Here is a 119,259-nt window from a genome sequence, read left to right on the forward strand (position 1 = left end):
TCTTGACACCGAAGATGACGTTTTCACGATTCAGACACATAATTTGCCACTGATTATGACATTTTTACGATTTAGAGAATTTAGAGACCAATCTTGACATTTTTTGGAGGGCCGACTCGTTTAAACAAGGGTCGGCGGGTTAGAGGCGGGTTAAGATTGCGACAAAAGCAATCTGTGACAATATACCCAGGCCGTAACAGCGGCAATAACAGATTAGATACCGATCTTGACACCGAAGATGACGTTTTCACGATTCAGACACATAATTTGCCACTGATTATGACATTTTTACGATTTAGAGAATTTAGAGACCAATCTTGACATTTTTTGGAGGGCCGACTCGTTTAAACAAGGGTCGGCGGGTTAGAGGCGGGTTAAGATTGCGACAAAAGCAATCTGTGACAATATACCCAGGCCGTAACAGCGGCAATAACAGATTAGATACCGATCTTGACACCGAAGATGACGTTTTCACGATTCAGACACATAATTTGCCACTGATTATGACATTTTTACGATTTAGAGAATTTAGAGACCAATCTTGACATTTTTTGGAGGGCCGACTCGTTTAAACAAGGGTCGGCGGGTTAGAGGCGGGTTAAGATTGCGACAAAAGCAATCTGTGACAATATACCCAGGCCGTAACAGCGGCAATAACAGATTAGATACCGATCTTGACACCGAAGATGACGTTTTCACGATTCAGACACATAATTTGCCACTGATTATGACATTTTTACGATTTAGAGAATTTAGAGACCAATCTTGACATTTTTTGGAGGGCCGACTCGTTTAAACAAGGGTCGGCGGGTTAGAGGCGGGTTAAGATTGCGACAAAAGCAATCTGTGACAATATACCCAGGCCGTAACAGCGGCAATAACAGATTAGATACCGATCTTGACACCGAAGATGACGTTTTCACGATTCAGACACATAATTTGCCACTGATTATGACATTTTTACGATTTAGAGAATTTAGAGACCAATCTTGACATTTTTTGGAGGGCCGACTCGTTTAAACAAGGGTCGGCGGGTTAGAGGCGGGTTAAGATTGCGACAAAAGCAATCTGTGACAATATACCCAGGCCGTAACAGCGGCAATAACAGATTAGATACCGATCTTGACACCGAAGATGACATTTTCACGATTCAGACACATAATTTGCCACCGATTATGACATTTTTACGATTTAGAGAATTTAGAGACCAATCTTGACATTTTTTGGAAAGCCGACTCGCTTGAACAAGGATCGGCGGGTTAGAGGCGGGTTAAAATTGCGATACATTTTTCTAACCAGAAATTGTTGTGAGATACGTCTATCAAAGTGTTTTTTTGGATTACAGAGACAGGTTTACATTGAAATCTACCATACACAAGCAGATTATATATTAACTGAAAACGTGTGATAGTATAAGAAGATGCCTTCGAAATGTCTATTAACCTAAAATTAATAACGGAACGCATGATCTATAACCGAATTCCGATTACAATAAGCGAAAGTTTAATAAACGAATGCCTTTTACTCTATATATATATATATATTCTCGAGACGTATTATTTCTGCTAACGTAAATAATATTTGGGATTTTTTACTATAATTCACGTAGCCGTACCAAAAAACATTATAAATATTCACATCTTTAACCTTTACATTCCATTCGAGTGTGCGTATGGCAACCTCGAAACGTTATTGACACAGCAGAGACATCTAGTGACCATCGACGAAATCGTAATTTGAAAAGTGTTTGTTGTTATAACGTGATCGGTAGCGTAACTGCGAACAGTCAATTGACTATGGAAAAAAATTAATCCTTTTACAAGGTAAGGTACCATTAGATACACGTTACACACGGCCTATATTTATTTACAGATAATATATATATAAAAATACGACGTGTTTGATTGCTTGATTAGGCTTATGTAGTTTTGTAGTTACGTCTTATAATTTCGGGACGAATGTGGGGTCATTTAAATGTTATTAAGAACGAAGTAATGGAAGAATTAGCGTAGAGATCGATCCTCTTTAAAGGTTATACGGCAAGAATGGATTGCGTGCTTGTGGTTTGGTTCGCTTGTTCGACCTGTTGCACTAGTCGCTGAACTTGTTTAATTACTTTTGTCGTTAATAACCGTTTGGATTTAAAAATGTATAAATATCTTCCTCACAGTCAACATTACAAACCCTCCAGAAAAAGTGATTTAATATATATACTACATTACAGTTATTTTGAAGTATTTTAACATAATATCTGTGGTTTTAAACAGCTTCCTTTAATGTATAACATTGTAAACAATAAAGTTTCATTGTCAAAATAATTGAAGGTATAACACTTGTTATTTTATTCACATACTACATAGTTGTGAAGATCCGTTCGGTTTTTTGAGCGTTATGATCGATTATAATTGCTTTTGCTTTACGTCGAAGGCCGTCCGGTAAATTATAAGATGCGTAATGAGTGCGTAATGAATGTTCGTGCCCGTGATGGAAAATAATTAGTATACATCTAGTATTTTGAGATAATGTTTAAATATTATATTCTATAAATGAAAAAGACTGGTTAAAATATTTATTATTCATTTTAAAAACATGTTTTGAATGTTTTGAAAAGAAAATATTCCATTTGTTATGGTTTTAAACACTGGATTCTAAGATTAAAAGAGGAATAAGGTAACAAAGCATTGTTTATGATAATTAAAAATATTAGAAATTAAAAAAACAGAGTGTAAGTACAGTTTATAAAACGATAAATGATGTAAAATGATAATTTTATAAATTATCTTTTATTCATTTAAATTTAACTAGAATAAAATAAACTGGCTATGTTCAAAAGACTTAAATTACACCTAAATAAGTTAAGAATGTGTTTAAATGTTATGGAATGTCAGACTAACAAACCTCTGACCTAAGAAATGTCAGATTGATGCACTTTTGACCTTTGGATTTCTTTTCATTCAGATTATTTTTCTAATAAAAGAACGGAAAATAAATTTTCTAAAATAAAAATATAAGTGACCGATTTGTAAAATAAATCTTAATGATTTTGCACAGGAATAAATAAATATTTTAATATAATGAAAACATCCTACTTTACAATTTTCTCTCATTGATCAATGCAGTAATATAATACATTATATATAGTACATTTATATATACGTATATATTATTTTTAATGATTGAAGATTGAAAAACAATGGTTTTATTTTATTGTAGTATTTTTGAAACTACAGATCATTTCAATTATAACTGACATAAATGGCTTTAGTATAATAAAAGATGAATACACAATCCCTTACAAAATAACATAATTCATAAATGAAATTTGATTCTATTCTCTCAGTTATATTATTTTCCTTTAAAAGTGATTCCAGTATGAGATTGTCTATCATATATGAAAGGTTATTTGTAATTTATTATAAAACCAACTTCTCGCACAATCTCTGGGAAGGATAAATCAACACACTAAAAACCTTTTTTATATCCCAGTACGAATAGCTTTAGATAAAAACTAATGCTTTCGACCAAAAACTTGGTCTTTGTCAGGCTATTGACCAGTATAAAATTCGAAACTGGAATTTGAATAATGTGTTTAAAATTATTTGAAATTCCAAATTATTTAAAAATTGGAAACTAATTTTTGCCGTACATGCTACTGAAGCGATAAAAATATTATTACATCCCCACAAATAAATAATACAATGCATTTGCTGGTGTAGAAACATTAGCAACATGCTAGTGTTGTTTATGCTTTTTTCTCATAGCACCACCTCCATGCGTACAAAATATTTCTGGCATCTTTTGCATTAATACAGTCGCCGGCCAGGCCAGCTTTGTATATTTCCAACGCTTCAAGGTTGTGAAGGTGTTGAACCTGATATGACATTTTCATCAATTTGGCCCTATCTCCATAGGGCCAAATCGGCTTGTTTTTTGGGGTCTGTGGCATAGGCAGCTAGGACGGTGGTATGCCTTTGGTTGGCGATATACCTGTGCTCCTGTATTCTTTTGCTTAGTGAGCGCTTTGTGGATCTGATGTATACTAGATTTCGCTGGAATCTGTGGTCCCTGAGAGGAACCATATAGACACCCGGTGCTCGACTTTCCTCTGTCTTGTCTTTGTCATTATGTAACAGCCCATATATTGTGTTGGATCTCTTATATGCGATCTTTATGTCTTTACGGTTAGCAATTTCTTTATAAATGGAACTTAGGTGTTGGTTGTATTGCACCACTGTGCATGATTGGTTGCTACTATGATTATGGGTAGTATGTGACATGCCACACACATACCACACAGGTGTTTATTAGTAGTGACTTTGGTTAATGGGAAAACTTGAAGTAAACAGAAAATTAATTGGGAACAGGAAAAATATTCCAATATTTAAATTTAACACCATTTTTTCACTTGTTGTTAATTTGTTTTATAAATTCTATATTAATCTACATTTATATATAAAATACAATTTAAAAAGCTTTTTATTTGTAACTTATTTAAACATTAAAACAAATTTTTTTTGACATTTTAATATTAAATATAAATATCTTTTTTTATGTAATTTATAAAATATTTCAAATAAAAATTTGTTTCTTACAAAAATATAAATTAGTTAAAATTGTTAAATAATAAACAGTTTTTGTTTGTGTTTTAATAGGAAATTGTATATGCTTCGTATTGTGAAATTTATATATTGAAAATATGTTATTGATGAATTGAAAACTATTACCATGAAATTGTTTCATAAATATATTTGATTTTAAACTAAGCAAATTAAAAAAAAAAATCATACACTATTTTATAAAATTTATAATTTATATAATTTTTTAAAATAAAAGTGTCTCTATTATCTGTTTATAGGAATTGAAATAAAACAGCAATAAATCATTCAAAATTATTTTTGCATATATTTAAAGCAAACTATAGTCTTTGGAATTATATTATTTTACATGTCATATGATGTTTTTAGGTAACTATTCTTTGTTCTGTACTTTGAATGTGCAGATCTAATTTCAAATATGTGTATTATTATTATTCTATATTGATATCTACAGTATTATATATATATACGCTTTAATTTAATCAGCTAATTAATTAATTAAAGCCAACATTTAAATTGTTTAAATTAGAAATTACAGAAGAAAAATACTAATTTTTTTCTTAATGTATTAATAAAACAACAGTTTATTTCTGTTTTGAAAATTTGAAAACATTTTACAGTTTTTATTTTAAAATTAATGGAAATCCCTTATTATTATTATGACAATGAATGTTTATTGTAAAAATTATTTAGCATATTTTAAGAAAACAAGCTGGTATTGGTTCTAGACTACAGTACAAAAATACTTATGCCAACCCATTTTCTTATTTCCATAAATACATTATATAAATATGTAAGGTTTTATCATTTCCAAAGTGATAATGAATGTTCAAAAATCTATTTTCTCATTTAATTATTAAGTCTTCAAAATGTAGATTATATATTCACTTCATTGCAGTTAATAGTAGTCAAATTAGCATAATGATTTGTTCTAAATTAGCAGCATATGGTTGAGGTGATTTAGAACTGACACTCTGGTTTTTTTCCCCCTTCTCCTCTTTCAAACTATTTATTAAAATGCATTTTATCTTTTTCATTATCAGTATTTTATCTAATGAATACATCTGATATTTGTATTTAAAATTTATATAAATTAAAACTATTTAATGTTTTTTAACACAGTTTCATCATTTATTTTATTTTAGTTTTTCATCTGTATTGCAATTTAAACTTTTAAATTGTGTATCACTCTAGAGAATGAGGAATTGGGTCTGGTCAGTTCATCGTAATGAATTAAGCTCCATCCCTCACCATTTGGGTGCTCTCAAAATGAGTATAAAAAGAACCTTTTATTGTCCATGGGGTAAAAGTGAGGGTATAACTACTCTGAGTGTAATATGGGTGGCTTTAGCAAATTATGGGATGTCTATGGATTCCCAGAGAAAGAGGGTTCAGGGTCCTCTCCAGAAAATTTTTGAAATACAGTATATAATACTATTAAATAAAGTAATTTAAAAAATACAAAAACATTTGAAAATTAAACATGAAAAATTTCTTATTTATATTTTTTAGATAAATATATATAAACAGAATTTTGTCTTTCGTCACTTTGGATGGGGATGGCTTAGCCACCCCTGATCCCTCCTCTAGCTAGGAACTTGGGTGAAATGGATTAAAATTAAAAATAAGAACTTATTTTTTGTTTAAAATATATTTTAAAATGCTTATAAGCTTTTGTAAGCATTGAAACAGTATAGAAATTACTAAACTGTTAAAAAAATTGATAAGTTTTATTTGACTTATTTTCTTAAGAATAGCTTACAGTATAAGTTCTTGAAAATTGAATAATTTGAGTACTTTTAGTTTACACAAAACTTAAATCTAATGAACAAAATTTTCTGAGATTAGATTTACCATATAATTATTATTACAGTGGCGTAGCGAACATAACTGGCATCTGGGGCACGACACTTTATTGGCACCCCCGTCCCCCTCTAGAAACACGCATAGTTTGTCTTGGAGACCATTTGGGTGCCCCTCTGCAAATGGTGCCAGTGCATGATAGATCCCCTTGCACCCCCTCACAACGCCACTGCATTATTATAAATTTAAATTTCCTTCTGATTGTATATATCTACTTCACTATATAAATATTGTTCTCATGATGATAACCTATATATAATACCAATAATTAGCAGTAAACATGTTGAAGTAATCAAGACCACACCTAACCATTCAACTTGTACTGTACAACCAATGGCTTTTTACTATGTTTGGAACCTTTTACATAACTGAGATTCATAAGAATGCAATGAATGATCCAAACTGAAAAGTGGATATTTCTTTTAATAAGAATTCAACATTTTTTGCTCAAAAATGAAATTATTTACTGATAAAAGTTCAATTTATGGTCAGTTTTAGTATAATAAAGACTTGTTTTCTTGGCATGAAATCTATTTACTTTATGCAGATTCTATGACGTTGATATAATTTGATCAGTAATCATATATATTTTTATTAATAAAATCTCAAACTTTTCACGACAATTTCGATCGACAGGAGGCGCCACAAGTTTATACAGTACTTGTCAATTACATCGGGTGAACATAAACACAGAAACTTCAATTTCGCTATGCGTCACAATATCCACATCATTAAACCACTTCTATGACAGATTTAAACGATTAATTCATTTAATTGCATTAAATCAGTGTCTTACTGTTTTGAATGAGCCAATGTCGTTTTCGCTCGGAATTATTTCTGGCACGAGTCCAGATGATTAAACGTCACGAAGTTTCCGCATATTTTTCCAATATTCACGAAAGACAGGTATTGCAGGTAAGACTCGGGTATATTTTACACGAGAAGAATCCATTTAAGTGCTAAAGGTATGACAGTATGATGCTTATTATTTATAAACCACTTAAAATCAGTCTTATAAGTAAACAAATGAGGTTTCTAGCGCGTTATTTAAATGGCACAGTATGTAAGTTCACTTTGATTGTATTTCTATATTTAACGTTTCATTATATCTAAATTGATTTTTTTTTAAACATTATTACTACTAAATTGATGTTTAATATACCGAGTAAGCATTTTACATTATACACGCTTATTAAAGATACTTTCATTTCTTTAAACCGAAGTTGCGTTTTAAGAAATAAGCCATTAGAAGAGAATCTAAACTTTAAATTTAGTCTGGTTTATTATAAAAAGTAAATACAGTCATGTTTAATGCAGACTTATATAAGATTTTTAAATGTATCTTTATCGTGTAAACAAATATGTTCGGATTTTAATGACATCAAATTATAAATTTAATCGATTCGGCTATTTTAATCATTAGGAAAATTGATTTAATAAAAGATTTTTTTTCTTTTGTAACTAAAATTTAGGTAGTCTACTAGCTAATTTTTTTTAAAATTACGTTAAATTTTATTATCTAATTTAAAAAATAGGTTGTGTTTGTGTACAGGAACTTTACTTTCGTTTGGTGAATTGTTTGAGCGCCTTTAGGTTATTGAATAGGTATAATGGACATAGTTTATATTAATAAATTCCGCTTTACTGGCTTTTCCACTTGGTTTGACAATGAAACTTTCCGCATCAAATTGGGCGTATTTCGCCGTTATTTGCTTCTACAGTTTGACCTTGATTTGTTTATGCCACAATTATATTGTTTATAAACTAAACTCACTTTTATTTTTCTACAATAGCACTATATTTTTATATGGAAAAAAAAAAAATACAGTTACTTCATTACATGATATTGTGTTAATATTAAATACGTGCTATTTTGAATAAAGCCTGAATTTTCCCACCGTATTATGTAGTTAGGTATAATTAATAATAATAATAATAAAGATTTATCTAATTACTTTATAAATGAAACATTTTACTTGGATTTTAATGACCAATTAGAAAATTTTTGAAATTTTATTGCTACTTTTATTGTCTCCCTATATCTAAATCTTTAATTATTAGGATAAAAAGAATAATCTAATCTCTGACGTGTAATAAATTAAATTATTATTGATTTGTGTTTATATAATATAAATGATCGGTGGCATTTTATAGAAAAAAAAACACTTTGGTTGCCAGTTTAACGCTCTTTCAGCAGTTCAGTTTCTATTTACGAACATTTCTAAGTACGGCAATTTGTTCTGCTTGTGTAATGAATTGCATTATTTTGATTAATTAGAAAGCTTTTTAAATGTTTTTGCGTTCTCTTCCTTTACTGAGACGTTTTAATTTTCGTTTTAATGTATTCTAGCAAATTCTTGGAAAATCAGTACTTGAACAGCTAGGGGGAAGAAAATGTCTGATTGTAATCTGAGATTCCAACGCGTACTGTATCGTGATTACACTCTTGTACCTCTCTGTTACTTTTTTTGGGGATAGGAAATATAGTTAGGAGGAGGAAGAGATAGCGAAGGAGGTTCATTTATCAGTTTAGATTGACCTTATCCTGCATTTGATTAAGTTAGTTGGAAATAGCCTGTAATATAGTATGACTTCTACGGTATAATATTTACTTTAAAATACTAACGGAAAGAAAAATTAATGAATTCTTTTTTAAAAAACGTTTTTTATATACAAAATTTTAAATGGTTTGTTTGCAGACATTATAAAATTTTTAAGTCTCGCTGTAATCTGAGTCTTATCTAACTTGAAAAAATATACTGTGTAGCGCTTTTTTTCCCCAAGCTAATTAACTGGATAGGTGTTACACGTGAAAAAATTCTCATTGACATTTAAAGTAAAAAGTCTATTTTTGGTCAGATACTATTTCTGACCAAAAATAGTCCTCGAGGGTGCTTAAGTTTTTTATGGTTTGTCGAGTCAACGTTTGTCTTATTAAGTATTTATTTTTTGAGCGTCTAAACTACACAAACCAACGATAAAATACTACATTGTTTATTATATTTCTTCCATTATGTTTTGTTGTCACGATTTTATAGACAAATAATTTAATGAAAAAAATATTTTTACTGCTTTTTTTTAGTCTTATTTCAATAATATATTATTGTTTTACTTAATATTTTTTGTTTGATTAATAAATATTTTAGAGTTATTGCATTTTATTTCTGTGATTTTTGACATAATTTTTTTATATTGAAAAAATAAATCACTGCGATGAGATCTAATACAAATTGTAATTACAAGATAATATATTTAAACACGTATTACTATATTTATCCTACGAAGTTTGGTATAACTTAGATATAATAAAACAAGACCAGTTTCATTTTGTGACATGACTTACCTTATAAATATTAATGTCAGATTCTGATGTTATTCACATCAGAGAACTTAAAGATAAGAATACAAGCAATGTAAGAATTCCTCCAGAGGACTAAAGAAATCACTGACATTCCATTTACATTTATTTTTTTTTTAATACAAAGTACAGTTTATTGTTTAGGGAAATAGAGGACGCTCTGAACCGAGTCTTGAACAGGTCAATAGGCCTGATTGTTTGAAAGTAATATGACTATTGTGATGTGTATTACATTATTCAAAACACATTTCTTTTTAAAATATAAACGTGCAAACATTCGTGTTTTTAGGTTAAATTATCTGTTGTTAGTTGCGATTATTATTGCTAACGTTTAGATGTAAACAGTGCAGTTTAGATGTTTTAAATTAAAAAGCAGACTTTTCGTGTATTGTATGCAGTAACTTTTTTTAATTTAAGTTTTTGTTAATGTTTAGAATATAAAACGGAGGACATTTATTTGCAGTGATTATTTCGTCCTCCTGAGAATCTATTCGGCTACTTCCGTTTCGACATGTCATTGTGAACAGGATGTCAATATAGCGTATTGTGTTTTACAGGTGTGACGTCATAGTTGTTTGACTATAAATTGAGTGCCTAATGCCAACAGCCAGTGGTGACACGGGCCTTGGTAAGTTAACAACTTGTATATTAGTTCTTAATTTATTAAAGGTTAATGATCTTGAAACGGCGAGGACAAAAATTAATATTCTAGTAAATTTGTAATATACTATAATAATATATAATTAACTGAAATATTATTTATTTTATATTAATTTTAATATATAATTTTGATTATTTTACGGCGTTTGAAAGTTGTTTGATGGAAAAAATGTTGTTAGATAATTATTAAAGTTGTTAATATACAGAAGATATTTTTGAATATTTAATTATTAAATAAAGAAGGAAAATCAATAGCGTGAATAGTTTAGTTGTAATTATATTAAGTTACATTACACGAAATATTAAATTAAAAGATAAATAGTATTTTATTCAAATGATTTTTCCGAAAACAAACTATCAATATTAATTATAGCTTTATATATAATATCTGGATTATATATGATCTTAATGTTTACCTTATGTTTTCGTCCATTATTAATTTGATGATGATTGTTGTTCTGCTGATTTTTGCAACGTTGGGAAATATTAAACTTCAATAATCTTATTAAAGAAATAACGTTATGGAATATGTAAATATATATTCGGAATTATTTCCCATAATAATAATAATGTTTTAAAATGCTTTAATTTCTGTGTATAACAGAATTAATGAATTGTCCTCTAAACCGATATGCTAAAATAAAGATGTAGAATATAAATCCAGTATATTGAAAATAATGAATTGAATATTTTTCACAACATATCCTGTTATGGAGAAAATATTCCAATCTATTTATTGAGTTGTGTTATAAGAAATTTAATAAACTCATCAAAATTAATGCTCATTTTCTCATATCTCTCAAAGTTTTTCTTGCTTTAGTAGCTTTGATGAATAAAATATATGCCGAAGTATAATATATAAAATGCTATAAAAATTAATCTGAAGAAAAAACAAGCGAAAATCATACATAAATAAAATCTGTGCTAAGTTTAACGCAGATTTATTTATGTAAGGGTTTCACTTGTGGGAATAAAATGTTTAACAGTTGTTAAATGTTTTGTGCCATATTTGACTAAATAATACATATTTTACTAATAATTTAGTTCGCATATTTAATGGTAATTGTACTAAAATGTGAAATTAAGATGATTAATTGGATAGATATTTATAAATTTTACATTTGCAATTTATTAAATATTCTTTATATCTGTCGATCGTTTCATTATAAGTAGCAAAATCGATTAAAAACTTTGTCAAAAAGCAATGTAACAAGTATTTTTTACAGTATTTTGTTTAATTTTATTAATTTCTTATCGATGTTTGCTGATTATTTCTATCTTATCTACAGAATAATCTCAAGTACGGTAAGATTTTACCCATGCAATTTAAACCAAACAAATCTCAAAACAAATTAATGATAATAGTAATCATGATTTTTTTTATCTTATATAATTGCTGAATGAAAATTATATTGAAGCATAAACGATAATTACTAAATTTTAATGCTGCTTACTCTCAAGACTTTAATTCTTCAGTTGTGCATATGAAACACTAAGTAAATTAAGAAATAGTAGAGGAAGTTCATTCAGTAACAATAATAACAACAACAACATAATCACAGACAGAATCCAGACAACAGACCTAACATTACATTCATTGACAAACAAAACAAAATTACATACATCACAGACATAACCAAATGCAAAATACATACACTAAAAAAGTAAGTAAATACTAATAACTCGCCCACGAAATAAAGTTCTGTAGAGACTGGATAACGTACTTAATGTGTAATGTACGTAATAGATAACGTACAATAGTCCTTTCTTGCACAAGTGTTGTACAACATGTACTAAAGTCTACAAATGTACTATACAGCACGTGCGTTACAATGTAGAATGCTGCCACATTAAACAGGTGTCACAGAAAATTCTTAAACACTTAAATACGAACATCACGTAAACATAAATAATAGCTTGCTTGGATCAAGACAATTACAAAACAAACTATACCTGCATTAGGCACAGGTAAATTAGCCGAGTAGGTCACACTTCAACCCTCTCATAATAATAATAATAATAATAATAATAATGTAAAATTGAACAGTAATCTTTTTCTTCTCTTATTTAATAATTTGTTTTTTTTAAATTATTGAACAAATTTTGTTTAACAATAACTAAATAATGAAGAAATAAAATAATATAGATCTGTTTGAAACAAATTATGAAATTATATCATTAAAATAAAACGAATTTTACCAGATGTAATTTCTTTTGTTTAATTCAAATTAATTTTCCCTCGATAAAACTGCTTCAGGATAATTAATAAATGGCATAAAGTTAGTAATTTCGATGATTTACAAGTCTTTTTAACCGATTCACTTTGTTGGAAATGTTAGATAACGAAGAGAGATTTAATAAACCGAAAATATTCAGCCGTTGTTTATTTATTACGGATCAGTAAACAGTTATAAGAGATGCCCGATCGAATTCAAATTACATATTCGGGTCAAACTTGGTCTATGAACCTTTTAAACATGTAAAACACAACCGTTTAACACGTCCGTCTATTCGTCTGTCCGTTTCCTATGTATATTGTTAATAATAAATAGGAAACGGATCTGTTTTGAGACAATAAAAATTCGAATTTTCTTATATAATCGGTAATAGTAGGATGTAATTAGAGTAAACGAAAAGGTATTTATTAGAAAAATAATATAAAAAATATGAAATCCGAAGTATTTTATTGTTTATATTATTTGAAAAAGTACGATATTTTTTACTTCACATGTCTTATTCAGCTTGGTAATTAGCTTATTTTTAACTACGAATTGATCTTATATAATAAGCTGTACATCTTTTATAAATAGATTTAATAGAGCTAATTTATTAGTTATTAGTATAAAAATCAATAAATTTTTAACGTTAACAAACGAAAAATAGCGTGAGCGCTTCCTTCTTTAATTAAAATCGAATTATATAACTGTTTGAAATGAAAAAAATATGTTTCATACTCTAATAATAATAATGTTAATATAAAATTTTATTATTATTAATTGTATTTTTAAAATAGGAAATGATTAACAATTCACCTTTATTATTTTGCATTTTATTGAACAAACTTCATGACATATTTTATACTAATAATCTAAACAATTATATTACCTTCTTGGACACTATTTTAAAAGAGTTAGGCTTATCGTAAATGAATAATTGAAAGAAAAAACATTTTTAATATTTAAAATGCATATTTGTCTTAAGAAAAAAATATATATACACGTATTTTCAAGACATTTAAACGTTTTACGAAAGCTGTTTTTGTCTTACATATGTATTTATTTAATGTATTTTTACAAACAAATTTTAGCTTTAATTTAAATATTCCACTGTCAACTTATCTCTAAATTTAGTAAAATTTTATACATAGTTACTCGAGAAATTTTGTTTAATCACGATGATAGAAAAATACAGTGAAACGTCGAAAATTCAGACTAATTGGGGCCGAAACCCATCTGGAATTTTCGAATATACACACGTAAATTAGTGTTTTAAAGGCTTAAATCCGCTCTTCGGAATCTGAATACACTTTATTTCATTTTCTTTTTTTTCAATATTTGTTATCTTTTTTAAATAGGTACACTGTTCACACATTAAAATGCATTAGTGGAGTGATGTTTATGAATGATAACATTCAATCGGTTAGTACATGATTAGAATATTTTCGAAATTTATATATACTGTATCATGAATCTTTTATGATACGCGTGTATGAAACTTAATCAACGTATACTAAAGATATGTAAATTAAAGCGTAAACAAAATAAATTTCAAAATGTTTAGAAGTCTTGTGAAATAACTTGCTAAAAAGAATTTAATCAAAATTATAATTACATTATTCACCTAACGTTATATTCGTGAGCTTACAGGTTTTAGTTTCATAATACATTGAAAGAGGCGTTACTCTGTTAACAAGACAGGAAATGACCTCATCTTTTGTTGTTTTTTAAATTCTTAATTTGAATCAGTGCACCCTTTTAAGATATATTTGATAACAGATCTCAGTGTTTAAATTTTACGTAAATATCAATCAAATTTCATAATTTTTTTTTTTCTAAATAATAATACAAAATATTGTATTTTTGACTTATTCTTTCTATATTTTATATACGGCTTTTTTTTTTAAAAAAAAAGGATATAAAATAGACATTATGTAGAATAAAAATTGTAGAAAAAGCGTTAATGGTAATTAGACCTATTTCCTTATTGGAGATAAGAATGCGTTACACAAAACTATAACTTGACCCATTTACTAAATAATAATTTATGATAATTAATAAATTTTGATGCATTTTACTTAATTACAATGCCATATTTTACTTGAACTAATTCTGTCGAATAATTTTCTGTGAAAACGTGCAATAATTTCGAATTGATAACTCATCAGTAACAGGTAATTCGCTATAAGATATTTCTTTATTGTTAATGTTACCTATGGTTCCAAGATGGCGGCTCGTCTTTGATTCCAGCAAATAGAAGAAAGGAAGCAGTGGGGACGCACGTTCTAACCTAACTTAACCTATTCTAATAAATTACCATAATTATTACCAACAAAATTATTAGAATAGGTTAGGTCAGGTTAGAACGTTCATCCCCACTGTTTCCTTGCTGGAATCAGACGAGCCGCCATCTTGGAACCATAGGTAACATTAACCGATATTAATTTATTAAATGGCTGATATATATATATATACTTTAAGAGAATTCAGTTTAAGTCTCTCATATTTTATATATTATGAAGAACTTATTCTGTTTCGGAGCTGCAAACAAAAATTTCTTAATGGTTGTCGTGATGTCAATTCTTATTAAGCTCCTCGGGATCGAAAAATTCGACCTCATCGTAACATTTCTCTCACGTCTACGAACAATAGCGGCCACTGTTTATTAACTTGCCATTTACTTTTTCGTTTAAGTTAAATTATGTTTACTCAGTGGCAAGTACAGAGTAGGTACATTCGGCAAAATAATGGAAGTTGAGCCAATTGATTTTCAATTGTGCTGTTAATGTCAGCTCAATCCCCAATAAGATAAAATAAAAGCAGTAGGATCTGAAGAGGCTGGACGAAAAGTGAGGTCCACATCTATCCGCGTAGGTTATATCTAACTATCAGCGTAATAAAGATACACTTTTTCTTATACAGAAAAATTCTTTACGAATCAGTTTTCACGAGTATTTATATTCTATTGCATATACATGTCTAAATATAGATTCTAATATATAGATAACAACTTAGTTTATTTAAAAAAAAAAAAGGATAGAAGTTTTGCTCAATCGAAATTAAATGATTTCTCCAATATTTTATATTAAAATCTATTTTTATAACATCTCTTTTCATTTCAATTCTTTGATGAAAGCGTATTTTATTTTATGTATACGATTAATATTAAAATACTCTAATTTTTATCTTATAAAAAAATTCTATAAAGTTTTTATTAGTATAAAACTTCAAATAAATTTAATTTTACTGTGGAGAACTAGACTGGAAGACAAAATCTGTAATTAATCCACAGAAACGACGACAATAAATTGTTTTATTGACCGCAACTGTCGTAATTTTGCATTAAATTTTCAGTATGATTCATTCTATAAATAAATAAATTATTTCTTCAGATATAATGTTACAGTGGTAACGATATAAATGATTTATCTGTAACAATTGAACAGACAAATAAGTAATTTACACTAAAATTAGATGATGATAAATGAACTCCGGAATAATTTAAAAGTTTGTATATATTCAAATCAGCATGTTTTATATTAATTAATAATAATAATAAATCCAATAAAGGATAAATTTTATATCATTTGGGTAAAGAAAGATTTATATTAATTTATTTAATTAAAAATTGAAGAGGGAAAATATAAACTAAATATATATATTTAGTTTATATTTTCCCTCTAACTCTTCAATTTTTAATTAAATAAATTAATATAAATCTTTCTTTACCCAAATGATATAAAATTTATCCTTTATTGGATTTATTATTATTATTAATTAATATAAAACATGCTGATTTGAATATATATATACTTTTAAATTATTTAGTTTTTCCATTTATTTTTAGATTTTAAAATCAATTTTACTTTCTAAATGTTTAATCAATCTCTCGTTTCATTAAAATTTCAAAAGCAAGTATTATATTCATATAAAAATGTGTATAATATGCTGTAATAAAATTTTACTACTATTATATAAGTCTGTCTTTTGTCTGAATTAGATTTATTTTTATTTTAAACAAAGGTACTCGGGTTCTAATCCTATCCATTATTTGAACTTATTGAGACATTTTATTATTGCTGTAGATATTTCAATTGTAAACAAAGACGAAAGAATTTTTTTAAGGCATTAAATAGTACAGTAATAATAATAATAATATTCTTTGAAGTGAATTAAAATATTGAAATAAAACTAATGTTTTATTCTTATCCAATTCTTTACACATTAGATATTTTTAAATTCCTTTTTCCTTAATATTTTTATATTTTACAGTATTGAGAGGAACAAAAGTATTTTAAATATACAGTATAAATATTTCATCTGTAATATTAAATTTAGATTATTAATGAAGATTGATTACATGAATGGCCTGCTGATTTCAAACTTATGATTACGTCTCTCGACTTTCTAAATGAATTTCTTTTTTACAATCAAATGCCAAGCATTTCCCATAGTAATAATCAGGCTCTATTAAAGAGAAGACCAGAGGAGACATTTGGTTCTGCCTAGCATTTACCTGACTACAAAAACATTTATTGTGAATTATTCATTCCATTGTATTTCTTGTGTATTAAGAAAAGAAAACTGTATTGTTTCATACTTTATTTTTTAAAAAAATACAATTTTTGAACGTTTGTTTTGGTTTTTTTTTAATATACTGGGGACTTCAAAAACATAAGTGACCAGAACTCTGAGAAGATACTATTATATATTATTAATGAATTTCAATTTAGTATCTAATAATTACCCGAGAATAATTAATATAGGTAAGAATTCGTTATCTTGTAACTAAATTAAATTGAGAGAAATGAGATAGGTCAAAATTAACTTCACTGGATGTAGTACAATAAGTAATTATAAATGTATAAGAACTAGTTTTTAATTAAAATTTTTTATTTTTAGTTACTAATTAAAGAAATCTATTATTAGTTAAACAATATAATCTATTAATGAATTCTCTCACATAGAGATTATCTGGATTTTAAAATAAGCATAGTTATAATATATATATGCAATGACTTCTGTACATAAATGTATATTAATTTCTTAAATTTCTGTGTAATTGTTTTTATTTATTTTGTTAAATGAATAATTGAAAACCTTGTTTTTAATATTTTATAGTGTCATCACAATATGTGGTGTTTCTTAGTGTCTTTTTTAAATAGTAAAAAAAAAATAATCTTAGATACACAATAATTAATTTTCAAATTATAGATGATAATTTGTTTTAAAATCACATAAGTTTTCCTTTGAAATCAAAATTGGCAATTATTTCCATCAAATTGAAGGAAAAAGTATATATATATATATATATATATATGATATATGATATAAAATCAAAAGATAATTCAGTAAATCAATGAAACATTACATTAAAAAATATTATATTAATTTTCGATATTAAAGTATAAATTATTTAATGTCTTATAAGTTTTTTTCATGGCTTTCTTTAATGTTTTTTTTAAATCAGCATTTTCCCTTCCATTGTATTAATTTTAGACACAGAAACGTTATTGTTGTCGTTTTATTTTAGAAAACAGGCCTCAAGTGATCATATTTACTTTTGGAAATTAAAAATAGATGATAATTACACGAGACTAAAGAGTAATATTTATCATTTAATAATCATTACTTGCATAATACAATTTGGAAATCAAATTTTATTACCTTCAGACTGGATTGGGCAACGTTATAATTGTAAAAGAAAAAAAAAAGAAATATAATTATATTCTTTGCTTTAAAAATAGTTAATCGTGTGCAATATGCGATATTACAAATACTTTATTGGTGTTTATAGGTACTGTACTTTATACTGAAGAATATCAGTACCTATATTTCGACTTATAAATTATTATTTATTAAATAGGAGAGTATAAATTGGAATTTAGTATTGACTATTTAATTATTGTATTAGAAATTATAAATGTTTCTTAGTCATTTCGAAAGTATGTCACTTGGCAGTTATTGTAAACATAAAAATTTCAAATTACTTTTTAATGTTTTTATTCCGGGATGAAATAAAATCTTAAAAAGTGATCCGGTGTTTTCGATATTCGAAAAATTTGGTATTTTCCTGCAGGCAAAAGCTTGTTTTTATCCACGTAAACGTACATTTTGACCTATGTTAATATTTTCAATAAAATCTATGATTTCGTGGAATTGATTAACCTAACCGAATCTCATTTTTGACGTTTTCTTTCATGCATAACTATCATAAAACCTGGATATAAAGCTAATATACCGTAAATAATTGTTTAAAAAACGATAAAAAAATTCCCCGAACTAACTGTTCGGCTTATTTATCAAACGCCCCATCAGTTTTTTAGCGGTTTTAAAAATGAAACCCAGCAGGGATAACGTACAATACATATTGTACTGTACAGGTAGTACGTGTTCGTAGATGACGATGACATTATTTAGTAACACTTGCATATTTTATTCGTTTATTGGCGTTGTGTTGCATGCGAGATCGGTCGAAACTTCCTACCACCCCTAGTAACGATTTGGCCCAGGCCAAGTGAGTAGCTTCAGGGTAGGGACCTAACTGGCGCACGCACTTCAGGTCAGTCGCGTCCTAACAAAGACTGACGTATAGGTTGTCTTTTGAAAATAAATACGTCAGTTTCTCGAGCTCATAAGGATCTGGCCAGTCTGGCTCGTCTCCAGTGTAATGAGACGTGTTTTTTTTTGTTTATCGTTCGGTTTCAAGTGTGAAGAAGGTATTGTCCGTTCAAGTGATTGACCAGATTGCAATGGTCTGCTGGTGCAAAGTGTGAATTCGACTTATTGTTCTGTAGTTTGTTTGTGGATTTTAAAGTTTATTGTTCGGTGACAGTCGACGAGATATATTTTGTGTGTTAGCAATTCGTATTCCGGTTAGGGTGGGGTTGTTAAAACGGCGTGGGTCGTCATGGTGATCTGTGGTAGTAATCGGCAGCAGAGAGACGAAGAAAATAGACGCTTGTTGAAAAGTATGGAGATACTGGATCAACAGAGACAAGGGAGTAAGTAAAGCGATCGTATAAGACGGTTTATTTCGCTTCATATATAACATTTATTCTAAAGGTGGGCTCTGTGTTCCCTTTAAATGTATTGAGGTTGGCATAAGTTGTCTGAAGGATTTTAAAATTGAATATATGATTGATGTGTAGATTTTTAACTGTTATATATATATTTAAAATTATCAAATTAGTTCTTCAGTTAAATATATATATATATATGTATGTCAGAAAACATTTTATGTATAGTTATTTAGAAATGTTTATATTTTTGTTTAAGTAACATTCGAATCTAATTAGTTTAGTTAAAAACTGAATTAAGTTAAAGAATTATCAATTTTCAAAAATATTGTAGGTTTTTATTGTTACTGATTTCAAATTAAAATTATTGTTCTTTAAAGACAGTCAATTTAAATATCAATTTGATTCTTTAGTGTGATATTTATTTATATGAAATAAAGTATTTTTTCTTATCCTATCCGAAAATCATACATAGATCATTAATTAGTCTAAAATAATTATTCGTAACTTAGAAAAGTTTACTAAATTTTAAAAGTAAAATTTAAAAAATTCTTAACAAATTAAAAATCTTTCATACCATCATTGTAAGAATATATTGCGATTTCTTAAGGTAATTATTCTTTATATTTAATATTTTTTTATTCAAATTTGAGTATATTCAAGGCATTTCTGTAATCTTATAATTGCATTATTCTGCTTTATTTCTAAAATTTCTTTTTAGTCTATCCACTAGTTTTTCCAAAGCTTATTACTGACTTAACTTTTAAAAGTTACCAGTACTCTTGTAGATTGAGGTGATAATTATTATATTACAGTATTATTAACGTTACTTTCTACATCAGGCCTGGCCAACCCAAATTGTTTCGCAGGCCACTTTTATCACGCTTAACATTACGACGGGCCACAATTTAGGCAAATGTGCTTTTAAAAAAGTAAAACAAATACAAAATGAATAAGATTTTATTGTTATACCAAGAGTTCGTACTTGCACTTGCGCATTATAACAATGACACGTGCAAATTTTTATTTATTTCATTCATTAAGCAAGAATGTGTACTTGATATGTTTTTAGAATGATTTGAAAATGTTGAATACTTAGAAAATAAAAGAAAATTAACTTATTTTAAAACTTTTAGCTGTTAAAAGATGTCATCTTCGAGCAGAAATTTTAATTTTTTGGTTTAATAAAAAATTATGCTGTTTTTCTATTTTAGAATTTCATAAACTGATTCTCTTGTAACATCTAAACTTTAGTCTGAAAGTTTTTTTTTTTTTAATGAGATTCTAAAAATAAAGTATGTATCTAAAGAAGGAAAGCATTGATATCTCAAAGTTATTTCAGTATTGATAGATAAGATGATATACATAATTAAAAGTATATCGGTTATTTTATTGCTATCTAACTTTTGAACTATTCTCATTTTCATATATTTTAGTGCCTTTCATTATCTTCATGTTTCTTTTATTGCATAAATAAAATTATTCCAAGAAAATTTGAATTGTTTATTTATCTTCAGTCTAATAGTTTCAGTTATTACAACAATAACCAAATGAGTTATGTAATGTAAATAAAAGAATTTAATTAACATATATATTAATATTAGTAGTACTATCAATGCAATGATTTAGATTATTTACTTAATTACTTCAGTCAAAAATTATAAATATTAAAAACAGTAACTGAAAAAATGCAATTTATTTTGTTCATCAAATTAAATTTAATTTGAATATGCAAAATTTTGAATTTAAAACAAAAAATTAATTAATATAGATATTAATTTGGTTATTATTTTCACTTTTTATTTTATATCCTAAATCTGGTTTTCACCTCTCAAAAGCTAGTTCTAAAAATAAAAGCATAAAGAAAGTGTCCTAGAGGGAACATTCCCTTAAATAAGTTTCTGCATTTCATTACATTTTCAAATGAAAATAAATAACTTATTGTATGAAATTATTTGTAAAAAGTTTTAAACTAAAGGCAGTCGGTTATGATTTATATAATAATTATGTTAATTTTTTCATACGACACAGAGTTATACATAATAATGATTATGGAGATTCGTATAACAATCCGTTTTCATTATCAGTTTCTTGAATTTATTTTTTATCAGGCTGAACTAGAAGCTATTTTTTGCATATAAAAATGATGTAAAATTAAAACTATATATATAGAAAAAAATTATTAATATTTTACTGTTGAATAAATGAGGAAAGGGGGAAAAAAAACTTTCTTAGCGGCATAAGGTAAAATCTGCAAAAAAAAATTAGGTTTTGGAAGCCACAATACTTTAGTAGCAAAATAATGAATAAGTTAAATCCGTGAATTTGTTCAGTATGTTTTTTAAAGAATTAAATGCATAAAGAACATTTTTAACAAATAACAATGTTGGGAATATCTTATAAACATACTGAAGCATATCTTCAGTATTCGGGAATTAAAAAGTTTGCTAGTTTATTGTTGCAGTTTGGTTATCTCATTTTTTAAGTTATCAATTTAAATAACAATTTATCTATTATATATTATATTGTAACTTTTTGTGCATTATTGGCGTTTCCGAATGGAATTTGTTTGTTCGTGTTATCATCAAAAAATTTGATAACCGATTTTGTGATAGTTTTTCTTTTTCTTGGTTAAATATGTGAATAATTAAAATATTTACGTTGATTTTAGATAAAAACAGAACAGGAAAGTACATAAATTTTTAAGAATAAATAACCGTGCAAAGATAAACTTAATAGTAAGACAAAAATAATATATATATTTACATTGAAGATATATTTCCTTAAATGTTGTCTATTTTATGAACAGTGTGTAAACATTGGTTATTATATATTTATCACATTAAATATTTGAATCATTAGAGAAAATAATTGTTTTGTTATAAATATTTTACTGTATAAGGATTCTTATAGTGAAACAGAAACTAAATCGGTAAACATGTCTGTAAGATCTGTCTGTGCAATCTACAATGTGAAGCATTTGCTGATGAGTGAATAAAGAACTTTTGTTTAAATTGATGAAACTTTATTGAGGGGACATGACATTAAGAAGGGAAATGATGTGAAAGAATAAAATATGATAAATGATGATATGAAAAATGATATGATATGTCAGAATAAAATGCTAAAACTTAATAAAGAAGAAATTTTATTAATTAAGATAAGGACTATTAATTACATGTTTTGTTTGTTCTACAAAAGTATAAAAGTCTTTTGGATAATGCAGGTGCTATTAGGCTTCTATAATAGCACTAGTATTTTTTTTGTGATATTTCCAGACAAGTCTGTTAAATGTACGAAGAAGAATATAAAAAAAGTTTGATGCTCATTCTTTTATTGTAACATATTTATTGGAACAAAAACAATATTACAATGCATATTGCCCTATCTTCTATTTTTCTGAACAATTACCAAATGCTTTTCAATACCATATCTAAAGAAATCTAGGCCTAATTTCTTAAAGCATTCCTGTACTGCAGTTTCCATGTTGAATTGTTTGCCAGTCAGACAACAATGTGGAAGTCAGTGTTGGAGTCCCAGTCTAGATGTTGACTTTGCAGAATGTCCTTTAGCTTGGGGAAGAGATGAAAATGATGAAAATCACCGAGAGTAGGAAATCTGGATTGTATAGATACCCATTCCTTCCCAAGAGAATTTCTTCAAGAATGCCTTAACTTTTTTGTGACATGGGACTGTGCATTGTTGCTGAGAAGGACCATTCCTTTGATCAACAATTCTTTTCTTCTAATTAACCAACTTGTAACTTTATCAAAGTTTGACAATACCTTTACCCATTCACAGTTTGTCTTTGGTGCATTCAGTTTTTCAACTCGTGTACATCTCCATCATTGCAAAAATTGCAATATGATATAAATGACCTCACTTTTTACAGATATGGTTATAACTTACCATCAATTCCATTTTGCCAGAGGTATGGTTGGAAAAACAGCCATACAGGAAGGATGTAACTACATTTTGACAAGTTGAATATCTTCCAAGCAATACAATGTTATTCATAATTATTTATATTTTATGTAGTCATTGTCTTTTGGGAAACAATAAGAAAATATATATATATATATATATCTTAGTTAATAAAATACAATATTTACACTTCCTAGTAAGAAGAACTGATTATTTCCTTTCTTTCAAATAGGAAAAAAACCTAATTAATTAATTGTTTCTTGTTTCTTCTGAAGAGAGAATTATTTTGAAAAAATATTAATAAAAAAAATTTTTATAAAGGATCATTAACTTGTCTGTTCATTTCATTTATAACATTTGATAGAAACAATATAATATTCTATTCTAGATGTAATTGCTATAATTGATGTCCTGCTGATCATATCTCATAGTCTGCAAACAAAAATAATTAGATCAAATGGAGCATCTAATTATTTTCCAACATTGTATGTACTACATAATTAAACACAGATGCTTTTATACTATATTAATACACTATAAAATAGAACAAAAACTTTAAATTAAAACAAACATTTCTTTGTAAGAAAGACTAAATTTTTAATAACTCTAAAAGAGAAAGAGGTTTACTGGAAGTGGAATGTCTTCATAATGTGAAAACTTGTCATACTAAATAGAAATTTCAACTAGACATTAAAAGTTACTGTGTTTAAGTTCTTAAAACACGCTTCTAAGGTACTGTACTGTACATTCAATATTTTAATATTCGAGTATATATGAAAACGTAAGGGAAAAATATCAGTTTTTCTAATTGGTTTAAATGAAAACTTGGAAATTGAGAATTTAAAATAAAAATATATAAATTATATATTGTCATTTAATGTATGGATATATTAACTTTTTTTCTTAAAATAAATTCAGTTTTTTAATGTATAATTTTATGAAGAAAATATTGATATACTATATATATATATATACTGAGTTTTGTTGAAATTCGTGTAATTATTAATGTATATATAGATTTTTGCGTTGATAAAGGATTAACCGACAACTTCAATATTTTGGGGTAAATGAAAAAAATTGTAAAATTCTGATTAATTCATTATCCGGAAAATTGATTTTTCTCTTTCATCAAGTTTGAATTGATTGATCATCAAATTGATCGATTTTCCTATTCATCCTAGATAATTTATAAACTATTGTTCTGCTTTTCTAATAAAAAATCTACTTAGAACAAAATTAGAAAATTTATTAATTTTACTTTTAAAAATTCAGTAGTTAACAACATGTAAATTAATAAATGAATTGCTAATAATGAATATGAGCTATACATTAATGAAAGAATATTTGTACACATTTGATCACCATTGATATAGCAACACATAGAAACTTTATTCATATCGAACTGCTTTCTTAGAGCAAAAAAGTTTTTAGAAAATTCGAGTGTTTTGGAGCTATATACCAATCATGGAAGTAAACAAGATACAAAGATTGGGAGCAACTCTTTGGCAGTCTTTTCTCAAACTTTACTTCTGGTTCAGTTTTCTCTATTACTGTTAATTAGTTCTAATTAACAGTCTTCTCTACTAGGATAATAAAAATAGACCACTATCCTGGGCTCTATCTTAGTTAATTCCTTTATGACACAAATGAAGTTAGCATATTTATAGGTTAACATGAAATAATCAAATGGGTCAAGAAACACTGTGACAACACATGATAAAATTGTAGGGGGGAACTAATTGAAACAATGCTAATAATTATGCTACCTGTCAATTATACTAATTAATTTAAATGTATTTAAATTAACTGAACAGTAAACTACAACTTTTCTGCAAGAAAAGCAGTTTGATTTGGATTTATGTTTGAACTAATGAATCGGTAAAAATTCATCTTTGCATAGTGATACAAATGAGATGATTTCAAGATTTTTTATGGAGCATATACAAAAAATTAAGTGAAAGTTATATGGCAGTTATTGAAGTATTAAATTGATGCTGTAATTGTCCAAATTTTTCTCATTCCCATATATATATATTAAAAAATCACAAGTTAAGAATGGCTTATATTGATTACTGTCACAAATTGTAATCTCATTAGGATTGTTTCTTTTATCAGTTGAAAATGAAAAAGATTGCATTCTTTTAATGCTCAAATCCTCTTACCAAATTAGCCAATTAATGAATAGATAATACTTACTCAGCACCAAAAAGTTTGTTTAAATCAGCACATTAAAGTTAATTTTAAAAAAATTTTCTGAAATGTTTTTTTCTGGACTGTGATAAGAATTATTTAGAAAAATAAATCTAGTTAAAAAATTTTAATACACAAGTTTACAAAAAATTTTTATTATACGAAAAATACAGAAAATGACCCATTAATCAGATGTCAGGTAACGGTCAAAAACAGAAGTAATTGTTTACTCACATAATAGATACTTTAGAGGGTTTCACGGCTCTTTATCTTAAAAGTTTACTGCATTATTATTCATTGTAAAATATTTTGAAGATACAGCCAGGAATTGTGTACTACAATATTTACCATTATGAAATATTTCAAAATTTATAACAACAATAACACTGCACAATTGGATAATCAAATTTCTAAAAATTTTATTAAAAAATAACTAGTTTTTGTTTTTAATTTGAACAAAATTCTTATTACTATTATTTCTACCCTGTCTACTAATGAACAAAAAAAAAGAAAAAAAACTAATATTTAACTAGATTTCTAGAAAAATATTAATGCTGATACAATAGTGTCTTTGATTTAAGTTAAGGAATTTACAGTACAGTAGAGCGTCGATTATCCGACTTAATTGGGGACTGGGATTGGTTGGATAACTGAAAAGTCGGATAACCGAAAAGTATGAAAAAATCCATTATTAGTTAAGTGTATTAGGCCTGGTTTAAACACTAGCCTCCCTTTCATGGTCAAGCCAGTGCTGCCAGCTAAAACATGCAAAATTTTAACAAAAATATTATTAAAGTAGCCAAGACATAACCAAATATTATAGCGCCGCATTACTAGCGGACATTTGAATTTGCCGACTAGACGCGGTCGGTTAATCGGGGGTCGGATAATCGATGCTCTACTGTATATTTATTTTTATATACTATAGATTTAAGATGAATGTAGAATATTAAGCAAAGCAAGCCAATGGAAAGTATAGTCAATTTGGTTTTCTGATATTTATGGCAACTTGTTCTTTATTTTATAATTGAGAATATACAGTTTCAATTAGAATTGATTAGAGAGAATATTAGAAAAATAAATGCAAAACCACAGGATGATATTTTGTTAATTTGAATATTGTCTTGTTTAATGACATATTATTATACATAAGCTGTTCTTAATAATTTTGTTTGATTTTATGTATTTAGCGGCCTTTCAACATGTTCGAGAAAATATAGAAGATCTTAATGGAAGGGTTGGTGCTCGAGATACAGATCTAATTTTTCTAAAAAGTCTTATGGAGTCTCCTGTTATGAGTTCCATTGTTAAGGTATAATAAATTTTAAATATATCATTTGAATTTAATTATTAAACAATTTTTTTATAATTTTATCGGCCTGTTTTTATTTTATATAAGCAAAAAGAAAAACTGATTAACATTTAAATAATTTTTTAAAGTTTAATTAAATTATCTATAAAAGCAATGTTTAAAATTTTTATTTGCGTAATTTTTACATTCTAAATTTACTCATAAGATTTTTCTTTATTTTTTTATTTTTATTGCAGATGCAGGATAGATTAGAAGAAAGTAATGGTTCTCTGAAACCTGTCTCTACTGGAAATATAAAACTTGTGCAAGATGTGATTAAAACCTGTTGTAATTCAAATAAGCAAGAAGCTGAAGAATTAGTTGAAATTCTAAGTGATCCATACATTCAGGTATTTTATTTTATTGAAAACAAAACTTTCTATAGAGCTGTTTGAGCAATTCAGGATAATCATTTTAGTTTTATAAGGTTAAAGTAAATTATTAATAAATTAAATAAGTAAACTAAAATCAATTTTACTCGAGGTTGTAAATACTCCCTCTATGATTTTTTTTTCTTTTGGATGTGGTTGACTGTCTTGAGCATTTCTATAAATCTTTGTGTTGATAAAATGTCATAATTAATTAAGTAAAAAATTAAATGTTAATTGAAGTACAATATATGTAAATAGCATTGCTGTATGGTATTAGGATGTACTGTACCAATACCACATAGCTAATATGATGGAAGTTTGGGAACAGAACTTTGCTGTAATTCAGAGTCTGTCTGTATTCTCAACCAAGATGACATTTAGAGTATTAATGGTTTCATTTTGTTGTGCTTTTGTTTCAGGCTTTTTAATCCAATACTTTTTTAAATTTGTTTTTTGACATTTTCTAATTAAAATTTTATAGTGGAGTGATAGCACATATAGTGTTTTTGTTCACACTTCACAGGTTTCATCTTAGGCAGTGTATTTTGTAGAAAATATTTGATGGTAATGTTGAAATAACTTTATTATTAGTAATATAATTATTTGCAAATTATACAAATTAGTATTATTGATGTTTATATTTATTATTAGTTTTTGTGTGTTACCATCTTAGCACTGTGTATACATTAGAATCCAATTAGAATAATCATGATATTGTTATAAGTCATTCAATGTTATCCAAATTACTGTTTTCCAAACATGTAAGTTAAATATATTTATAAACTTTTGTTTATTGTAATCAGAGTTTCAGTTATAGTTGTCATTATCAGTCTTAAACAGTAACGTTAATTGTTTAAATCATTATTTGGCTTCAATTTCCAGATTGACATTTCATATTGTAATAAGGCAGTACTGTTGTTAAAGATATTGCCAAAACCAGAATGAATTATTATTAATTAATAATATCAAGCATTTATTTTTTGTTGCATTGTCACAATGCCAAACTGCAATTTTTAATAATTTCTTAATTTAACTTCTGTATAGACCAAAAGTTTGTATATAGTTAATCTGAGTCTCTAACTGTAAGCTTTCCATATTTGGTATTCATTTTCATCTATCTAACTTCTTTCTCAAGATTAACAAAGGACAGACAGGCAGACAAACAGTGGAAATGTGTAGATCTGCAATTTAAAAATTGCAGCCCAATAAAAATAATTAATAAATATTCAAATTACACATTTTCTATTTGTTCTAATATGTCTTTTTAATATCAGAATCAATATAAGTAGAATTTACACTAATTATAGTTTTATTTACTTGTCTACACTAATATTAAGTGGAATAAGTTCTAAAGTGATTACAATAAATAGATTTTATTGCTTGTTGTTTTTAACAATAATTTAAAATTGTTTTATATATATATATATATAAATCTTTTAATATTATTTCAGACTTTATTGGAAGCACATGATACAATAGCATCAAAGAGTTATGAACCTCCTAAACCACCTCTGCCAGTAATGCTGCCATCCCCACCAAATAATAATCTTCCTTCAGATGATATACGTGTAGTTGGAATTCGAAAAATTGATGATGATCCATTGGTATGTAAGGAGAAATTTAAAGTTTTGTGAACACTTAATATAATGTTCATTTAATTCAGTTGTGTGTGTGTGTGTGTGTGTGTGTGTATATATATATATATATATATATATATATATATTAGCCATTACAAAAATTGAAACATGAAATATAAAATGTTTCATTTACTATAAATCATTTTTAAATTTAATAACTTTATAAACATTAATTTACAGCACACTTATATCTATTTGAAAATGAAGTTTTTTTCATTTAAAGCTCAGAAAATTGCTATATTTTTAACTAAATGTCAATGTTTAATTTAAAGAATCATAATAATGATTTATATCAAATTTGATATAAGTATCATATACTTTACTCAGTTCTGAAAGTAATGAGTTAATTAATGATCCTTAAGAAACAAAGTTAAAAACTAATACTTAAAATGTGTTTTGTTTTTCATATTTTAATAATAATACTATATTATATATATTGATATTTATTTGTATGCTACATAAAAATCATAAGATTTAGTATGCATAAGTAAAAATTACAAATTAGTTTATTGTGAAATAATTATAAAGTACTTTTTAAAATTATTATATATATATATATGACATTGTAAAACTTATAAATTGCTAATGTCTCAAAAACACAATTTAAAAAGCCTATAAACATAAAATCAATCAAATTCAAATTATTATAACAATGACATGATAAAGCTGAATTTATCAGGTTAGAACTTGACTGATTAATATGTACAGTACTGTACAGTAAAACCTGTTTAAAATAGAAATTTGCTTAAACAGGAAGAATTCTTTGAAATGCAGCAGTTTTCGTTTTAAAAAAACACCTGCTTAAAACAGAAACCTGCCAAATCAGAAAAAATTTTTGGTACCATGCCAGTCCAGTTTATACAGGTTTTACTGTAAATATCTTGTAATTTAGACTAAAGTCAGTAGTTATGCTGCATTTTGTATTCAATTTAATAATTATATTTAGTCTAAATCATTTAATCTAATTTTCTGGGGGGAAAAATTGATCTAGAGCAGTGATTCTCGAACTTTTTCAATCCACCGCCCCCTTTGTTCCATAAAGTTATACCCAACGCCCCCCGTCTGAGAAAGGATTGGAAATATTCTTAGGAAAACTTTTCTATCGATCTCACACTTTGTGCCCTTACCCTACATTGTTCTCGACATCTGGAAACCATTAAATGCAATGTTTCCTCTTATCCGTTTGACAGAGGAAAGGGAACTTTTACCTTTGATCATCGTTCATTACCCTGCCTCCAGCGCCCCCTAGATTTACTCACCGCCCACAAGGGGGTGTTATCGCCCACTTTGAGAAACGCTGATCTAGAGCATGACTTGAACTCGCAACTTCTGCTTATTCATTGGTATAGTAAACAGAAGTTGTGGGATTGAGTCTAGCTCCAAATCAAATTTTTCTTCCACCGTAATCTAAATTATCTGTTAATATGTAAGTACAAAATGTTCAAAAAATCATTGAATAATTTATAAAATTCATTATTTCCTGTTTTATTAATAATCCTAATTACATTTACATCTGTTCCCAAATAAATTCTGAATTTAGTTCATTATCAAGGATACTTCTGTAAATAAAACTTCATGAGATATTACATACAATAAGACAGACTTTTAAATTTAAATAATTTTCAATGTATATTGTTATTATGAGTGAACTATTTGATATTTTGCAGATTTTTCTGTACAAGTAGTCTTAATGCTGATCCAAAATGTTGAAAGTATTTGAAATTTGATGTAAATACGATCAGGATTGACAATAAAGCAGGAAATAGTGAAGTTTGATAATTGGAGAAATTAAATATACCAAGTAATATTTTTAAAAAATGATAAAATTAAGCAAATAAGTCTGGCGTGGAAATTTTGTAGCTACACTTAAATCTTGATTTTAATAAATAAATATGTATATATATTGTTTGTCATTTTATGATTTGATAAATTAAGAATGTATAATATTAAAGAAATTCTTACTATCTGTCAGTGTTAAATAAGTTTAATTTTTTTAATATAAAATTAAGAATAACTTTAACGCTGGCAGACAGTAAGAATTTCTTTAATATTGTAGGATGTCGGCTTACCATAGAGGTAAACTCTTATACATTTTAAGAATGTATATAAACTTGTAATGAAATTAGTTTTAATTCTTCAATTATTCATAAAAATAGGGAATAACAGTCAGAGAAGAAAATGGCAATTTGATTATTGCAAGAATTCTTGCAGGAGGAATTATAGACAGACAAGGTTTGTATAATTGTTTTCTTTTTTCATAATAAAATTTTCTCATTTTATCACTTGTTTGTTTTTTTAGTTACTGGCTAACATATATTTTAAAAGAATTTATGAAATAGAAATTAATTAAAATAATTTATAATTATCACCTGATTTTTCATAGTTCTGTAAAAATGTATGTATTTCTTTTAATTACCACTATTATGCTGCTAATAATTTTTTTAATTTATGATATGTAGTTATGTGTGTGTATATATATTAAAAATATTCAAAAACATATTACACATGCGCATTCTTTTCTTTTAAAAAATTGTATCTCATTCATCTCGAGTAAAAATCTTGCAAATACACAATATCAGAAATGTAACCAGGATTAGATTCTTGATAAATAAAATATTACTAATTATTTGCCTGTTGATGGTTTTGTAATTTTTAAGTATGATTTTTTTTATAAAAATAGATTTTCTATCATAAATTGCATTTATAATTTTTAAAAGCTCTCAGCTATTGCAAATTAAAAGAAAAAGGGAGGGGAAGAATTTATGGAAATCATTAAAATAACATTATTTAAAATTCATCTTTTTTCTTTCAAAGGCTTATTGCATGTCGGTGATATCATCATGGAGGTAAATGATGTTGAAATACATACTCCAGGTCAATTACAGGAACAATTGAAAAAAGCTATGGGAAGTGTAACATTCAAAATAATGCCATCTTATCAAGATACCATACAAGCATCTCAAGTTAGTAATATTATTTAATTATAAAATTTATGCAAACAGATTTATATGTGTAATATCTCAGCACAGTTTCTATCTGTTGGCCAATAGATGGCAAACAGTTATTTTATTTCATTATGATTGGGTACAATAAATATATATTTCCTACATGCTGAATTCCTTATATTAAATTTTAAACAGCAGATCATAAAATTGATTTATGATTATTTTTCCTGTATTTGTCAGAACTCGAAACTAACTTTAATATGTTGTGACAGCCTATGATGAATTAATTCTGATAAAATTTGTTCTTAAAAAAATTATACTTGTTAAACATTGAGCAAAATGACATTGTTAACGATATTTTTTGCTTTGAGTTGATGTGACAAATAAATGTTGAAATTAAACACATTTCATTTTCAGTTTTTATGTCTTGTCCATTTAAAAATGAAAATGTTTTCTTATATGACTCATTCTGTGTATCTTTTCTAATTATGTGGAAATTGGCAATTATGTGAATTAAATTGGATTCTAAATAGATCAAACCATATCAAATAACTTTTTAGATCTTACACAACAAATTATATATATAACTACGTACGTATATATATATATATATATACGCGTGCCCATCCGCGTAATGGTATGCCAAAAACGGGCACTAGAGGTGCCCCTTTCGTGTGTCATATTTCAAACATTTTAATTAACAATATAAATTATTATTATTTTTCAATATATATCATTTGGTCAATATAACAATCTATCTATATAACCCATTGAATGCGTATCCGTCCATCTGTCAACGTGCCTCATAGGAATTTGTAATGCCGCTAGAACGCCCACTAGGGGGTGTCCTGGGCTACTAGTAATAGAGAAATGACGAAATAACACAAATGTAACATATAAAACATAAAATTATAATAAATAAACAGCTTTTATGAAATTATTTAAAAAGTTCCTGTAGCTCTCATATAAATAATTGAGAAATAGAGTATAATAAATTATCGAATTTTCTATCATAGAAAAATGTTAAGTGTTTTGATTTTCTCTTATTTAAATAAATTATTTATATATATTGGGTAGTTAATAGTTGCAATTTTATGTTTTTTAGTGCTATGTGAAAGCTCTCTTTAGTTATGATCCATCAAAAGATTCTTTACTACCTTGTAAAGATATAGGGTTAGCATTTAAACAAGGAGATATTCTGCAAATACTTAATCAAGAGGATCCCAATTGGTGGCAGGTACGATATTTTGAGTAATTTTGCATATAAATAAATTAATAATGCAATAACTGAAATTTGTTTTAATATTTTAAATTTTTGATATTCACAATAAAAACATTTAGATGCATCTCTTTTTTAAAAATAAAAGGAAGAAAAAAAGGTCTACTGATATAATCTCTAAATTCTGTTTAACTGAAGTGATTAGTTTTTGATCTGATTATTAATTAATGAAATAAAAATCTTAAAATTAATTAAAATTTTAAAATTAATAAATATCTTAATTATAAATTTTCTCTGTTAATTGACTAATATCAATGTAATGTACAGTATATATTATTAAAAACTATTATTGTATTAATGTTGTACTGTAATCGTTATCAGAATAACTGAGGAAGAGATGCTGATCAGTGTAGTTTTGAATACATTTATAAACTTTTTTAATCTGTAAATTAGAATCTTAATTTTTTTGAATAATGTAAAAATATATATAATAAAGAAAATAATATATGTATGGTAATAATTTGATAAGAGACTATGTTCTTTGTTAACTGATATTTTAATACAGGCAAGAAAAGTTAATAGTCATGGATATGCAGGACTTATTCCATCTCAAGAATTAGAAGAGAGGAGGCGAGCTTTTGTGCCTCCAGAACATGATTATGCTACCAAAACAAGTAAGTATAATTATAAATTGCCTTTTTTTTTTAAAATACTTATTAAAGAAAAGATGTTTTTCCATATAGTTTGGCTTTTGAGTGCCTGACTCACAGCTATGTTTTTTACTTATTAAAAATATATTTGTTTATTTCTTTATTGTCGTTGAGAAATTGATAATTTGAAAAAGAAAGAAATCAAGTAAAATAAATGAATAAATGTGATATTGGATTGTGTAATGAAAAAATTGCTTATTAAAAATGATAAAATTAACAATAGAATTTTAATTAAATTAATCAAATTACATATTTTTATTATATGTAGAAATTTTGATGTTTTAATGTACAGGGTGTTTCACAATGTTTTGACGATTTCAAAGTTGAATAACTTGCATTAAAACTGAGATACAGTGACGGTGACGCCCTCTATTAGTAGTGCGGACTGTCGACTTTCATCTCATATAGGTTACTACGTAGCATCATGGTGTACTGGTCGAAACAACATAGTGCATTATGATAGAGTGCTATTTTTGCGTTGGCGAATCTGTCGTGCGCGTGCAACATGAATTTCATAAACATTTTGAGATTCAGCTGTGATATCCAATTCCTGCTCGCAGAACAATACTGAATTGGTAAAAAACTTTCGTGAAACTGCCAGTGCATCGGCTCGAAAGTCAACCGGCCGTAGGAAGACTGTACGAACTCCTGAGAACATTGAACATGTGCATAGCAGTTTACAGAAAAGCTCTTGTGTGTAGCTGTGAATGGCCATCATTTGTCTGATGTAGTATTTCATAAGTAAAATTGAATAAATTTTGTACTCTGTGTAAAATTTTCAACTTTTTTAGCGGTTAGTTTGTGAGTTATTTAACTTTGAAATTGTCAAAACATTGTGAAACAGCCTGTAGAAGTGGAAGTTATAGCAGCAGACAAATAAAAATATTCTTGAATTTCAAATCTATGAAGAGTTGTTGAAATATTATAAGACATTTAGAGAGTTTTTACAGCATTTTAATGAGTTTATGGCATTTAAATGATTCAAACAAAGTGATTTGATAGTAAGTTTGAATATTAATTATAAAGTAAATTCTCAATAAGTAAAACTATAAAGATAGTTTTTATTTAAATAAATTAATAAAATAAATGTGCCATTTAAGAAAATAATTGGAAAACTTTTCTTTATTTAGTAATATTTCTATAACCTTATTTGCTGTTTGCATCAATATTCATAAATATCTTTTGTCATATTTTTTCATGAAAATATATAGTGTATAGTGATAAATTACACATAGATTACAAATAGAAAACAAAAATAAAAAATGAAATACTTCTTTTACATTAAATAAAATCAAATTAACTATTATAATTCTTCCTAGCATTTATTGCTAAATAGTGAGTAATTTTTATAGATATATCTGCTGCTTGTATCACAGTTTATAAGTTAGACTACCTTAACTTAGTATTTTGAAAAGGACCTGTTGTTTATTACCTCAGCTCTTTTGTCCTTTAGATCAGTGGTCGGCAACCAATGGTCTGTGGAGAAATTTGGACATTGATCAACTGAAGGTTACGCCAAGTATTACGAAAGAAATGCAAAATGCTTAGTTGCTTTTTTCATTCATTGGGGTTTTTTTATTCGAATCTAAAACCACAAAGTGACTGTTATCAATAAATAATGAACAATGTTGTGAGTGCAATTGTCATCCTTTGTGAAAAAGCACTAAGAATTCATAAACTTATTTCAGACAAGCAGCAATGAACTTTAGGCTTGCATTAATTTGTTATAATTAAGCAAACGAGTTTCATATTAATATGGTAAAATTGAACTTTTATGATGATTATTCTACAGATTTTGTATCGTTTAAAAAAATTCATGATAGTAATCCGCGGGATTCAAAATCGTGAGTTCAGTGGTCCTGAGGTCGGAAAGGTTGCAGACTGCTGCTTTAGATGATGATTCTTTGTTTATATTAAATTCAACAATTTTTTTTAATATTCTGCAACCGTGTAATTATGTTCTGAAGTGATTTTATATATAATTATTTTATATTATATTATTTATTTGAGCTTAGCAGTGGTGTTAAACAAGACCCTAACTTACAAGATCGAGATTTCAATTTTCAAGGCCAAGACACAAGATTCTGGTCTTTTAAGCTGTGTTACATGGTGCTCTTTCTAGCTTACTTGTTACAAACTAGAAATAAAATGATTTGAAGTGGTTAGGTTGATCACTTATTAGTGATAAACCTAACTTAATCAATTGAAGATGGAAAGAAATGAAGAATGTCAAAAGTAAAAATGATGCCAAAACATATTCAAAGCTGTTTCAAACCGAAGTTTTATTGGTTGTTATAAATTTCAACTTATGAATATATATTTTGTTTGAAATCTATCATTTAAATTATATAATTATGGATTAGATAAATTTGTGACCCGGGGGTCGGCACCTCTTTGATGCCTCGTCAGGACTAACACCACCGTGTCTTAGCTGACACAGAAGCCGCGGCGGTTCAAAGCTCAGGCGCGCGAGCGGTTGTGTCACGGGCCGATCGGATTCCGGATGGAGGACGGGACAATGCCCCGGAAAGAACAGAGGCCTCTTTAACTAAAACACAACGTTTATTTATATTAAGCATGACTTATGTACAAAATCAAGGGGGAAATAGGCCTAACGTCGCGATTCCAAGAGAGAGAGAGAGAGTTTACAAAAATTTCACGTGGCGATAAATACCTTGTTGAGGCGAGTTCAATAAATCCGTCGGTGCGGAGGCCGGCGTTTCTTCTATTGACGACGAGAGTCTTAGTCCTGGCGTCAACGGCAGGCGTAAACGGCAGCATTAAGCCAGGTATAGACACAAAGGAACCAGCACATACACACTGGAAAAATTGGCACACTAGGTAATTTTGTTACTTAGCAAGAGTTGATCAGGGGCGGCAACTGGCGAAGTCTTGAGGTACTGTTTTTCTTTCAATGCAACTTAGGGCGAAGGTGATGAGAAAGCGTCATTTAAGCATCTGAGAACTAAACAGATGGTTCGTTCTCATGTGTAAAAGTTGAGTTAGTCACTAGGTAGTTGACAAAAGGCGACAACTATGACGTCATGGCATAACACAGAAAATACACTGTAAGCCCGTAATCAGGTATCGAAATTCAGATACTCACAAATTGTTCATATGTATATATTATTTTAAATTAATTTAATATCATATGTGAACATTTTTTCAATTAAAATAATGTATTTTATAAAACACTAACTAGAATTTCTTATTCACGTTTATATTTCTTTTTGATCTATTGAAAGATTGAAGAATTCATTTTTTTTAAGACAAACTTTAAAAATGATGCAAATAAGAAGCTTTAATCACAATCATATTTCTTTTATAGGTATGTGTGGAACAAAAGTAACAAAGAAAAAGCGAAAAACTATGTATCAAAGCAAAGCAAATGCTGGTAAGTATATTAAGTAAATTATATTTGTTTAATTGAATATTTTATAAACTAAAACAATTTAGAGAAATTTCTGAACATTTTCAGAAAATTTACACAGAATTCCTTGATATTATATATGAACTAAAAGAATATACATTCCAATGAAAACAATAATGTAAAATATTTCTCTGCAATCAAAGCTATTTTAATGTAAAATATGTTAACTAAATAAAAAGAAGTTTATATATTCTTTTCTACTTGAAAGACGAAAATGCAAAGTGTGATATGAAATCAAGTTTTTATTTAGTGTTTTCAGATCTTTTCCCCACGTGTTTCAAAACTAATCATATCACTGTAGATTCTGTTAAGTTGTAATTGAGAAAATATGCTAATTATAGTTTGTTTTTAAACTCTGTCATTAAGACACCCTTCAAGATTTATAGACTTGTAATTAAATAGAAGAGTGCTTCATCACTAAGTTTTTTTATATTACAATGTGTAATGTCCATCTGTTTTAAACAAAAGAAAATAACAAATTTTTTATCTATTTATTTTGCTGGTGTAAGGAACTGAGTCCAAACCTTATTTTTTATTTTATTATTATTTCCGTTTTATTATCTTTTTGTTTGGGGTTTATGTTTATTTAGGATGAAGGTTTCCCACCACTCTCTTGTTAGTAATGAAAAATGAAGAAAAAACAACTCACGGAGAAATAAGCGCCATAGGAAACATCTTGCGCACTTGTGCTGCCCGGCGGAAGTAACAGTCCGCAGAAAAAAAATGGGGGGGGAGTCCCCACAATCACTAGTAGAGAAATACTTGATAAACCGTCTTAAACATCCCAGAAAATTATGATAAATATTTTGTAAACGGTTTATAAGCTTTGTCGGAAACTTAAAGCTGCCAGAACAAAGTTAATGTTAGCAACTAAGTATGTAAATAAGAGGAGTAACCCAGCTCAAGTGTGACGTCACCTCACAGTATAAAACCCGTACGTTAACCGAAGAAGGAGAGGTGATTTCCAAATCGAGGCGACTGTGAGAGCGAGGTTAATTCGAAAGCGAAGTATTTTCTGATAGAAGTCCAGATTGATAATTGGACGATCCAAGGTGCTAAAGAGGAGTTCGATTGACAATTTGACGATATCGAAAGGATTGAGGAAATAGTTTCTTCGTATAGTGAGGTGACGGATAGACGTTTAATTAGTAAGAGATTTTGTTCATAGTTGCTAAGTATTTGATTTGTCGAATTTCAAAGGGGAATTACTATTAAGTTAAGCTAAGTTTATTGTCGGGTTGACTTGTTGATTTTCGTTAATAAATTTTGTTTGGAATTATTGATATTTGTACGTAGTACGTTCTAGTTGCTAATTAAATATATTTGAACTTTTGATTTGACTTGATATTTATCGTTGTTATTACTAATTTTTCGGTGCACGCTTAAAAGCCCAGGCCTGGCAAACTAATCTCGAATCCGCGTAAAGTACCCGTTAGGTTAACGGAAGTTTTACCGACCGTAATTATAGTCGGTTTCCTAAGATACTAAAAAAAAAATAGTACTTTACACTGTTATGTCTTTTAAAGTATATAAAAAAGATTATTTTTAGTTATTTAAAAAGACATTACTTATTAGATTTGTTATCAGCACAAATCAAATGTGTGTGACATTTGCTTTAATTAAATTGTGTGTGTAATATATATTTAGTTATACCCCAGTATTCAAATTTCCATTACAGTGAATGAGTTCTTTAATATTCATTGTGATATTTAAATCAAATAATCCCAGTGTTACAATTTATTTAGAGAAGTACAAGAAGAAAAAGTAGGGATCAACTCTGTTACATTTCTGCTTTTGTTTGTATCAAAAGCAGACACTGTAGAAATATGTCTGTATTTTACTACAGTTGTGTAGTTTAGTGATTTTTATCACAATATTTCAGTGCAATCTTATGAGCTTATTCTTAACAGTTCAATTTCCATTCAAAGAATGACAAACTCTACAGCAGACCATGAGTTGAGTTGAGCTAGCCAACACATGCCATTTGATTCCTTTTTTCAGATCTTCTTGCTGTGTGAAGTGGTGCTTGTTACTTATATCACTTTGTAAAGCAACAGCTTATCTGCTTCATCTTTAAGACATCTAGGTCACTTTCATATCCAGATCTTACTTCATATTTCTTAAGAGCCAGATGCTTTAGGATGTTGCACATTTGCAGATCTGAAAAGGAGTGTTAAACTGAATATATTCTCTATAATACATGGCATAGTGACTTACTATAGTAGAGTCTCATGAGTCATGTATGATAAGCCTGTAAATTTAAATACAATTTAATAGTATAATATTTATATATATATATAATAGATATAATATGGCAAGAAGTAGTTTCACAATACATTTTGCTGACATGTTTCATTTGCTGTAGAAATTGCAATTTCTACAGCAAATGAAAACTGTTATCTTCTATAATAATGAACCTACCAAGCACTATTATATTCCTCAATAGGCTTGTAATATCATTGCTCCACATAGTGAGAAAATTTGTAACTTTTTTTAATGTCTTCTGCACACTTTAGAATATCTGATTTCCAAATTTCATGCCTTCAGTAGTCTTTACGTAGAAATTTTTTAATTATAACAAATGTATACCTACATGTCTGATTAAAGTTTGATTATATATGAAGAAATGATATCAAACTATTAATGATTTTATTTTTTGATAAGCTTAAAACTTTGCACCGTTGGAAAACCAAACTACAATTTTGTATTCAATATTACTCTATTGGATTTTCACGAGTTCCAACGGGGTAATGTTGTCATTTCCTATAATTTCCCTTCTTCCTGCTTTTATGGAAGTTCAAGGTCAGTCTCTATTTTTGGAAACTCCACACCCATGACTTTCAGTTTGAATTATTTTTCATTAAAAAAATAATGCTGCTATTCCAATAATTTTATTTTTGTATCCTATTTTTATGACATTAAGCTTGATCAATATAAAATCCAATCAACTAATATAATTGTTATATATAATTTTTACTTTTTGGGTGTAACAAAATATTACTACTATATATAATAATTTTCTATAATTATTTACTATAAATAATTTATGATGTGCAAAAATAGCATCACAGACTACATAATGACTCTTTCTTTATAAATGTTTAAAGTCTGGTTATTGTAATATGCTTTTCATAAGTTTTTTTCAAATACTAAAGTTAAGCAAAGCAATTTTCTTATGCAGATTACTTGTAAAAATTAAACTTTTAATTATTGGTGTTTATTTAATTTTAAACAGAATTTGATAAAGCTGAGTTATTGTTTTATGAAGAAGTTGCTCGAATGCCACCCTTTCAAAGAAAGACACTTGTTCTCATCGGAGCACAAGGTGTAGGTCGCCGAACTATGAAGAGTAAACTTATCAGTTCTGATCCCGAAAGATTTGCCACACCTTTACCTCGTAAGTATACAACTTTAATTTTTTTTAAAGAAAATGTTAATACAGTCAACTTACATTAATATGAATCACTAGGGAAACAGAAGTTAGTTTACTTTATCAAAAATTTGTATTAGTGATTTTCAGCATCAAGGTAGTAAAATTTAGGGTGTTAAATCTTAATAGGCAATTGAAATTTCTAGTATTAAATTGCATGCTTCTAGCCCTTCTGTTTACCATTATTAATTATTTCATTACTGTTATCAATTTAAAGCTTTAGCATCTTTTAGGGCTTATCACGGAGTCCAATTTTCAGATTTTTGTTTCTATTTAACATTAATTAAAATACAATACTTAACTTATTTTACAATAAAGTTCTTATTCAAATTTTCAGCCTACTAATAAATATGCATTTCAATATCATACTGAATAAATATTCAGATTCAAATTTTATTAGCGTAATTTGGAAAAAATTCCAGTTACAAGGAGTGCTTTTGCTTTCAAGTGTTAGTAAAGTAATACGATATGTCCTCCGACAATAAATATATTTGTTATGAATATTATCTTATATTCATACATTTGTTTAATTAGATAACATAATAGCATATAAAAGTAAAAATAACAATAAAAATAAACATTAGAATCATTCGTTAAGGCTCTCAGCCCTTTTAATATATTTAATGAAGAAATGGTATACTCTGGTAATCATAGTTGGACCCATCTGGAATAATTTTTGATAGAATTCTTGCATTGTTTTACTGACTGACAAGGTGGAAATACCAATTTGTTCTCTGAGCTTGGAACAACCCTTGCACAAACAAATTAGGTGATATACAGAAATTTGTTCATTACACAGCCTACATTGTTTATTTCTGATATCCAAATAATTCCCTTCAACTATAATGTAAAAACTGTTTAGTCTGATCTGCATATAGAATCTTTTCATCCCGAAAGGTAATTTATAATGAATATAGTTATATGCTGGAGGGAAGTTTAAATTATCTATATACCAAGAGTGAAATTTTGACTCCTGTAAATTTTTCATCTCATGTTCCACTGAGTTGTTATACATATTCTCCACCAGAAGGGAAAGTCCGAAATTCCAGTCTGTTTCCGTGCTGTTAAATAGTAAATGTGACAAACTGTAACTTGTCAATTTAATTCTAAATTTATTGTACCAATTATTTTGATAATTCTTTTTATTCTCTGCCAAATTCTTTAAAACTTTTAGTATAGTACTAACCTGTGTGTTCTCACTATTTAACAATCTCTTAAAAAATTTCATGGTCCTAATTACCAAGTAGGGTTCTAATAACATCCTGTTGGTATCATGGCGAATCGCATACCCTGACACTGCCTTATCCAGTTCGTAAATTTTTCTTATGAATAACAATTGAATTTTTTCAAAATAGGATAACCCATACTGAATAAATATGTCAAAATGCATATTTATTAGTAGGCTGAAAATTTGAATAAGAATTTTATTGTAAAATTAATTAAGCATTGTATTTTAATGTTAAATGAAAACTAAAATCTGAAAATTGGTCTTATGTAAGATAAGCTCTAAAAGACATTATAGGCTTAAACTGATAATAGTAACAAAATAATTAATGATAAAATTTCTAAATTATAAAATTAAATTTATTTACAAATGAATTAATGTTCTAAATGGGTTTCAAATCAAACAAAATGAAGAGGAAATGATATTTACCATTTAAGTTTGAAGCAGATGGCTAAACAAAACAAAGCTGAAAGAAATCTGTGATTTGTTTTTTCTGTTGAAGATTGTTTGAAAAAATAAAAAAGTATTTTTTGGTACCAAAAGAGTAAAACAGGAATCAGATTTGGCACAAACTAGTCAAACCTGGCAATACTGTATGCACTTCCTGATATGCAAACTAGCACATGTTTACATAGAACCACATCCATTTTAAGGGGTGGGCATCCTTGAACTTTAACCTATATTTCCTGAGTACAGTAGAATGGTCCACTAAAATCAGATGTTTGAATTGCTCTACAATCTGAGGTTGAATCAGTCTTTGCTTACTAGAAGAAAATCTATTTTACTCAAAATGAAACATTTATTACAGTACCACGTTTTATTGATCATATTGAAAGGTGTAAAAAGCAACCATTATTGGGAATGGATTATTTCTTGAGGGTTGTGAAGGTAATTACTTTCATGACCTCAAGAAGTAACCCTAATTTACAGTTTGGTTTAATGAATTCTGGTAAAATTTATGTTTGCTTTATCATGTGAAAATTAACATTGTGACAATGACGTTTTGCTGGGGCAATGGTAAAATATGCTTTATAGGTGTCTGTTTTAAACCAAGTTCACTGTATGTGGATATTAGTGAGGTTGAGGCCAAAGTTTTCACCACAAAAACATGTACGTCGGACGTTCAGTGTCGCTTTCCTGTAAGCCTAGAAGATTGACAATGGTGTCTGGAATGTCAAGCATGATTCCACTGACTTTCCAAATGCCATTGTCAAACTTCTAGACTTACAGGAAAGTGGCGCTGAACATCCGACGTACATGTTTTTGCGGTGAGAACTTCGGCCTCAACCTCGCTAGTATCTATAAATGAAACATGGTTTTCAATAAAAATTTAAATATTTAAACTTTAATATTAATAAAATTATTAATATATTAATTTTTTCACATTATCATATTGTGTTTATTTGTATTAATTAAATATAAAACAAATAAATTTATTAAATATTTTTTATATAACTTTTATTAAAGCATTTCTTTTATAGAAACTATTTGTTAAATAGTATTAATCAATTTAAAATTTATCTAAAAGACTTTTATTTTTTAATACTTACATAAATGTTAAATTAGAGCAAATTAGTAACTTTTAATCAAGTAATAATAATTTGAAATCTTATCTTTATAAATTTTTATTAATTACAGTAATAAAATCATTTGATTGTGTAAAATAGAAAATAAAATTTTATAATTTTGATATAAATAATTTAAAGAGATTGGAACGATGAGAAAAAAATTTATGTATTAAACTGTGTGTGTAAGTACACACACAATTTAATACAGATAACAGATACAGATGTATATATTTGAACAATTTTACAGTAAAGTGTTGACTTAAAAGTAAATAAAATTGAAATTTATTTTTCTATTTGACAAGTAAACAACATATCCATTTTTAGATACTTCAAGGCCAATTCGAGAAGGTGAACAAGATGGAAAAAGCTATTATTTTGTTACAAGAGAAGCTATGGAGGCAGATATAGCAGAAAATAAATATTTGGAATGGGGTGAACATGATCATCATTTGTATGGAACTAAATTAGATTCTATTAGAGCTATTATTCGATCAGGAAAAATGTGTGTTCTTGACTGCAATCCTCAGGTACTTAAGTATTTAAATTTTTTTTAAATTTATTTTGAATGCAATTTTTTTAATAGTTATTTATAAAACTTATTAACTGCTTAATTATTCAATAAAATATTTACAGTATGCAATATGTAATTTAATAAATGTTTTGTCTCATGAGCATATAATTGAACAAAAAAACAAATCATTCAGTATTGTTTAATTAAAATTTAATGAAATGATAATGCTGGATTAACTTTCAAGCTAGAATTTGATTAATTCATATAATAAAAACTATATTTCGGAATAAAGGTAGATGCTAAGCTATCGTTTTTACTAAACTTAATAATTTGGACTGTTGTGTCAAAAATATCGATCCTGAGTGGATTTCAAGTCCGCAGCTTGAACTGAGTTGGCAATGCATCTGTGTGATAAGCAGAAGTATGGTTTGAATCTTGCTCAAGATTGATATTTTCTTCCACGATAGTCTAAATTATTTAATTCTAATTATCATATTTAGTACAAGCTAAGTGCCTAATAGCCTGCCTTTAATACAAATGACATAGTATTTATTACATTAATTAACCTAAGTTCTAGCCCAAAAATTAATCTTGCATTACTATTTAGTTATTACGTAATTTGTGCATGTTGTTTAAATGTATTTATAATTTAATGTTAAATTATTTCTAGGAATATAATTATTAATATGTATATTATGAATAATATACTAAATTCATGATCCAATTATAATAGATTACTTATCTCTTTCTAAATAATATATAAAGACTGGATTCTTAATCAATTAGAACTATAAATTCATTACTATAAAAGAGCTTAGAGATATTAATTTGATACATATACATTAATATAAAACTTTTAATAAAATTAAATTGCTTTTTATATGCAAAATTCTGATTTTCTGTACATTTTCAGCTGGTAAACAAATTTTGAGCATTAGTGCTTTCTGCCAGTTTTAATTTCTGTAACATAAAGATTGTTTATGTAAACTTTTATCATCTGATTTTTGTTTAATCTATCAATTTAACGTTTTAAATTATATTTTATGCATTTAACATAGTCACTGTAAAAGAAGAGGCTTTTTACCTTAAGAGATTTGATAATGTTTTATTCTAAGAGAATGACAATCCATTTATGACATGTCAGAATTTGACTTTTGTACACTTTTCTGGAACATATTACATCCAATAGTCTCTTGATAATTAGCACTGAGTTCGGCGTTAACACAGTTTTTCTTATCTCGCAAGCGCTTTCGATGATTATAAGTTCATCATTCTCAGGCGAAAAAGAACGAATTTGAAGAATTTATTTATCTATTTCTATATTACATCCAAATTCGACTGCCTGTAATCATAGCAGTAATAGAACAATAGTAATTGTAGTTGTTTTTATGACATTTTTTTAATGCTTGATCAAATTTATTTATAATTTTTTATATTAAGTTTAACATTAAAAAAAGGTATATGTAGTAAGTAAATTTATTGTAAAACGTAAAAAATAAAAATTCTTTGGGAAAATGTTAATATTCAATTGTTAGGATTTGTAATTATTAATGAAAATAAGTAAATAGTTTTATAGTTTTTAATTAAAATTTTCTCCTTTTTTTAGTCATTGAAATCACTTAAAACTTCAGAATTTATGCCCTATGTTTTATTTATTGCTGCTCCTCATTTAGAGCAATTAAGGCATATGCATGAGTTTGGTAGACATCATGGTTATAGTAGCAGAAATCTGACAGTAAGTAAAATATTTTTAAATATAATTTTAATATTTTACTGAAGAAAATTTTTATAAAATATGTATTAATATGTATATATTACATTTCTATAAAACCCTATACACATGTAATATGTATATATTGGATTAATATATTTTTTTTTTTTTTTTTTTTTTTTTTTTGCGCTATTTAGTTTGATCGTGCAATGGACGACATGGTTCGCGACGGGCAAGAACTTTGGAAAGTTTAGCCTCTTTATACGAAGTAAGGTTATTAGTATATTATTCGTTAAATAATACATATTCGTAAAATGTTTATAAAAAAAACTGATTCTATGTTTTCAGATAATTTATTTACTCAGTAGTATTTAGATAATTCTAGCAAAAAATAATAATAAATTAAATTGCTTTTTAATTTTTTGAAAGCACGTCTTTATAACTGATTATCATTGTAATTAATATAATTGTGAATTTCACTTACATAATCAAAGTTACGAAATTTTCTTTGTAAATATACATTTTAATTAAAATACTTGAATAGTTTATAAATGAAAGTATGTTATTGCTTTGATTGTATGCATTCTTGATGATTTTGAAATCAGAAGGTTCACATTTTCATAAAGTAGTTAAAAAGGATTGCTATTTTATTGCTATGCGTAATGAGAAAACATATCAAATCAGAAAAGGTCCAAAACTTTTCAAGTGTTTACTGTTTTAAATTGTAATTCATCATTTTCTAATCTTCATATTCATGTTGTGATAAACACATTTTCATTCATATTGTTATATTTTGCTATTTAGCAGTTTTTATTTCATGATTTTATTATACATTAGCCTCTCATTATATAACTCATACGGATATATCACACTGTTTTCCAGCATATATACCACATATATAAAAGCACCTTAGTCAATAATGTCAAAAAAAAAAAAGCAAAAAAGATTGGCATTGAATTTCTACTGGCAAAGAAATATTACCTTATTCCAATCATCGACCCTGAAACTACCATTGTATGAAATATAATTCCTCCTGAGAAAGCAAGTCAGCATGGAGATTAAAAATAAACAAAACAGGTGGATAGATACATTAGTTATATTGTGCCATCTGATACATTGCTCATTTGGTTTGTCTTTCAATGTTGCATCATATAATAAGAGACTCCTAATTATTTTATAAAGATGAAGATGATAATCTGTCTTTAATTATAAAAAAAATAAAATTTGAAAAACAACAAGTTAAAATATTACTGTGTAAGTATGTAGATGTAGAGAGTTCTGAAAAATTTGTTCTCAAGCATGTTTAAGTTCTAAGAAAAATTTGAGACTTTTGAAATATTTGAGATGAAATAAGTCTATAATTATAATTTTTTTAAAGTTTAAATACAGTTTAATTTGAAAAAGTATGTTTGTAAAATTCAATAAATAAAATTTTGATTTATTTCAGGACGAAGACTTGAAAAAAACCATAGAGGAAAGTGCTCGACTTCAGCGTGCTTACGAGAAATATTTTGACAGTTATCTTGTCAACGACAGTTTCGACAAGACATTTGAACAATTAAAGGATACCATCGATGCCTTGAGTACAGAGCCTCAATGGGTGCCAATATCATGGGTTTATTAATAGATTTATCTGGCAATATAGAATTTACTAGCATAATAACTGAGGTCACATTTGCTTTATTTTAAATATAAGCAAATTCAGTAGAAGATATAATTTTGATATTTTCATTGTTTATATTTAATAATAATTGTTTAGATTTTAACCTATTAACATAATATATCAGATCAGAAAGGATCCAAGAACATATCTAGCATTTATCATTTTTAATTAATGTGTTTTTCAACTATTTCTCATCTCAACATTTGCCATTGTGATAGTTAGGGTGCCGAGTCATTTTCATCTTATTATTCATATATATATATATATATTTTAGTATTTGGTAACATTCCATATCAGTACAAACATTGTATAGATTTGTTTTTATCTACTAAATTGGATATATTTGTTAAAATGATTTCTTTCATTAATGTTATCCAAACCTGCCAGTAGTTGATTTATTTCTATGGATAACATCATTTGCATAGAAAAATTTACTGACTGTTCATCATCATTTCATTCTGTAAAAACATATGACATGTTTATATGAATATAATTTTTATATATTTATATATATATAAAAAAAAATACTACCAGCCAATCGATTACAGCTATTTTACAGAATGTAAATATATGTAAACTTTTACACATTGTTAATTCTTCTAATTTTATGATATTACTATATTTTCTTTCAAAGAATTTTTATATAAATGCAAGGCGTATCATATAATACTTAACAGTATCATCAAGCGTGATACATTAATTTCTTTCTAATAAAAATACTTGATACATTAATTTCTTCAATATTTATTTCTTTTACTGTTGAAATCAAAAATTTATATATAATAGCTTTGATAACTAAATTGTAGCCCAAGAAATTATTATTAATTAATTATTTTATATAGCTTATAAAATTATTCTTGAAAATCAGGAAATAAATTTATTTATTTAAAACAATTTCTTGTTTCTAAATACTTCAGGGTTAAATGTCATGTATGACATACTTTTTCTTCTTTATTTGAAGTATATAAAACAGGAAATTTAAACATTTTGAAAAAAATTATTAGAAACATTCCAAGAATATAAATATATATTTTTTTTCATATTTTATATGCATATTTTTTATTTTATTGTTATATGTTTGAGGATTGAAAATCTCGAATGCGGTGTGTGAAAATGTATCATTTATCAAACAGTTTGACAAGATCTGATATTGTTTGGATTGTTTTTAATTATAGCGTTACTTTCGCATTATCTCTAAACCGTACTTTAGGTTGGAAAGCATTAGTTAAGTTAGTGATTTCACAACAAAAATGCCATTTGAATCATAAATACACACACACACAGCACTAACAAATTTTTAGATCAGTTCGCTTAGAGATATTAATAGTCGAAATATCAGTGCATGCTTATAATAGATATATCATGTAATCTTTAATATAAATTAGCTCGTATGTAGTTCAACCAAGATAGTAGTGAATGTAAAATTATTATACAGGGTATATGAAGTTAAAAACAATTACATTTGAATAATATAATATATCCAAATATTATTTCCAGTGACGAATGAATTTAGAATAACGTGCAAATTTATTAATTTTGATCCTACGTAAACACTATATAAAAAGTAACGATGATTGTTTTCAAATTACAAACTATGGTGCATGTATATATATGTTATGAAATGAAAAATTCACAATTTTATATACACACATATATATATATAAAAATGTTGCTTGATTAAATATAAATACACCATATATTCATATTTTTTCATGAAAGTATAAATATATATATATATATAACTCACTGTGCTTAGTCATACTTTAGATGCATTCAGTGTGTAACAATAACAGTAATTATCATCACTGTTGATTTTGGTACAGCTTTATAACGGGAAGAAACTATTTTTTAGTGTAAGATTTAGTGAACGAATGTAGAGGAGTTAAGCTACTATCATGGGATGCAGTTAAGAGAAATTTCACCCTGTTTGGACGGTTCAAAATTTAGTTTAAATTCTAGACGAATAGTTGTATTACACGGACTCTGTTCCTAAATGAAATGATAAACGTATACGTAACGACGAAGAAAAATTGTATTTTACTAATGTGATGATGAGGATTTTTCAGAATATTTCAAAGTTATGTACGACAATCAGTTTCGATTGGCAGAGTTATCCATACCAAAACCATGTTTTAGCTAATTACTAATATATATATATAGACTTAACTAATCAAAACTGTTTCCAAAAAATAAATAAACAAACTCGAGAATGTTGTTATCAAATCTTTAAAAAAAAGAAAAAAAAGTCTGTTTTAATAATTGCCATATTTTTGTGGTACTTTTGTACGAATGCTAATATAAAAATAAATGATTTTTACATCTGCTCCTTGTTTTTAATTAAACAAATACGCAGTTTACGTGCATTCCGCAAGCTCTAAACTCTACCCTCTACCATTTAAATTCTATATTTTAGCTACGTACAATTTTTAAAGTAATGAACGTGCCTTAATTACATACACGTGACAACTTTAAAATCGTTATCGTGTTTATTTTCTATTCAAAAATCGTTTCCATGGATACTTCGAGTATTATCTCTGGACTGTAAAATCGATTGTGAAAATATCTTAATTACTTAAAAACTGCTGAATCGTTTCGTAGGAAGATTGATGCTATTTTTGGCACTTTTTTTTTTTTTAATAGATGAGAGGCCATTTGAGAATTTTCGCGTAGATTATACTTGACATTATCGTCTATTCTTCCCATTATTTTTTTCAATTTTTTGCAAACCACTAGTGATAAATTGGCAGGGTATCAGTCTTTTTATCTGGTGTAATCATTAATAAATTCCATAAAAATCTTTATATTGGGAATAACGATAAAATTTGATGGGATTTTCCTATATATGTATTATTTTCGTGTTTTCTTGTAAAGGGAAGACTGAAATTAATTCAAACTGTAGCACGAAGCACACTTAAGGCCTGTTGTGACTCCTGCGATCTCCGGCAGATGGCGTTAAAAATTAACTCTTGTGTTCCTTTTTCAAAATGGAAGTAGATAGAACCAGTGGTGATATTCGAAATATTTAACAAGCGGTTCGCTAGCAGAAAATTTTTCTCTGACAATCACCGACAAATGAAATGGAAGTTTTGAATAGAAATAAATACAATACCTTTTCTTGCAACCGTATATCTAACAATCAGTGGGCGACGGCCGGATGGCCGAGCGGTCAAGGTGGCAGCCTACCGCTCTGGGGGACCCGGGATCGAGTCCGAACGGGTCGAATAATCCCCAGGAATTTTTCGGGGGGTGGTCCGTTCGGATATGTCGGGCCCCGTCCCTCACCACCCGGTCGCCCCATTGTGGGCCTGGCCGAACCCATAATGGGCCTACTGAAAGAGGCTCTCTTAGTGCCCACAGGGCGGAAAGAGTTAAAAAAAAAAAAAAAAAAAACAATCAGTGGGCAGGTACCGTTAACGTAACGAGCCATGGGTGAAGGGCAGGTAACGTTAATATTTTAGGGCTGTCGACCTTTTTTTTAGGCAGGGGTAATCTTTACCGCGAAATGGCGCTTCTGGAAATACACATGTGTCATCATCTCTCGAGATACATTATACTTTTTCTTTCGCTGTCCATAGCCCCGACACGTGTTCGACAGCCATCTTGTATTATCTCGCGCGCGCGTGGCATTCTGGGATCTCTCTTATCACTGGATCTACTTTCAAGAACTCTCTTGAATCGATCTCGATTAAACCTCGATTGAAACGGTCGAGAGAGATCGCACCAAGACATACTCCCTGACCTTGCTCACAATCTAGATTGAAATGCTCGGTGCAAATGGGGTATAAGGCTCTAGTTTAGTAGTATTACAGAGTATAATACGCATATTTTAATATATTTAAAATAAAAACAAACCCACTGAGAAATGTTCCGTGTGTTTAACAAGGTTCGGGAAACTGAAAATTTTAACAACGGGTTCGGCCGAACCTGTGCGAACCCGCCGAATATCACCACTGGATAGAACCAAACGTTTATTTGCTTTATAATTCCGTTTAATTTTCTTTTGTTAACATCGTCCTTAAAACAATTGCGTAGCAAATAGATTTGTTTTTGTAAATGGCGTGTATTTTAATTATAAAATTCGATAATAAGTGCAAATTTAGGCCTTTAAAATGGTTAACTAACTGATTTTTGGACTGCGATTTACAGTTTTAAAATGGAGATATAAAACTACCCAAATCTATTGACGTTTTCAAACAAAATTATTTTATTATTAATATAAAAAAAATGCGTAAAAAGTTATTTTCACACATTAAAAAGAAAAGAAGAAATAATAATTCGCGTGTTGTAAATTATTCATTAAATTAAAATTGTTCGGAATTTTCTCAAAAATATATGAGAAATTATCACGGAAAGAATGGTCTATATAATTCAAAAATTAATTTTTTTTTTTTTTTAAGTAAATTAAAAGAGTAGCTGCTTGAGTTTTTATCTTCCAGGAATTTTATGTTAAATTTTTAAAAAAGAACTTTGCTGTCATAGAGTTAATTCAGAGGTCCAAGACAGTGGCGTAGCGAACATAACTGCCGCCTGGGGCACGACACTTTATTGGCGCCCCCCGCCATTCTCCAGAAACACACACAGTTTGTCTTGGAGACCATTTGGGCGCCCCTCTGCGAGGGGCGCCCGGGGCATGATACACTCCCTTGTACCCCCCTCGCTACGCCAACGGTCCAAGAAGAAGAAGACCCTGATGGTTCTATCGCACGATGATTTTTGACAATGAAAGTAAAAAAGTCCATAAAATGTATTTGGAGATTTCAGTTTGAATCGAATTGGTACAAAACTGTCGATTTCGAGTATAAATAATTATAAAAAACAGTTTAAAATAAAACTTTGAGCGCCTCGATACATCGTCCCGAATTGAAGAAATAATGGATTATTTCCTCGAAGTTTAGTTTGTCCTCGTTGAATAATAGATTGTCGCCACTCGCGACAATCCCGCAAACGAAGCAAAACCTAAATATAAATCAACTAATAAATCGATTCAGGCAGATTATTTCTATTCCGTATCATATCGGAAAAGGTTACTTCTCCGTCAAATTAAATTTCCTTAAATTGTTTTCTTTTCGCCGTACAAATGTATGAAGACGCCATTTCTTCCATTTTACTTATCACCTTCCGAAGATTCTTTTGTAGTAGTCCACACGTGAACGGCTCCGTGATGATTTTCTTCCCAAGCGCCCGGTGCCACCGAATTTTGAGGACCGGATATTAAAGATTTGACAGAATTTCCGTCTTCGTCCGAGCTCTTGAACTTGTTGCACCAAGCAAACGCGCAACAGACGGTTCCCATTAAGAAAAACAGTAGTCCCGTGCAAATGATGATGACGATCACCAACCAGAATTTCTTTTCTACGGCTTCTCCTCCGTACGTGGCCGATAACAGCAACACAACCCCTCCTGTTGCGAACAACAAACCGGCAACACCCGAGATGACGGAAGCCGCGCATGTTGCGTTGTTGCATCGACTTCCTCTCATAGTGACTACAAAAAAAACAAATCGGTTAATTAAAATAATTCTCATTAATGTATTAGTTTATAAATAAATAATATTAAATGATTAAATATTGCTATTAAAATATTAGAGAATTTAAGCAGTGGCGCCTCGTGGTAAATTTGAATTAGGGGGTCCCGTGTACTGTATAGACATTTTTCTTTGAGGAATATTTTCTTATAAATGATTAGTTTGGGGCCCATTGTTGGCGGGGATCCAGGCAATTGCCCTTTTTGCCCTTAGGATAACGCGCCACTGGAATTTACAATGTTATAGTTAATGAAGATACGATCCACCTTAACAAACATGCCCATTGATTTGATGGGCATTACGTATTGTTTTCATTCTCAACCAATCAAAAGACTGCGCATATTTCATATATAAATGTCTTCTTTTAAATCTTTTTCAGCCTATAGATAATAAGCGAATCCTCCTTCATGACCACAATGGAACAAACAACGAGATTTCATATACCCGAGGAACATGACCCATAAAAACTTAAGAGTACGACTCATATTCGAATCCGGATTCCTCGAATTATAGGTATACACTTTAAAATCTGTTACACTGTACTTTAATGATTATGTATCCGAAACACACGCATACTATTGTATTATCGAGTGCCCAAAAGTAACAATAAACAGTTACTTAGTTTTATTTACTTTACGATACATTTATTGATACAATATGTATTTATAAATAATGGATTTCGTGTTTGAAAACGTCAACGTTGCATCCACGAAATCGAATTTTCCAGGAAAATGGCCGATTTATCTGAACTTTTTACGGGATCATTAGTAATTAAATAATGAAAACTAATAGTTGAGATAATTCCTAAGGATTTATCAAAATAACTTTAAATATTCTCTCGATTTTCTATGTCAAGTAACGTAATTGTATTTCCCTTTGCCCTCTTTTCATTATTACAAAGTGAATATGCAAATGATCTATTTTAATAAAATATATTTTTTTATTTTTTGTTTTTAATTTATTAAATTACAAATGTAGATTTTAATCGTATTTATGCAACTTTTATGCGCAGAATTTAAAAATATTCGATCGTTTTCATTCGACGAAAGCCATCTTTTATCTGGCAAAATGTAACACGCGATGACATCAGCTATCGACGTCATCGCGTGTTTCATTTTTCTTCGATAACGAAATGAAACGCGACGAAATGACGTCATTACTGGATTATATATATATATATATATATATAATTAATTGTGAATTGAATTTTAAACCACTTAATTAATAAAATTTAATGAGATATTTAATTACTTAGATCGTTAGTGTTTCGTCCAAGTTAATTAGCTTATTAGTTTCGAACCTAAAACGTTATAAAACGAAAGGTTTTTGGGAATGTTTACGCGTGAAATTGCGGGATTTTTGTTTGTTGCCAAGTCACAGTTTATCCATTCAATAGATATGGACATTCACGTATCTATTTTTAAGGTTAGTTAATTATGAATTATTCTTGTTAACCTTTCTGTTTCCATTTCAAATTACTTTTTCCCCTAGATAAATAAAGATGTGCTGTTTTTCCCCTCTCATTCTCTCTTCCCTTTGTTTTGATAGGCACAACAGAGAAAGAGAGAGAATAGGGAGAAAGGAAAATCGAAAAGAGAGAGTGATTTGAAAATTATTAGTGAAAGAGTGAAAAGGGTGAGTAAGGAGTAGAGGAGAACTAAAAATTCAGTTTTGCCAACACATCGTCAATACACAATGAGTAGTAACACAGACCATCAAATCCAGAGTACAACGAGTACAACACAGAAAACAATTCCTTCGTGTGATTCTTTGTTTCCTGTTGAAAAAATCAGCAAATAAAATCATTTAGCAGAATCATAGTAATGTGAAACTATACATAATCTAACAAAATTTACACTTAATAATGTATTTTTTAATTAAAATATTCAAATATTTTAAGATATAAACATACAGTTATATACTTTTTATGCCTATTTCTTCTATTAAGAAAGTACAATAATATTACAAATCCAGTTCTTCCAGCCAAAAATCATGAGTGGATCACAAGAAAAAACTTATATTTGTTTTAATTAATGTTTTTTTTATTACATAAACTGTAAATACACTCGTTTATTTCATATATTTTATTACAAACCATTTAAATTTCCTGTCTCTCGCTTCAGCAACGTTTTTTGGAAGTAGTCTTGTGACGTGCTGCAAAACCACCCTTAAAACTCCTGGGGGTATCTTCTGCTTGAGTTTTTTATTCTAATTCCAGACAAAACTTAGGTTGAAAATTCAAGAACAAAGTTGTAGCGACTGAATTACTGAAAAGCAAAGGTACAACACAAATTGTTTTCTATAACAAACACCTGAGAATTACTTGGCGGTTCGTTCATTACACTAAAAAGCAATGGAAAGTATGTGCAAAGATTATAGATGGTGTCAGGAGTGGTACACGTCGCATCGTTTGTGCAGCAGAATTTATCAAACGTGTTACAGCTCGGATACGACGAAATCCTCAGACCAAGAAGTCCTACATAAAGACTCGGGGTTCGAGACTTATCGAATAAGATGAAGGCATTATCTTATCAAAATTCAAAAATACAACCAGCTCCTCACAGTCAAAACTTCCAAAAAATGGTCTTTATCCACGAAAAATAAGTCGGTGTTACTTAATACATCAACCTGCAAAACAATAGAATTTCAGCTAAAAGATCTGTAGACATTTCTCCGAAGAAGAACAAGATGCCATTCCTAGCTCACGATCGGCGAACCGTATCTTCACGGTCCATCAACCGTGAGACGTAACAAGGAGGATGGGACCCGTCGATGGAGAAAAGTAAACGGTCGATAGCAGCGAAAATTTACAACTAGATAAAACCACGAGTCTTTCAGCACTCGATCACAAATTCAAGAGTACCCAGACATGAGTCGGAGGGTGAAATGCTCCTGAGGAATGACCCACGTCAAGGTCGTTAGTCCTCATCGAGTATGAACTTTTGGATAAACTGATATGATGTCTAATACGTGCTCTAAAACGTACAGCAATGTAGATTTCTCGATTGTAGCCCCGAAGGAATCTGTATTAAACTTCCCACTGACCACTGTTCGTTCTGTGGTAGACGTGCGGCCCCAAAAACTTCGCGCTTGTATCAAGGTAAAACGTGGTACAATAAATAAGGATGACACAACTAGATTACCTTAGAAGCAATCAGTTTTTTTTAGTTTTAATCGGCTATTTTTTTGTAAGTATTAAATTTATTAATGTGACAAAATATATGAAATAATGGAGTATACACACATAATTTAATTCTTTGCGTTTTGCGTGATAATTTTATTCATAAAAAGAAAAATTAAATTTAAAATTACTGCGATTTTAATCTGTAATCTTGTCGATATCGATAACAGGTTTTATTCAACAAAATCTTTGTGTTCAATCACTTTTAATGCTGTAATTAAATGAATTTTATGTTATATTTTTCATCTTAAGATGTTTTTAGACTTAAATTTCTAAGCTTAAAGGCATCTAAAGATCAATTCATTCAACGTTGAAATCGATTTTACGTTGAATAAATTTAATAGAATATGGCTTGTATGCGGGTTTGTCGCATTAAAATGCTTCTGAACTTAAATGTTTAAGCTCGAAAGCATTTTTAAGATCGATAATCCAACATAAAATTGATTTTATGTTGGATTTTTGATCTTATCCGAATGGTTTAATATTGGATTTCTTAAGCCGCTTTCGGTCTTATAACCCAATATAAAATAGCTTTCGTTTTGGGCTTAAATGCTATTTTAGGTTGAATATTTTTCCTTTAAGATGCACCTTTTAAACTTAAAAAAAATCTGGTTAATGTTACCTATGGTTCCAAAATGGCGGATCGTCTCTGATTCCAGCAAATAGAAGAAAGGAAACAGTGGCAACGCACGTTTCCTTTTATCCAGTCTTCTGTTTGCTGGAATCAAAGACGAGCCGCCATTTTGGAACCATAGGTAACATTAACCAAAAATCTTAAGATCCTGAAAGCTTTCAGGATTTTGCTTTGACTTTACCTGAAATGGGTTTGATGTTGGATTTTTCTAAGCAATTACTGGACTTACAATCCAATATAAATTAGTTTAATATTATATATTTTTTTTATATATTAAAATGCTTCTCAAACTTAAAAATGTAAACTTAAAAGCATCTTGCGATTAAAAATGTCCAATATAAAAGCTATTTTTAAGTCCAAAAACGTCTTAGAAAAATCCCATTTTATCCGAATAGAAATTAAATTAAAACAACCAATTATTGACAAAATAAAATATTATATTATATTTAATGTAATAAAACACAATTTATTTAATAAATTTTAAAATAAATTTTATAAAATTAAAAAAAAAAAAGTAAGACCTGTTTAACGTTCTTCCATTAATACTTCCGATTCTAACGAGTTCTTCGCATGTTAACCATCCATATGCGCACTATTATCATTATTTTTTTTCTGCTTTTTAAATAACATTTAGTCTACAGAAGGTTCTAGCATATAATATAGAAGAAGATGAATTTTTCGAGTATATTTAAACCTTTATATGGTGGGCCATAAGCCAATTAACCGCATTTTCTTATATGGGTGTTCCACGTATAAGAATCGAAAATTGACCTTTCTCTTTTACCAAACCGATGGAAACACAATTAAATTGTTTAGTTAATTCGTATATTACACTAAAAAACAATGGAAAGTATGTGCAAACACTGTAGATGGTGTCAGGAGTGGTACACGTCGCATCGTTTGTGCAGCAGAATTTATCAAACGTGTTACAGCTCGGATACGACGAAATCCTCAGACCAAAAAGTCTGTTTAGTTAGTTGTTTGAATGGTTAACTGACTTTTGGGCCACCCTGTATAATTTATCTTCTCATAATAACATTGTATTGAATGGTCTACGCGAAGTAAGTAGAAAATTATTAGGGATTTTGGTTAATATAACCCTTGGTGCCAAGATGGCGGCTCGTCTCTGATTCCAGCAAGGAAACAGTGGGGCGCACGTTCTAACCTAACCTATTCTAATAAATTACCATAATTATTAGCAACCAAATTGTTAGAATAGGTTAGGTTAGGTTAGAATGTGCGTCTCCATTGTTTCCTTGCTGGAACCGGAGACGAGCCGCCATCTTGGCACCTAAGGTAACATTAACCAAAATGGTTAAGGATTTTTATTTATATTTTAAGTCTTTTGTGCTTCTTTTTTAATATTGAGTCGCGGCCATTTCTTCGTCACGATAAATTATTTTTAATCATTGATTAAATTGTTTTGGTTCTAAAAATAAATTGAATTTTTTTTATTTTTATTTTTAATTACGATCGATAAAATTAATTACGATTTAATATTAGAAGAATGCGAATTAATATTACGAATTTCGACTCGAATTCACGTATTTTCTGTGTCTAAAACAAAGTCGAAATGAATTATGTATAAGGTGTTTTGTGACATTAAAAATTCCTCCATTAATTATAAAAATGTTCTTACTTTTATAATAAAAATGTTTAAATTCAAGATATTTATTGTATTTTTAAAAGTATTTTATGCTTTAAAATATGGAGGGGAAAAAAACGTGGCTTGTATTTAATATAGGGATAAAAATATAATAGAGGCGAGTTCGTAACTGTTAAAAAACAAAATAAACTTTTGTTATCAACTCAAAATAGCGATAAAATTCTCGCGGGTGGAGACATTTGCCAAAAATTGCTTAACGTCGACCGTAAGTAATCGATTTTAAAGTATAAAATACTTCAAAAATATATAAAAAATTTAATAAATATTAATATTATCGGTTTAATAAGTGTAAAATCAATATATACGAAACAATTTATTATAATTCTACAATTTTATAATGAAACGTTTAAAGAATTTTCTGCCTTGACATAATTACCCACAACTGTATGACGTTCGAGACTTTGGCTCGCGTGAATGTTATCACGCTCTGTTCCACGTCCTTGAAATTTTACCAAATGGGACCCCGAAGCGATCCCAAATTACACTTATTAATCCTTCGATAACTATGGAAAAACTTAGTTAAACTCAAATAATAAAATAATATCCACTTCATTCAGTTCGAATTGCTGGAAAGGGTGGAGTGTGCCGTGTAATTTTTGTGGATTCCCCCCTCCCTCTCTCTCTCCTTTCTCTTCTGTAGTTTCGATTCACTTATGTGATATAGATGTTATAGATTATTCTCCGCTTGGTTTCACAAATATCGAAAGGTTACGTTAGTTTCTCTTTCTATAGAGTTAAAGTAATTGAATTGAACAATTGTACGATTATATCGCAACCGTTGCCGAGTGATTTTAATATACGTGTTGAGTATACACGCAAATGTCTTCCCCCCCATCATTTGTTCCAAACATCAACGACTTTCTACACATACACTAAACTAAACATCGATGATTTTTTTTTATTTTTTCATTACATAAATCTATAATTTCGATAATTACACTGGCTCCTGTGAGATAAACATTAAAGAACTCCCGTCAAATCGGATAGTCCTGTATAAAAACACACAGGCCGCTTCAATCGAATTTAAAGCGGTTGAAACAGCGTATAGCCGTTTTAATTCTTACTTTATTGGTTCGTAAAAAAAGACTATTATTTATTCTTCACAGAAATGTAGTGATTTCGATTCCGTTATAGTTCATAAATTGTTGCTAACGTTTACGTTTGTGTACAGTATACATAGGCGATCGTCCGGTATAGAAAAATTAATTGGTACTATGTAAACGTTTCTAAGAATTTCCGTCGGATGAGGAAGAGTAGGACGAAGGTCATCGTCCTATGACTAAACTAAACGGCCTAGGACAACAAACAATGCCACGCCGATAGGCATTTGACAGCGTGTAATTTATGCAAAAGATTCACGCATTGCTTGTCACTTTCCCATAACGCTCTGGCATTGAATCCGACAGATAAATGCGACGTTTTCTTTAATTAAAATCGCTAATTTTCCACCTAATACGTGTAAACAATTCGGGCTTTTCGCATTAAAATCGAATGCACGGTCTTTGAAAGCAATTAAATAATTTATTTCGATAATTGAGATGCGTTAATTAACAATTGAAACAAATTAATTTACTATCAGAAGCCAAGAAAATGTCTATTCGGCCATTCTTTAAACACGGGCGCTGAGAGGAAAAGATGCTTTTACAGGCTCTTAAACAAGGGGAAAAGGTAGAAAAATTGATGCAAACCTGTGTATTATGCTTAAAACTTTAAATTTAAATGTAAATTAAGTGCAATAAGATACTTTTCGGTAAAGTATTACTTGTCTTATATTGCCGGAAAAATGAAAATAAATTGAATTTTATAGTAGTAGTAATAATAATAATAATAAATACTCTTACCTGCATGAAATGAAATAATTTATCCCGTTTTCATTACGAGAAAATCAAGAAAAAATCATTTATTTTCCGGTAGAAAGTGGGAGAAGTGAACGTGAAACGACAGTAATACTCCGAAAAACTCAACTTCCGTTTTTCAATGGGTTACAGCGACTGTGTTCCTCTAGCGGTCGACCTCGAAACTACTAATTTTTTTATTATTATTATTTTTTTTTTTGTTTTCTTAAAGTTAAAATTGATTTTCGTTTCGATTTATACACAACATTTTCGCCTTTACAAAGCTAAAAATATTATTTTCTGATTATTATAGAACGTCTTCGCATTAAAAAGAACGATTTTTTATCAATTGTTTCCCGTTTGATACGTAATAAATAAATCTTCCTATGATCTAATAATATAAATATTAAGAAAATAACCGTAATATATGGTTATTATTTACTATTTTCGAGATAAAAGTAAAAAAAAATTATAAGTTTTTAGTCAGATTTTTAAAAATATTTTTCAAAAATTAAAACGTAATTTAAAATTTTTTTCTTTTTTTTTTTTGAAGTGCGCCATCTTCCGGTAAACGGGCGAACGTTAAATAATAGTGGGAATTCCGCGAAAACGCGCTAAATGATCAACGTGGTTGTCACGTGACCGATCTGTCAATAAAACGCTTTCTGTTGTTGATCGAAATCACACTTCCACTTTATCCTTCATTTCTTTCTTTACAGTTCATTGCACTTGATATAACGCATGCGTATGTGTTTGTATATACAAAATATAAGTGTATATATTTGATCTAAATTAATGGAATTTGTTTCTTTCGTGTCAAATATTGCATAAAAATAAAATAAATTGCATGTTTCTTTTTTTTTTTTTTTGCAAATAAAATGGCCTGCATTAAATATATTTACTTACAGAGCGCCAATTTCTCGTACAGTGACTTAAACGGGAATTAGCCTCATATCTTAGGACGTTGTACTGAGGTACAGCTTAGGGCTTAATATTATAGCCGTATATTATAAGCTACATTTTAGAGCTTGAAACTTATAAATTTATTATTATTGGTGGAAGGAAGAGGTCTTAAGGGCTGCATAGATCTAAATCAGGCCCCTTAGCTTCGTTCGATACGCCAATACTCCCGTAAATCGAAGGAAATTCTAGTAAAATGGCGTTGTTTTATCATTCTTTTGATTAATTAATATTGTAGAATTGGGAACAAGGTGTGGTTCTCTACTGTACTTGATCCATATTTCTGTGTACTTGCTCTTCAATTCTACAGATGTTTGACCTAATCTGCGTAGGTGACACCCAACAATGTCAATCATACGTTCATATTAGCGGCTAATTTCCTATAAGTTGTAAAATCGTGCAAAAAAATACAACCTTGAGGCGTGAGAATTAAAACAAATGCTCGAGATTCTTCTATGAAAAAAACAAAATTCTCTATAGAAATACATTAATATTTTAAACCTATTTTCGAATTTATAAAGAAATATTAAATATATTTTAAATATCTAAAGACCTTTTTATGCATCAGTTCAATGGCCTTTTTTTTCAAAGTTTCCAATCGTTACATAATTAGAATTATCTATCCTCGTTGCTAGGCAACAGACAGACATTTTTATTTATCAACAATTTATCCACGTGTTCAATACTATAAATAAACATTTTCCCGGATAAAAAACTGATAATATTAACCTAAGAGTTACAGATTTTAACGAAATTTCCTCTAGTTTATTATCTTAACAATTCGTGTTAAATGTTCGAAAATTAAGATTGCAGCCCCAAGCAATTGCCCCCTTTTTTTGCCCATTGTTCAACTGTTAAAATCTATATTAATTAAACAAAATATTCCTATATTATGATGACAGATCCCGTGCTATCGACATTACTAAAATACGTTCATATAAAGTAACCAATTACGAACTACTTGGACAGAAATTGCTTAAAACTTCATTCGTTTTTACGTATAGAATAATGTTTAAATTATTAATTTAGGTAATTCATAAATATTTAATGAATTTTTAACGTATAAACATGGAGCGACTTCTGTTTTCTGGAGCTCATATTTAATTTAATAAAATTTCGAAACGTCAAGAAGTAGATATAAAACTGTCAAAAACTTATGTACCGTGCATAAATGATTAGAAAGTTCCGTATTTCTAGTAAAACTAAACTTTAATATTGCATTAGTTGTTTATTTAAATGAGTATAATTACACGATTATAATCCTGTCAGGCCTTATCGCACCGTGACCCAATTGAGTTATTCGACCCGGGCTTCGGTAATTAATGTGTTTAAATACAAAAATATTTAAGAAAAATACTATTTAAATAACAAAAAAGACTTATTTGATTGCATTTTTAAGGTTACATTAAGGAAGAAAGCTTCATTTTTGGTCCAATCTTGGGATCTCAATATGGGGACAATCACGGCATCCCTCGACTTGTAAGTTATTCTCTGGCTTAATAATCGATAATAGTTTATATATAATGAAATTTTATATCAATTCTTCAACATTTTAATAAAGAAATTTCTTAATTTTAATACTAATTCCACTTCTTTCGTTCATTGATTAAGCTCCAGACATAGACTAAAATTATTGTTTTATTATTTTCAAATGCAATTTATATATATATATATATATTATTTATATAAAAACATTTTGTAGGGCAGTTTTAAAATGGTTTAACCTATTGATTTTTCTACCTTAGCAACTAAAACATTAATATTTAAAGATTTACTACGAAGCTACTGTTTATTGTTTTGTGAGGTGTTTTCATAAACAACGTGATATAATTCCAATTGGTGTTGTTTTTATGTTTTTATTTTTTTTAAAGTGAGATTCATTACACTATTCCCTAATGAATATAATCTGTTTTGATTGTATATGTTAATGAATAATCATTTAATGAATATTATAACATGGCTATCGGAAATTAGCAGCTGTTTTATAGCTTCCAGTACCAGGAGGTTGTTCCAATTATAGTTAGTTCTGTTGTATCCGCATATAGGTCAGGGAAAAGGCGGAATTTCCAAAATTATTATTTAAAAAAATACACTAAAACTACTACTAAATTGAATATATTTTATATTTCTAAAAATTTAATTAAATACTTTTAATACAGAGTAAAAAATTTCATACGTTTACGACATTGAAAACTATACAATATTACATTCAAATGCATCATTGTTAACATTAATTATTGCTTAAAGCGTAATATTATAATCAAAATAAATAAATTATTTATCAAATATAATATAAATCTAATATAAATATAACATTCATAATGATAATGTGCTCAAAATTCATAACATTGCCACGTAAACGAAGTTTAAAGGTATACAGCATCATCATCCGTTCGTATACTTTGAGATGCTGAAGATGGCCACAGAATAACCAAAAATGTTAATAAATAATAAATAATTGAGGAAATTAATTATTGAATTATTCTTTTAATTTTATACGGCAAAAGAATTTCAAATAATTCAACCATTTTTCTGAGCTGCTTTGGTCTTTTAAGATTACAACACGGTGCCAAGTTTCATACATTTCCATTGTAAATAATATATATATATATATATATAAAAACAATAATTTAAACTGAAAGAATATAAAATTATACAACAAAAACTGAATGATTCTGTTCTAGAAATGCTGTGGAATTTTCTCGAATCGGAAATTTAGGATTATTCTGCGTATTGTTTTCATCATTCTTCTGTGCCATGAACATCATCATCGCCGAAGTCGCCGTTGTGGCTAAAGATGCTAAAACAAAGGACGAGAGCGACATCAAAGGATTTTTCGGATCTCCGTAGTTATTTAATATCAAAGCATCAGTCGAACAGCAGCTGACGGGCCTGGATTGATCGTTAGGTATCGATCTATTATCCACATCATCAATCTTATTGGTTTGAGAAACGGTTTCGGATTGGTTGACGGATTCTTGCGTAGGAGAATCGAACTGAAATTTCGATCCGAATTTTTCAGAAAGGATGTTTCTAGAATTTCGATTTTTTCTGTAACAGCAAGCCCAGAAGATTAAACTCGTAACACCGAAGAGAAATGCCCCGATTATTGTAAAGATAAAAACGTCTTCCACCGACATTATGAATTTACTCGTAAGCACGTTTTCTCTGTGATTTCCAGCTGTTAAAGGTCATAAAAACAGATAAATATATGCATTTACAAGCCTAAATTTTTAATAAATTTACATAAATATCATTTATAAAACGATTCTAAAGTCTAAAATTTCTGAATGTGTTGTATGTCACACATACAACTTATTCTGTTTATATCTAAATTAAATCTGGAAAATGCTTATTTTAATAATTAAATTACATTTTAAATTATAAAGATAAATCATAATTGATGCTGAATTTATTTATCTAACAAACTGTATTAGCTTAATATACTTAAAGTAAATTATAATAATTACGATGGAGTTCTTTAACACGAATTATCTGTATAGAGTTTTATAAGGTGTGGAATAGAGAAAATGCAACTTACCAGCTTTACTATTTTGGAAAACTGAATATAATTAGTAAAAATAGAGATTGAATGACCAATAACGGATATAGGAGGAGATATACAGGATATATTGTAATGCTCTACTAATTAATTTTTGATGTCAAGGTTTGAATGATATTCTAATTAGTAAAAATCTTCTGATTAAACTCTGCAGATAATAAATACCTAAACTCGTTTATTACGAAATTAAATATATATATTGCAAAATTATTTTCAATTTATTGTTATTTATATAGCTTCATATTTCATATAGTATAGTACAGTATTTATAAAACATGGTTAATGTTACCTTAGGTAGCCAAGATGGCGGCTTGTCTCTGATTCCAGCAAGGAAACAGTGGGGCGCACGTTCTAACCTAACCTAACCTATTCTAATAAATTACCATAATTATTAGCAATCAAATTGTTAGAATAGGTTAGGTTAGAACGTGCGTCTCACTGTTTTCTTGCTGGAATTAGAGACGAGCCGCCATCTTGGCTACCTAAGGTAAATATTACATTTATGTATACATAAATTACTTAATGTGTTAAGTAACAATAGTTAGAGTGTATTGAAAATCGTGTGTAATTTTTTTTTTAGTTATAACAACTTATAATATTAAAAAAAATAAATTAATTTAATATAATTCTGCGAATAGTTTTAATCTGGCAATATTAAACGTGATCGTAATATATTTAAATACGATTGGATTTATTATAATAACGTTGAAAGAAATGAATAATTTATATTTATTAATGAAGATTAATTTTAACACATCCGTCTGTCAACAGATCGCATCATTGGCCTTTCTACAATTGTTTTTAATTATAGAAAATTTTTTTGCATTCTTGTATCAAAATTTCTATCATTTTCTTTGTTTCAAGCATAATTTCATTGTTAAATTTATCTTTTATTTTGTCATCAATAAAACTATAGCAGTTTGCATTCATTCATCATTCATTTCCAACCTAGTAACGTTATTCCTCTCAATCTTATGCCTGACGTAAATGGAAACGTTGTTCATTATTCTATAATTATACACGGAAGAAATACAAGCGTATAAGTTATATCTGTGTAGAGAATATCTTTATTTATTACGTAAAAATTAATATAAATTCATTACTAAACCATTTAGATCCCATAATTTGTACCGTGTATAAGTTCTGTATGGGAATAGTATGAGTTGAGACAGCATTCTGGTGAGAGTCCGCAGAGGGGGGTAAATAGGACACTCGCCCTCCCCTGGGATCGTGTAAAAAATTCCATAAATTATAATCGTAGAAGTGATTGACACATGTAACGTTATACCCTTTGATGCAATATTGTATTATTTAATTTTATTATATTATACTGTATATGGAAAAATAAACATTATTATTATTCTTCTTTCTCAAAAGATGTCGCCACTGAACACAACCAACGGCGGAAAAACAATATATATTACCTAAGTTACCATTAAATTAATACTGTTTAACATTGACACGTCGTTAGTAATGCAACTCAGTCGTATATTCCAAGGGGTATTACAAGCATATATTATCCCTGTTCACACTCGAGGCCCCTAAAAGTGCTACTATGGTATATACACAAACAATCAGTTACGAACTGATTGTAAAGGTGTATACTCAGTTTTTCTTAACTTTTTAACATTTAAACGTTTCTCTCTTTCTACTCTAAAGATACTAAAATAGTATTTTTCCAAACCCATCATTGATTAGGCCAGACACACAACATCGGAATCGATCAACTCATAGTGATTTCTGAGTGGATCCGAACTCTAATGCCCACCAGTGGCCGATTAGATAACACCAACGAACACTGGTAGTTGATCACGGATTCGCGCCTGACCTAGAGGTCTACAATTTTTTCAGTCTAATTATTAGACTAATGTACATTACAGAAACAGATATTGGTTAATATTACCTATGGTTCCAAAATGGCGGCTCGTCTCTGATTCCAGCAAACAGAAGGAAGGAAACAGTGGGGCGCACATTCTAACCTAACCTAACCTATTCTAATAATTTGGTTGGTAATAATTGTGGTAGTTTATTAGAATAGGTTAGAACGTGCGTCCCCACTGTTTCCTTTCTTCTGGCTGCTGGAATCAGAGACGAGCCGCCATTTTGGAACCATAGATAACATTAACCCAGATATTCTTATATATTAAATATTTTACACAATTTATTAAATTTTGTTTTAAAAAAGCAATACAGGTATAACACGGTAGTCAGGTTCCGAAAAAGTGTCGTGTTATGTGAATTTCGTGCTGTACAAAACAAAAGACTTACGCAAAACATAGGGTTACGTTCCAGAAATTACAGAGTATCGTCATCTTCCGAACTTTTTTGTCGATCTTAATCAGAAATATCAGCAACATCTTTAATTATTTATTGATTGCTCCAGGTGGTGGCTTTTGTTCAATCGAGGACCGATTTTTTCCAGAATTTGTATTCGAATACCGAATTGTTCAAGTACCGAGATACCGCCGTATTCGTTCGTCATTTTTTTGCGAATGGTTACTTACCTAAGGTTAAAGTAAATCTGACGAAAGGCACCAAAGAAATTGAAAATTTTAATATTGTGAAATCCATGGACAAATTTGAGGTAACACGCATTGTACTGCAATGCGACACGTCGACGTTTTCTAAGTGGGATACTCTGAGGAAGACTTTCTGTGGGAACTGGTCTCTATTTACATGTAAAATATGTGGAAAAAATCCACAAAATTCCACGTGGCAAGTCTATTGGTGAGACGTAAACCACGATCTTAGTGAACTCGCACAACTTCACGTTCAGTGGTTAGTGTTACCTATACTGGCATACCATGAATGAGTACAGTCGGATGTCCAAGGCAATTTAAAGTGGAATACCCGGAATCGAATCCAAGCGAGCAACCTCAGGAATTTCTTCTAAAATGGTTCGTTCCTCACCATCCAGCTGTTCCATTGTAGATCTGGCCGTGATGAGCATGGGGGAAAAATGGCTTTGTTAGTGGATACGGGCCAAAAAAAAAGGTTTTAAAACATATCATAAATGAAAAGTACAACCTAACTTTATTTTTATTTTAATTACAAAAGAAAACGTCTGTGGACAGAAGATTTCCGCCCCAAAAGAACAAAACTACAGAGTAAAAAGAGAAATAAACAAACATTTAAAAGTTATTCTTTTCTCTCTCGTATGGAAGATTAATATGAAAGTTATTGCGTAGTCGCTTATCCTCCGAAGAGCCGTTTGAATCTTTTTGCTTGACCATAAGAAATAAATCTCAAAGAGCCGGGGGGAAATGCTATCCGGGAGGACTTTTTAAAGGTAACTGGCTCCTATTTAGGCGTTATAAACGTGGAAAAAACCCGGAAAACCCCACGTCCTGGCGAGATGCGAACCCACGGCTGAACTACCAGTGGCATTTTTACGACTTTATTACTTAAAAATTAAATACTCAACAATAAAGATGTGGAAAGTAACAATTGAAAATTTGCAGAAAAACATTTATTAATTGTCAATTAATGCGGAAATTTCAACAGAAAAATTAAATAGAAATAACCGATTTCCTATTGTATTGGTGCAAGAGATATGGCAGAAAAGAAATCATCAGATGAATTCACTTATCAGAATCAAAATAAACAGGATCCTACGCCTTCCAATGAAGGATTACATCTCGAAGCCACGGGTACTATAATTGGAATAACTTTTAAAGATGGAGTCATCTTAGGAGCGGACACGACAAATGTCAATAGAGCAACAATAAAAAATAAAATCTGTTCCAAAATTAATTATTTGAATCCTTACATTCAATGCTGCGGATCAGGGATTAGAGAAGATATTGAGGTTATCACAAGGATTATTTCATATCATGTAGAGTCGTTACGACTAGAAACTGGAAAAAAGGTACCAGTAGTTAGTGCTAATAATTTACTGAAACGAATTTTATATAATTATAATGGAAAATTGGGAGTTTCTTTGATTCTTGGTGGAGTCGATGATGAAGGACCGAGTATTTATGTAATCAATTTTGACGGATCATCTTTGAAAACATCATACGCCGCTTTGGGTAGTGGATCTTTCTTTGCTCTTGGAACGTTGAAAAAGACGTGGAAACCCGACATTGAACTGGAAGAAGGAAAAAGATTAGTCAGAGATGCCATTATTTCCGGTATTTCAAATAATCAACATTCAGGAATAAGAATTGATTTGTGTATTATAACAAAAGATGGAACTCAGTATTTTCGTCCATACAATTTGACCTAAAAAAAAAAAAATTAATTTCATGAGAATTGCATTAGATTATGATATTCTCTAATTTTTAATAAATGTATGAATATAATTTCTTTTTTAATTTTTGGCTCTTTTCTCTCTGTGGGCACTAACAGGTAAGAAGGCCTTTTTAACAGGCCCGTTACGGGTTCAGCCAGGACCGCAATGGAGCGGGTGGTGAGCAACGAGGCCGACATATAAACTTCTGAAATTTTGCAGGGAGGTTTGTGTATTAGGGACACGGATGCTATTAAATTTTGGTACTTAAAGGTCGAGGGATTGAAGAGATAATGGGGATCGTGTGTATCTCCAGTAGGGCCGGACTTAATGACGATTTTACTCGTTATTGGCATTTACAATTTTTATATATATAAAACTAATCCCTACTCTCAAAATTAAGCTTTTTTTTTGCCATTTTATAATAGTTAAAAATATAAAAAGTTTTAAAAATAAAATATGATAACAGATGGCGCCACTAAAATTTTAAATGTTGCCAGGAAAGTTGAGCAACTCGTTGCTGGTTTATTCTTTAATCTCTTTCCTGTGAGTTGCACTCACTTCTCTACTCTAAAATCAATTATAAAGCTGTAACAATATACATACAATTGTATTTTTGATATTTTAGTATAAGAATAATATTATATAATTTATTACAGATATTTTTATCACAAAATTATTAAAATATATTCATGTTTATTCTCCGGGAATCAGTGACAATATTACTATGAAGACATTACATATGCTAAACAATTCATCATTTTGCTTGTCATGAATGATTAACTTATTCTATATAATCTATATTCATAATGTTATTTAATAAATCATTAATAATAATTGATTTTTCGTTGATTAATTATGATTTTTTAAGCTTTTTTTTAACTTTTAACGTATAAAATCCTGTACAAATATTACGTTAACAGTTACGAATAACTGGATATTAAATATTTTATAAAAGAAAATAGAATTATTGCAAAATGATCTTTAAATATTTAGTGTGATTTTTACCATTTCCTTTAACAGAAACTTTCATAATGATTCTTACGACAGTCGACTACGAAAAAACAAAAACACCCATTTCCTTCGTTTTAGGGTTGGTTTGGCATTGAGCCAGTCCCACCTGTTGCTCAGGTATGAACAGTAACAGGTAGAAATAACGTCATAAGCAGAGAGGCAACCATCATTGTCTGTCCTTCTCTGGAAAGTGAAAGCTTTACCTGTGTTTGTAATTAACAGTAGAACCAATCGATGGATAACAGGTAAAATACATTTATTACCTTTACCTTCAATTTTGAATATTTTGTTTCTTTACATCTGTAAGAAAGTATTAATTAAGTAAAGTTAAATCGTAATACTGTAGACGTGTAAGTGTAAACTGATACACTGTATTTGATTAATAGAGACTGGTAATACTATTTTATAAAGCAAATCGATCATATTTTACTTTTATAAAGCTTAATGAATCTAAGTAGAGGTAAAAGCGTAATTTTAATTGAATTTATTTGTTATAGAATAGCTTTATGTAGCTGAAAATTTCTTAATTATATTTTTATATACATTTCGAAAATACTATAAACTCAGTAGTTTAATTTTATTGCGGAAGGAGACGTCCATGTAACAATTTAAATTTCGTCAGAATGACATTAAAATATTGTATATAGAGAAGGTTACAAACTTTGAAACGACCCAATAACACCTATTGTTTGGATTACAATAACTATTATACTTTTCTATGTCATAATGATAGTTTCTAGCTTATCATTAACTGAATTTAAGAATTATACGGATTGCTACCTAATTATAAAATGCCTAAATTCTCATTTGATCAAGTTAGTATGTTGAGTATGCTTCACTGTGAATTATCTATAATACACTTAGATCTATCAAATAATTATATTAATTTATTTATTGATTAATTGAGGATAAGGCTGTTATGTAAGGAAAAAGAGCCTTATTGAATAAGGCCCTTTTCCTACGTGAGCTTCCTGGTTATAAACGTTAAAACACGAATAGGGGGTTCATTAACCTTGTTAGTGAAGTATTACTGTCAATTCTGCATTTCCTGATCTAATTACTATTAAATAACACTAATCATTCTTTTTAAAAATATCGATAGTTTCTCTTGGAAACAGGCTACTGACATTGCGTGAAATGAATGTCGCGCTTGCTAAAATATTCAAAAAGTACAAACTTTAACAAGTCTGTAGATGATATTAATTATAAATTTCAGTTTAATTCGACTAAAATAATTCATTTTGCCACAATTAAAATAGACTAAAAGTCCGTTTTTTAATCGCAAAATGTATTATTATTGCGCCAATTAAACAGCGACTGTATGAAATAATAAGCGTGAAATTATTTAATTTATCGTGAAAAATATAATTATTACGAAGAATAACTTTTATTTTAAGTTAATAATATATTAGTAGGTATATATTTTTTTGAAATTTTAAAACATTTTGATGAATTATTTATACACGATTTAAAATAAATATAGGAAAAAGACCGGTTTAAACTGTTTTCAGATTTATAACCATGCAAATATATTATTTGTTATAAGTGTGTTGCCTATTTATATAAACTGGTATAAAGTATTTGTCAATACCTTTATATAAATACTTTTATAATGTAAATTATTACATTTAAAAATGGGCTAAAGATCTTTAAAAAATTCTCTTAAAAAATATATTGTAACATGAATTCTAGAAAAGTGAATAGTAATGCCATTTTTTAATTAATTAATTTTACTCTAAATCATCAATAAAATGTACATAATATAATTGTACGTGTATAAATAACATATAAATAAATCACACAATTGAAAATAATAATAATTTATTCAGAAAAATACATAAGATATTAAATAATATACCCAGTAGGGGAAGGTGGGACTTTAAGGTTTGAAAAGTCATAAGATGGCAACCACTTTAATGAGAACAATAATTTTTTTATTATCAGCAACTACAACATTTGATAATATATAATACAAAATTTAATATTTTAAAATTACATGTAAATGCACCATCTTGTCCCACCCATGGGGTAAAGATGGGGATATTATTTTTATATACAAGAAGGACAAATTAAAATGGTTAAACTGTCGTTTTCTTCAATATTGGCACAAGAACGGTGTCCCCATTTATCACAACTCTCTGTAGATGCAGAGTATAACCCTCCTCAATACAGGCATTCTGTGTCATTTCTCTCTTGTTTCTTGTTAGGCCTACCCTTGCTGATGCCTGTAACTATTGATTTTACGGAATTTCTTTCGGTAAACAAAAGACCGTTTTCCTGGGGGTGCCGAAACTGCTGTTGATTGTTTTTGTTGTTCCACCAGCTGCTGCTTGTACGTTTTATCTGTTAGGATTGCTGTTTTTCGATTTTTTTTTCTTGGCTCTAACATGCGGAATTGGCATTGTTTCTATGGGGGGAGACTTGAGTAAAAACTGAATGAGTAGGCCTACCTGTAGTGGTGTAATCAGTGATCGTTTCTGCACCCAGATTAGGCATACCTCCGTCTTCGTGGTTATATAACTTTACAGTTTAAATTAAAATAAAATAAAATTTTCATACTCGTAAAATTTGAAACCAAGTAAACGTGTAGTAGTTTAATTAGGTTATGTTAATTTACGCATATATTCTTTGGCCTTGTTCCTTAAGCGTGATTTTAACACGAATTTATGCAGAAATATTGCCAAAATCTCGTTTCGTATGATAATACATCTGCCTTCCACAACATGGAATCCGAAAATAGGACTAGTATAGTTCACTAGGACATATCTTCTAACTTTAATGAATAATTCAAATTTTATACTTCAAGAATATTTAATAATATCTGAAAGAAATGTAATAAATTTTAAAAAAGATATCGTTTTAACCGGATAAATAAACGATTATTCAAATCATTCATTAGTAACAGGGTAAGAATCCTATTACAAGGAGGAACACATATACTGTATTAGCTTACATTTTGACCTAACTATAATTTATTACCGAAGATAAAATTAACAAAACTTCTTAATTCTCTCATTTAAATCTATACTAAATCCAGTAACACCTGTCTAAAACGGAACGGTTGATTCCGGTTTATTCACGTTTTACTGTATTATTCATTCATTACGTTAAAAATAATCTAAATATTTTAATATATATTGTTTTTTTATGTGTTAAATAACACGAAGGACGTCTTTTGTCTGTCATTCTAACGTCAAACTTGTTTTCCTTTAGGTAGACATAATTTATTAAAGGTTGAAAAGGTGGAATAACACAAAATGATGACCTTCCCTAGGACTTCGAGACGTTACTTTGACTTGGGAGTTGTTTCTTGTTCGGTAGGTGGATTGTTTTTTAGTATTGGAGTCATACTAGTTGTCATCGGATCGTCTCCGCAAGAACCAGAAGCATTGTGGATAGCTGGAATTGTTCTGCTATTATTTGGAGGAATGTTGTTTTTCTTGGGAATCGGTTCGATTGGTTTGTATTTGGCTATGGAAGACAAAAGGCGGAAGACCGAAACTCGTAACGCAGATCGGCAATATGCAGCTAGTTTGAAAGGCTCCAGTGAGTTAATTATAGCGGAAAAACCTTAGAAAAATGTACTTTCAAGCATGGTTAAACGCTTATGGCTTATAAAAGCTATCAATACAATAATAAGAATAGCATGCCAGAAGTTCGCTCGAATAAATAAAACTTCTGGTTATATCGATGTAACCATTAAGATGAAGATGCAACAGTTATTGGCCTTGAAATTTAATTCTTATATATTTAAATATTAATGATAAAGAGAATAATCATTAATAAGGCTTTTAATATTTAAAAAAAAAACTCAATAATTTCGTTATAATTATTCAATAAATTCCCATTTATACAGTTTGAAGAGACCTTGAACTGTAAAGCGGTTATGGTGGTCAAACAATTTTCTATAATGTTAATTGTTATTAATCCTGTTTTATGATTCAACTGTCACATATATTTTTTAGTATATTTTTTTATAAATAATAGTATACGAATATATAATTGTTGTGTAAAAATTTACATATGTTTTCTTATGTATGTGCTTATAATATTAGTTTAATCGTTATTACAAATTGAAGCATTACAAATGTTACTGTATTGCCGTTTATTAAATTTTACTATAATAATGTTTTAATTTTCGAATATATATTTAAATGGTTATGAAAATTTTAAAAAAGTATTCAGTAAATTAATCCTGATAAATGACACTTATCTCACTAAAAAGACTGTTTAAAAAACTAGATTCTACTGCTGGGACAATGGTGCTCAACCCGTCTACCATGAAAGAGGTGCCACAAAATTTAAAAATGCAAATTTTTTGTGTACTTTTTAAACATAACTTGTACATTTTTCTATGTAGAAAAATGCGGTTTCATTATAATTGTAAAGACTTTTTGATATCAAGTAGTCTCTCGTCGGTGTGTACCAAAAATTGTGCACCACTAGCTGAAATCACTGAGCTACTTAGTTAATTCACTATTATTTTTCACTCTTTCTGCCTGTGGGCACTAAAAAAGGCATCTTTCAGGCCCGTCGATAGTCCGAGGAAAGAGGGCCCTCATCACATGACTTAATTTTTAAATATATTTTTATAGTTTTAGAATTTTAAATTTTCATTTTAAATGAGAATATTTACTTGTATGTGTACAATAAGTAATATAATATAGTTGGTTAAAGTGTACCTAGGTAACCCCAATGGCGGTACTTCTGACTGTTCGTGCTCCCGAAGGACTCCTCCCGGAGGGGAGCCGCCGACTGTTTAACGTCACTAGTTATTGATTCACGGTAGTTCTTGAACAAAAGAAAAAAAGGAAACGTCTACTAAAAATATGGCTAACCTAATCTAACCTAATTTAACCGAAGTGCCACCATTGGGGTTACCTAGATACACTTTAACCGAATAGTTCATGTAATTTTTTATTCAATTTTTAAAAAGTATGTATTCGTGTGAGGGGAAGCGTATCAAATTGATACTGATATGAAACAGTGTGAGACATTTAAATAAAAATTAAAGCGGAAGAATCAACTTCCGTCTCATTCTGTAGTTATTTCCATTTTAAATTTTTAACAATTTTTTATTTTATTTTATTTTATTTTCGTGTCAACGTCGTCATGGATGGTCAGTCGAATTCGACAGGTTATCGTGGAGGTCATTAGAAAAAAATTGTTAATGTTACCTATAGTTTCAAAATGGCGGTTCGTCTCTGATTCCAGCAAATAGAAGAAAGGAAACGGTGGGGATGCACGTTCTAACCTAACCTAACCTATTCTAATAATTTTGTTGGTAATAATTACGGTAATTTATTAGAATAGATTAGGTTATGTTAGAACGTGCGTCCCCACTTTCCTTTCTTCTACTTGCTGGAATCAGAGACGAGCGCCATTTTGGAACCATAGGTAACATTAACCGAAAAAATATTAAATTGTAATACCATTAGGAAAGATCCGTTCACGAGTATTCATTGGGTTTTATGAGGGTGCCACTAGATAGAACGACGCTATATCGAGGTTTTATTGTACATTCATATCTTGTAAATTACACATTTGCCACTTTCAAATTCTTTCTTCCAATTATACAATCAGGAGAGGAAATTTTCAGTGTTTAGCTTCCTATGAAAGAAGACGTCTCCAGAAATATTTTAGTAGATAGAATACTTTTCTATTTACAATACATAATAACAAATATTCTGAAGAAACGAGGAAAAAAGAAGACATAATTTACTATTAATTTTATTAATACTTAATACAATATTACATTTTAAAATCACATTATACAGTAGAGTTGTATGGGGGGAAGGGAGTAGAGTGGGCATCTTTTATCCATTCGATAACCATTATGAGTTATTGAGTTTATTAAGATTTAATATCAAATCTCATTTGTCAGCAGATTATATTAAGCAATTAATACAGTTTGAAACGAATTAAAAGGAACTGAAGGATGTAATTCACACTTGATTTTAAAAATATTTTAAAAAGTCATAAATAATATGATGATAAATTGTATTTTTTTCTTTTTTTAATTAAAAAATAATAATAATAAATTTTAATGTAAACCTACGAGGTATTTTGTTGTTAATTTTTGTAAATTTTTTTTAATGAATATTTTTATATATTTTTTAAAAAATTAAATAAATTTTTCTTTTCAAATAAAAGTTGTTTTATTTTGTTAAAAAGCTATAAAATTCAGAATTTTAACATTATTTTAATTACATCGTATTTAAAAATAGCTCCTAAACCTTAAAATATCTCATTGTACGTGCTATAAATATTTCTAACTGATAAATTATCAGCTAATAATCATAAATTATGATCTAAATAAAGAATAATTAGTTAATTTTAACATAAAAAATAACATTTCTCCTTGTTTTGCATTATAAGTCCTTATGGGCCTTGCATTATAAGTCTACGGGGCCTCATATTTTTACACGTATCATTATTTGGCGGAGGAGAAGGGCTTGTTGTATGTTATAACATAGAGACACAACAAGTTTAAATTATTTGTTTATAAGAAATAGGTTTTTAGGTTTATTTTATTTAATTTGCTTGATAATTTGATAAAATATAACATATAATATAATAAACCTATTTTGTTATCATCACTTTATTTACTTTTTTTCGTAATATGAGATAGGTTTACATTCCAATAAAAAATATTATATATTAGCTTTATGGTGATCTTCTACCATCAACATATACGAATTATTTAATATTTTAACACGAAAATTATTATTTAGGAATTAAAAATGACAATTCTTTAAAGGTAAAAAATACAAATAATCACGGGAACAAACGCAAAAATGGCCTTGTGTTTTCTTTACAGGTGACAATGATGGATAAGAAAGAGGCAACTCTACAAGGTCTCGTCTCTTATCTTTTGTCGAATGTTTTAAAAGGTTTTCAAAAATTATTACATTATGGATGAAGATTTCATCCCGAAGTCTGATTTGATTAATTTGTTCTGGAGACCCCAAAAAATAAAACATATATATATATATACTTTCTTACTACGTTTATTTATACGTAATAATAAAAATACATACATACACAGTCTTGCATTTTTATTAGTCATGTTTTTTCCGTTTGTGGGGGTTAAAGAATCTGTCTAATGTCGATTGCTTTTCTCTCTTCTTCAGGATTTTTCAGAAGTAATTAGTAGTATTGTAATTGTAGAGATCCCTAAACCTATCAACCTGATTTAGATGCCATTCTAAGACCGTTGTTTCGACATCTTCCCACTTCTTCAAAGATGTTTAATAGCAGATATAGGCATTGATCCTCTTTTTCAGAAGAAAACATATCTCGCCGAGTTTCTTGGTGTTCGTTAACCGATCACCCACTGTATTCAGTTATTACGAATTCATTCCTCATATATATATATATATAATTTTTACATAAGTCGAATATGAATTACATTTCAAATTCCTCGTGTCCTAATTTTATAACAGCTATTTGACAATTCGAAGAAAAATGCAGAGTTGTAAGACTAGAAATCCTGATAGATCCAGGAAATAGAAAATACACACACATACGCCCAATTCAAATAATAAAAACAACCTCATTTCAATTTTTCCACTTAAACAGAACAAATGAATCTTTCACACTTTTAACCTAAAACTTTTGTTTCGAGAAAAATATAAAAAATAAATAATAATAATAATAATAAAAAAATCGAATTTACTTTTATTCCAATTATATTAATTTAAATATTTAAAAAATAAATAAATAATAATAATAATTTACATCACCTTTCTTCTATTAAATCTTCAGCTTTCGACTGAGTATCTTTTTTTTCCCCCCACCTGGTAAATGTATTCGGTTGCGGGATTGGTCGAATTTTAAAACACGTGACTACAATAGATTGATAAAAGAAATCTCCGAAGATCACAAGAGTTAAGTACTTTCTTCACTTGAAACATAACAAATGGAAATAAATTCAGATAAAGAAAATACCGAAAAAAAAAAAATCGATAAGGAAGATGACAACAATCAAGATCACTCTGCTAAGTGTTTAAGCGCGGTTAATGTTGATTATTCGATAAAAAACGAGTAAGTTAAACCCTTTTAATTAATATTTATCGATTAATTTAATTAATTAACTTATTATATTATATTATCAGGAAATCTATTTTAATTAGAAATCAGGAGCATTAATTTAATTCATTGGATTGTATCAATATTATATTTTCACGCTAGTTGACTTAAGAATGAGGCCTTCTAGGCCTTCTATATATATCATAAAACATATCATATTCTACCGTATTTATTAAACAGTGTTTAAATTGAAAACATTTTTAAAAAAATAATGGATGTTGTTGACACGAGTTAACTTCAAGGACGAAAGACTTGTTTAGGAGGCCCACAAATAGGGAAAGTTGGAAGAAAGTTGCGAAATTAACGAATGAAAATGCTTTAGAATTCCTTCAAATAACATTATGTGATTATTTATGTAAACAATATTTAATTTAATTTATAAAACTATAACGTATATTTTAAAATAATGTCGAGGGCATTAATTAAAATATAATACAATACGCGAAACAGTAAGAAGAAAAAAGCTTTATTTAATCCTATTAAATTAAATAATAATAATAATAATATTTTAAAATATCTTCAGAAGAATGTGTTTTATACATTTTATTAAATGATTTTTACTTTTTTTTTTAAATTTTTCCCCGAATTCCTTCTGTGTCATGTTCCAGTTTCTTCGCTACACGAAGCGTATTATGACATAGGAATTATAGTAAATGACATCAGCAATTAGTAACACAATATCTAGAAGAGGAAATAAATAAAAATGGTTTTAATATTAAGTAATAATTAATGGACAATTCTTTGAAAATTTTTGTTTAAAGTACTAAAAAAATTGATCCTGCCCCTAACGTTATTTAAGCCGATAGATGGGCTTAATTAATTATAATTAACTCCACGCCTTATTTAACTAATCTAAATAATTGAGATAGGTAAAAATAATAAGCTTTTATTAAATCAGAGATCGTCAGAATAACTTAATAATAACTCTAGATTCGTCCGGGATCAGAGGTAAAGCGGGCCCTTTCGCTCCTTAGCGGCTCCCTTCTTCCAGTTTTTTTTTTTTTAACAAATGAAATACATAGAGTGTTTATTAGTAAAAAACATTCTTAAAGTTTTTATTTTTCATTTCATAGTAAAATTAGGCAATACTGCGGGCCCCTAAGTTCACTCCGGGACCTCTGTTCTTCTATTAATGGCCGTTTTTCGAGAGGTTTGACCCGTGTTACAATGATTAAAACAGTGTAAAACTTTTACTAAAAGCTTAATAATTTAGAATTTAATTAATTTATGCGGATAAATTCCATTATTTATACTAAGAAATAAGAAATGAATTTAATTAGTTTATTGAAAATAAAATTAAAATGGATAATTGAACAAAGGAAATGATCTCAAAATTCTCATTCCTGCTGTAGTTAATAACATTAAAGGTTGCACAAAGGACCTTCAAGAGGTTGAAGGTATTAAATGTACTCTTAAAGCTTTTATTTTTTGTGAGTAAAAATAACATTAATTTAAACGGATAGGAACCGCTAAGGGCCCTAAGTTTTCTCGGTTCTAGGGGGGGGGAAGTTCTCAGCTTCTGGACGATATCGAAGATACAGGGAAAGAACTAAACATATATTTTTAAAATAATATTGAGATTATATGAGTTTAGTTCTTTGTAACTATGGAAAGGAATATAGAACGAAATATATAGAAAAATTATGAATATATTTCCATGTAAAAGATTGGTTTGGGGCTTCCCTTGGTGGGGATCCCAGGCAATTGCCCTTTGTGCCCATAGGATAATGCGTTACTGTTTTGAGGATTAAAAGAATTATAATTTGTCTATTAAAACATATCATATTTGTAATTATATGCTATATTAAAATCTCCGCTAATAATCTATTGACTGAGTATAAAATGTGTTGGAAGCCATTTTTATAAAACACTTCTGTAGGATTATTATGGTGTCAAGGTCGTTCTAATGTTTTGCTCCTAGCTATGTTTGACCTTATTATATTGCAAAGATAACGCCATGCAGAAAGTTTTTTATAATTAAATCACACACACAATATTATATATATATAAATTTAGTAAAAAACAGTTTCACTCTAGGCATTTCTTCTACTTTTATTTAATGAAAGTGAATTGAATTCGATTATTTACTTATCTTATATATAAATGTAATATAACATTAAATAATATATTTTATATTCTTTATAATGCAGTATCAGTAATAAAAATATCGGTTAATGTAACCTATGGTTCCAAAATGGCGGCTAGTCTCTGATTTACGGAAACAGAAGAAAGAAAACAATGGGACACACGTTCTAACCTAACCTAACCTATTCTAATAAATTATCGTAATTATTACCAACCAAATTATTAGAATAGGTTAGGTTAGGTTAGAACGTGTGTCCCCACTGTTTTCTTTCTTCTGTTTCTTTGAATCAGAGACGAGCCGCCATTTTGGCACCATAGGTAACATTAACCAAAATATCATTTAAGAAATAAGGTTTTCTTATAGGAAAAATTACTTTTATTCATAATACAAAGTTTATAGCACTTTGTACGAATTTAATAAAGAAAAATGGTTAAAATTTTAATAGAATATAATTTAAAATTCCATTAAATAATCATTTAAATCGTTTGAGACAGTTATAGAAAAAAAATTTACATAAAATTTAATACCAAATATATTTAAATATTTAACTCTTAAAATCTTCTTTAATACAGAATATATAGTGTATGTATGGCTAAACATATAACAATTTTTTAATTAAATTGATAAAGTTCGACAGTCTTTATGCATAATCGAAATTACCATAAAAAAATACTTAAAGTACTGTACATAAGGGGAAACAATGATAAAGATACATTTAATTAATCATCGTCCAGAAATAAAAGTGAGTCACATTAAATTATAATAAAGGTTTACGTAATTTCGAATTTTACACCGATAACATTTAATTTCTTACACAATAAACGGGAATATATTTATCATTTACATGAACACTGGCAGTGGAATATTAAAAGGAAATTGTTTCCATTTTAATTTATAAATGTATTAAGTTCGACAAAGGAAAACTATTATTATTGGTATACATAATATATTGGTTTATATTTACGAAGAAGAAATTTTTATTTCAAAACTCGGCCGCTAAGGCAAGTTTGGCGCTGCTGTTTCTTTAAAGTTAATTGCTACGTACGTTTTCTAATGAATTTCGAAGTTAAGGGCGATGTGAAACGTAGTATTGACGATGACATTAAAGATACGTGCCCTTTATTTCCATGCTCTAAAAACTGCATTCGCTTCACGAAACACTCGACGAATGCAACTAACCCGCGTAAATGTAGTGAAATTCAGTCTTATAAGAAAGCCAGATTCAGTCAATTCAACATAGTGCCTTGTACTGTACTTTGATAAGCTTCGATATTCTTATTTATTTTTTGGAGGGGGTTTCTTCGTTCTGTGGACACTAAGAGGGCATTTTTCTTTCCCAGTTCCAAATGGCACTGCTGGTGATGAGGGACAGACCATCATGAAAAATTTCTAGAGTTACTCTACTCTATCGATCCTGGGTCGTCAGATCGGTATTCTGACGTCTTAACTAGAGATTGCAATTGCTGGATCCCTCATCCAGCAATCCAGCTGGATCCAGCGCTGCGGATCCGCAAATACTCAATTAACTTTCTAAATAATTGCGCAAAAGTCTACGTCGTCGCGTTGCCGCTTTGCTAACTATTAGACTGCTACTAATTACTTACTCACTACTTTACTAACACTAATAATTAAATTACTTATAAATAAACTATACCTTAATCAATTCAACAAAATTTAATAAAATAATAACATATTCAATCGCTTTTAACGATCTTCCTCAGTTACAAAAAACTACAACATTAACTATAGAACATAAAATGTGTTTGGAATAAATGTAAAAAGAATAGTGCTTAATTACATTCCATTTTTAAACAAGATACATACATGTACTGCCAGGTCTAATAATTTTCGTATTGTATACCGACGTAATCCCACTGTTTTCAAACTTTTAAGAAACGATAAAAAGAAAGAGGATCGGAATTCAACAACGGGTATATATTCGGTGCCTTTACACGACCAACGTTTCAATTCCAAGCTCGTTTATGTGAGTGCAACGATGCGCAGTTTAAAACAAAGGCTCAAGAGCACAAGTATACAATCAGTAAGAACCTTGACAACACTGCGCTGCCATTATACGCAAGAGAGAAGGATGTTAACGTTCAATGGGATTAAGCAGCAATTATAAAAACGACGACAAATAGGCAAACGGTCAAACATCTTGAGAGATTGGAAATCTGCAAGGCGCACATGACAACTGGTTGTATAAACCATAGAGATGCGGACTCATTGTCTACCACGTGGAGATCCTTTTACATTAATTAATGTTATTAACGGACAATGCTGGTTTCATTGGATCTTATATACAAGGCGTTTTTTTTTTTAAACTGACGGTACTCAGAGACATCTGTAGAGCAATCTAACAGCCGGACTGTCGCCAAATTTGGAAGAGTGACTAAGGACGACATGGAAAAGAGATTCCGCGAAGAAAAAAGTAGTTTTCCGGTAGGGGTGGATTTGGCGCTGTTGTAGCAAAACAGCTAAGAATTTGCATAAAATCCAGCTGCAATTAACAAACACACGAATGAATAATCAGACAGAGGTTTCAGTGTAATAACGAAAGTTTAATTAATCAGCAAATAACCTTCTCCTTTCTTCAATGTGATCACCGTCCTGCTGGACAACTCATTGCATCCTGAACACCGTGTTCTCTATGGCCGAACGTAACATGTCCGCAGGAATGTTCATCACAGTTCGAGAAATGTTGTCCTTCAAAGTCATCAAGTTTGGGACACTACCAAGATAGACCTTGGACTTTAAGTAACCCCACAGGAAAAAGTAACATGGGGTTAGATCCGGGGAGCGAGGCGGCCATGCAAGTGGAAAAAAGCGACTGATGACCCTTTCTTCAGTGAAGTGCTGGTAGCTTTTTCGCTACAACAGCGCCAAATCCTCCTCTACCGGCGAATTTAGGTACTACTTTTTTCTTCGCGGAATCTCTTTTCCATGTCATCTTTAGTCACTCTCCCAAATTTGGCAACAGTCCGGCTGCTAGATTGCTCTACAGATGTTTCTGAGTACCGTCAGTTTAAAAAAAAACACCCTGTATATATTTTTTCCGCTATTTATTTTATTTATTTATCTATATTTTGTCCGTTTGGACGTTTTTCGTTAATTTTCATATTTATTCCGAACACATTTTATGTTCTATATTTAATGTTCTATTTTTTTTGTAACCGAGGAAGATCGTTAAAAACGATTGAAAACGTTATTATTTTATTAAATTTTGCTGGATTCATAAAGGTGTAGTTTATTTAACTTATTCTACTTCCAGTACATAGTTTTATATACTTATAAATAACTACAGACTAATATGTAGAGCCTATATATGAAAACTGGTAAGACTGATAGCCACTTAGCCACTGATTATCCGTCCTTACATTATTATAATATATTAATTTAAATTAATCAGTAGAATTACCTTTGCTATTATTTAACTTAAAGATTACATTATAATTATAATCTAACTAAACATTTAAAGTTAATTATCTCTATCTCATATGTTAAACCGAACCAAAGTTAAGTTTACTACCTAAATGTGTAAGAAGTTTTACTGATTTATACCAGTCTAAATAATAAAAGCTTTTTAAGTATTTTTAAAAAATGTTTTATTTCATTAAAAAAAAACATAAATTGCAGGATAGATAGATAGACAGATAACACTTTATTGCACCAAAAATACATCCATGCTGGATCCGCGCTGGATCCGCGCTGGATCCAGCTGGAATGATTTCAATCCAGCAAAAATCCAGCTGGATTCAAAACACTGCTGGATTGCAATCCCTAGTCTTAACTGCTCTGGCCATCCAATATTAGTCTAATGGAAGAAATAGAAAGTATTTCTAGTTGGATTTAGTGTCATACATACCATTTCCAACATGTATCTATGGTCTGAAAATAAATGATATTGGATAGAGGTCTCGAAATTCATCTCTAAAGAGCTATAATTTCGAGTATATTTATGTAAAACATTTAGGTCTTTACTTCAAATAAAAATATCTACAATTAAAATCTTATTTTTTTCCTTTTATTGTGTTTTAATTAAACCACATCCATAGTGTAATTTCGGCCATATAAGATATGTCCTCTTTCTTTCGGACATATCTTATATTCAACCTTGTATATTTTGAAAATTTTTCCAGGGAGATATTTTTAAAATATTGCAAATATTGTCCTACATTTTAAAAATTTCCAGGGGAGTAATTAAAGATTACAAAAACATTTAATTTTCAATGTAAATTACATTAGTACAGTATTCGCTAGCGACTTAGTTTTATTTACTAAGAAAAACATGCGGTCCTACATTTTCTTCTGATGTCCTACATTTTGGAGTAAACTGTCCTCTTTTTCACATTCATTTTTATATGGGCAAATTATTCAGTATTTAATTATAACACATGACTTTAAGTATACATTAGTTGTTTAAATATTACTTATGATAATTCATATCTCTTACAAAAATAACTTGCTTTAAAACAATATTTTTATTATTTTTAGAAAAGAAGATGAAGATAAAGGTAATCGTCTTCAAATGATAACCGAAATCATCTCATTAATAATCATGTTTATAGGATTTTCATTAGCTATGATCTCACCTTGGTTTTTATTGGCCATCTTCACCTTTCCTGGACCATACACGCCATATTTTAAGACTGCAATTTGGACGTGTTGTTTACTCTCTTTGATATGCATCATTATAGGTTCTTTACTAGGAAATGTTGTTTGGCATTACGATGCATCGAAAACAAAATGGCGTTTCTTCTTTCATTGTGGATCCAGTAAGACTAGACATCATTGGGGTGACAGTTTTTTTAAACTGAGAAAGAACGACGATATCATTGTGGAATATTTATAAATAATCATGTGTTAATTATTCGAATTTCTTGAATATGTGTGCAAATATTTCAATAAAACATTTATATTAATTGTATTATTAATCTTCAGCTCTTTATTAATATGCTAATAAGGTGACTTCAAGACGGCCGGATGGCCGAGCGGCAAAGGTGGCAGCCTACCGCTCTGGGGGACCCGGGATCGAATCCGAACGGGTCGAATAATCCCCAGGAATTTTTCGGGGGGTGGTCCGTTCGGATATGTCGGGCCCCGTCCCTCACCACCCGGTCGCCCCATTGTGGGCCTGGCCGAACCCATAATGGGCCTACTAAAAGAGGCCCTCTTAGTGCCCACAGGGCGGAAAGAGTTAAAAAAAAAAAAGGTGATTTCAAAATCCGAATACGTCAGGACACGTCCCTCACATTGTTGGTCTTGAAGAAAGCCACAAGGCCATCTTCGGCCCATCTTGAATCCTTTAATATGTTTTTGTTTCTGTTTGGACAATCTCTTTCAAGCCAAATGTATTTCAAAAATCGTCCAAATTCCACCGAATTCTTCTGCATGCTCATTATTATAATAAAATGTAATCAAAATAACAAACCACATAAACAGAATTAACTCAAATGACTCGCTAAGTTAGTTACGGTGTCAACATTGTGATTTTCGACGTCAAATAAATTTTTTTTTTATATTTTCATGTCTTTTCCAGAATAAGAATGGAGCCAATTCCATCCGTCATCCGTCCGTCCGTCTTTCCTTAATCTCGAGAATGGAATTAGATAAATGAAAGACGAGACAAGACGTGGAAACGTTAGAGATAAGAGGCTCCGAATAACTATATATAAACGTTTTATACCAACCGGAAGTCTGTTATTTCAATTGAAAAATTTTTCCCCGAAAGGCGTTAGATAGATAACCGGCACGATTCTATTGTTAAAGGAAAAGTATGATGTACAGGGGCAAGCCACTACTAATTTGAGGTGGAGAGCGTATATATTAAGTGAAATAAATTTAAAATATGATTAAAAATTGTAGCCCTGCATATGACGTTTTCCTGTTTCCTTTACCTGTCTAACATCTAAATTGATGATAGTTCCCAAAGGATTAATAGAGAATAGGTAATTTGAAATAAGTTGTACCTTCGAGATGTTCGGCATATGGGAAAATACCCCTTATTTACAAAGTTTAAATGTAAGCACAATTTTAATTGAGAAATTTTGGTTAATGTTACCTATGGTTCCAAAATGGCGGCTCGTCACTGATTTCAGCAAATAGAAGAAAGGAAACAGTGGGGACGCACGTTCTAACCTAACCTAACCTATTCTAATAATTTTGTTGCTAATAATTATGGTCATTTATTAGAATAGGTTAAGTTAGGTTAGAACGAGCCGCCATTTTGGAACCATAGGTAACATTAACTGAAATTTGAAAACATTTTTAAATGTAAAGATTTTAATAATGGAATGTATTTAACAGTGAATTAAAATATGATGTATTTTAAATTATTATACTAAAAGATATCCCGGGAAGTATGTTTGGTATGTTTTAAAATTCCCGAATAAAAGTTGATGATAGAATTGCCAAGTGTCTGTATAAGCACCTAGTATTGATAGCAAATCATCCATTTAAATTTTTCGTTTATGAATTTTTGGACACTGAAGAATAACTCTTTTGGAGTCCCTCTTCAGTTGGTGTTTTTATAAAGATAACAAAGTAAAATACACACAAAAGTTACATTAAAATTACATTAAATAACCACGAAGACATCACAATTAAGCAAATTGAACAGAATAGAACTGTATGGAAGGTCATATTAGAGCCGTGTCTTACTCTAAATGAGTCCACGCCCGTCAACCGAGTACATTCAACAATGGTACTTGGTCGCGGATTTGGGCTTCACCGACGGGCTGGTCATAATTTTCCAGGTATTTTTACTTGTCCAATATTTAAACAGAGGCCAATTTCCCATAAAAGTTCTCACGGAACACGTTGGAATCTGACAACGCGACGATCAGCATCGATTGTTAGTCTGTGATGTTAATAACGAAGGCGAAATGAAAAAACAAAATTATCTGAAAATAACGAAAAAATATATATTTAAAAACTTTGAAATAACAATTATGTAGAATAATTTAAAAAAAACACAAAAATCTATTTTAAAAATATTTTAAAATTACAATCAACAAAAGGATCCCTAATTGAGAGTCGCCATCTGTTAGTTAAAAATTAAAAATTAATTTTTTTTAAAATTATTTTAATTTTCAAGTTTAATGAAGAGAAATTTTCAATCATTTGTATTACAATAAATATTTGAAAAATGATTGTTGTCTTCTAGTCTTTGTGCGCTCCTTCTCCTCCGTGCAACGAGTCTCTTATTGCACAAAGGTTCTCGTGAACATTTTTTAGAGTACTTAAAATAAGAAACAATTAACATAGTGAAGCTTCACTATCTTAATTGATTCCCTGGCCTTATGAAGGCCTTTAAAAAATGTCTTCTTAAGGCCAGGATTGGAGTCTAATCTTCTAATGAGAGTCGGGAATCGTGTATTTTTCCGCCGTCTTTTCATTCCTGCTTTAAGATTTTTAAAAAATATTTATTACTGTTATTTTATAACTAAATTAAAATAATATAATCACGGATAATAACTTTTATAACATAAAAATTATATTATTTTTTTTAAGGAAAATAGCAAAAGATCTGGCAACGTGATTTTCAATCAGCTGGCAACACGATAATCGGTGAAACAGTCCATGCTGAGACTTCCGGTAGTAGCCTGTGGAAATTTTCTATCGAGATCTTTATTTCTAGTTGGTTTCTCTCGTTTTCGTAGAATTAGCATGAGTCTTCCAGGATTCAGATTTCAATACGATTTTAAATTAAATGCGGAAGAACTACTGAAGAGAACTGATGAATTAATCGTAAGATTACGTAAAACATATGACGAGATTGGTGCTCTCTCCCACGATAACGTCACCTGCCAAACTGTCCTCAAGGTAAAAATCTATTCTATGCCTATGCAGCTATTACCCGGTTAAATTGTATTGATTCACACTATTTACATCAACTTAAAGTACAGCTGGTTATTCCCCTTTTTATTTGCTTTGTTGCCACGTTAATACTAATCTGCAGTTATCTCTACTGTGGCTGCACGCCATATTTACAGGCAACCCTCGACTTTCGCACATAATTGGTTCCTGAAAGTGTGTGGGAATGTTAAATGGGTTAATGTTACCTTAGGTAGCCAAGATGGCGGCTCGTCTCTAATTCCAGCAAAGAAATAGTGGGACGCACGTTCTAACCTAACCTATTCTAATAAACTACCATAATTATTAGCAACCAAATTATTAGAACAGGTTAGGTTAGGTTAGGTTAGGATGTGCGTCCCACTGTTTCCTTGCTAGAATTAGAGACGAGCTGCCATCTTGGCTACCTAAAGTAACATTAATCCTAAGGGCCTTATACTACGTTTGCACGCAATCCACAGATCGCTTTGATCTCAATTTACCCACAATCTTGATGTAAGGGGCCATCCATAAATTACATAAGAATGATTTTGGCCATTCTAGACCCTCACCCACCCCTGTGTAAGAAACCGTAATATTTTCTTTGATCCTCTCTCCTTCCCTATCTTACATAATATTTAGGCATAATTTTATAGAAAGATTTTAACAAAAATAAATTTTTTTAATGAAACCTTAAAATCCTTATGTTCAAAATATATAATTATTAATTAGTTAATTAATATGTACTATTATTTATAAAACACTTTGTGAACAAATTTAAAAATATAAAAATTTAATAAATTCGAATGAACAATTTATTTTAAGAACTTTATTTTTTAATTATTAACAATCTTTTTATTATTATCATTAACCAACGTTATAATATTCATTTTTATATTAATTTTAATTTTCACAAAAGGACGCAGAAAACTTTGACAGATCGACTAGCTAGTGCACGTGTAAACAGAAACGTCATAAAAAATAAAACAAGAGAGAATAAAGAGAAACCATATTCTGTTGCCATATTGGTTACATCTTGCTAAGGCCAAGAAAATAAGGGTGTACTATAGATTACCACCTATGGAATTTCAGGACTTTGATTATATATTTGAATTCAGGGGACCGAGACAAGTTCAACGGTACCCTATTTTTGGACCTGAGACGAAAAATAAAAAAAGTTATCATACTTTTTAAGTTACCATACTTTTTTAATGCTCTCATGAAGACGGCACCATAGTTGCTAGTACTGCCATCTTGCGGTAAAGTCTGCAAACCATGACGTTGGACTACGGTCATCTCCAGTAGGGTTGAACACGCGATATGAGAGCGGAGAGAGCGACGCGACTTCCGATCATCGCGTGATCACCATTTTGGTTAAGGTTACTTATGGCAGCGAACATGGCGGCTGTTCCCACTGTTCGTGCTCCCAACTGACCTCCCGGAAGGGAGCTGCCGGCAGGCCGCCATGTGCTAAACATCACTAGTTATTGATTCACGGTAGTTCTTGAACAAAGTAAAAAAAGGGGGGAAACGTCTACTAAAGGCAATTTTAACGGCAAGTGACACGATTCCCGATCGTGATAGCAAGGCCAACTTAGCTGAGAGAGCGACGTGACTCCCTATCATTGCGCGATTGCTGGAAAAAAGTATGATAACTTTTTTATTTTTCGTCTTCGGTCCAAAAGTAGGGTATCGTTGAACTCGTCTTGGTCTCCTGAGTTCAGATATATACCCAAAGACCCGAAATTCTATAGGTGGTAATCTATAGTATCCCCGAAAATAAACTACATGCTGCTTAAATGTGCAAGGTGCACCTTGGGACTAAATCATAAAGCTTGTAAAACTCTATATAATGAGACAATACAACCAATGCTACTTTACGCGGCCTCTAGCTGGGGTCATGTAACTAGTAAAAATTCAGTAGCAAGTAAATTACTCTCTTCAAAGACAGTTTGCCATGAGAATTTCAAAGTGCTGCAGAACTGTTTCTACTAATGCTTTTCTGATTCTAGCAGAGCTTTTTCCTTTGCCACTATGTATTGTAGAAAAGGTTCTATACTACTACATCAGAACTACCAACATCAAGACTCAACAACCGTCTCTACTCCTATCTATGGCTGTTCATATGCTACCATATTGCAATTACCCTATCTCTGATCATCACCCTGTAAACAAGGTTCTCCCCAGGGTACATTTGGTGTCATCTGCTTCCTCCATGGATAACCATACAGACATTAATATCTACACAGATGGGTCCAAAAGCCCTGTTTATGTCTGCTCAAGTATCTTTATCTTCTTCCAAACTGACATATTTTGCCCAAAATATGTTAGAAGGTACAGGTACCCCCACATATCAAGCTGAAGAAGCCAAACTGTTCAGTGGGCCACCACTACTAAACAGACCTCTGTCTATCAACATTTACAGTGATTCTCAGTCTGTCCTAAAAGCTCTATTAAATCCCAATTGCAATAACAATAAAATCACATATATCCAGCACCATATTAAAAATATTGTAAATAAGATAACTTTTATATTTGTTCCTGGCTATACTGGCATACTAGGAAATGAAAAAGCTGACTTTGAGGCTAAGTCAGCTGCAAAGGACACTGACGGACTACACTCACATCCGTCTCTCACATAGCAGCCTTAAAAATTATATTCATGACAACGCTATGCAAAAGTGGAATCAACAGAGGTTGAGCAGTAAAACTGGTAGAATAACAAGACTTTATTTTCAGTGTTGAATGCAGGTTCTCATCACCACTTAGAGATTTAATGTTTGCTACTGCTCAACTGCATACTGAGCATGATAATTTTAGAAGCCATCTGGCGATGTATAACTGGGCAGAAATTGCCTCTTGCTTTTGCTCTACAGAAAACCTGGACACCGTCGACCTTATGATCAATCATTGTCCAATTTACGATCAAGATAGATTTATTCAGAAATTAGAAATCTTTACGCTTGGTTTCAGGTGGCCATATCCACTCGATAAGCTTGTTTAGAAGCCACTGTTTGATGCTTTTTACAATTATGTTCAAAAAATATGGAAGATGTTTCTAATTTCTAGTTTTACATTTCAGTTTTCACTAAAAACTGAATACTAATTTTATGTTTACTTTGTATCATGTATTTTGATTTATTATGTATTCTTAGTGTTATATACCCATAGGAGTAGTGCACTTATTCTAATTAAAAAAAAAAGAGGGAGAGAAATCATCACACGGCCTTTTTCCCGTGATAAAAAAATGTGTCTGCTAGTGTTGTTATTCTATCACATCACACCTGATGGTGTTAGTACAACGAGCGTTCTTAATAAAAACCGCCAAATTGAAGCCAAATTCAAAACTCCACCACTCAACAAGATCAAAAAATAAGAATATTACGTAATATATATACATACATTTGATAGTGTACATATTATCAAAAAATGTGATGAAATGTTTCTGAAATGGCTTGATGAGTAGTCTGAGGAACATAATGTAGGTTCCTTCCTTGCAGACAATGAGAGTGAGGAGCTCTGTATGAAAATATGAAAATTCTGGAAGTGTTGAGAAAGAAACCAGATCCTGTACAGGCAACATTGGTATCAAGCGAAATATGCACCTGTTACCCAAAAAAGAATAGGAAAACAGCATCCAAGAGTGTATCATGTAGCCTACTGCACCATTCTGCAGATACCAATCTTAATAATCTGCAGATACCAATTTTAATAACAATCTGCAAACAATGCATTTTAAAAATTCAGATTAAACAGATGCAGAACTGGATTAGAAATTATAATTAACTTTAACAATAATTTCAGATATCATATTTCTGTTTTACACTTTTAATGTATTTTAACCAGAGTAAAGTAAGGTAAACATTAAAATGTGTAATATTCATAACAAAACTCCCTGATCTAAGTAAAATTTCTCAAGACAAATCATGAGAAATATGAAAATATGTAGGGTGAGCTCTGCGCTCGCCCTCGAGTAACAGGGTTACAAATCCAACCACAAGTAGCACTGCGTTAATTAATAAAGTTAATAATTTATCACATAGATCTCGGTGCCCTTCATAAGCAAGTAAAGCTGTTCACGTGAATAGTCAATACACAAGGAGAAAACTTGAAAAGAAATTCTTTCGTAATTAGTTTGCCTGAAAAGGTTAAGACCAACTCCAGCATGGTGTGATTGGTAATGCTTTTGTAGTTTCTGATGGGTCTGATTTTTTTTTTTTTAATATACAGTAGAGCATCGATTATCCGACTCAATTGGGGACTGGGGTTGGTCGGATAACTGAAAAAACGGATAACCGAAAAGTATGAAAAAATACATCATTAGTATATTAGTATATCCCATGTAATTAGTATATCGCTATTAACCTACTTCGCGTTGAATTTTCATCGATGTTAAGCCTAACAAATTTTTTTTTAAAATAATAATTGTTGCTATTGTATCGTTAAAAATTATTTCTTTATTTTGCACAAAATAAATACAAAAATAAAGCAAAAATAGAAAATTAAGCCTGGTTTAAATACTGGCCTCTCTTTCATGATTGAGCCAGTGTTGCCAGCTAAAACACGCAAAAATTTAACAAAAATAATATTAAAGTAGCAAAGACATAGACAAATATTGTAGCGCATCATCACTAGCGGACGTTTGAATTTGCCGACTAGAATGCGGTCAGTTAACCGATGTGACGGTTGATCGGGGGTCGGATAATCGATGCTCTACTGTATATACATAAATTATTAAATTCATGATGGATTTCTTCTTTATGTATGTTCAAGGCATTCTGAAATAAAAGCCTGTATCAGCTACCAAGTCCTATTTTTGACTGTCACTATAAATACTGACATTTATATTTATAAATACCATTTACAATTATCCCCTTCTTCTGTTTTTGATGTGGTGTAATTGTAAATACCAAATTTTGTAGTTTCTATGGTACACAGTCAAAATAGAAAGATAAAGTTCTGTCTAATAAAAGGCAATCTTAAAGATGATATTGTTTTTTTATTAGTAAAAAAATAACATTAATTTATAAGGTAGGAATCACTGTGGGTTCCTAAGTTCTCTAGGTCCGTGGGGAAAATTCCCAGCTCACCCCATTTTGATAGTCCTATATAGCAACTCCTCATTAACATCATCAATAAATTTTGAAAACTGCAAAGTTAAACATGTTAAGCATGGTGTAAGGCAAGATAAAATGGTGAAATGAACACTGGTAAGTTTGAATGAAAGAAAACTATATTTAAACAAACAAAACATAATATATGATATAATTATATCAAAATGACATGCATTTATATTCAAACATGTTTGAACTAATATATGATAGAGCTAGTTGTTAATTAATTGGGAAGATAATAGTTATCTGTATGTATTCTTTGGCGTAAAATTGGTGAGTGAAATTTAGTGCAATATATTAATATTAAATTTTGTGTGAAAATCAGCATTACTGAAATGTTACAGTACGATCCAGAAACAAAACATCGGAACATACAATGGAAATCCAGAGTTTACCTCGTCCTAAAAAGGCACACATGTCATGCTCACAGTTTAAGACCGTGCTGGTGTGTTTCTTCAATCACAAGAATTGCTATTTGTCCCTATTCAATCCAAGAATTTATTGAATAGGGACAAACAGTCAACTCTATTTGGAAGTACTGCAGAGATTACAAGATTCTGTACGAAGAAAAAGACCCGAACTGGGGCCTGACGAGTGGATCATTCATCGTGACAACGCACCCAAGTCACTCACTGTGAGACATTTTCTACCCAAAAAGTGATTACCCAATTAGATTGTCCTGCCTATTCACCTGACTTAGCCCCGTGATTTTTAGCTATTTTCAAAATTGAAAAGCTGTGCCGAAAGGACGAAGATTTTCTAATATAACTGATGTCCAACAGAATGTGAGACAGCTGCTCGACAGTATTCTGGAAAATGAATTCCAGGCCAGCTTCCAGAAATGGGAATGGCATTTAAGTCAGCATTTAGATGCATGAGGAGAGTACTTTGAAGGTGACAGTAACCACTAGTGAACAATTCTGCATGTATATTTTTTTAAGGTGCATTCTGGGAATTAAATTGTCACACCTTGTCTATGCAACTACACATCATACGAGTAACATGGATGGAGGATGAAGCTGTGCAAAAACTGGAAGCACACAGCACCACAGAGTGGAACAAAGTACAAAACTTGAAATGTTCCAATTGTTTTATTTTTGTGATATTTATAACACATGTACAGTTCTGTTTCTTTTTTTTTTTAATATCAAGACAAAAATTTTTTTTGGAATTTCAACATTTGTAAATAAAAGTAGAAATTTATATCTAAATTATTTTATATACTTTTGTCATTTGGATACAATACATTTAAAAAATATTGGTTTTATTTTCTAGCCTATTGCGTATGCAGAAAGTGAAATGCAAACTGAGGGAACTTTGTACACAATTCCAAAAGAAGTATCAACCGATAAGGAAATTAGAGATGCGAGTAACGAAGCAAATCGTAAATTAAAAGAATTTGATGTTGAAATAAGGTGAGAAATAGCAAAATAGATCCGTGTGTAAATTTATTATTAAATTTATTTAATTAAATATTTTGCATATTTAAAGTATGCGACAAGATATCTTTGAGAAACTACTCTCTTTAGAAGCGAAGAATGAAGCACTGGATTCGGAACATAGTCGGTTTCTGCAAAAATTGATAAAATATGGGAAGAGACATGGTAATTTTAACTTTTATCACCCATTGTTATGTCATTTGTAAAGAAGAAATAAAGAATTATGTTTTCTGATATTTATCACATGAAAAATATGAATATTTTGTTTTTAACACTTTCCTGGTTAGATTCATACTGTAATTCCCAACAGTATATTTTGAAAATATTAACAATTGTTATTTAGTTTTGGGTTAATGTTATTTATGGTTTCAAAATGGCAGCTCATCTCTGATTCCAGCAAATAGAAGAAAGGAAACAGTGGGGACGCACGTTCTAACCTAACCTATTCTAATAATTTTGTTAGTAATAATTATGGTAATTTATTAGAATAGGTTTGGTTAGAACGTGCGTCCCCACTGTTTCCTTTCTTCTATTTGCTGGAATCGGAGACGAGCTGCCATTTTGGAACCATACGTAACATTAACCTAGTTTTGTTTATAATTTTTATGCTAATCTAATTAATTAAGAAACTTACTTTTAATAGTAGGTAATGGTGGAGAAATGCTAATGTTTTTGTCCTGGTTAATGGGACATTTGCAGTAGTAGACAGATGATAACTGGAATTTATAAAAATATACACTTTTCCAAAGCTTACTGCATTAGATTAACTACAGTAGTTACTCAGCTTTGCCACTTCTAATTTAAATTTAGGGTGACAAATAATGTGTCAAAAGTAAAGTGCTATAATTTTTTAATGAATGAACAGCTTTTAATCAGGCCCAAAGCACATTACACAGTATTAAATTCATTTTAATGGTAGATGTTTTCAAAGTGCCCCATCTGATTTGGCACAAAAGTTTTTCAAACCCCTAAAAAATAACCCTTTCTGGTATATCACTTTTGATAGTCTTTATAACTTTTTTAATTGCAGTCTTTAATTGTTCTGCATTCTTTGGTCTTTCCTTGTAACAATTATCTTTGATGTAAAGAAAATGCAAAGGTTTAGGTCAGGATTGTAATGAGGCCATTCAATCCCACACATTTAACATTAAGTTATTTAATTAATACAATTAACACAAAGCTGAAAATTAGCAATATTTGCTAGATATAATCACATAAGAGGGATTTTTTTACACGAATAAACCGAAATGTTATGTCCGAATCCGACAGTCACCCTAGTTTAAGAATTACTCAGAGTGTTATTGTTACTGGGATTGATTTCGAAGAGTTCTAAATATCGATGTAAGCTCTGTTTCAGACTGTATCTTTACCGAAGAGGGATCGGCGAGAATCCCGATCCAAAATGCATTTAAATAAAATATCTGAAAATTAAACGTCATCTGAGTAATTCCTGAACTTGGGCAAGTGTTGGATTCGAAGGACGTAACATTTTCTTCTTCCAAAAAAACCCCTTTAAGTGGTTATAAAAGCGAGTTAAATTATTTAATACGTAACTTTGTATGGAGAAAATAACAAGTTATATTTATCAATGCTCAAAAAGTGCACAGGAAAAATCTTACAATAATAAAATTATGCATAGAAAATTATAAATAATAACAATAAATGTATTAGAATTATATTATGCTTATTATGTAGACACTGCTAGATCTATTTCCTTAACTAGCAGTTTCGGGAAATGATTCAGATTAATTTTTATTCAGTACAGGAAAGTAAAAATGTTGTGTTTACTTTCCTATTTCGTAAGAATATTTAACACATTCTTACAAAAAGGCAACATGTCTGACCTTTACTGTCGATTATGATAATTTATACGAAGTTTTCAAAATGTAATACTTTAAATACTTTCGTTTCTAAATAAAGTATCGCAGATTTTGAAAAAGGCAAAAACCAGGAAAGTGTTATTGATGATATATATTTATTTTATTTATTTATTTTACTAATTTAGTTCGTTATTTTACTAGGATTACATTTATCGCCGACAATTCAAGAAAAGATAAAATCATTAAAATCTGAAATAAATAATCTTTGTATTCAGTTTTCCAAAAATGTGAACGAAGAAAATACAATTTTAGAATTTTCCGACGAAGAATTAAATGGATTGCCTGCAGATTTTATTCAAAATTTAACGAAAGTATGACATTTATTACTTCATAGCATTAAATTTTAGAAAAACTGATATTTCTTTTTTGATTTGCAATTTATAAAAATAATATGGTATTGTGATTTATCAAATTGTTAATGAGTTAAAATAATTTTCTTAATATCCTAATGTAAAATTTCACAATGCATAAAATCATATTTTGAAAACTTTAATGGCATATGTTGTTGTTGTTATTGATAAATTGCTATTTAAAATAAAACTATGGAATTTAGTTCTAATGTTAAATTTAAAAGAAAGTATGTATATTAAAGTAAAAATAGCTTTTAACATTATTTAAAATGTCATTAAGCAGCAGCATGCTTTTCTTCATTTACTACGAAAGGTGTCGGAAATATTTTCTTAGACTTTCTTGTCACATTGCATTTAATATCTTATCTTCACGCATGTGCTGTTTTTTATTATTATTATTTTCTCACACTGTAGGCATTTGTTTTCACGTCTATTATGGGTTCAGCCAAGCCCACATTAGGGATTGCTGTATGATAAAGAACAGGATCCGGCATATCGATCATAATGCATTACCATGGTAACAGCACTCAATATTTAGAATATAGAATGCTGTTACTATGATAAAGCATTTCCTGAAGATGGCGAAAAGTTTGAGAGTACTCTACTTGAATTTGTTTGTTCTAAGTTTTTATATATTCCATTTAAAACAAATATTTCAATTATATCTTAAATTTAAAGAATCTTTTATATATTTAACCTTGAGTGAAACTACATTGGTTATACGACAACAGGCCGTCGGATGGTTCCGTGCAGCCCTAATTAGTACGTCGGCTGGCGTATCGGATGGCAGTTAACCTGTTAATATCTCTTAATGGGGCCTAAATTTGGCCAATTTTTTCAGACTTACGAAACCTTGTAGATCAAGCAATTAAAATGGAGTCAGAGATCAGATCCAAAAAATATATATGCTTTTATTAACATTGGAAATGCATTTTGGACTCTACAGTCACTCATCAGTCCAATCAGTTTGGGTAGATGACTATAGGCAGAAAATTCTTGCAAATATATAAATATAATATGATGATCTTGCTCTTAATGAGAATTTTTATCCCAGAAAAGCACATTTACGTCTAAATTAACAGATTTTAAAAGAAAATACCAGCTGGTTTTTTATTGCACATGTATGAAGTTTAATTGTACATAATACTAATTAACAGCTTTACAGGTAATATGACGATTCTGTTTTCCTCTTAAATAACATATTTAAGTAACACACAAGTAAAAAAGAGTGCACAGAATAGTTAAAAGTACACAGTTGATTAAAAAGTTGAATAAAATTTTCCTCTTTTTCTCTTTGGCTGTGCACAAAATCCTGGGTTTATGTAGTTTTCCTATAGCACTCACCACAAGATCAAATTCTTTCTTGTGTAGGGGAACAACTAGAAAGCTTAAACTTTTGAGTAAAAAGAACACAACTTGTCAAACTTTGAGGAATGCTATTTATTTAAAATAATGTGGAATGTTTGTTTTCCACTAGAGACATTAACAAAACCTTTTTTAGGAGTCATTTTTCACGTACAAAGTTTGGCAAGTTAATACTCTTATTCTGTCCATTTTTTAAGCATTGACAACAAATTAGTAACTGCCTTGTGTAAAAAAAGTGCATTCATTCCATGCATATACTTATAACAGTGGTACAAGGAACAAGGAGCTTTCAATATTATTCCTTGATTCTCTATAGTAAATAAATGTCCAAGATTTCAGTGTTGTTTTGTGATGTATGGAACAGTAACAAGCATAGCTTGCTCATTATGTTGCCAATCTATTCTTTACAAATAAGCTTTTTACTTTATAACCTACTATAAGCGATATTTCTGAAATTTATGTAATTACAGAAGATATTTATATCAAATTAAAACAATAGTGTAATCAAATGTCGCTCCTCTTCACATGTTTACAGCATACAGCTTAATATCACTTTATAATAATAGACAGTATGTCAATTTACATTTGTCTGAGTATCCTTGGGCATTGCATTCGCTTGCAATCTAATGACATTTCATAGAACTTTCAGTAAATATATAGTACAAGTATCTTCCTACAACCTAAATTTAATATAGTGTACAATTGAATTTTTAATAATTTTTTTATTTAATTGGAGAATTAAGTTAACATTAATTAAACTATAGTTTATTATTTGATAAATTTCACAATTATAATTTAATTTTTATTCTAGAGTGAAACGGGTAAACGAAAAGTTACCTTGAAATATCCTCATTATTTTCCAATTATGCGTAAAGCAAAAAACCTCGAAACAAGAAGAAAACTGGAATACGCATTCAACGCAAGGTAAATATTTCAGTATTATGATGCTTATTTTAAAAAAAAAAATGATTAATTTTAATTATATTATTAATAATTGACAATATTTTAAAATTATTTAGATGTATTGATGAAAATACTGTCATTTTAGAAAAATTGGCTGAATTGCGACACGAGGTTATCATATTTTGTTTTATATTATTTTAATAAATTGTTACTTACATTTAATAAAATTTTTCCCTTTAGATAGCAGTGTTGCTTGGATTTCCTAATTATGCAGCTTTTGTGACAGATTTGAGAATGGCCAAAACTGCAGAAACTGTGTACAATTTTTTAACTCAGTTAGCATTAAAATTAGATCCTGTTTGGAAAGAAGAGAGAAAATTTATTTTGGAACTTAAGAAAAAGGAGGTATGATTAAAACGGATGATATAAATAAAATGTAATCGTTACTATTCAAACTATCATTTGAATAGTGTATAGCAGTTTGCATATTTCTGAGAATTTTACTTTACATTACAGTGCGATGAATTAGGCATTCCTTTCGAAGACAAATTGCATTCTTCAGAACTCCACTATTACAATAATATGGTTAAAGAAATAAAATATTCTGTCGATGAAAATAAATTACGTGAATACTTTCCTTTGCCGACAGTAACAAAAGGATTATTGAATATTTATCAAGTACGAAAACTTTATCTAAAAATATATGTTTATAGAATGAAATAGCTGGAATGTTTGTAAGCGTGACAATATTGAACATATTCCAACAAATTTATATAATAATTAATTCTTAAGTCACTATCCAGTTTTTATTCATTTTTTAAATATACTTAATTTATACTTCATACAGATTATTTATGCTTTATACATTATGCAATTATATTATTACTTTCTCATTCACTATAATAATATGACACTAATGATCTTGTTTAACTCTTAGATTTCTTAGTTTATATAAAAATCCTTGTGGGAACTGCTGATATAAACAAAAAAGTTCATGGCAATTAAGTTAATTTATATATTTATTAATATTTAGCACATGTAATTTAACTGTTAGAGTTAAAATTATATACATTCTTAAAATTAGAAATATATTCATTTATTTCTAGATGAAATTTAAATATTCACTCATATATATGTTACTGTGAAAGACCAAAATTAGAGAATGTCGATATTCTCCAGTGAATGTTGACACATACAAAATACATCCGTGAAAGACCGAATATTTGGATATATTATTATACATTTGAACAATCGCCGGTGTATGTTGACATGCATAGATAAGCTTTGGTGGAGGTCGAAATCACACCCGAGAAGCCGATGTCGACAGAGAGGAGACAGTCTGTCACCAAATCCTTTGTGGGTAGCCAGAGGTAGGACAAGGTCGTACCTCTTTTCCCAGCAATGGTTTGGTGGAAATCGCCCACTTTGTCACTGGATGGCTTTTTTGTTCTTTTGATCCCGTGAGGTGGGGATTGGTTTGTCAGCTTTTCACCCGTAATCAGTTCATAATTTGTAAAGAAAAGTTACTTTCCATAGATGAGATTTCTTTTCAAGAAATATCGCCGAGAGAAGCAGCTGCAGCTAATTCAAAAAGTGAAGGGCAAGGCTATACACGCTGTCATTGCAAAAAGAAGTGTTCCATGAATGAATGCAGTTGTAAAAGCAAGGGACTCTTGTGCAATTCAAAGTGCCATAACTGTTTAAGTTGTTGCAGTAAATAAGATTGTATGACATTAATTACGTAATTTATGCGTAAGTTTATTACTGTATTATTTTCTACAATGATTTAAAATGTACTGTTCGTTTTAGGTTCAACAGTTTATTTACATGTGCTGTTACTTAACCTTTCTCCTATTTTGACATATTAAAAAGTTGCATTTTTGTCTTAATGTAATAAAAATATTTTTATTCAACCTTCACCATCAGTGCATGCTGAATGTCGACATTTGCCGGCATAAGTGAGAAATAATGATATTTAGCAAATATTTCGTACATACACGAAATGACTGTGTGAATGCTGACATTCACCGGAGAATGTTGATGTTCTCCAGATATCAGTCGTTCACAGTAACACATATATATATATATATATATATATATATTATTTAAATGATTTCTTTTATTTATGTTGCCGTATAAGTTTTGAATAATGCTGTATATTTAGGAACTTTTAAGTTTGGAATTTGCTGAAATTAAAAATCCTGTAGTGTGGCACCCTGATGTTCAATTAGTAAGTTGTTTAAGTTTTATATTTTAAAATAAGAAATACATTAATAAAGTAATTTATTTTTTTAAGATAACTTTTTCTCGTGTACTCATGTACAATAATATATTAACTATTTTAATGCATATAAATCTGTTTGTGCTTTATTACTAATTTTCATATCTCTTTTAATGATATAAAGCTACACCAACTGTCGTATAATGTGGGCTATATTTCGGCGATAATACTTTTGAATTACCGATTAATTTGTTCTTAGAGGGAGGCATTAGGTGCCATCTTATATCAAATTTAATAAAATAATTTTAGAATAAACTGGAAGAAAAGAATTGGCCCCGAGTAGGACTCAAACCCGCAACTCCTGCTTGCTTTAGGAGATGGCATCTAATGTCTCCCTGTAGGGACGAATTAATCGGTAATTCAAAATTATTATCGCCAAAATATAGTCCGATATTATACAGCGGTTGGTATAGCTTTATAGTAATGAATCGGGTTTCGTAGGATGTTTATATTTTTGATGATGATAATATATTAATAATAATTGAAATTTTGTAAAGCTTACTTAGAAAAAAATAATTATTTCATATAATATTTTGAATCTATATACAAAGAATGTTTACTGAAATTTTCATTATAATTTTTTAATTCATTTATTTATATGAAAAAACTTATCCTATTTTTAGGAAATATTTATATTGCTAAGTAGATTTGTTTGCTAAAATATGTTTTTAATTCAGTATTATTTTAAATAATTTAAAAATTGAAACAAAGAGAGAGTTAATTGATATACAAAATGTGTATGGATTAAAAATAAGATTTAAAAAAAAAAAAAAAGATTTTAGCTGAATTATTAATAATGAAATTAAGTTTTTAAAATAAAAATTATCGCTGATTGAAACAGTATATGAAATAATCTCTCATTCTAATTTTTATAAATCAGCAGAGAAACCAATTTAATCATTCAAAGCAAATGTTTTTTGCTCTTACATAAATTGGAACACATTTTTTAAATGCAAACAAACACAGAACATAAAACAAAATATCAACATATACAATTTTCTTAAAATCTTCAGAGAAATAAAATTTATATAAATCAACCAAAATATTTAACATAAAAACTGGGAGTAAATTATACATATTTGTCTATAAATTTCGTGTAACAACTATAACTCTACTACCTTTGATAGATTAAATTGGTTTCAATTGATTTATGAAAGAGTATAAATTATTCTTTGGGGATAAGATTACTAAAATATGTCTGTTATAAGAATTCTTAATGAATTGTCAGAGAAACAAGTAATGAAATAATTTGATTTTATAATTTAAAATTATAAAAATATACCAAGAATCATCATATTACATTTATGATGATAAAAATTATAGAAACACGTATGCAATTTAGATAATACAGTAGAACCCCTCTAATCTGTCACCTTTGGCACTGGGAATATGGTCGGAATGCAAAAATGGTCAGATTATCAGAAAAAAGTAAAATAAACAAATCTTTTAACTCAAGAATGACTGTATTGTTCTCTACAGTAAAAACATTGCAATGAATCGTACAGAAGCTGTTATTATTAATGAAAAAGAGCAATACTGTATGTATTTACTACATACTGTATACTGTAATGAACACAGAAGAACGTGACGGGCGATGAGTCACCAACGAGTCGGGACAAGTTTCTCAACTCCAACCACGGTCGGATTAACCGGAGCGACGGGCTAGCCGAGGGCGGACTAGAGGGATTCTACTGTATATTTAAAAATTAATCTCTTTATTCTGAATGTTTAAAATATTTTCATTTTTCTGTGTAAACAAAGTTGTAAAGGTTTCTAAGTTTGGGTTTAATTAGTTTTAGTATTGATATTTTTATATCATACAATAAAGCAGAACATACGTATTATCCCAGCATGTGTAATTTCAAAAAGTTTAAAGAACACGAAGAACAAGTTTAGTTAACACAAAGAACATTGTTATGTAATAACATACACCAAAACTTGGGTATTATTTATTAAAAACTTTGTTACGGTGTTACCAAATTAGTATTGTGTTCAACTGTTTCATAGATTTGATAATGTAGTAATATCATAATTTTTAAGTAAAGAATTTCATCTAAAGAAGTAATTTATTTTTAGTTTAGTGTGGTTGATGCTGAAAACAAGAACTTGCTAGGTTACTTTTTCCTGGATTTATTTCCAAGAGAAGGAAAATATCCCCATGCCTGTGTGGCTCCATTGCAAGTAATATTTTTTTCATACTTTATCTGAATTTTAATCTATTTATAACATATAGATATGTGTAATTATTATTATTATTTTTTTTTACTAGCCTGGATGTCTACTACGTGATGGAAATAGACAAGTTGCTATAGTAACAATGTTAGCGAATTTTACTAAACCAACTGAAGAGAATCCATCTTTATTGGATCATAATGAAGTAAATAAAAAATTTTCCAGCTTCGATGTTGCGTATACAGGACATGTCCCAAAGTAAGGTACAAACTTTTATGACAACTTAATAGCAAATTACATTAAAAAATTAAATTAGCCATTTTAAATTACACAGTCTAAGCTATTTTATTATATTATTATAACACTTTTACATACAGGAGGTAAGGGCAAAAATTCATTTCTGAAAAAATTCTCTATTTAATTATTTTAAAAAATCCACGAATACATCTTTAACTTCATCATCATCATCTAAAAAGTGTAAGCCACCAAGACGTTTGTTAATAGATCTAAAAAAGTAAATTTCAGAGGGTGCTAAGTCCAGTTTATGCTCAGGATGGTCCATTACTTCCCATGCATACTTTTTTAGTCAGTCTGAAGTCTAACATGCAATATGGAGAATTGCCTTGTTATGTAGCAGGCGTATTGTATTGTGCATATTCTGGACTTAGCACCCTCTGATTTTTACCATTTTAAACCCCTTAAGTGATGACCTTTTAAGTTAACAAAGAACTTAAGAGTTAGACTTCTTAAGTTCTCAGATAATGATGAAGTTAATTAAAGATGCAGTCATAAACTTTTTAAAATCTTTAAGTGAAAAATTTTTTCTTTTTCTCTCACCGGGATAATAGAATGGTGGCTATGTAGAAAAATTGCTTAGACTGTGTACTTTCAAATGGCTAATATAATTTGTTATTGAGTTATAAAAGATTGTGCCTTTGGGACATGTCTCATATAAATAATAGTTTTACTGAAATGTTGCTTGCTTTTTTTCTAAATACCAGGTTGAAACATTTTTTCATGAATTCGGTCACATAATGCATCAGCTTTGTGCAGTGGTAAACATATCACATTTTAGGTAACAGTGTTTGAAGTAGTATTTATTATTATTTTTACTTTAAATGAAAATTAAAGTTTGACTATTTTGGTAGTGGAACAAAAGTAGAACGCGATTTTGTAGAAGCTCCTTCGCAAATGCTTGAAAATTGGTGCTGGGAACCGGAAACTTTGCGACGAATGTCTGGACATTATAAAGATGGAAGCCCTTTACCAGATGATATTCTACACTCTCTCATACATTCACGTTTAGCTAACGTTGGTTATTATAACTTGCGTCAGATAACTTTAGGATTGCTCGATCATAAAATTCATACTGGTCCAAAAGTAAGAAACTAATTTTACTAATGTTATTACAAAGTTTATGTCTGCATAACTGAAGATTTTTATCCTCACCAGGCTGATACAAGACAGATTTTTCATGATTTGTGTTGCTCACTTCTCGATATTCCTCCAACTGAAGGAACAAACTTTGCTGCTCATTTTGCACATCTGGCTGGTGGATATGATGCACAGTATTATGGCTATTTAGTAAGTTTTATATGATTTTTTATACATAAAGTAAATCTATATAACATGAACTATTTATTTTAAAGTTTTTATTAGTTTTTTTCTCGTTGTATATGCAATGCATATTGAAAATATTTCATAATTTCGTTAACAATTTCTTTTTATTTTGATTCATTTAAATGTTAGAGCCAATTAATAATCCAATTAATCCGATTTTGTAAGTTTATTCAATATTCCTGTAGATGTTTTCACAGTAAAATTGAAGATTTATCTTTGACCATTCAAAATCGGATAGTGAAATTAGAAATTCGTTTATAAAAATCATTAAAAAATAAGTTTTAAATCAATTGTAAGAACTGTTCTTTCTACTTCAGACTAAGTTTTCCTTGTTGTGAAGATCAGTTATTGGGCTGCAATTTGAAGAAATTGCAGACCTGTAAATTCCCACTTGTCTGTCTGTTGTCTATCCTTTCTTAATATCGATAACAGAGTTATATACACGAAAGCCAAGACCAGGTATAGAAAGCTTAAGGGCATGGTCCCAATTAACTATATATGAACTTTCGATGCAAACCGGAAGTCACGGTTTTGCTTTTCCTCTGAAAGGAGTTAGATAGATGACCAGCATGCTAACAGAAAAGTATGACGTACAGGGAGCAAGATGCTACAATACTAATTTGAGGTGGAGAGCATATATTTTAAATTAAATTAATTAAAAATATGATTAAATATTGCAGCCCGGCATTGTGGCGACGTCACAATAAATAACCGCTTGTCACAGTGGAAAACTTTTGGTTAAAATGTTTAAAATTTATTTTTTTTAAGTTAAAAAGAACCTTTTACAACTAGAATTTTCATTCTCTTCTCTCTCATTCATTCTAATCAAATGTCTCTTCAGTTTGATATTTTATTAAGTTTGAATCTTTCTTTCTTTAACAACAAAATTTTATATATTTACTTCCAATTTTGTCAGTTTCCTGCTTCAATGATGAATAGTTATTTCATTATTAAACAAAATACTTTATTATATTTTAAGCCCTTAACAAAACTCTCTTTTATGTATTTAATTAGAACATTTATAAACGTAATGAAAAAGACTCTATTTGATATTTTAAATTTTGTTTCTATAACAGTGGAGTGAAGTTTATAGCATGGATATGTTTATGACCCGTTTCAAAATTGAAGGTGTGATGAATTCACAGACTGGTAAAGACTACAGATATAAAATTTTAGCACCTGGTGGAACAAAGGTATAGTATTAACTTATCTTTATAAGACTATTGTATAAATTTAACATTCTCTTAATTTTAGGATGCAATTGATATGCTAAAAGATTTCTTGGGAAGAGAACCTAATGATGAAGCATTCTTGAAAAGCAAAGGATTGAAAGTTTAAAAGAAAAGAAGTCTAACTTGAGTTTTTGTTAGATTTTTAAATATTTACTAAGGCCTGATTTTAATTGTATTGAGTGGATAACATGGGGATTTACTACCAAATTTATAACAACAATCTATTCTCACCGAACCAAATTAGAAAATACTTTTGCCAAAAACAATCATTTAAGAATTGCGTCAATTTTGCAGTTTATCGTTTGAAAATAGGTCGAAAAGGACAACCAGTTCATTACTATACAGCAAAAATTAATTAAGAAAGTTTTCATAAAATTTTTCTGTAATTTTTTTTTATTTCAAACATGTATTCTTCCATTTATAACTTTAATATATCAATTTGTGAATAAACATGTTATTGAAATTTAATATTTCAGTCTTAGCTAGATTTCTTTAAGCAATGACAGAATGGAAGTAGGATATCAAAAAACTTTTAGACTGAAGCAGTCATAAATTTAATGAAAGTCATCTTTATTTTCTTCTTCCAGGTTCTTCCAGTTTTCAAATGAATATTAATTGTTAGGAAAGAACTGTGTGATATTATCATTCCAGTTTTTATCATTTCAACTGTATTACTCCTCTTTACTGTATTATTACTATCACAATTCATTAAAAATAGCAAATAGAAGGGTTCTATTTGCTATTTTTAATGAATTCTGATTATAAATTTTGAAAATGAACTAACTAAAAGATATTTCTTTATTGATAAATACAATACAATTATAATTCTATTTTGAATTTCAAAATAGTATCATTAATAATTTTCAATATAATACCAAAATTATTTAAAATTCAAAATATATATTACTTACAGTTTCACGTATCTAAAAGCCTTTTACCGGTGCACGTCACTCCAAACCAATTAGTTACAAACGTTTTCGAACCTTAACGGTTCTTCTTTGGGTAACGATCCCCTAACGGAATGCGCTTCGATTCTAAGTCGGGAAGAAATACGATCCGGAACGTTGTCCCGTCATCGGGACGTGTAGTGACGTCCCGATGACGTCACTACAGACCTGCGTGCCACGCTTATCGTGCTCTAATTTATCGTTTTATCTAGCAGAGCCTGCCATGCCGTCAATAGAGCTATCTTTTCCTTGTAGTTAAAGCAATTACCTTCATTAATAGCGTTAAGACATATGTAGATCGCCTCTAGCCATCTGAGGTGGTTAGTGTGGTGAGTGGTGTGAATGACTTTTGTCTGGGTGAAAATGGGTTCAGTGTCAGGGTCCAAAGAGTAAACAGCTAGAGCTGTGCTGTTTCTTCTGTTGTTAATATCAGCCACATGTTCTTTGATACGCATTTCGAGGTGGCATTTGGTAGATCCTATGTATATCCTGCTTCTGTTACACCTGTGGTCCATAATGGGGATGGTGTAGACGCCGGGAAGTTTATTTCGGTCTGCCGTATCTTTTCCGTTCCTTAACAATTCAAAAACTATAGTGCATCTTCTAAAAATAATACAGATATTCTTTTTCCTGGTGATCTCCTTGTACAAGGATTTATTATATATTACTTAATTTAAAAGTACCAGTTGATCAAACAAAAAGTTTACACATACAAAGTACTGTAAGCTTCTTGGCTGATTGATTCTGAAGTATAGTTTTGGCTTGTTATTGTTGTTTAAATTAAATGTAGCACTAAGTAGAATACCTAAAACAAAAAATTATATAAAGAAGAAAAGTTATTGAAAGCGGAAAATTATTTAGAATATTTATGTATAAGCATTTACAAATTTATTAAAAGTCCATAGGGTCTGTATGGAACAAATTTTCATGACAAATGTTTTTGTGAAAGGAAGAATGGTTAATGTTACCCTAGGTATCGAAGATGGCGGAGCTTCCGGTCGCCATTTTGACTGCCAGTTATGAATGCGTAATTATCGAAAATAGTGACCACAATATATTAGTTACAAAACATCATTTTTATAATTTATGTTAATAAAAAAATAAATAAATAATTTTGCTTAATTTATTGTGCATCGGTTTCTCATTTCCGACGTTTGGTTTTTACTGAAGGAGACTCCACATTACAAATTGACGTTCTTTTTTTCTTATTTTTATCCTGTTTTTCAGAATTCTTGCCTTTTTTCTTTCTTATTATTTTTAGTTACTGGAGCAGTGGGCACAGACTCAGGTTCCTTCCATAAAGTACTCTTTTGGAACCACGAAATATCTTACTTAAATGTTTCACAAAAATGTAAAACCTTTCACCAGGTTTTTTTGATGGCCAATTCAGGTACTTTTTTATACATGAAAGAATACGTGTAGGAGTCCGATAGGTCTTCTGTGTAATGCTTTGGCAAATTTTGTTTGTTTTTCAAATATCCCCATAATCGATATGAGGAATACACCGAGTTCAGCGTTAAATACGCATTTGCTTGTCGCAAGTACTTTCACCGAACCTTATTGTCGTCTTCAGGCGAGTACATAAATTTGTCGAAAAAACTTTAATTAACAGGAAGTAAAGTTGGGCAAGTTGTTTGTGCCACTGTTTCTTTAGTTTCAGCACGCCTGACGACGACGACAATAAGGTTCGTCAAAAGTACTTGCGATAAGCAAATGTGTATTTAATGCTGAACTTAGTGTATTCCTCATATCGTTTATACAGTATCTGGCGTGAAAATTATCATAGTGATATCCCCATAATCTTTCGATACTTTGAGTACAAGTGCCTGCTTTTGGGTTCACAAAATTTTTGGAATGATTAACTGTCCTGTGTTCTATTTCTACTCCTTCCAAGTCGTCTATGTGGTTGTAACCTTTCCATTCATCAGTCAACACTACACTGCCAGAATTTACAAATTTATAAATAATCCAATTAAGAGTTACTTCAGATCTATCGTTTACTTGACATAAAACAACTTTTATCTTCTCGGCATATTCCACCTACTACCCATTTTGTGCTTGTTAGTTTACGGCCTTTTTCATATTTACGTTTACGTATGACTGTTTCGTCTGTTTCTACGATTTTATTCGGACCTCCAATTTTAAATGATGTCATATTATGCAAAGCAACTAGCATCACTAAACGTATATGGTTAGACCAGTCAACTGCATCCTTATTAGAAATACCTGCAGCAATAGCAGAGGTAGTTGAAGAGCATTCCAATCCCAGATAATGCCATATAAACGACAATATTTTAGTCCAAGAAATTTTACCACATTTATCTTTAAATATTCCAGCAAAGGCGGAACTATTATTCCAGCATTTTTGACATCGCATCACATGAATTTCTATCATTTCGACATACTAATTTGCAATCCTTTGAACATTTCTTGCACACATCATCAGTATGCTGTAATCCTAAATGTACTACGAATTTAAATCCTTTTTTAATTCTGGGATCCAAACCTATTTCCAAATACTCAGATTCTAGTAGTTGATAAAAATTTGCTTGGAACGCTCGACATCGCTTGGAAATCTGATTAGAGATTACCAGAAGCTCCGCCATCTTCGATACCTGGGGTAACATTAACCGGAAGAATTTAGCGTATTTGAGTATTCTTAGCGAATCCCACAAAATTTATAAGACTCTTCTGAAAATACTGAATTATTTTGTTTTATGCATACAACTATGAAAAGAATTAAATTTCATACGTATAACTTGATGTACAGATTGTTCTTGAAAGTTTTTATTTATATATCAGGGCTAGAGTTTTAATAATGAGAAAATTGCATTTATTCAATACATATATTTTTATTCTGGTTATCTGTTATTTAAATTCTTTTTCAGTACAGCCTCTTCCCATCTGCAGGACAGATTACCATAATTTTGGAAGACATTTGAAGCTGTTGGCCAACTTAGTTCTGATGGCATCTTATTCTGAGCATAATTTCTTCTTTAAAGCATTGTCTGTGATGTGTAACCGCATCTTCTTTCCTTTTGTAATATTCAAGATGCATTTCTGTCTCCTTCCAATAGTGATGCCACCGTTTCCGTCTGCCATTCAGAAGGTATCTTGTCGTGCTAATCACGTATTGTCCTTTACTTATTTGTTTCGTCTTGCAGGGGTTTCTACGGTAGAACCAAGTAGAATAGAGAAAAGCTTTCTGAGGGCCTTTGTAATATTCTTTCATTGTTCATTCTTTAGCCAAGAACATTATTTAGGCAAACAATTGCAACATTATCTTTCAAGTGCTCAAATTATATTTCTTGTGATGCAGCAGAGCAATAACAGGCATGGCAAAACTCCTTGCTTAACTTTTTGACTAACCTTTTTATCGTTTACTCTGTAGATAAATTTGATTAAATTAATCTTTTGTTATTATTTAATTAATTTTGTATATGGTTGTATTTTCTGTATAATATCTATAAAACATCAGAAATCATCTGATGCTGCTCTGTGCTGCTATTGTTGAGTGATATCATGGTCAATGTTAAATAGTTGAAATGGAAACTGGATGAATTTTGAACTTGATGCTGATATAATATTGAAAATTGCAGTGTTTTCATAATAGCTGAAACTCTCGCTATCAATGTTCTGTCCATATCATGCAATGAGAATCAGGCCTAATTGTTATAGCATCGCCAAATTCATTATATACAATTAAATTTTATAATTTTACACGCAAAATTTTTCCTTTGTTTGTAATTAACAGACCTCGACCGTTGCTAATAGTAGCAGGAATTTTGTATTAGAGACGTCGATTATGCTTACACTTTTTAATATATATCGGCCTTGAGAGATGGTACATTTCTGTAATTTTATTTATAAAAATTAATGAATTTGATTTAAAATTTTTACAATATTATAGAAAGTGTCATTTTACAATGTAAAGAATGCAGATATTTGTATACAAATTTTGTTCTTGAAATAAAATTTTTCAGAAATGAGATTCTTTTAAAGCATGGACATTCAGATAAATATATATACTAAACAATTTGATACATTTATTAAATTTATTAAGAGAGTCTCAAATTGTTTGGTAATTTATTAATACTACAGCTGTTATTTAGCCCAATAACATATGGCAGTGGTTGATTTTAGTTATATAATGTATCGGGTTTTAGTGGAGTTGTTTGTAGCTTGGATATCCATGTAACTTGAAAGATTTAAACACAAAGATACAGATATGTAGAAGTGCAATTATGAAATCATATAAATATTTCACAAAGTAAGAATAGTTTCAAAGGGATCTCCTATTACAAATTCAGTATAGAAAATAACTATATTCAGATTAAACTTGATGAGCGTGATGTGATATGAGAATTTTTGCAATATACTACTACATTTGCAAGGTAGCAAGTTAAGTAATTAATCGTATGAAGTTTAGTAACTAAGAATGATTTAAGGCATTGTTTTTATTACGTTATTTATTGAACATATGAGAAATAAAGAATTATATATTTGAATAAAGCAACAAAAATTATGGTAATACGAGTTAAAGTAACATTAGCATGTTATATTGGCATCAGACATAGTTCAGAAAAACATGCAATTCTAAAAACTATTCAGAATTGTTTGCATAATCAGAAGACAATAGGTTTTTAAGTTTTACTGTTCTACGTAATTACTATTTGGTTTGGTAGTCTTCGTCACGTAACACTGCACGACATCTGTTTGGCATTGAGCTCTACAGTTTTTGGCAATCTGCAATGGAAAAGTCATTCTAAACATGCTGAATAATGCTTTTCAGAGCATTCACTGTTGTTGGATGTGGGTTGACATTGCTTCCTAAGCTTCCACACAGTCTTGATCAGGTTGCAATCGAATTTGCAGCCCATAACAATACATATATCTAGTGGTTGGCAAACTATCTTTTGAGGTGTAGCATGGGCAAGATCCTGCTGGAAGGTGATGTTTCATTGCCAAAATATTGTCCTATCAGTTCTATTAATTCATAGTATTGACTGTTTCTTTGTACTCAGAATAACAGTTCCCATTATAAATAATCATTTTTCAAGTCATCAAGGAATCCCAAACCTTGACACTTGAATGCTACTTCACACTGCATTTTGTACAAGTAGGGTTCTTTGTTCCCTTTTTTTCTAAACAGGCCTACTATCTAATGGGTATGATTAATTTACTCTCATTGCTGAAGATTACCAGATTCCAGTCCATCACAGTCTTGTGCTCAGTTGTATATATCTCATGGACGCGTAGTTGTCGTCAAAGATTTTCTTTTACATATTCTGGACTGAAATCCCATTGTTTGGATAAGTGTATAGGTTGTGGTTAAGTATACTTTAGTGTATACTTAACTCTGCTAAAGGAAACCTACTTAATGGTTACTAGTTCAGAATACAGGGTGATGAAAATATAATGGATACAGGGTATTGTATGTAAAACTAGAGTAATGCTACATACAATGTTACATAGTATATGTAGTACTGTGTATTATTATGTAGTATTCTAGCATAATCTTACACTGGCTGTTGGGCAGGTGATATAACAAAGGATATTTGATTTAATATAAAAATAATATGTATTGCATCCACATAAATACTGCATAATAAAGTTTCCACTTGTTATAATAAAGAATTTGTATTAAGAACCATGTTAATGAATGTCTTTATGATTTTTGACTTGATCCTAATTAGAGGTAAGATATATACATAAATAAATTCTTCAAAAATGTATGCTATTTAACAGAATTATATCTCTAAGTTAAGGCCCTCAATGCTATAAAGTAGCTCGGGTAGTGTTATAATGTTCAATACAATAATTCATAATTCATCCAACACAGCACATTTACCTCACTGATTAGTCTTTAGTAATATCGTCTCTCTAATTATGTGCAATTAAACCTTATTTAATAGAAATGACGTGAAGAAATTTAGGAAATTGTTATCTTCTACTTCAAATGCTTCAGACTTTCGAACGATGCTTCAAAGGTCGAACGTGCAGTGAAAAAAATAAAATAATTAAATTAAAACACGCATTTTAATGTTATTTTTACCTTAAATTACGTGTATTTGCTCTTTGAAGTTTATCGAAATGGGCATTGTTTAGGGTCTGGAAATGGGTTAATTTGCTTTCCATTATTTCTAATAGAAAAAATTGATTCGGAGTTCGAACGATCTCCTGGAACGAATTAAATTCGAAGTATGAGGCAATACTGTATATTGAATGACATTTTTGTATTTTTTACTGTACTAAAATTAAAATATATAACAATTATTATTATATTTTTAAGTATATAATAAAATAAATTTGTCCACCGACCATACAAATTGGGAATTCCCGGTTAAAATCATCGTAACGAAGATAATCCTATTAAACCATTTCCTTGAAACTGTAATTGTATTATAATGTACTTTTTATAGATATTTTAAATAAAAATAACACACAAATCTGTTTATTTTTATATTGTAACATTAAATTACACAATAGTCAAGAAACAATACAACTTATCAGGCATTTACTTATTGAACTTTTAGGTCAACGTTCGTTTGGGAAAGCCCCATTTGTAACAATAACGCATTACAGAAAGCAATAATGCTAAACACGTGTCCCATAGTTTGTAACACAAATGTATACATTAATACAGGGTGGGAAAGGAAGTCACTTAACACCCCCTGCTACAGAATATAGAATGTATACCTTGAGCACATCATGTAATGTGCTTAATTCTGTAACCGTTCCAGGTAGGTCAATAAAACCTTTAAGCAATCAATCCCTTGTGAAATTCTGACCCTAAATGATGTGTCACATGACCCCCTTCATTTACATTTTCGGAGTTTCATTCAAGATGGCGGCCGTACGTGTAACACATCAATCTGTTTCCCCCTTGGCTAGGTCTAATGTGTTCCTGACATGAGCGAATTAACACATTCTATAGTCTGTAGCAGGGGGGGTTCTTATGGGTGTATATATATATATATACAGGTTTTTTTTACCTGTGTGCAGCACGTGTACTTTATGGTAACAATAAATCATAAAAAGCAATTTTTAAATGTGTGAAAGTGCTTATAACAGCACAATAATTATTTCTGCAACAAAATTGTTAAACGAAAACAAATTCTTAAGTATAATTATGAAAATAATTTACATTTTAGTATTTCAAATATAACAACAGAAATTTGTCGTAAGCAACTTTATTTCTCGTGACTAAAACGAGATGGCAGCACCTACTAATAATTGCAATTCTGAAGCATTTAAATACGAACAATTAAATATAAAATACATAAGGAATGTGCAATTATTTAATATATAATAAACATAATTTGCATAATGGAAAAATATATTTAATTATATTTTAATACAAAGAATGGATAAAAATCTAAGAAATTAAAAAAAAATTTGTAGAAGGAAAAACTTCTTTATGCTAAAGTTCTTCACCAAAAATTTAAAATAAAGAGCGGAGTTGGATTTGTTATGACCCTGAGCTATAACAGCGAACAGGCCCTTCCACTCTACCAAGCAATGATATATACAAAAACGTGAGACCTCCTCCTCCACCAAATACATACATGCAGAAATGTGAGGCATATAACAGAACACGCCCTTCCTCTCCAAAATATGAGGCCTTAAGCTATACTAGAATAGGCCCTTTCTCTCCAAAATATGAGGCCTTAAGCTATAATAGAATAGGCCCTTTTTCTCCACCAAATAATGATACAAGAATGTGCGTGAGGACTTATAATGCGAGGCCCCAAATTGCAGCTTGTTCGATTTATGTGAAAATGCAGCCCTATATCCAAGACACTTTAAATTCATTGAATGTAACCTATACATAATTGAATAAATGACACGAATACAAGTAATTAAAAAGGAAACAATAATAGAAAATTAATGATATTCGTGTCCTCACGCAATTTTTTAACTTAAAAAAAAAATCAATATAAACAAGTTAAATTATGTAGTAATTATTAAAAAAGACAATAACTAAAAACAATCTTGTTACTAACACTAATATTTGCGAACATTTTAACTGATTATTTCCAATTTTGGAAATTTATTCCCAAACCTCCGAACAATGGCCTTTTTCTAATTACAAAAATACCTTTGTAGTTAACTATTGAAGCCTTATAAAGCGAGATCAGTTGTAAGGCCTCGTACTAGGAGGGGCCTCACTCAATTTACAAAATTTATTACGTATTTTACATTATTATAAGGCGGAAGAGGGCCTCTAGTCTTTTACATAGCTTAGGCTAACAATAAAACTTAACGGCCTTGTTTAGTGTTTAAGTATTGTTATATATGGAATTATAATATAATAAATATTATTTTAATAATTAGAGATGTAATTTTATTAACTCTAAAAGGTTTTTATCGTAATTTGAGTGTTGATAGATGTAAAGAAATGTGTTGAAGACTGTAGTAATGTTGTCTATCTCACGTGATGTGAATAAGAGATGCTTAGTAACGAGCATACACAAAGATGTAATTACACTTGGAACTTGACTACGAGCTGATTTTAATTTAAACGAACATAAATCAGAATGTAAGTATAATATAATCATTATTTACAATTAATTACATTTAAAATTGTATAGTTTTTAATGTATTTTTGAGCTGTAAAAGTGTTGGTTTGATACTAAAATTACACGTGTTTATAATTAATAGATTAATTTTACGAAGGAGTTTAATGTGGGTTATATTGTAAAATTTGATAATAATTTTAATACTTTTAACACAGAGTTACAGCTTTAAGCTTTAATATTAATATATAACAGACCCATTCTTTCACCGAGTAATAATACGTAGGAAAATGTGAGGCCTTAAGGTGGTTTTGCGGTGGTCTCGAAAAAAACTTATTAGTGGGGCCTCAAAATATTTGCAGAAACGAATTTTCTTATAAATTTGAAAATAGGGCCCTCTGATATCGCGGGGTTTCGGTCTGAGGCCCGAAAAACACTCATAACGCCAGGCCTTAAACTTTAGTTTATGAGCAAATCTTGTGTTACATACACACAATTTTTTACGCTCTTTATAATAATATTAAGCGGAATTTATGCAAATTTTTAAACATTTTTATATAGTAAAGAGATTTTAATTTTTAGTCCATTAAAATTTGAAAACCATTATATATTTCTCAGGGGCAGAACATGAAGGATAAGAAACGAAAGAAGGATCCGCGAAAACTTCGTGTCTTGTGTACATTGGCATGCATCCTTACTATATCCGTACTAGGAATATGCGTAGGAGCGGCCATTTTGATAATAGGATTATATTATAACTTACCAGAGGGCCTAGAAGAAAGTGGAATCGTTTTACTCATCACGGCAGCAAATTTAGGTGTATTGGGAGGTTTATTTTGCCTTATTTGGTGGTGCATTATCAAGAAGGATCGAAAGGCCGACAGGAAAAGAAAAGCCTTCCTGAAACATAGAAAAACAAATGGACCTTCGTGGACTGATGGTAAATGGTAATTTTATACATCTTTCCCTCATTGGGTATACGAATATTTCCATTATTAAACCGTAAACAGTTGTAAAATTTCATCAGTACAGTAGAGGAACCGGATGGAAAATTATACTTATACTTTAATCTATGTGATTTTTTTTTATGTGTAAATAGAATTGACCTTTCGGGGTCACTAGCGACTAAGTTGGGGAATTCCCGATATTTAAATACACAGTTTTGTATGATATAAATCATTGTACTAACAAGAACTTAATTTTTAATTATTAAAGTGTTTAATTCGCAGCGTTTTGTAGATAATTTGATACATTAATTAAGCCACGTAATTATTTAAAAAATAGTAACCTACAGACAGACATACGTACGTCGGATAGTTCATTTCGGGTATAAAACAGATATGTATATTATTTTTACTTTTGCGGTGGCGATTAAAACGGAAGAAGTGGGTTCACTTCCATTTTAATGGTGACCTCAAGTTTTATTTTAGACTTTTCTCCAATTTATAATCAAATTCGACTGTTTTTTAATATTTTAAATTCATTTTTTAAACATTATTTTATATTGGAATGTAAATAGAGTGAATTTCTACGACTTAAAACACTTGTCTCTATTGTTTTATTGCATTTAAATTATAATGGTCAAACCTCTAAACGACGGCCATTTTTCAGGAACACTTGTTTTTGAAATGCATACGAAATAACCTCCGAACAACGAACATTTCTTATGCTCTCGTCGGTGACCGTGGTTCGCAGGTTTGAATGTATTTATATGAAAGAAATGCATCCGTCTGTCTGCCCGAACTAAGTTATTACGTTAGGTATTATTTATAACGCTGATATTGAGATATTTTATGCAGAGTGTGTACTGATGTTATTATTGTTAAAAGCGGGTTCGTGTTCTCTTTACGTATAACATCTTCCATTTTTAGCTTTCATTTAAATTTACAATGGAAATCGTAACAGAGTCCATGATTACAGATTATCTTTCTTTATGTACATTCTCGATTTTCTTATTCATTTTTCTTATAAATATTGACTTTGTACGCTTTATATTTGTTCAAAGCTTCCTGTTTTTCTAACTACGAAGTTCTTTGGGGGACACCGAATACGGATTCAAATACTCCCACGCCCAATGTCACATTTTAGCGCCATTTTAGTATTGTTTCTCTTATTTACGTTGCAGATGTACTGCTTAATTCCTTCCAACTATAGTTTCTTGTGAATAAATAATTCCCTTATTTAATTTTGGGAGGATTTCTTCAAGAGTAGATTATAAAATACTCCATTGCATCCAGTGGCGTAGCTAGGATTCTCCGGGCCCGGTGCGGAACCAGATTTGTGGGCCCCGAAAAAAATTTTTCGGGTCTTTTTTTCGTGATTTTCGGGCCCCCATGGGCTTATCGTTTTCCAGAGGCCCAGTGCGGACCGCACCTACTGCACCCCCTAGCTACGCCACTGATTGCATCAATACAAAAGTGTACCATGATCGAAGGGTGTGAGGTTACATACCTCAATCCCTGTTACGATTATAATTTGTGGAATATATTACTCCATCCCAGGGGAGAGCAAGTCTCCGTTTTGACCCCTCTCCTGACACCAAAGCTTTAAAAATATCGGAATATTTCTTTATTGTATAATGATTTCACTAAATTCTACGAAATAAATGAAGCTATAGACAAAATTATGTGCCTCCCACGCAATTATAATCCAACTTTTCCATTAGGAAGAAACTTTGCTCTCAATCTTACTTTCTCTTTTTACTTGTATAATGTACAATTTATCTATCCTTTGCATTCTCTTTGCGAAAGGCAAATCCCACATCAATCTTCTTACCTTTCATTTCTATATTTATCCATTCTTTTCATTCGATCTCTTCCCCCTTCTCCATCAATCACAAATTTTTTCGATATAAAAATTTTTATAATGCATTTAAACAAACGAAAATACTTCTCGACTTCTCGTCTTGTTTCGTGCGCTTATATCATTTACAATTAGAACTCGATTAACCGGTCTTCGGTTATCCGGCTTTACGTGTCATCTATCTATAAATATATGTATACATATACAGTAGACCCCCTATAACACGGTAGATACGTTCCGTGTTATATGAATCCGTGTTGTACGAGTCACTTAAATACATGAGCCAATCACAGGCTGTGATTGGCTCATGTATTTAAGTGACTCGTACAACACGGATTCATATAACACGGAACGTATCTACCGTGTTATAGGGGGGTCTACTGTATTTGTATTTTTATTCAGAATATTTTAGAAAATTAAAA

General features: G+C 29.6%; 2 protein-coding genes, 2 long non-coding RNA genes and 1 pseudogene across 4 annotated transcripts; 4 read left to right on the forward strand and 1 right to left on the reverse strand.

The window, feature by feature from the left end:
* Positions 1-19,152: 19,152 nt before the first annotated feature.
* Positions 19,153-49,919, forward strand: vari (MAGUK p55 subfamily member vari). The gene is given in 15 exon segments (XM_067265437.1): positions 19,153-19,696; positions 27,016-27,137; positions 27,374-27,526; positions 28,999-29,151; positions 31,341-31,416; positions 31,999-32,147; positions 33,235-33,366; positions 33,914-34,022; positions 37,387-37,452; positions 40,724-40,885; positions 44,036-44,238; positions 45,829-45,957; positions 46,131-46,140; positions 46,143-46,201; positions 47,381-49,919. Coding segments are annotated over 15 exon segments (1,794 nt in total). The 5' UTR covers positions 19,153-19,602; the 3' UTR covers positions 47,558-49,919.
* A 2,656-nt stretch (positions 49,920-52,575) lies between these two features.
* LOC136970953 (uncharacterized) lies at positions 52,576-60,577 on the reverse strand. The gene is made up of 2 exons (XR_010880072.1): positions 60,443-60,577; positions 52,576-53,080 (listed from the first exon to the last, which is right to left on the reverse strand). It is a non-coding gene; the product is annotated as an uncharacterized lncRNA (long non-coding RNA).
* A 7,800-nt stretch (positions 60,578-68,377) lies between these two features.
* LOC136970954 (proteasome subunit beta type-7 pseudogene) lies at positions 68,378-69,240 on the forward strand (annotated as a pseudogene).
* An 8,979-nt stretch (positions 69,241-78,219) lies between these two features.
* On the forward strand, positions 78,220-85,307 carry LOC136970955 (uncharacterized). Its single transcript, XR_010880073.1, has 2 exons — positions 78,220-78,249; positions 84,875-85,307. It is a non-coding gene; the product is annotated as an uncharacterized lncRNA (long non-coding RNA).
* A 2,639-nt stretch (positions 85,308-87,946) lies between these two features.
* On the forward strand, positions 87,947-107,037 carry LOC136970947 (thimet oligopeptidase-like). Its single transcript, XM_067265436.1, has 16 exons — positions 87,947-88,204; positions 94,603-94,742; positions 94,819-94,931; positions 96,788-96,957; positions 99,173-99,285; positions 99,381-99,435; positions 99,505-99,669; positions 99,781-99,942; positions 101,429-101,494; positions 103,622-103,726; positions 103,815-103,922; positions 104,719-104,792; positions 104,866-105,097; positions 105,170-105,301; positions 106,414-106,530; positions 106,592-107,037. Exons 1-16 carry the CDS (start codon positions 87,962-87,964, stop codon positions 106,673-106,675), a joined length of 2,079 nt encoding a protein of 692 aa, XP_067121537.1. The 5' UTR covers positions 87,947-87,961; the 3' UTR covers positions 106,676-107,037.
* The last annotated feature ends 12,222 nt before the right edge of the window (positions 107,038-119,259 follow it).

This window comes from Centruroides vittatus, unplaced genomic scaffold (genome assembly GCF_030686945.1).
Source record: "Centruroides vittatus isolate TY-2023 unplaced genomic scaffold, ASM3068694v2 contig_2226, whole genome shotgun sequence".
NCBI classification, from domain to species: domain Eukaryota; kingdom Metazoa; phylum Arthropoda; class Arachnida; order Scorpiones; family Buthidae; genus Centruroides; species Centruroides vittatus.

Bases quoted from the DNA above. Each gene is read 5' to 3' on its own strand.
- LOC136970947 (XM_067265436.1), top strand. From the start codon at position 87,962: ATGCTGAGACTTCCGGTAGTAGCCTGTGGAAATTTTCTATCGAGATCT. The intron at 103,923-104,718 runs GTAAATAAAAAA...TCTAAATACCAG, and splicing joins CTTTATTGGATCATAATGAA to GTTGAAACATTTTTTCATGA. The intron at 104,793-104,865 runs GTAACAGTGTTT...CTATTTTGGTAG, and splicing joins GTAAACATATCACATTTTAG to TGGAACAAAAGTAGAACGCG.